The sequence below is a fragment of the Cyprinus carpio genome, chromosome B3 (assembly GCF_018340385.1).
Source record: "Cyprinus carpio isolate SPL01 chromosome B3, ASM1834038v1, whole genome shotgun sequence".
Taxonomy (NCBI): Eukaryota; Metazoa; Chordata; class Actinopteri; order Cypriniformes; family Cyprinidae; genus Cyprinus; species Cyprinus carpio.
In genome coordinates this window covers 4,846,319-4,985,329 of record NC_056599.1, presented here as the reverse complement: position 1 = coordinate 4,985,329, position 139,011 = coordinate 4,846,319, and the positions used below count along the sequence as shown (strand labels likewise).

The 139,011-nt window shown below is 37.3% G+C and overlaps 4 protein-coding genes, 1 long non-coding RNA gene and 2 pseudogenes across 8 annotated transcripts in view; 3 read left to right on the top strand and 4 right to left on the bottom strand.

Moving 5' to 3' along the window:
- The first annotated feature begins 4,672 nt into the window (after positions 1–4,672).
- LOC109070853 lies at positions 4,673–5,964 on the top strand (annotated as a pseudogene).
- Positions 5,965–12,578: 6,614 nt separating this feature from the next.
- On the bottom strand, positions 12,579–19,816 carry LOC122136729 (gastrula zinc finger protein XlCGF49.1-like). The gene is made up of 3 exons (XM_042721278.1): positions 19,670–19,816; positions 14,255–14,476; positions 12,579–13,934 (listed from the first exon to the last, which is right to left on the bottom strand). Exons 2-3 carry the CDS (start codon positions 14,310–14,312, stop codon positions 13,300–13,302), a joined length of 693 nt encoding a protein of 230 aa, XP_042577212.1. The 5' UTR covers positions 14,313–14,476; positions 19,670–19,816; the 3' UTR covers positions 12,579–13,299.
- Positions 19,817–29,431: 9,615 nt separating this feature from the next.
- On the bottom strand, positions 29,432–32,170 carry LOC122136726 (annotated as a pseudogene).
- Positions 32,171–51,150: 18,980 nt separating this feature from the next.
- On the bottom strand, positions 51,151–68,705 carry LOC109053754 (gastrula zinc finger protein XlCGF8.2DB-like). The gene is made up of 2 exons (XM_042721247.1): positions 68,263–68,705; positions 51,151–52,322 (listed from the first exon to the last, which is right to left on the bottom strand). Exon 2 carries the CDS (start codon positions 52,284–52,286, stop codon positions 51,270–51,272), a length of 1,017 nt encoding a protein of 338 aa, XP_042577181.1. The 5' UTR covers positions 52,287–52,322; positions 68,263–68,705; the 3' UTR covers positions 51,151–51,269.
- LOC122136753 lies at positions 59,347–59,689 on the top strand. Its single transcript, XR_006154342.1, has 2 exons — positions 59,347–59,481; positions 59,620–59,689. It is a non-coding gene; the product is annotated as an uncharacterized LOC122136753 (long non-coding RNA).
- A 23,866-nt stretch (positions 68,706–92,571) lies between the features above and the next one.
- Positions 92,572–101,228, top strand: LOC109094071 (gastrula zinc finger protein XlCGF8.2DB-like). 3 transcript variants are annotated; one of them, XM_042721244.1, is made up of 3 exons: positions 92,572–93,214; positions 93,545–93,611; positions 99,444–101,226. In XM_042721244.1, the coding sequence occupies exons 1-3, from the start codon at positions 93,116–93,118 to the stop codon at positions 100,325–100,327; spliced, it is 1,050 nt and encodes a 349-aa protein (XP_042577178.1). In that variant the 5' UTR covers positions 92,572–93,115; the 3' UTR covers positions 100,328–101,226. The 3 variants fall into 3 exon arrangements, 2 of the variants coding, with proteins under 2 accessions (XP_042577178.1, XP_042577179.1); XR_006154319.1 differs by lacking the exons at positions 92,572–93,214; positions 99,444–101,226 and adding an exon at positions 94,251–94,441 and having other exon boundaries at positions 93,463–93,611; XM_042721245.1 differs by lacking the exons at positions 92,572–93,214; positions 93,545–93,611 and adding an exon at positions 94,921–95,061 and having other exon boundaries at positions 99,444–101,228.
- A 26,618-nt stretch (positions 101,229–127,846) lies between these two features.
- The window catches only part of LOC122136723 (gastrula zinc finger protein XlCGF57.1-like), a 12,952-nt gene continuing 1,787 nt past the window's right edge, over positions 127,847–139,011 (bottom strand). Inside the window, exons 2-3 of one of the 2 annotated variants that reach the window (XM_042721230.1) lie at positions 136,843–136,880; positions 127,847–129,402 (exon numbers count right to left, since the gene is read on the bottom strand). In XM_042721230.1, coding sequence (XP_042577164.1) covers positions 128,183–129,402; positions 136,843–136,855 — 1,233 coding nt within the window. In that variant the 5' untranslated portion in view covers positions 136,856–136,880 and the 3' untranslated portion in view covers positions 127,847–128,182. The remainder of the gene's footprint in view (positions 129,403–136,842; positions 136,881–139,011) is intronic. The other variant, XM_042721231.1, reaches the window with a different exon arrangement.

Genomic DNA, 139,011 nt, shown 5'->3' with positions numbered 1-139,011 from the left:
CCTCAGTCATGGTATTTAAGGTGGAGATAACGCTGTACATTCACTCCCCTCACCTTCAATCCCTGCTGGTACAAGACTCGAACCCACAACCTTTGGGTTACGAGTCCAAGTATTCATAAATGTGAATATAGACAAGTATTAATTCTGACACAAGAAAACAGTGCTCTTTATTTTTTGTAAGTTTTATGATCACTGGCAGTTTCTGTATATGAAAAAAAAAACTGTAAAATGTTAATTATCTAATTACTTTACTGCAATTACTGTAGTTAGTAGAAATCCAAAGATTAAGATTCATATGGACAGGTTATGGAAGGGGTAGTCAACGTCGGTCCTGGAGTGCTGATGTCCTGCAGCTCCAACTGTGAAAAAAACCCTCACTAATCTGTAGTCTTAGTAATTCTGAAGACATTGATCAGCTTGTTCAGGTGTGTTTGATTAGGGTTAAAGCTAAACCCCTGGGCTATGGTGTTCTTAATATGTATTTATTGTTATTAGTGTTTTTGTATTTTGTTTTATGTCTTATAGACATGTTAGGCTATATGTTGTTGTAGGATAGTTATTTACAGCGTTTTTGTATTATTGATGTTTTATGCATGTCACATTGTGAGAAATTGGTATTGTCTTTTAATAGAGCAGTTCTATACACTTTTATCATATATCCTGACTCAAATAATGTGTTTCTATCGGCAAACACTCAGAATAAAGAGAGATGATCTGCTGATGATCTGAATGTCTTGTTGAATGAGTGTTGATAGTCTGAGACTCATCAATATTAACAAAGCTGCTGAAAAGACTCTTTATTTCATGTCAATAGTTCCTGTTTTCACCTCATTTATTATGCGGATGTCTTCTTTAAGTGGCAGTTTATAGGAGATCTGGTGCCAATACTGAGGGTATTTCTTAGTACAAAACTGTAGATGCATTTGTTTGTTTTTGACTATTTTTCTTACCATTATTTATATTTGTAAAATAAATTACATTATTTATATTGTGCTGTGAAAACTGTTATTTTTTCTATACATAATTCTAACATTGAATCTTCTTGCTTTAAATGTTTCTTTCAATCAATTATTTGTCAAATGAATACAGATAAAAATGTAGAAAAGTCACAAAATCTTATTCCACTGAGATGAAGGGAACAATTTTTTTAAACTAGTAAAAGTTTATTGGAGTCATATTGACCCCAAGGACAGAGCGAGGGTTATTTTTTTCTTTGGTTTGTTTCCTAAAATATCTGCTGAATTGTGGGTTTCCTGCCGCTTTTGATGCGGATGACTGATTTGCTGCTAAAGCAGCTGCTGCCCTAAAAAGAAGCAAAAAAAGACCAACATGTTCATTTAACTTTAATCTGTAAATACAGTGTAATTTAAGTTGATCTTTTAATTAAAGTTGCAAAAAAACGTGTTTTTAATATATATATATATATAATTTAATGTACATAATTAGTATAATATAATAACAGCCCGATTTGAAGCAAAAATAGGCTGTTTTGACTAGCTTAGTGAAATTATACCTCATAAACATAAATATGAAGTCTCATTTATAAATGTTGCGTACACATAAAATGGGCATAGAAACATGCGTACGCAATTTTCATCTTCAAACTAAACTGCATATCTCATGTTACGAGAAAATATTTTAGAACAATGATCAATGACGCACACTTCTATATTATGGCAGACACTGCTGGATTCAGTGGTCAAACTGTCCATTGTCTAGTTTGAAGAGGTCCAGTGATAAAATCTTACTGTACAAGCACAGCTGCACGGAGGGGTTGATGCTGTGTGAAGGCATCTACACAACATTATGAAAAGTACCACTGTATTTGAAGGATACAACTTGAAGAAAATGGTATCTCCATGTTTTCTTTTTAAAATAGGCTACTTTGTCAGAGACGCACCGAGTCAGACAATTCTATTTACACTGCAATAAATATAGGCTAAAATAACTAAAAGATGTTCACCTTATCAGCAAAACTGCATAAATTAAATTTTATTTGAATTGTTTAAAACAATTCAAATACCATTTGGCCAGTGGAAAAGAATGAGATCAACTCTATTCTAAAATATTTATCTGAGAACTATTTTAAACAGTTTTGTTTTCATGGATTTTTATTTTTATATATTTATGCTAAAACATAACAAGATGATGGTGATGGTGAAATGACGCTGCTCTCCTTCACTGATAATAATAGCTTTGTAGGACTATACGTTATTTAAATGATTAGCAATAAATACATAAATTAAAGTTATATCTGATTCTGTTGCATTGAACTGAATAAGAATTATATATTGGTATTTAATAATATATTTTCTGCCGCACTCTGGCCGGATGCCACTGTCCTACCCTAAAGTGCACAGCGCTGGATGTGGCCCGGATTCATTTTTAATATCTACTTTACTGTACACTAATACCTCATTTAAAATTGATATGCAGCCATAACACGACCTAACACATCTAACGTAGATTATGATGAATGCAATTTTAAAGAACTCACTTGATCAAGTTGGCATGAATAAAATGTATTTATAAAACTATACAATTACAGCCAAAAATATAAAAAACAAAACAAAAACAAACATGCTATACAGAAACAGCTATAAAATAAATCACATTTTGCAAAACTACCCTTGCATTTACTTATACTTGGATTATAAAATGTAATAAGTATAAACATTAAACACTCGGGTAACATAGTTGGCAAATACTTCTAAAGCATATATTAACATTAATTGATGTAAATTTCAACATTTATTAATATATTATTAAAAACAAAAGCTGTATCAGTTAACATTATTTAACGGATATGAGCTAACATGAACTAACAAAGAACATATTTTATTATTATTATTAACAAACATTGACAAAGATTAAAACTAACAAATGCATGGCTTATTTTAGTTAATTTCAACATTTACTAATGTTGACTAATGATACCTTATTGTTAGTGTTCTGAACAACACATTGGTAAATGGCAAAGTTTGGAAATTAAACACATTTTGTACTTGTATCTATTTATCTAATCATTAACTATTATCATGGATAATTTTTGAGTGAAACAGTGATTACTGTTCCTTGGTTGTTGCTCATTTTCAAATCGCTCAGGATTTATGGTTGTGGTGGAGTAATTGTGTCTTTCCGCATCTTAATCCGGTGATATTATTGTTTATTTCAGCTTTCATTTCTGCACCTGTAAACAGCAAAAAATATACAAGCATCTATGTTTGTGGATCAACTTACTATGTTGTGTATTTTCAACAGTTGTAATATGAAAAATAACATTATATTGATTCAATTAATAAAAAAATGTCATGGATTTATTGCATTTTGGGGGGAAAAAAATAGCATTTTATAATAAATCTTTGAAAATCTAAATGTGGATTTGAATTTTTTATGTTATTATAACCTAAAGATGCTATGTGAAATTTTGAAACAGAAAACAGTGGTTTTCATCTTGCCACTTTCTTGGAAAAAAATAAAACACATTTTCACTCAAATTGATCAAAATGGATTTATTGTGTTTTGTATCTAAACTCTCTCTATATATATAATTTAATATTATAATTTTTAATAGTCAATCAATACGAGAAAAAAAAAGGTACCTACACTTTTACTATAGTAAAACCATGGTTAATTTTCGTAAGGGTATAGTTATGTAATGTATTTTGTTTCGTCCATGTCACATTGTGAAAAATAACAGTATCTGTCATTCAAACATTTGTAGGTTTTATCATATTGTATAATGTGTTTCTATCAGCAAACACTCAGAATAAAGAGAGATGATCTGCTGATGATCTGAATGTCTTGTTGAATGAGTGTTGATGGTCTGAGACTCATCAGTATTAACAGAGCTGCTGAAAAGACTATTTATTTCATGTCAATAGTTCCTGTTTTCACCTCATTTATTATGCTGATGTCTTCAGATCTCCTGTAAATTGCTCATTTCATTGGTGTCAACAGACTGAGGGTTATTTCTTACAAACATGCTTTTTTCTGACTTTATACTTTCAAATGTTTTCGGTTTCTGCTGTTATTTAAATGAAGAAACAGAATGATTTTATAAATAAAGAAATGGTAATTTGTATCAGTTTACGATATATATGGATGCTTAAATGTATCAATTAGTATATGTGTCAAAGACAAAATGGGTTTATATAGCAATACTGAATGAATAAATAAATATCAGACATATTTAGAACAAAAATCATTTGATGACATTTAAATACTATATTTAAGGATCACGTGTAATGAAGCCCCAAAATATTAAATCATTGTTAGAAGAAGTTTTTAATCAATTAAGATGTAAAATATAGTCACTTTTGCATATTTTCATAAGTACAGGTCAGAATAACTATGTTGTTTCATTTTTACATAAACGTGTTATGCTGAATGATGATGAAATATTATTTCACCTTTATTTTGACGTTTTCACAAAAAAAAAAAAAAAAAAAGAAACAGACACTTGCATTTAATTGATTTTCTGTGTGTATAAAATCACTTTTTTAATTCCATTTGATGCAGAAACTAAAAATTTGACATCTGGACCCAGTAAGTTACAGATATATTAAAAAAAAAAATTATATATTTTAATTTTGGCAGATCAGCTCCACCCACAGAAATTACATCATCATCCGTGAAGCTCCACCCACAGTAATCACATCATCAGTGAAGCTCCTCCCACAGCAATTCAGTAATAAATGCAGGGATATCTCCATCAGTTTACAAGTGAAGAGGAGCATCAAATCATCAGGAAGAGCTGAAATCTGTAAAGACTGAGTTTATTAAAGAGGACAGAGAGAAGATGAGAGATCCAGAACCATGCAGAATCAAACACACTGAAGATACTGAAGAACTAACAGGTTTGTGTCTATTTTTCATAACGCTGATGATTATAAAGTTTTGCTTGTTTTGGTTTGCTAAGAAAAAAAAATATTGAGCTGTATATCAGGCTTTATTTTTTAAGTCCTTTTACTTTTTGTTTGTTTGTTTTTACGATTTAATGAAAATTTACTGTTTATACTTTTGTTTCAGAGGTGATTGAAGATAATGAGGAGAAAGAAGAATTGAGTGAATTTGATGTCAAAAGTGGGGGAAAACTCAAACAGAGAGGTTTTAAGAAAAGAAGAGCCAAGAAATCTTTCACCTGCACTCAGTGTGGGAAGAGTTTCATACAAAAATATCATCTTGATGTTCACATAAGAGTTCATACCGGAGAGAAACCATTTACCTGCACGCAGTGTGGGAAGAGTTTCACACAAAAATATCATCTTTATGTTCACATACGAGTTCATACTGGAGAGAAACCATTTACCTGCACGCAGTGGGGAAGAGTTTCACATGCAAATATCATCTTGATGTTCACATACGAGTTCATACTGGAGAGAAACCATTCACTTGTGATCAGTGCGGGAAGAGTTTCTCACACTCAACAACCCTTAAGTATCACATGAGCATCCACACTGGAGAGAAGCAGCACACATGTGATAAATGTGACAAAACATTTTTGAGAGCTTCGGAGCTGAAGAAGCACATGAATGTTCATCTGAAGGAGAAACCACATTTATGTCATTTGTGTGGAAAGAGTTTTACATTACTACAACATTTGAAAGAACATCAGAAAATACATACTGCTGTGAGAGAGTACATGTGCTTTGAGTGTGAAAAGACTTTTACTACAGCAAGGAATTTAAAACTGCATGAGAGGATCCACACTGGAGAGAAACCTTACAAGTGTTCACACTGTGACAAGAGATTCAGTCAGTCATCACATCTGAAAACACATGAGAGGATCCACACTGGAGAGAAACCATATCACTGCACTGAATGTGGGAAGTGTTTCAATCAATCATCTTCTCTACACTCTCATACAAAAAATATTCACAATAAGTAGATCATCTTCAGATCTGATGAGCGTTCTGACCAAATGTGACACAATAATGAATCAAGCAATAAAATATCTTCCAGATAAATCTGTCATTACTTATGAACTGTTCACTGTTTAAACTTTAGATAATGTTTCTTTGTCAATGTTCACCTTCATCTTCAAAACCAGCAGATTCAACTCTGAGATTCAGATCAACTCAAAGTTCCTCCCCAAAGAACAATGTCAAAATGTTACATTATTGTACATTATTTTGCTTCATGATATACTTGATATCATTTTTTTAAATGACTATGAAAGGGTGTCTTAAATTAGGCTAAGTTGGTATATTCATAACAAAACCATTACTTGTCTCTTTGGATATTTTTTTTTTAGTTTTGTGTAAGAGGATGTGTTATTTTGCTATGTCCCATGCACTGTTCATTAAATTTAAATGAGAGTAGAATATAGTCAAATCATAAAATATATTTTTTTTTTAAATGTTCTCTATTATTTTTTTTTAATTATTCGTTGAACTCAATTTGAGTGTATTGATCATTTGGTAATAAAAATGATATTTCTATTTAATAAAAAAAGAGAAGAGTTTGTCTGTATCCCTCAAATGGACGTCCACCCTGTTGCTTTTCCTAAGCTTAACATGTCCACCCTGTCGGCATAAAACATGCCAGAAGTGATTAGAATACAGTAAAATATGTAAGTTTAATGTGAAAGGCTATTTGTTTAATGTTGGGAATTTCCCCCTGCCTATTAAAAAATAAATAAATAAAAAGTGTCATATTTACAAACAGTTGCAAACATCAGACGAACATGATAAACATCAGATGGATGATGATCATGAATTTGAATGGAATGATCACTAAATATTGTATCACAATGTATCAATATAGTAGGATATTATTTTTACTGCAACATTCACACCATTAACATTTTATCACATAAATTAGGCAGTTTCACCATTTCCAAAATTAGCACTGCATGTTTCATTTTAAATGTACATCTCAAGGATTCTTGAGAAGCATAATTTATCAACAACAGAGCACATGTCAAGGGCCTGAAATCCAACTCCTGGTAAAATTATACTCTATTCAGGTTCAACACATGGAAATGTAAAACATAAGACACTGAGTTCAAAAGCTCAAGATCTGACAATAAAGGAATCTGGTCACATCACTAAGTACACATTACACTGAATATCCACGGCATTCACATGAGGATGCATCTTCAACAGCAACACATTCCTATTGAAGCCAAATAAATTAAATAAAAAAATAGTTCAAACGCACAAACAATTCTCCTCATGTGACCTTACTCTTTGGTGGCCATGCTGATATACCACAAAGATCGAAACGGATTCAAAATGGCGCAGAAGAAGTTAAGTGATGTGGCTGAGGAAATTGATGACAATAAAAGTTACGTTGGACTTCCTCAAAACACAGCTCACGGAGGTGAAGGAGCAACAGATCCATATTTTGGATTTGGTGAAGGAGGTCCAGTCTCTTCGCATCCAGAATGCGGAGATGGACACGAAAATAGTGCAGCTGGTTGCAGATCTCGCACAATATTCAAGGATGAATGACATCATAATAACCGGGCTCACGGTGAAACCCTGATCATATGCTAGAGCGGTAGATGCAAACAGCAGGGATCCAGCAGCATGAGATTGACACCAGCTCGACAGAGCAACAAGTGGCGAGCTTTCTACAATCAAAAGGAATTGATTTGGATTGTAATAATGTTGAGGCTTGCCATGTGTTGCCGAGGAGGAAAGTCGGCGATATATCTACTGTCATCATGAGATTCACAAACAGAAAACACAAGATTTTGAAGGAAGGAAAAAAGCTCAAAGGAACAAATGTTTATATCAATGAGCACCTCACAAAGTACAATGCAGACATCGGGAAGAAAGCCAGGTACTTGAGAAAAATGAAGAAAATACAACATACATGGGTTCCCAACTGTAAAGTGTTTATAAAATTAAATGGAAGCCCAGAAGATGCAAAGGTATTGGTGGTGAGGGGTAAGGAACAATTGACTGAGTATGAGTAATCAAGGTTGTCAGGCTACTGGAATACGAGGTAAGACGACGGACACAAATACTCAAATAAGACATTCATCTGAAGCAGAAGATATAACCAGTCGGGAGTTGCAAAAATTTTAATATACTGATTACATAAGTTTAGATTCGGAACATGATATTGATCCAGACAAGAACTTTTTTACTTGTGCAAACAAAAACTGTGGCTACTATACAGATGAAATGCACAATCAAATCAATAAAGATGGTAGACTCTCCATCATACATATAAATAGTAGAAGTCTCTATGCAAACTTTGAAAACATTAAGAACTATTTGCATAGTTTGGCACAACCATTCAGTATAATTGCTATATCTGAAACATGGATGCATAAGGGAAAAAAAGAAAAATTTGAGTTGGATGGATATGATTTTGTACACATGGACCGAAAATATGAAGCAGGAGGAGGTGTTGCATTATTTGTGGACACTAATTTGAGACATAGTGTTGTGGAGGATATGAGTTTCATTGTTGAAAATATATTTGAATGTTTAACAGTTGAGTTTCATAGAGAACATAGGAATAACGTGATTCTAAGTTGTATTTATAGAAAACCAGGCTCATGTGTTGAAAAATTTAGTGAGTATATGGAGGAAATGTATACCAAAAAAGCTAGTAAAACAATCATTGTTTGTGGTGACTTCAACATAGACATGCTAAATCCAAATAACCATAAATTGACAGAAAATTTAATTAACACAATCTACAGTTTGAATTTGTACCCTCAAATCACTAGACCGACGAGGATAACGACCCATAGTGCCACATTAATTGATAAAATTCTAACAAATGAAATCTTTAGTGATGCAATAAGTGGAATATCAATAAGTGATATCAGTGATCATTTGCCTGTATTTACAGTGTTTGAGAGCGATTGTAAGCCTCATCAGGAACAATTAAGCAAATTCAAAAGATTAAGATCAGAAGAATCCTTGAATGTTTTTAAGAACGATTTATTGGTACAAAAATTGGGACAGTGTATATGATAAGAGCAATGTACATGATGCCTATGATAAGTTTATGAAAACATAAAAAATGTATATGATAAAAATTTGCCCACTGAAGAAAATATGTACAAGTTCAAAGAAAAAAGGACATCCCTGGATTACAAGGGGACTGAAAAATGCAATTAAAAAGAAGAATTTGCTTTATAAGGAGTTTTTTAAACAAAGAACTAAAGAGGCGGAAAATAAGTACAAGAAATATAAAAATAAATTGACTAATATTTTGAGGAAAACTAAAAAAGATTATTACAATAAATTAATAGAAAATAAGAAATCTGATGTGAGGGAAATGTGGAAAATATTGAATAAAGTAATAAAAAAATCTTCTGGTCAGTTAAGTTATCCTAAATATTTTAATATGGGAGACAAAGACACGTATAATATGACAGAGGTGGCAAATACTTTCAATGCATTTATTGTTAATATTGGGAAAAAGCTGGCAGAGAATATTCCTGACCCCAGAAATGATCATTATGGTTATTGTTTCATTGAAAGAAATGTAAATTCAATGTTCCTTTCTCCGGTAGAGGAAAGTGAGATAATTCAAAGAATGGTAAGAAGTGGTAAGAAGTGTTACTGAGGCCATTTCAAAACCTCTTTTCACTAAATTAATACAAACAAATGATCACTAAATTAAAAAAAAATTGATGATGTTTGGTAATGGTCGAAATAATTTGCAAATTGAAACAAAGCTGGATGGAGTGAACATTGAAAAGGTTAAAGAAATAAAATTTTTAGGAGTCATAACTGATAAAGTGAATTGGAAACCTCACATTAGTCATGTTAGGAGTAAGGTGTCAAGGAGTATAGCAGGAAAAGATTTAAAGAAATTATTTTTGAACGTCATAATGAAGAAGGGAAATGAGTTGGTTAAGCTAGAAATTTTGTTGCTAACATATTGTATAAATGTATGAAGATATATGTGCTTGTGTTTTGGAAAAAAGTGGATATTACTAAAGGAAGTAAACTGATGTATAAAGAAGTTTGAAAGAGGGGGTGGGAATTAACAAGTGTTAAACTTCATCCCACTCCTTTTCAAGCAGAGGTGAATTTTAGTTGTTTGATTATCAATTTTCTTTCGATTATTGTCTTATGTTGTACATATTGTACACTTTTTATTGTATGCATGAAATAAAAAATAAAAAAATAAATAAAAAATATTCTGTCAACACCCATTCACACCAGGAAAAATAACTATAACCATAAAATTTTAATTGCCACAACAATCGACGCTGACTGAATGAGGGAAGGAGTCCGTGTTGCCAGGTCCCAGGAAAATTTTCAGCCCAAGGCTTACTAGTGATGTCCGATTTGTGTTCGGTATATTTATAATTCTGTGGAACAGGAAGTCATGGCTGGACAATTTCATGCTCCTAGTCACTCCTAAAATGAATATACATTAGAGATTGGTTACTCATAAGAATATCTAGGGGTGCCAATAATTGTGGCCAACATACATTTGAGAAAAACATTTAACTCATTACAAGATTTCCCTTCCACTTTCAATTGTTTTTACTTTTAATGAAAGATTAGAAGTTTGTGATTTTTTTTTTTTTAGATCAAAAAGATAAACAATATAGATGTATTTTCACAGCCGCTTTTGCTAATATATACCACGGGTGCCAATATTACTGGAGAGCACTGTAAATTAAATATCAGTCTAAACATTGGTTTAGACTGATAATATACCAAATATGCTATATGAATTATTAAAAATATATTCTGTGCATGTACACAGAATATCATTTTAGTATTTTCTATAGCATATTTGGTATTTTTTATCACTGCCTTCATAATGTATTAATAAACTGTATACCAAATTCAGACTTTTTATAAAACTGTCTTAGTCCATTAATTGAGTGTTTTCTTTCTATGGGGGATACGCTTAGTGCAATTTACAGGGTTACGTTCATATTCTGGGATATTCTGCTTGTCTGTGCTTTATTAATAAGGTGTGTACTGAATTGAGTTATCCAGTGTTTTACATTAAGTGTTTCAGAATGTCCCAAAACCATCTTGATAAGCATGCACTGATTATTCCGTCCAAGTTCACAATAAATCTCTATGAACCACTCCATTGTGAACATATGGAGCTGTATGAACCATTACAATCTGTAAAGTAAACAGGAAGTGTTTGTCTGAACTCAACTGTTTTTTTTTGTTGTTTTTTTAAACTAAACAAATAAAAAACCTTGAGCTCAACTGGTTTTGAAAAATTCCCTCGCAAAACTTTTGTGTTCTGTCACAAAGTTTCTTGAGGGAATGCAAGCGTTTTGCGAGACAACGCAAAATAATCTGGAAAATATTTTTTCCTCCCACCCCAGATTTTTTCACTCACTCATTTTTTCATCTATCTATCTATCTATCTATCTATCAATCATCATTTTTGGGTTTGGTGTAAAAACAAATATTTTAAGAGTGTCCTTCAAACTGAAACACAAATCAATTTAAGAAGTTCATTCATTCATTAACTCAAATCCCTGGCAAACTGTTCCTCACTGTGGATTCCCGGAGGTTTAGAGGATAATGTAATAGCGTCTGGCTGCAGACCAACACTTGCCCTCTCAAACACCTGTGCTTCCGCAAGTGACAGCACTTGCAATGTGCTGACATTTATTTAATTTTTATTTACTTTTCTTTTTAATGCAAATACATTTATTTAAATCATTTTTAAAATGAATCTCTCAATATTTTATACAAGTAGCCAGGTGGTGAAGACAAGAAAAAAAAGAAACAATGTCACCTGCACTCTCCGCTACCTGCGACATAGACACAAATCATGCATGCTGCCAATGAAGACAAGATGCTGTGGTGAAAAGACTGAAGGTGTTCCTTAGCAAACGCTATTGCAGCGTTAGTGAACCTATGAAAGGACACATGAACCACATCAGCATCTTGTCCTCAACACACAAGACTTGTGATTTTGTGTCTGTTTTTCTTACCTTCACCACCTCACTACGGTTGTGAAATGTGGAGAGTTTCATTTATTAATTTTTTTATAAAAAGTAAAATAATTAAAAAGTTATAATAATAAAAGCTATATCTTGCTGTATCTGGCCAGTTGTTTGTTGAGAGTATTTTATTCTAATATTGTATTCATCACTATTTCCTCTCGGTGTTGTGATTTCTTCCTCCCTGCAAAATAATTCATCTCAAAAGCATTTACTGATTTCATGATTGCAGAATGTTACAGATCAATGTAAATCACCAGATTGTCAAATCAAGCCACCTTTATTTCTAGAATGATTTATACAATACAGATTGTGTCAGCAGCTTTACAGAATTAAACTGGAAAAGCTTGTGCTGATAATGCAAGAGGAAACTAGTCCCCAGTGATGTCTATATCGTCCAGCTCAGTTCAGCTCAAATAGTGTCTACAATCCTGCCAGAAATTAAGTGACCCAAACTAAAGACAAAGACAACAGGCAAGGAACCAACTTCCATCTGTGGCAGAATGGAGAGAGAGTGAAAAAACACTTGTGAGAGAGCGGGTTCAGTCAGGGGGTCAGTTCTCCTCTGGACAGAATGTGGATTGTGTGAAGCTGAAAAACCCACCAGATCTTCTTACACAGATGATCTGAAGAATAACAACAGCAGCAGCAAACACTGCAAATAAACTCAACAATAATCACAATCACTGCAGGACAGATGTGCTGACAGATGATAGACAATCAAGAGGGAAAAAAAAAAAATACAGATTCAGTCTGTTAAACTGGAAATGAAATAAAAGATTAAAAACAACAAACAATATAAAGACGTGTGTGGTTCCTCAGAAGTCAATAGGACTGTTGTGATCCTGTCTGTTAGTTCAGTTCAAACATAATAAACATACAGTATAAACCAAACATCATCATCATTAGATCATACTTGAGCTTCACATCACAGAAATGATGAATGAACTTCCACTGCTTCATGAGTTCATCATTGATTATCATGTTATTTTAATCTCAAGGTGTCAGGAGAAACATTTACCGTCTGAATAGAGCCTTTGAGTTGATCCGAATCTCATTATAAGACAATTGAACAGAATATGAAACTCATAAAAAAACACTGATATCATTTATATCATGAAACAAAATGATATACAAGAATAAAACTTTCTGACATGGTACTTTGTGGAGGAAGTCCACCTTTGAGTTGATCTGAATCACAGTTGAATCTGCTGGTTTTGAAGATGAACTTTATTCACTGTGAATACTTCAGATAAACGTTTCTATGTCATGTCACTTGTAATGAGAGATTTATCCAGATGATATTTCACTGCATGATGCATTATTGTGTCACATTTGGTGAAGACACAGCATCAGATCAGAAAAAGCTGGATCTGAAGATGATCTACTTACTGTGAATGTTTTTTATATGACTGTGTAGAGAAAACTGAATGATTGAAACTCTTCCCACATTCAGTGCAGTGATACGGTTTCTCTCCAGTGTGAATCCTCTTGTGTGTCTTCAGGTTTCCTGACTGACTGAATCTCTTGTCACAGTATAAACACTTGTATGGTTTCTCTCCCGTATGAACTCTCACATGTGCCGTAAAGTGTTGTTTTAGTGCAAAACTCTTCCCGCATTGATCACATGTGTGCAGTTTCTCTCCTGTGTGGACTGCCTTGTGTCTGATCACGTCTTTTGACCAACTGAATCTCTTGTCACAGAGTGTACACTTGTATGGTTTCTCTCCAGTGTGGATGTTCATGTGATCCTTAAGGTTTGCTGATTGTGTGAAACTCTTCCCGCACTGATCACAAGTGAATGGTTTCTCTCCAGTGTGAACTCTCATGTGAGCTTTAATTTTATGTTTGAATGTGAAACTCTTTCCACACTGAGGACAGGTGAAAGATTTCTTGGCTCCTCTTTTCATTAAATCTTTCTGTTTGGTTTGAGAGCAACTCAAATGTTGTTCTCCAGTTTTGACATGATTATTCTCATCAATTTCACTCAATTCTCCATTCTCTTCATTTTCTTCAATCAACTCTAAAATAAAGGTAAAAATGGTTGATTTTCAGTAACTCCCAGTAACCCTGATGTACCATGATTTAAAAAAAAAAAATTATAATATTGTAGACAATTGCTATACAAAATTTTGGACATTATTGTATTTTTTTTTAATCATACACCTCTGTAATGTTCCATGAAGCAAGTACATTGATCTTCAAATTATGATTTTAAAAACATTATAGACACAAATCCCATGTTTCTTTAGGGAAAAAAAAAAATTAAATATGTTTGATCAGCTACACTATTATCTAACAGAAATTTTGTTGATGAATGAAGAATGAAGAATAAACACAAACCTGTTAGTTCTTGAGTATCTTCAGAGTGTTTGATTCTGCAGGGTTCTGGATCTCTCATCTTCTCTCTGTCCTCTTTAATAAACTCAGTCTTTACAGATTTCAGCTCTCCCTGATTGTTTGATGCTCGTCTTCACTTGTGAACTGATGGAAATATTCCAGCATTTATTGTTGAACTGCTGAATGTGTGATTGTTGTGAGAGGATCTTCACTGAACATGAATTTCTGCGTGGAAGAAGCAGATTTACATTTACATTTAATCATTTAGCAGACGCTTTTATCCAAAGCGACTTACAAATGAGAACAGTAGAAACAATCAGATCAACAAGAGAACAACAACGGTATACAAGTGCTATGACAAGTCTCAGTTAGTCTAGCACAGAACAGGGTTTTTTCTTTTTTTGAATATGATAGACAGGAAAAAGAAAAGAGAAAAGGTAAGTACTAGTATTAGTTGGTTAAGTGCAGGTGAAAAAGATGAGTCTTTAGATGTTTTTTGAAAATGAGTACAGACTCAGCTGTTCGAATTGAGATCGGGAGGTCATTCCACCAGCTGGGAGCAGTCCAGGAAAAAGTCCATGAGAGTGATTTTGAGCCTCTTTGGGATGGCACCACAAGGCGTCGTTCACGTGCAGAGCCCAAACTTCTGGAGGGGGCATAAGATTGAACTAATGAGCTTAGGTATGTTGGCGCCGTGCCAGTGGTCGTCTTGTAGGCAAGCATCAGTACCTTGAATTTAATGCGAGCGGCTACTGGTAGCCAGTGTAACCTGATGAGGAGAGGAGTAACATGAGCTGTTTTTGTCTCATTGAAGACAACCCTCGCTGCTGCATTCTGGATCAGTTGTAGAGGCTTGATAGAACATGCAGGAAGGCCCGCCAGGAGAGCATTACAATAGTCCAGTCTGGAGAGGAGAGAACAAGAGCTTGGACAAGAAGTTGGGTGGCTTGCTCTGACAGGAATGGTCTAATCTTCCTAATGTTGTATAAGGCAAATCTACAGGACCGGGTCGTTGTAGCAATATGGTCGGTGAAGCTTAACTGATCATCCATCACAACTCCTAGGTTTCTGGCTGTCCTGGAAGGAGTTATGGTTGACGAACCCAGCTGTATAGAGAAGTTGTGATGAAACGATGGGTTAGCTGGAACCACCAGCAGTTCAGTCTTAGTAAGGTTAAGCTGGAGGTGATGGTCATTCATCCAGCTAGAAATGTCACTCAGACAGGCTGAAATGCGAGCAACAACCGTCGGGTCATCTGGTTGGAATGAGAAGTAAAGTTGAGTGTCATCAGCGTAGCAGTGATAGGAAAAGCCATGCTTCTGAATGACAGATCCTAATGACGTCATGTAGATGGAGAAGAGAAGCGGTCCAAGTACTGAGCCTTGAGGAACCCCAGTAGCAAGTTGTTGTGACTTAGAAACTTCACCCCTCCAAGACACCATGAAAGGTCTATCAGAAAGGTAGGAGTTAAGCCACTGGAGTGCAGTACCAGAGATGCCCATCTTTCTGAGGGTGGATAGGAGAATCTGGTGATTAACGGTGTCAAAAGCAGCAGACAGGTCCAGCAAAATGAGTACTGAGGATTTTGAAGCTGCTCTTGCCAGTCGCAGGGCTTCAGTAACTGAGATCAGGGCAGTCTCAGTTGAGTGGGCCACTTTTGAAGCCAGATTGGTTGCTGTCCAGGAGGTTGTTCTGTACAAGAAACATAGAGAGCTGGTTGAACACAGCTCATTCAAGTGTCTTTGCAATGAATGGAAGAAGCGATACCGGTCTGTAGTTTTCTAGAAGTGCTGGATTTAGAGATGGTTTCTTAAGAAGATTGCTTAATAAAAAGGCTGTTAAAATAAACTTAAAAAATAAACAATTAATATACAATACAATAAATTAAAAAAGTGAAGGTATACCAGAAGAAGAAATCGCTTGAAGGAGGTGAGTGGGGATCGGATCAAGTGGGCAAGTAGTAGGATGACTGGACAGGATAAGTTTGGACAAAATCAATACATCAGTTAACTTAGTCATTTTTAAGCAATCTACACATTTAAGCTTTTATGTAAGCCTTCTATCCACAAGAGCTCAAACTCACTTTTTTTAAGCCCAACTAACGAAAATGAAATATTAAAAATTGTGAGATATTGCAAAGGAAAAAAAAAAAAAAACGGTAGATAAAAATGGGTTCGATATGTGTATAGTTAAGGAAATAATGTATAATATTGTTCAGCCTTTTACCTTCATTTGTAATCAGTCATTCAAAACCGGTATCTTTCCAAATGAAATGAAAATAGCCAAAGTTCTCCCGTTACATAAAGATGGTGACAATCATTTGTTTTCTAATTATAGACCAATTTCTTTGCTTTCTCAATTCTCCAAAATATTAGAAAAGTTATTTGTAAAAAGGCTGGATAATTATATAGAATTAAATAATATTTTAAGGGAACAAAAATTTGGTTTTAGAGCACATAGGTCCACAACAATGGCAGTTATTAATTTAGTTGAAAATATTACACAAACAATAAATAAAAAAAACAGTACACAGTTGGATTTTTTTTTAGATTTACAGAAAGCCTTTGACACAATAGATCACAATATCATATTACATAAATGCAAAAGTATGGTTTTAGGGGGATAGCACATTCTTGGGTTGAAAATTACTTAACAGATAGGCTTCAGTATGTACACATAAATGGTGTAGATTCTTAATTGCAGAGAATAAGTTGTGGAGTTCTGCAAGGCTCGGTGTTGGGACCGAAGTTATTTTTGCTCTTTATTAATGACATTTGTATGGTGTCTGTTGTACTCAATTATGTTTTGTTTGCTGACAACACCAATGTTTATTGCTCAGGTCAAAATCTGGAAGAGTTGGTAATGGTAGTAGAGAGAGAACTGTACAAACTAAAGAGCTGGTTCGACTCAAATTATCTTTGAATTTATCTAAAAAAAAAATCATGGTATTTAATAATAAATTGATAAAAAATGATATTAAAATTAAAATTGAGAATAATATATTAGAAAGAGTTAATTACATTAAGTTTTTAGGAGTGATTATAGATCATAAAATGGCATGGATATACCATATACAAAATGTTCCAAAAGAAAATATCAAAAACAACTGCAATTTTATATAAATTGCAATATATTTTGAACAAAAGTGCATTATATATATTGTACAGATCTCTCATCACTCCATATTTAACATATGGAATAGAAATCTGGGAAATACATATAAATCTAGAACTACTCCAGTTTTTCTATTACAAAAAAGGTCATCAGAATAATTACACATTCTCCATATAATATCCCCAAATGAATCCTTTGTTTACCCAGTTGAAAATTAAAATTAAATTAAAATTCTATGACTTGGAAGATTTGTATACTGCTAAACTTGTGTATAAGGCAAGACAATATACCCTCCCTCAGTCCTTGCAAGCTATGTTCAGCTTGAGAGACAGTAATTACGACCTTAGAGGGACATATATTTTTAATACGCCATATTGTAGAACCAATTTGAGAAAAAACTGTCCATCAAATAAAGGTGTTCATCTTTGGAATAGCTTTCCTGATGAGTTAAAAAAGGCTAGTTCATTAACACAGTTTAAAATACTTTATAAAGGATTGGTAATGAAAAGATATACTGAATAGTGATGATAATGTTAATAGCAATAATAATATTGCTTCTAGTTCTTCTAGATTTACATTGAGAATATCCTATATTGTCATATTAAATTAATGTCAATTAGTGCTGTTTGTGTGGTGTTAAGGGTAGGCATAATAAGCTTTAGCTTTTTGTGTTTTTATATTTTTTATTTAGTTATTTTATTTTGTATGGTTATGTAGGTGTACATGCATATGTACAAGTTTCATGCTTTCCTGTGCAAAATGATACAAATGGAATTTTGCTTGTTGTCCAAAAAAGACAAATAAATAAGAAAAAAAGGTAAGTGAAGGAGATGTCTTCCAAATTCTATCTTTTGAAGAGATCAGAGCCTTACAAAAACAGTTTTGACTCTTTGTAAATCATAATATTACTATATTAAAATTAACAGCATTGACACAAAAAGCACATCAGTTTAAAATGCCATTCAATAACATTGCACTCACATATTCACACATTCAGTGCATTTCTGTTGTCTGTCTTTCTATTGTCAACATTTCTATTGATGTTTTAGCAGACAGTGTGTAGAAATTGAAACAGTAATCCTACTGTAGCCTAAAACAAAACTGAATTTTAATGTTTCCCGTGTTTATAGGCTATTATAAATCTCTTCCTATGTATAGATTTAAAATGTCCCACATGACACAATATGAAATATCAAGCAGTATCTATACTTAATTTTAACCATGTCAAGCGTGACAAGTTTTAGGTTCAATATTCATAGGATATTCTTTCCCCTACCCTTGTACCCACAGAGTTGACAGCCTTAACAAAATCAATACCACAATTAGTTTTAACAATACGCAGTTATTTTATGATGACATGAAACATTCAATCAAAACCGCTAAAGCGCATTATCTGCATATTTATACCCTAAGAATGTTTTGATTAGATTTAGTTTACGTTTTTAAAACTGTTACTGGAATTTGTAGACGGTCCCTTCAGATACAGCTATGATACAGCTATGATACAGCTTTGATACAGACATGATACAGCTTTGATACAGCTGTGATACAGCTATAATACAGCTGTGATACAGCTATGATACAGCTATGATAAAGATGTGATAAAGATGTGATACAGACGTGATACAGCTATGATACAGCTATGATAAAGATATGATTCAGCTATGATACAGCTATGATAAAGATGTGATACAGATGTGATACAGACGTGATACAGCTATGATACAGCTATGATAAAGATGCGATACAGACGTGATACATCTATGATAAAGATATGATAAAGATGTGATCCAGACGTGATACAGCTATGATAAAGATGCGATACAGACGTGATACAGCTATGATAAAGATATGATAAAGATGTGATCCAGACGTGATCCAGACGTGATACAGCTATGATAAAGATGCGATACAGACGTGATACAGCTATGATAAAGATATGATAAAGATGTGATCCAGACGTGATACAGCTATGATAAAGATGTGATCCAGACGTGATACAGCTATGATTCAGATATGATACAGCCGGCGGGGAAAGCTGCAGTAATAATTCTGATATCGTTTCATAATCAATATCCCTTACGAGACATTCAGTAACAGCAGCATCCCTCCAAACAACAATCAGTCAGACGAACAAACAAAAACACAAAATCTCTCAGGTGTTACCTCACGTGCTCATAAGTGTTTATGTCAGCAAACACACAAACAGAGCTGTACTCGATGAAACCAAGGCAGAAACGACCTCATATATTGTTGCATGAATAACTGTGTAAAATCATGTTTGAAATGCCGTGAATTGCTCACCTCTCCTCATTATAGTCTCAACGCTGCGTCGAAAGTTTTGATGACTCGCGGAGGGACGGATCGAGTCCCGGGAGTGAATTTCGAGAGTGGACGGCGATTCTTCTTCTTCTTCTTCTTCTTCTTCTTCTTCTTCTTCTTCTTCTTCTTCTTCTTTGACGTTTAATGGCGGATGGCAAACCAGCTTTGGTGCATATTCCGCCACCTACTGGGACGGAGTGTGAGGCGTTGATATCAGAGGAGAAACAGACCCTACCTTTCTATATTTTCTTATATAACTTTGTTGCTTTAAAAAAAAAAAAAAAATACCCAGACCTTCATATACTTTGATAGAACTGTTAAGTATAGTCGGCAAAGTTAAAGAATTTATGCCAACAGAAATTACATAGTTTTTTAACTGAATTCTTTCCCTTTCATATGCCATACAATTGATTATTGCATGCTCTACAGTTTCTGGAAGTCCACATTTATTGCACTGACCAGAACCATATTTCCCTATCATTTGAAGTGATTTGTTGAGGGCAGAATGACCAACTCTCAGACGAAAAGTTACTGTATCTTCCTTTCTGTTCCCATAACTAATTCTAACTAAACCAACTTATTTTTGTATTTTATACATCTGGCGACCTTTATTCCCTTTATCCCACCTCTCCTGCCACATATTTTTAATAGCTGTTTTAATTAAGATTTTCATTTCAGATTTACCCAAAGGTATTTCTTAATCAATAACATTATCTTTAAGGGCCTGTGTGGCTATCTTGTATTTCAATTTGAAAAACTAACGGAATGCATAGTCGATATAAAAAAACTGGATGATGAGTAATTTCTTACTGCTAAATTCAGAAAAAACAGAGGTGTACCTAAAAACTCTGCATGTAATAACCTAGAACGCTGTCTAATACTTGATGGCTGCTCTGTCAATTCTTCGTCATCAGTGAGGAACCTAGGTGTGCTATTTGATAGCAATCTTTCCTTAGAAAGCCACGTTTCTAGCATTTGTAAAACTGCATTTTTCCATCTCAAAAATATATCTTAATTACGGCCTATGCTCTCAATGTCAAATGCAGAAATGTTAATCCATGCGTTATGACCTGAAGGTTAGATTATTGTAATGCTTTATTGGGTGGTTGTTCTGCACACTTAATAAACAAACTCCAGTTAGTCCAAAATGCAACAGCTAGAGTTCTTACTAGAACCAGGAAGTATGATCATATTAGCCCGGTCCTGTCAACACTGCACTGGCTCCCTATCAAACATCGTATAGATTTTAAAATCTTGCTTATAACTTATAAATCCCTGAGTGGTTTAGCACCTCAGTATTTGAACGAGCTCTTGTTACATTATAGTCCTCCACGTCCGCTGCGTTCTCAAAACTTAGGCAATTTGATAATACCTAGAATATCAAAGTCAACTGCGGGCGGCAGATCCTTTTCCTATTTAGCGCCCAAACTCTGGAATAACCTACCTAACATTGTTCGGGAGTCAGACACACTCTTGCAGTTTAAATCTAGATTAAAGACCCATCTCTTTAACCTGGCTTACACATAACATACTAATACACTTCTAATATCCAAATCCGTTAAAGGATTTTTAGGCTGCATTAATTAGGTGAACCGGGAACACTTCCCATAACACCTGATGTACTTGCTACATCATTAGAAGAATGGCATCTATGCTAATATTAGTCTGTTTTCTCTCTTATTCCGAGGTCACCATAGCCACCAGATCCAGTCTGTATCCAAGTCAGATGGTCACTGCAGTCACCCGGATCCAGTATGTATCCAGCCCAGATGGTGGATCAGCACCTAGAAAGGACCTCTACAGCCCTGAAAGACAGCGGAGACCAGGACTAGAGCCCCCAGAGACAGATCCCCTGTAAAGACCTTGTCTCAGACGACCACCGGACAAGACCATAGGAAACAGATGATTCTTCTGCACAATCTGCAGCCTGGAATTGAACTGCTGGGTTCGTCTGGTTAAAGGAGAACTGGACCCCCGACTGAGCCTGGTTTCTCCCAAGGTTTTTCCTCCATTCTGTCACCGATGGAGTTCCTTGCCGCTGTCGCCTCTGTATGCTGTAACCCCTTCCTTGCTAACCACTTTTTTACTGCATTGTAGTTTTGTAGTTATTGATTTTATTTTATATAGCTGCAGTGTTACAGTCACACCAGTTCATAGATGTGTATGTGTGTACAAGTGTGTGTGCCTGCGTGTTGATTTTGCACTCTAGATGTTTTAGAGTTTCACCGCTTCATTGCTGTGCAATTTTTTTCTGCATTGTGGGGGATTTGTAGATTGTACACATAAAAATGTTCTGTATTTTCGATTTTTTTTCTCATTTCCCATTCATTTCTTATGGTCGGTCATTTTTGCTCCTGGAGAGCTACTGTCCTGCAGATTTCAGCTCCAACCCCAGTCAAACACACCCGAACCAACTAATCAAGGTGTTCAGGACTACTTGATAATTACAGACAGGTGTGTTGGAGCAGGGTTGGAACTGAAGTCTGCAGGATGGTAGCTCTCCAGGAGCAGGGTTGGAGATCCCTTACTTAGATTTTTCGAATCATTTTTTTCTTTGTGTTCACATGCCAAGTGCCATAAAAGTCACCAAGTTTCATACCATTCTGGTGAAACTACGATTTTTTAAAATTCAAAATGTAAAATTATCCGGTCAGAAATGACCGAAGACCGCTTAAGGGTTACTGAAGATTCAGGGTTCATCATAATTCATCAGGGTTTCTTGGTTTTTAATTTTGGTCATTTTGATGCATTTCTTTATGTATACATACATATATATATACATACATATATAATATATATATATATATATATATATATATATATATATATATATATATATATATATATATATATATATATATATATATATATATATATATATAAATTATACATCCCTGAAACTTTTCGTGAATGTGGTACATTGATCTTAAATGTATAATTTTTAAAACATAAAAAATCCCATGTTTCTATAAGGATAACTATCAAATGTTTGATCAACTACACAATTATCTAACATGCATATTATTGAAAAATTACCCAATTACAACAAATCTTAAACTGCTTGAAGATGTATGACATTCTTCAATCTGCTCATTAGCATTTAAAGATGAATGAAGAATAAAAACCAACCTCCTTGTTCCTCGTGTTTTGTTCTCCGGGTTTCTCATTCCTTGTGTTTTATTCTCCAGGTTTCTGGTTCTTCGTGTTTTATTCTCCAGGTTTCTGGTTCACTTGTGTTCCCCTCACTCTCCTCTCAATATCCATCCTCCTTCTAATCCCTCTCCCTAGTTCCCACCCACTCCCCTCCCCATGTTGTTCCTACGGTGCTAGGATGCAACTTTCCCGGAGGGGGGAGTAATATCAAGCCCCTGGACTCATTATATTGTGTTTTCCCTCCACATGTGTTCCGTGTCCCTGTTAATTAGTTATTCTATGCACCTGTGTTTCCCCAATTATCCTGTCTTTATTATTCTTGTCAATATTTTATAATTTAATAAACCTAATATTTAGCCAAATACAATTGATATTTTTTATATTTGCATTATAATCACATATATGTGAACTTAAATTATTGCATAAAATATTACATAAATTATATATATTTATATATATATATATAGAACATTATGGCAATAACATACAGGTGCTGGTCATATAATTAGAATATCATCAAAAAGTTCATGATATTGTTTGGTAGACAATTTCAGACTTAGCTGCTATTCACGTCAGATTTCTGTAAACTACAGATATTTCAAGAAATTTAAGATTAAAATTATTGCCATAATGTTAGTCATTGACATTGTACATACTGATGTTTTTTTGTCTTTCATAATTTAATCATCTATATGTACCTTAATGCTGCAAAAGACAATGTTTATGGCAGTTCTGCATGAGAATCAACACAAAATGCAGCAAAACAACAAGTGCTGAGTATCAAGAAAAGACAATTTTATTTATGTGAAACCAAAGACTAAAACTTACATTTAAATTTATTAAAAATTACTGCAGCAGTGATTGGCGGTATGATGGGAGACTAAATAAAGCCATGCCCTTTTATTATTAACTAATGCATAGATCCAGTATACTGACACATCAAATTTTCTACAATATATCGCTTTACCTCAAAACCAAATTCGAAATTGAAAATAAAATTAATCACCCAGCCCTAAAGTGCAGGAGAGATCTCACTTTTTGAGTGCAAATAATGAAAACACATTATAGACAAATGTCTTGATATTATCGCATATACAAATGGTTCTAAATATACAATTAGCTTGATAACTTTTATGTAGCAATAATAAACTGAAAGTGTTTTTTTCTTCATTTCTCCAGTAGTGAAAGCAGAACTGATCACGTCAGAACTTATCAATACTATGGTCTTTTATATTTTAGACCCAGAGCGCATTTAATACCGGGTTCATCTCTACTTACAGAAGAAGCACAGAAGAATCAGTTACAAATCCACATGACAGTATATCTTGCATCTGCTTTTTCTAAAATTATCATAAGTGGATGATTTATTTTAAAAACAACAATGAAGAACAAGTTAAAAATAAATCTTGGTGCCTCTTAAGGGTTACAGCCTCTTCTTCAGCTTCCTGAACAAGAACAGTTGTAAAAATCTACTTTCCTTCATGAAAGGGTCAGCAAGCTACAAGTGACACAGGCATTATAAGACAACTGAACATAATATGAAACTCACAAGAATGCACAATGATATTTATATCATGAAGCAAACTGATGTACAAGAATAAACCTTTGTGACATTGTTCTTTGGGGAGGAACTCTATCTTTGAGTTGATCTGAATCTCAGTTGAATCTGCTGATTTTGAAGATGAAGATGAACTTTATTCACTGTGAAAACGTTAGATAATGTTTCTTTATGTTGCTTGTTAGGACAGATTTATCCAAATAATATTTTATTACTTGATGCACATTTATGAGGACGCAGCATCAGATCTGAAGATGATCTACTGTGAATCCTCTCATGTCTTTTCAGATTTGATGACACACTGAATCTCTTGTGTGAACACTTATAGGTTTCTCTCCAGTGTGAATCCTCCAGTGCTGTTACTCAAAGCACATGTACTCTCTCACAGCAGTATGTATTTTATGATGTACTTTTAAATATTTTAAACATGAAAAACTATTTCCACACATATGACATGAATGTGGTTTCTCCTTTGTATGAACTCTCGGGTGTTTCTTCAGGTTTGAAGTCCACAAAAATGTTTTTCCGCATTGATCACATGTGTACAGTTTCTCTCCAGTGTGGATGTTCATGTGTCTCTTAAGGTCTGGAGACTGTGTGAAACTTTTCCCGCATTGATCACAAATGAATGATTTCTCTCCAGTATGAACTCTTATATGGTCTGCAAGGTTTCCTTTTATTGTGAAACTCTTCCCACATGATCACAAGTGAACAGTCTCTCCGGTGGATCCTCTTGTGTATTTTCAGGTATCCAGACTGAATCTCTTGTCACAGTGTGAACACTTGTAAGGTTTCTCTCCAGTGTGGATGTTTATGTGCTGTTTAAGGTGTGATGACTGTGTGAAACTCTTCCCGCACTGATCACAAGTGAACTGTTTCTCTCCAGAATGAATTCTCATGTGAAAATCATATTTATATTTGTGTGTGAAACTCTTTCCACACTGAGTGCAGGTGAAAGATTTCTGCAGCTCAAATGTTTTTCTCCAGTTTTAACATGATTTCTCTCCTCATATTCACTCAGTTCTTGATTATCCTTGTTTCCTTCAATCAGCTCTGAAATAGAAATAAAAGGTTAATTTTCAGTAACTCTAAGTCACCCTGATGAACCATGAAAAGTAGATAATTGTTCTACAAAAGTTTGGTAATTTTTATGTACTTTTATAAATTATAAGTCCCTGAAACTTTCCATGAATGAGGTACATTGATCTCCAAATTATTACAAATCCTATGTTTCTATAGGGAGAACTATTAAATATGTTTGATTAACTACACAATTATCTAACATAAATATTACTGAAAAAAAGAACCCTATTACAACAAATCTAAATCTGCTTTAAAACCATCAGCACTATTAATGAAGAATGAAGAATAAACACCAACCTGTTTGTTCTTCAGTATCTTCAGTGTGTTTGATTTTGCAGGGTTCAGTGCAGTGGGAGGAGCTTCACTGATGATGTGATTGCAGTGGGAGGAGCTTCACTGATAATGTGTTTGCAGTGGGCGGAGCTGATCTCCCAAAATCAGAAATATATTACAGTTACTGAATTCATTTTTATACTAATGGATAACAGAATAAAAAAAATAGTGTTAATTCTTCCAGATAGGCTTTAAATAATGGTAAGAAAAACAGATGAAAACATAAAAAATAGAAATAAATGTAGATATTTGTAACCAACAAATCCCCTCAGTCTGTTGACACCAATGAAATGAGCTTTAAGTGTCAATTTTCAGGAGATCTGAAGACATCAGCATAATAAATGAGGTGAAAACAGGAACTATTGACATGAAATAAAGAGTCTTTTCAGCAGCTCTGTTAATATTGATGAGTCTCAGACAATCAACACTCATTCAACAAGACATTCAGATCATCAGCAGATCATCTCTCTTTATTCTGAGTGTTTGCTGAAAGAAACAGGGGTGTAAGAAAATATTGCTACTTGTGAGTATCACGGTATTTTGTTTGGCGATACTGTATTGACTCTCAAAAACAGAATATCGATATTTAAAAAATGGGGATGGGGTGTTTTGTGCAGTTGGGTCTCTGTGAACATAAATACAAAAGGAAAAACCAGTTAAATCCAAGTTGAAAGGTTCTGAGAATGTTCAACCTCTGTATTTATTTATTGTTTTACAATTGTTTTGGAATCCTGCAAGCACTTTATTTTTCACTGATATTACGCAGATGTAATTATTTTGTTCAGATCAAAATGTTATAAAATTGTGTTACAATTGTAAACTTAAACTGTGAACCTTTAAAGCAGGTCCAAAAATATATATGGTATTTTTTTATAAAATACATTTTATGCATATTGTTACACCTCTGTCTATATTGAAATACATAATATTAAAATCACACATGCACAACTGTGTCTGAACCAAGCACTTGGGCATTTTCACCTCAGGATAGGCATTTATAAATAATCAGAAAAGCATGCAAGCTCTAGGATATAAGATGTTATTTTCTTGTTACTTTCTGAAGTTTCCAGCTATTTTGTTGTGTATAGATCACAAGAACTTATAACAAGACCACCCCCCCCCCAAAAAAAAAACAGGTAAGTTGTGTGTTTTTCCTCAGTGTATAGGCGTACACGTGGAAACAAAGTCACCTTGAAGTCTTGCATCTTCAGAAGTGGAGCTGATTGAAATTAGATTGCATTTTGATTAAAATTAGAATTCATTTAGAAAAGATTTAGCTAACTCTATTTGCTTAAAGAAATTTTGGGTTTGATAAAACCAAAAGCTGAAGATTTTTTGCGGTGTACCTTCCATCAGAATCTTTGCTAATCTACACGATCACTAAAACTGCTAGTGATTAACATCATTCATTTGTCTCTATACATAAAGAGACATTTGCATAGATGGGCGAACATAATCACCTGATTTTGTAAATGTGGCCAATTACATTTGCATTAAGCACCTAGTTTGTGCTTGTGAAGCTGCAATCAAATATATATATGTGTGTGTGTGTGTGTGATGCAAATAAAAAGTGCTTTGATAGATTGGTCTCACAGTAAATCAAATCCAGCCTGAGCTGCAGCAGTTTACATACAGAGCAAACAGATCTACAGAGGACAGCATCATCACAGCCCTTCACACTGCACTCAACCCCCTCCAGCTCCACGAGACCTGTGTAAGAACACTCTTCAGAGATTACAGGCAGTGCTGGGGGCCCTGTAAGATAATGAAAATAGTGTAAAAATTGTCATTGCCATTTTATGTGCTTTCTCTTTACTTGTCAAATTGCTATTTCAATAATTAAAAATGTGTAATAAGAGTAACACAGCATCCAACATACATATGTAGAAATATTTTTTAAAAATTAAGTGCAAGTGAGCTTGAAAAATTAAAGTAAATAGATATACATGAAACACAAATAAATAAATAAATAAATAAATAAAATATAAATTATGCACAAAAACTAAAGAAAAAAGGGAATAAACAAAATAAACAAGTGTTGAGTTCTGCACTCTTTGTGAGGTCATGATGAACTAAAGTGAGTGACAGCTTTTTAGTTATTATAAAGTGAAGTGTGTATATATATATATATATATATATATATATATATATATATATATATATATATGTGTGTGTGTTAGATAACCCTCACTAATTTCAGAAGCAACCTGAGTGATTTGATTCTGGAGCCAGCTCTGTGAATAGTTAAGGTAACACGTAAAGCCCTGCATGGCCTCCAATTTAGGCCCTGGCCCAAGATGCTCAGGCCCTTGCCCGGCCCGTGTCCTACAGCACATCAGAATTACGGCCCGAGCTGACCCGAGCCCATCTTTTAACCCCCTTCTCCCTAAACAGCTTATACTACTGTTCCAGTTATTAAAATAATTCAGTTTTGTATGTAATGGCAAAGTGATTATATTTCGTTTAGTTTTTTTTTTAGTTATTTAGAAAAAACGCTGGCCAGCGGCAGACAGTGAGCCTATGTTTGATCAATTTAGCCTTCTCAAATCATCAGGACTTGCCTAAAATAAAATCTATAGATATAAAATAAAAACTGTATTTTTCTACTTACAGAAACAACATTTCTAACAGTTTGTATTAAGCCATCATCACAACAAAACAACAGAGAGTGCAGTGAACTAATCTTCTTCCTCTGAAGTTTTATGATGTTTGGCAAACAAACGTATGTGTTTTAGCACCACCCGTTGGACTGGAGTGTGAAGCGACAAGAGGTGCACTGTTTTGTTTTCCTTTGAACAAGCCGATCTGCACAAATAAATAAAAAGGAAAAAATTAGCTAATTAAAATTAAAATTAGCCACACATGGTATTTGATCAACATCAACAGTCTTCCTGATTGAGGATTAGAGAAGAAAAAGGAGTGAATTAGCAGTGAAATATTTCATTGAAAATCACACAACGTTGCAGCATTTAAATATGGAAATTAAGATAAATAAAAACAAGTGATAATAATAAGATGTAGCCTAATTAAAAATAATAACAGATAATAATACAAAAAACTACCCCCCCCCCAATAAGACATGTCTGACTGTGTTTAGAAGGATATTTTGATATACAACATTTTTGTACGTATTTGTCCATTCAAATTCAAAATAAAATAAGTCATGAGAAAATTCTATTCTGAAAAGACTTTATTTAACAGTCATACACAAATACACAGTTGTTTATGTAAGGAATAATTGACAACGGCCGTTGAATTATTACAAAAATAATGCACACCCAATGTGGTGATGCGGCCACGACGTGAAGCGGAGTTACGGTTACCACACCTCAAGACATTGATCAGGTGATATATTTAAAGGGATTTGTCCAGTTTTTTAAATTAAATCGCTATTGTGAGTTGAATTATTTCTTCCGCATCTCATCCAATGCCTCTTTTGCTGGTTCCAAAACGTCATTTTAAAGCTGGTAATGGAAGTTTGAGCCGTTGATAGCATTCTAATGCAGTTATTAATGAAGTTATTAGAAAGAGAGTGAGAGAGACAGAGAAACACAGAGAAAGAGAGAGAGAGAGAGAGAGAGAGAGAGAGAGAGATTGTGTGAATTAGGCTACCTCTGTGCATCCCTCAACAGTGTTCTGCAGCAGCATCTCTAAACAGCGCTGTTATTACCTCGCTAGTGAGAAATGTCATGTGTAATTACTTTCGGAAAATCATCTGTCATGTTGTTTTTGTTAGTCGTGTAATTTCTGTTATTGCAGTTTTACTATGTGAAGTGATATGGAACTGTAATGCGGTCAAGAGAGCTGCCTGGAACTACATTTGCCGTGCATTTCCCAGAAAATAATTGCACACCTCAGAACAGTCAGACAGCCAGTCAGATTCAAGCATTCAACGGCCCCCGTATTATAATGAAGAATAAACACTAACATGTTTCTTCTTCAGTATCTTCACTATGTTTGGCTCTGCATGGTTCTGGATCTCTCATGTCCTCTCTGTCCTCTTTAATTAACTCAGTATTTGCAGATTTCTGCTCTTCCTGATGATTTGATGCTCCTATTTACTTGAAAACTGATTTCAATATTCCAGGATTTATTGCTGAACTACAGTGTGAGAGGAGCTTCACTGATGATGTGATTACAATAGGAGGAGACTCAATGATGATGTGGTTGCAGTGGGTGGAGCTGATCTGCCAAAATCAAATATGTGACCCTGGATCACAAAACCAGTCATAACCCAGATACCAAAATTCCTGAGACCCAGATCTGGCCCATATACCACGTGGAATGATGGCATGATGGTCCGGTGCTCTTTGCCAGATTTGGGCCACAAGCAAGCCAAAGGAAGGCCCAATGTCAGCCATGAATAAACCAAATAAACCAGAACTGGCCCAAATCTGGGCCACACTGATTTTAATTCTGGCCCAGATCCGGCCCACATACTGTGAAGAGTGGTGGCACTTGAGCGGTCCACTCTTGTTTGCGAAATTTGGGCTAAAAGCAAGCCAAGAAAGGCCCAATGTCAGCCATGAATAAACCGAATAAAGCAGAACTGGCCCAAATCTCAGTTGAATCTGCTGGTTTTGAAGATGAAGATAAAGTTTATTCACTGTGAAAACTTTAGATAATGTTTCTTTGTCATGTCGCTTGCAATGACTTGATTCATCCAGATAATATTTTTATTACTTGATTTATTATTGTGTCACATTTGGTTAGAAGGCAGCATCAGATCTGAAGATCTGTGAATGTTTTTTGTATGTCTGTGTAAAGCAGATGAATTATTGAAACGCTTTTCACATGCAGTGCAGTTATACGGTTTCTCTCCAGTGTGGATCCTCTCATGTTTTTTCAGACTTGATGAATCACTGAATCTCTTGTCACAGTGTGAACACTTGTAAGGTTTTTCTCCAGTGTGAATCCTCTCATGCCGTTTTAAACAGTTTGCTGTAGTAAAAGTCTTTTCACACTCAAAGCACATGTACTCTTTCATAACAGTATGCATTGTCTGGTGTTCTATTAAACTTTGTAGACATAAAAAACTCTTTCCACACAAATGACACGAATGTGGTTTCTCCTTTGTATGAACATTCATGTGCTGCTTTAGGGCTGAAGCCCTCAAAAACATTTTACTGCATTGATCACATGTGTACAGTTTCTCTCTAATGTGGATCTTCATGTGATTCTTAAGGTGTGATGATTGTGTAAAAATCTTCCCACATTGATCACAAGTGAATGGTTTCTCTCCAGTATGAACTCTCATATGTACTGAAAGGTGTCCTTTTATTGTGAAACTCTTCCCACACTGATCACATGTGTACGGTTTCTCTCTAGTGTGGCTCTTCATGTGTATCTTAAGGTTTGATGATTGTGTAAAAATCTTCCCACACTGATCACATGTGAATGGCTTCTCTCCAGTATGAACTCTCATATGGCCTGTAAGGTTTCCTTTTATCGTGAAACTCTTCCCACACTGATCACAAGTGTACGGTTTCTCTCCAGTGTGGATCCTCTCATGTATTTTCAGGTACCCTGACTGACTGAATCTCTTCTCACAGTGTGAACATTTGTGTGGTTTCTCTCCAGTGTGAATGTTTATGTGATCCTTAAGGTGTGATGATTGTGTGAAACTCTTCCCGCACTGATCACAAGTGTGCGATTTCTCTCCAGTATGAACTCATGTGAACGCAAAAATTATATTTGCTCGTCAAACTCATTCCACACTGAGTGCAGGTGAAAGATTTATTGGCTCTAATTTTCTTTAAATCTTTCTCTTTCGATTGAGAGCAACTCAAGGGTTTTTCTCCAGTTTTGACATGATTTTTCTCCTCAACTTCACTTGATTCTTCATTCTCCTTGTTTTTTTCAATCATCTCTGAAATAAAAGAATGGTTTATTTTCAGTAAAATAAATATAAATATGCCTGAAGCTTTATAACTCTCAGCATTATTAACGAAGATTCAGGGTTCATCATAAATCATCAGCGTTTCTTAGTTTTTTTTATTTTGATCATTTTGATGCTTTTATATATTTTACATTCCTGAATCTTTTCATGAATGCAGTACATTGATCTTAAATTTGTATTTTTTAAAACATTATAAATCAAAAATCCCATGTTTCTTTAAGGATAACTATCAAATGTTTGATCAACTACAAAGTTATGTAACATGCATATTATTAAAAAAAAATTCCCTATTACAACAAATCTTAAACTGCTTGAAGCTTTATAATGTTCTGCATACCAGTGAACAGAGCATTTAAATTGGCAATTAAAGATGAATGAAGAATAAAGACCAACCTCCTTCTTCCTCGTGTTTTATTCTCCGGGTTTCTGGTTCCTCGTGTTTTCTTCTCCGGATTTCTGGTTCCTCGTGTTTTATTCTCCGGGTTTCTGGTTCCTCGTGTTTTCTTCTCCGGGTTTCTGGTTCCTCGTGTTTTATTCTGCAGGTTTCTGGTTCCTCGTGTTTTATTCTCCGGGTTTCTGGTTCCTCGTGTTTTATTCTCCGGGTTTTCTGGTTCCTCGTGTTTTATTCTGCGGGTTTCTGGTTCCTCGTGTTTTATTCTGCGGGTTTCTGGTTCCTCGTGTTTTATTCTCCGGATTTCTGGTTCCTCGTGTTTTATTCTCAATGTTTCTGGTTCCTCGTGTTTTATTATTATAGTTTCTGGTTCCTCGTGTTTTATTCTCCAGGTTTCTGGTTCCTCGTGTTTTATTCTCAATGTTTCTGGTTCCTCGTGTTTTATTCTCAATGTTTCTGGTTCCTCGTGTTTTATTCTCAATGTTTCTGGTTCCTCGTGTTTTATTCTCCAGGTTTCTGGTTCCTCGTGTTTTATTCTCAATGTTTCTGGTTCCTCGTGTTTTATTATTATAGTTTCTGGTTCCTCGTGTTTTATTCTCCAGGTTTCTGGTTCCTCGTGTTTTATTCTGCAGGTTTCTGGTTCCTCGTGTTTTATTCTGCAGGTTTCTGGTTCCTCGTGTTTTATTCTCCGGGTTTCTGGTTCCTCATGTTTTATTCTCCAGGTTTCTGGTTCACTAGTGTTCTCTTCACTCTCTTCTCTAACAAACATCATCTTCACAGCAGCAGATCTCAGTTCAGATGATACTCCTCCAGATATTCCTGCTTGTATCAACACTTAGTCAACACTTAGTAACTGTGAGGATGAGAATATTACAGGTATTTACAGACCTCATTCAAAAACTGTATTTTTCTACTTACAGAAACAACATTTCTAAGAGTTTTTATTAAACCAGCATCACAACAAAACAAAATTGAGCGCGGTGAAACTAACCGTCTTCCTCTGAGGTTTTATGGTGTTTGTCAAACAAACATCTGTGTTTAGCGCCACCCGCTGGACTGGAGAGTGAAGCGACGAGAGGTGCGCTGTTCTGAAAACGCCGATCTGCAAACATAAAAGAAAAATAATTACAATTAGCCTCACATACAAACAGCCATTCAAACGAACCTACGAAAACACAAAATCACTCATGTCTCAATTAACTTTTTTTTCCTCACATGCTTGTTGCCTGCTGTTCTAAGTGTTTAAGACGGCAAATACACAAACAGCGCTGTACTCGATGATAACAAGGCAGAAACGGCCTCGTATGTTGCAGAAACAAACTGTGTAATCGAGAAGACCAAGACCGTGATCTGCTCACCTCTCCTCTGAAGACTAGACGCTGAGTGAACGCGCGCTCGTGATGACGTCATCGCCGCGAGGCAGGATCAATGGCAGATCATCAAAAAAGCGCCAAATTATATTTAAAACTTTAAGGTCCGACGCTAACGTGCCCTTGCGAGGGTAGGACATTAATATAGATCTGCAGTACGTTCGCGGACGGACGTTCGAAGGACATTCGTCCGAGCCAGTTTGCGAACGTTCCTGTTTCATGTAACTAAATTACGTTATTTAATTGCAAAATAAATGTAAATGTTATCTGTTACAGTTACTAGGGAAAAAAATTAAAATGTTAATGATTACAAAGGGAGTTACCCCCCCCCCCCAATTATTACGGAAGAAACAACAAAAAAAAAATTACTGTTAATTAATAATTCTAATGTAAAAATCAAGTTAATCTAACAAATTAACTTTTAAAGTATATATAAGTGCTATAGACCTATGCAGTAACTCGAGTCAACTACCCAAATTGTTAATTAATATACAAATAAACTGATCCCGTCCTATCTCGTTTCCACCAAAGTTTTCTCAGTCCTCCAGAAGTGTTCACGGCCGTGGGAAGAAAAGGCACAACAGACACAAAATCTGAGTATACCTTCACTTCAAATCTTTATTGTCTTACACAGGGTATATATAAGGATAAAATGAGGGTGGTACAGCCCTTTCAACCAATAGGATACAGATTACATATGGGTTGAGTATGAACCAAAACAACAAGTTATATAAGTCATACATATGTTCAGGAACTACTGGACATATAAGGAGTAACCTGGGCCCACAAAGGTCCCCCACCATTCTTCACCGATTGAACCCTATGCATCAACTGCGCATGCGGGTATACATTGAGGTAAAGAGATATAGGAATAGAAAAGAGAGAGAGAGCACACAGATGGGAGGAGGGAAAAAACCAAGGGGAAAGAAAGGGAGGGTAGGAGCAAGGCAGCAGATGAGATCTCATATAATAGAAAACATCTGGAAGGGAGGAGGGATTATAGAGAGGCACAAAAACATCTGGCAGAGAGCATAATATAATCTAACAATTACTATAGGGGTCAAAATGTAACTATAATTAAATATAAAAGTAAATGAATAAATAAATTGTATTATTTACAAATTACAACTGTAGCTCTAGACAGTTACCTATGACTTTATTAATACAGTTGTCTAATTGATTTTATAGTCTCAAGCATTCAGAAATCATACAAAAGAAAATTAAGTAGTTTTACTATGATAAAACCATGGTTTGTTTTTGTAAGGGTTGTGTTGTCCACATGTTTCTGTTGAAGAAATTATAGAGGCTGTGTCATCATATAGCAAAAAGGTGTCAAAAAATGAAAGATTAAGTGAATATTTGAATTAAATGTTTGGCCAACAAGGATTTGATCGTCCTGTAAGTGTAACAGCAGCAATAACCAGGCCTTTGGCTCCCTTTGCAGCTATTTGTAATAACATGTAATGTACATAAATTGTTTATTATTTATTAGCCTGCATTGTGTATTTTAACAGCCTTACTAACCAATCATTATTGCCTCATTGTTTTTATATAATGCATTTTACGTCATTTTAAAGGCTACTGTTGGCTTAGGTCTGTTTTTATAACCACAAAAAAAATCTTATCTTAATACTTCTTTGTAAATTATTATTTGAAATAACAAAACCATGGTTAATTTGCAGTTACCAAAGCTAAAAGAATGATATGTTTTGGTGTTAAAACCATGACTAATTTTCGTAAAGGAACATGGAAACTCAGAGAGAATATTAGATCCGTTGGTGATGGTGAAATTATTTCTGACATTAAAACACGCTATTAACGTCAACAGCCAAAAAAGTTTCACAGGATTATGAATGTGCACGGGCTTTGGGTTCATCTTTTCTCTCTATCTTAGCCTGTATTTTAATGGTTATTATTTTTGTTTTTGTTTATTTAATTATTTTTTTCTCTGCGGCGGAGTACTACGCAGCCCTGCACGTCAAAAAAAATCTATCCGTCCCCTCAGTTTATAAACCGTGCTCACGAATTCTTAAACTGTTCCCACGGATTAACAACTCGTACCCACGAATTTCCAATCCGTGCGCTCAGATTTTTTAAACCGTACCTTCGGTTTTTGAATCCGTACCCACGAATTAATAATCCGTGCTCACGCTTTGCAATCCGTTCCCTCGGATTTGTAATCTCATGGATTTGTGGCTCCGCCCCCACAGGCAGATTCAATTCTGTTTATTAAACATTTTTCAAAGTATCCTATGAGATCATGATCCGCACTCACAAAAAAGTCTACTTTTTAGCGTTTATTTTACATTAATCACCAATAGGATAAGACACCGCTGCCTGTGTTTTAGCCTTAAATAAAAGCTAAAAAGAAGAATAGAAAATAATAGGCCTAATTATTTAATAATAACATTAACAGTGAAGCGTGCATCTAACTGGGGGAAAAGCTAGTATAATAAAATCACCAAAATAAGTCTTCATGTTAAGAAAGAATAGTACACAAACACATTTCCAAAACTGTAAAAGGTTATTTAAAAATAAAGCATTCATTAATTATTTTATGACAAACATTTTTACTGTCTGAAGTGTACTCATTTATTTAGCCTATACATTAAAATACTAATAATGAAAATAACTATTATTATTATTATTATTACATATTTTATGCAGGTTATGCATAAGAAACTTTTTATCCAAAACGACTTACAATAGAGGAACAAATTACTCCAGAGTCAGTCACAATGCCAGGTCTATTATACAATAATAATCAAGTGCTAAGATTATCACAAATTAAACAAGATTTTGATGCATATCTTTCTTATTAAATTTGCTGTAGGCCTATTTCACATAATAATAGTCAATAAAACTTTATGTTAACACGTAGGCTACCTTTGAGCTTGCTGCATGAATCCGTGAGTAGAGTTTACAGATCCGAGGGAACGGATTGCGAAAGCGTGCGCACGGATTATGAATTTGTGGATACGGATTCAAAAACCGAAGGTACGGTTTACAAAATCTGAGCGCACGGACTGGAAATTCGTGGGTACGGTTTATTAATCCGTGGGCACGATTTATTAAACCGAGGGAACAGTTTAAGAATTCGTGAGCACGGTATATAAACTGAGGGGATGGATTGCAAAACCGTCGCCACGGATTGATTTTTTTTCTCCTACAGGTGACGTCAAGTCAACCAAATACATATTTATCCACACAGCGAGTTGGTCAAGTCAAGTCAAGTCAAGTCATCTTTATTTATATAGCGCTTTAAACAAAAAAGATTGCGTCAAAGCAACTGAACAACATTAATTAGGAAAACAGTGTGTCAATAATGCAAAATGACAGTTAAAGGCAGTTCATCATTGAATTCAGTGATGTCATCATGCAGCTCAGTTCAGTTTAAATAGTATCTGTGCAATAATTTGCAATCAAGTAAACGATATCTCTGTAAATGAAGTGTCCCCAACTGAAAAAACGAGTTTTGTTTTAATAGCAAAGTCTCATTTGGTAAGTTGCTGGTTATGTTTGAAACCCGCCACAGGGTGTCCGGTAAGAGACGTGGTCAAAGATGGATAATCTGGGAGTAACCCGTTTATTTGTCACCACAACATCTCAGTGATTAATAAGGCTTTCTGTGGTTTTTATTGACGCACAAAACCCGTAAAATGAGTGGAGCTATATCTAACATGCAATGTTAAAGTTTAGCGTCCGCATCAGCGCTCCGATGGACTCACTCTCCACTTCACACTAAGCGCTGTGGGCGGGATATTTGCCTGCACGTGGATCAGCGAATGCTGATTGGATGCCTGTGTGTCAATCAGTCTCGGTAAAAGAGAGAGAGAGATATATGATCAGAAGATTCATTATCCTTAAAGCTATAATGGCCTTTTTAACACCAACTAAGCAAGCCAGAGGCGACAGCGGCAAGGAACCAAAACTCCATCAGTGACAGAATGGAGAAAAAAACCTTGGGAGAAACCAGGCTCAGTTGGGGGCCAGTTCTCCTCTGGCCCGACGAAACCAGCAGTTCAATTCCAGGCTGCAGCAAAGTCAGATTATGCAGAAGAATCATCTGTTTCCTGTGGTCTTGTCCCGGTGGTCGTCTGAGACAAGGCCTTTACAGGGGATCTATCTCTGGGGCTCTAGTTGTCCTGGTCTCCGCTGTCTTTCAGGGCTGTAGAGGTCCTTTCTAGGTGCTGGTCCACCATCTGGGCTGGATACAGACTGGATCCGGGTGACTGCAGTGACCCTCTGACTTGGATACAGACTGGGTGGCTACGGTGACCTCGGAATAAGAGAGAAACAGACTAATATGAGCGTAGATGCCATTCTTCTAATGATGTAGCAAGTACATCGGGTGTTATGGGAAGTGTTCCCGGTTCCGGTTTACCTAATTAATGCAGCCTAAAAACCCTTTAACGGATTTGGATATTAGAAGTGTATTAGTATGTTATGTGTAAGCCAGGTTAAAGAGATGGGTCTTTTAATCTAGATTTAAACTGCAAGAGTGTGTCTGCCTCCCGAACAATGTTAGGTAGGTTATTCCAGAGTTTGGGCGCTAAATAGGAGAAGGATCTGCTGCCCGCAGGTGACATCGAAATTCTAGGAAGCTAAACCATTCAGAGAGTTTTGAGAACGGAGCGGACGTGGAGGACTATAATGTAACAAGAGCTCATTCAAATACTGAGGTGCTAAACCATTCAGGGCTTTATAAGTAATAAGCAAGATTTTAAAATCTATACGATGTTTGATAGGGGAGCCAGTGCAGTGTTGACAGGACCGGACTAATATGATCATACTTCCTCGGTTCTAGTAAGAACTCTAGCTGCTGCATTTTGGACTAACTGGAGTTTGTTTACTAAGCGTGCAGAACAACCACCCAATAGAGCATTACAATAGTCTAACCTTGAGGTCATAAACGCATGGATTAACATTTCTGCATTTGACATAGGCCGTAATTTAGATACATTTTTGAGATGGAAAAATGCAGTTTTACAAATGCTAGAAATGTGGATTTCTAAGGAAAGGTTGCTATCAAATAGCACACCTAGGTTCCTAACTGATGACGAAGAATTGACACAGAGCAGCCATCAAGGCTTAGACAGCATTCAAGGTCATTACATGCAGAGTTTTTAGGTCCTATAATTAACACCTCTGTTTTTTCAGCATTTAGCAGTAAAATTTACTCGTCATCCAGTTAATTTTATATCGGACATGCCTTCCGTTTTCAAATTGGTATGTTTAGCCGGGCCGCGAAGAAATATAGAAATGAGACCAATCTGCAATTATTTAATCTTCCAATCTGTTATTTATCGAGTTCAGATCGTTTTTTTTTTTTTTTTTAATGCTTGATAATGGTCAGAAGACACTAAACGTTTTCTACTTCCATTTGCGCAGCATGGGACACGTTGTAACACTGCGTTACAATGTGCTATTCTGTGACATTAGCGATGTAATTAACACTGTTTACTTTAACTAATTTTAATGAGAAACAACGAGAAACGGGAGAATAAAGACTGACAGTCAATGTTTAGTCAATTTAATGTTTAGAAATTATTATTTCAAGTGAAATGACATGAAAATCATTTTTTTTTCTCATTTATGTAGGTCCTCCCAAGCATTGATTGCAATGTTCATTGACAAACTCTAAAATCAGATTATTTTTAATTCTTAAAAAACAGCATTTTTTTTATTTATTTTTTTATTAACAAAATATTTTAGTTTGTCATGTATATTTTTTTTTCATTCGATCAGATAACATTTAAAGCTGTCATATGGTCGTGTTACAATATGCCCCTCAGATGTTACAATGTACCCCACCTATGGGGCATGTTGCCACATTTCACTTTAATTTTTTGAGGGTAGATAAAGAAAAACGTACAAATGTAAAATTACTGTGGATAAATTATATATATATTATATACTATATATATATATATATATATATATATATATGTATATATATATATATATATATTATATATATTATATAGTCTGAAACCCCGTGTGGATGTACACAAACTGAGAAAGTCAAAAAGTGTTACTCTGTGGCCCGCTCGCCCCTAAACAACTGAAAGAAAAGGTTACATGTCTGTATATCAGATACGTGCAGGTCTTAAAGGGACAGTAGGCTACATGCTGCCGTGTGAATTAAAGGGATAGTTCACCCTAAAATTTAATTTCTGTCATCGTTTATTCACATTCCGTTCCCTCAGGTTTGTAAACTCACGGATTTGTGGCCCCGCCCCCACCGACAGATTCATCCATGCCAGCTGTTTAGGTGGGGGATGCATTGTATGTTGTTTATTAAACATTATTCTTCATAGTAGCCTGAGACCATGATCCGCACTCACAAAATAGTATTCTTTTTAGCGTTTATTTTACTTTAATCACCAATAGGATAAGACAACGCCGTCTGAATTTTATAGCCTAAAATAAACGCTAAAAAAAAGAATAGAAAATTTCCTGAATTTTCCAAAAAACTAAAACTACAGAGTTTCGAGAGAAGAAGGTAAAAAGCAATACAAAACAAATAATGTACCAGTTATGTTGTCATTGCTTTGCTCTCTAACTGAATGCAATGTTATAATAGGCCTAGTAACTAATAACATTCAACAGTGAGTAACAACTCTGGGGTAGAACGCTTAGTATAGCCCGTTTCCCCTTCTCCCATAAAAAGCTTATACTGTTTCAGCTATTAAATTAGTTCCGTTTTGTATGTGATGAAAAAGTGATTATATGTCGTTTAGTTTTTTTTTTTTTTTTTTTTTTTTTTATAAAGTTAATTTAGAAAAATGTTTGGAGCATTTTTGTTCGTTAAAAGTTTGTTGTTTTTTAAATTATTTTTAAGTAACCACAAAGTGGCCATGGCAGCAGTGAGTTGGTAGGTTTGATCAATTTAGCCTTCTCAAATCATCACGACTTGCCTAAAATAAAATCTATAGATATAAAACAGTTCAAGCATATCACAATGTTAGTTTAAATGGTAAACCTAGATAAATATGCGCTGTTAGACGCATATCCAACAGTTTGTGTTGAGAGTGGAAGCTGGAGATGCTAGCGCGGTCACTTGCACTTTTTCTTACAGTAGAAAGTTAAAATACGCTGTAATTTTTGCTCATAAAGGCAAGAGTAATACATCATTCAGAACTGTAAAGGGTCTACTTTTATTTGTGTGCATTTGGTTTCAACCAAAAAAAAAAACTTGCGCTTTTATAAAATAAATAGGAAACCAGAGGATGCGTTTGCTGCCGTATCGGGCTTGAACAAGAGCGCTTCACAATGATGAACCTAAACTCAGCGAAATGCCTCACAGACATAATATAAATATACATCTATAGAAAGCTTTAAATTATTACTTTAAAACGAATAATTCAGATCGAAAACAAAAACTCTTTAATTTGCCAATCCGTAAAGATGAATTTCTCTCTAAAGCACGTCCAATGAGGAGATGGCAAATCAAACAGTAAAAAAATAAAACACAAATTGTAATGCCATATAATATGTAAAACTTTGTCCTATAATTGTTTAGCTGCTTATATTTTCTGATTTTTATGTTGCTCTGTTCTGAATACCTTAAAATTTAAAGGATTTTCTGCAACGCAATTTTGTCTGATATGTGAATTATTTATTCCCACATATATATATATTTATACACACACAAAAAACTATAAAAAAGCATCAAAAAAAAACTTCTTTTTACTTCTTTTTTTTCATTCAATAAAAAAAAAAATCACTATAAGTTTTTACGGTGGTTTGAATGTAAAACATAAATTTGTTATATTCCCATTTGTAAAATAGGCTACAAAATCATGAAAGTGCGTATAGCACGAATTTCTGTTTCTATGTTTGGCGTTATGTTTATATGCAGAAATTGACTTTGGCGTGCAAAAGACTGATAAATTCATAATGGCATGACTGGTTCAGTAAACAGAAATACGGGACAGGTCAGTCTGAGCTCTCGTGGTACGGCCATACACCTGCAGGCGCCACTGCTGAAGACAATTTGCTGTAGGCTGTAGGCCACATAATAATATGCAATAAAACAATATACAATATGATTCGTTAACACGTGCAGGGGCGGACTGGCCATCGGGAGCACCGGGACATTTCCCGGTGGCCTGATGGTCATTCTGGCCTGCCGGCTGCCGCTGTGCAGTCGATCAGGCTGACGTGCAATAGGCTGGTATGCAACTGCGAATTAATTGATGGACTTAAGAATCTACGAATCAGGCGATCGCGGAGTGAAAATTATACCACCACATGACCCAACATCAGCGAAGCACTGCCTAATTGGCTATATCCAGAGGTATGCTTCATCTTAGAAAACCCGTGCAAAAATTGGAGCGTAAAAGCAAAGGAGGAGCAGAGAGCGGGAACGTATAAATATGAGAAAAGCCCCTGGCCACAGACGCAGCAAGTTGATGCAAAATCCCAGCCATGTTCGCTAGTAAGGGAGCAAGTCGGTCAGAATTACATTTACATTATATTTACTAGGGGGTACCCCCAGACAGCAACATATTGTTGGCCAAGATCAGGCCCACATCTGGCCCGCGTGAAATCCATGCGGGCCACATGTGGGCCAGATCTGGGCCGAAACTACTTGCTGTCTGGGGTGGGACGGTTCACTGAAAAAAATCGAACTGTTCGGTTCTCCACCACACACGGTTCGGCACGCGCTGGGACCGCTGTTCAGCTTAAATCTGACAAAGCATCTGTAATATGGTTTACTATAAATAACACGTAAAACAATTAATATATTCAATTAATATATTCCTGTTGATGGATGAACATTCTGGCTTCCCAGACATTACAACAACAGCGATGAAAAAAAATAAAAAATAAAAAAAAAATAAACCCGCGGACAAACCATTCACTCTTGTTCAATACGAATACGAACACTGGATCAGTGCATTATTTTAAATTGACAGTCTTTATATTAATCGAACAGCAACAACAAATAAATCACTCACTGATCTTGATTGAACAGCTTTTGTAACTTTAATAAAGAATAATCTTTAATTTATAGTCCAAAATGCAATGCTGTTATACATTTGATTACTTTATGATGTTTTATTAACAAGGTTCGGGAGGAGCACGTCAGATACTTAGCCTAATTAGCACAGGTGGAGCACACTTAAGATAATCAACACTAGGGTATAAATACAGCTGACTTACCCCTATGCATTGACGGTTTATCAGCATTCGGTTTGCACCTTTTGCCATCATATGGCAGACTCAGCTTCTCCCATTTAGAAGACGAGGTCTATAATGGGGATTTTTTTAGTTCTCTGGCCAATCTGCCGGGCCCAGAATAGCTCCTTCTCCGCGCTTCTTTGCGGCCGCCGCTCTGCTCGACCAGCCACACGCTCCCAACGACACCGAGGCTTAACCTAGGCCTCTACCAGCGTCACTTCCATTTTTTCCCCGGCGTCCTTTTATCTTTCGGCCGTGCCTACAATTCCTACAAGCGGGAAGTGAACCGCATTTAATCCTGAGGCAAACGGCGATTAATTCCGACGCTCCGTCCTCGCGTAGATAAACAAGCGGATCTGTACGATCTAAGCCATTAGTCTCTCAGCACTCCGTCAAACCTCACTCCTAAATCCACAACAAGGCGGCCAATATATCAGGCCTCGAACTCGCCTCGCTCGACACCTCCTTTGCCCCACGGCACACAAAACCCGGCTCTCCCTTAAGCGCTGACTCGCAGCGGCAGGCTTCCAACAAGCCTGGGCCGCGCCGCCGATCTCACCGCAGCAAAGCCTCACTGGCTTCCCGCTTCGACTCAACCTTTTACCGTGGCTAAATGAGTCTATCCGCAATTTAGCGTGAATTGGACGGCACTCACCACAAATTATCACCCCCGATATCTCAGTATGGGTCTGTCTATACATCATTCACTCAGAGCCCATGCCTTTCCTTTCTTCGCATGAGGGCATGTTTGGCACAGCGGATAATCGACTGCATATGACACAATGTTACGGCCGAACGAAACCTTCAACGGCTTTGTTGCTTCTCGGCTGAGGAAGCGTTCCATCTCTGCTTTCAGCCATAAGTATGCTCTCGCTCCTGTCTATTGTGCTCCATCCGAATTAACCCACTGCAATTTGTTACTTTATTTATGGTTTCCATTCCCTATTTTGTTAATTAAATCCTGATTCTGTATTCCGTTATTTTCTAACCATATTTGAACCTGTCACTGCTTTAACCTTATCAATTGTACCCAGACCTTCAAAAAAGCCTCTTTTGCCTCCTGGTTATTATTACTTCATCTACGTCAAATTGCAAGTTTCTTTTTATTTTATTTTCTTCGGGCTCCGCTCAGTTGCACCTGTTAAGATCCAACTTATTTTCCGGAAATATTGTGAGCTCCGTCCAGAGCGGATTTCACAGCCCATATCATTAGGGCTCAAGCCTGGAGGGCGAAGAGCCCTATTGTTTTCCTTAGGATTATTTTTTTTTAGGGCTCAAGCCTGGAGGGCGAAGAGCCCTATTGTTTTCCTTAGGATTATTATTTTTTTTTTTTTTTTTCTTTATTCTTCTAATTTTTTTCCAAGGTTTCGGGGGCTTTTGGGGCCCTTAACATGCTCAAAAACTCTTGAAAATTGGCACACACCTTGGAATCTGCGGCCATTAGGGCCAGGCAGAGACTGATACACGGGCGTGGCACAGGGGCTCTACAGCGCCCCCTGGAATATTGAGGGCCATATATCATGCATACTTGCACGTATACATATGAAACTCGGTACACATGTAGATCTCATCAACCCAAACAACTTTCGCACTGCATGTCATAAGCTCCGCCCAACAGGAAGTTGGCTATTTAGGCTCCTCTTGAAAAACACATGCTCTGGAATGTTGATATACTCCTCTGAGGAACTCCACCCGTTTGCCACAAAACTCGGTGAACATGATCTCAAGACATTGGGGATGCTAAATTGCGAAGATATTTTTGATATCTCGAACGGTTTGTCCGTGGCGAGGCATTGAAATTATGGCGAGAAATGAGAAACAGGAAATGTCTAATAACATCAACATACACTACCTGAGTTTGATCAAACTTCATCGGATTGTTTGATGTATGATGCCGATCGCATATATGTGACTATTAGGAGTCAAAGTTACAGCGCCACCAACTGGCAGCAGGAAGTGTGTCATTTTCAAAATGCTTTGAATTCAGCATCTTATTTTTACTCGATTTGCTTCAAACTTCATCAGAATAATGACAAAACACGGCCGATGTAATCTGTTGTGGGGATATTGATATCTAATATAGTGTTGCCATGGCAACGTGTCAAACTTGAATATTCTGTTCTGGTGATTTTGAGGCAGATGACATGCTCAGAATTACATAAAACTCAGAACACATATCAGTATTAATGATAGCTAGACAATGGAAAAAGCTCATGAAAGGGCGTGGAGGAGCCACTCTATAGCGCCACCTTTTGTCAAAAGTGAGGGGGGTTAGTTTTAGCTACAGACACCAAACTCAGTACATAAATTGTTCTTATCAAGACGGACAACTTTCTAATTCACAGTCATCAGCTACGATGAACAGGAAGTCAGTTATATTGATTTGAATATGGATTTTTGGAAAAATGTAGCTGTGAATTAATGCATACTGCTCAGAGGAGAATTACAGTATACACACCAAACTTTGTCTACATGATGCCAAAACATTGAGGAACTTAAATTGCGAATGGATTTTGGATAGCTTGAACGGTTTTGCTGTAGTGATTTATTGAAATAACAGTAAAAAAAGTAAACATAAATTGTCTTATATTTCTTAAAGTGCAGCTTCCAAACACTTCAAAATTTTTATATATAGAGGATAAGTCATTCTGAGCAAATATGCATAGTTTCACGACTTTTCAATGCTCTATGGATAACAGAAAATTAAAAAACTGTCAGTCATCTGATCTCACTCTGAGCCACTCTCTCTGTGTGAGAAAAAGGAGGGGGCTGAGTCACTCTGATGACTCTGCCATTGCCCTGTGAAGAATGTGTGTGCGCTGAGTGTATGTGTTAATCGTTTTTGATGTTACAAAGGTTATTTAGTCAGAAGCAGTGAGCACTTGTATTTTTCTTTGACAACATTAGATTTATTATTATGCTTTCACTTTAAGAACCAATCGCGGGTTTAATATACACATGCCTTTTATTTCTGAACTGTTAACGTTAAGAAATATGCCTAACCGACTGTGTTTACTAGGATATTGCCCAAAACGCGCATTTACATGTAATTATGTATTTATTGATCCATGCACAAAAAAAGCGGAAGATAGCTCAGTTTAGTATTCGCGCGTGCGGCTGTCTGTGTGCATGCACGCACTTCAGATCTGTGCGGTGAAAACTTCTCACACAGCGCTCGACTGTTCCGCGAACAATCCCGAGCGTTTTATATGCTCACCTTGTGCCTTATACCGAGTCCTAATCGGTGAGTTTGAACGAGAATGCAGCCGTTGACGGACATTATGTGAAAATGTAGACAGTGCCAAATAAGCTGCCTATTTATATAACAGATATCTATATTGTGTGCTATCGATGCATCGATCCATATCGATGAATCAATACACCCCTAATATATCAAACGTAAATAACTGCATAGACATCACTGTTTAAAACTAAATATAGATTAATCGTTTTTGATGTTACGAAGGTTATTTAGGTGGGTTTTTTTAGGTGCTATCGATGCATCGATCCATATCGATGAATCAATACACACCTAATATAGGCTATGTGTGTGTGTGTGTGTGTTTCAATATATATATATATATATATATATATATATATATATATATATATATATATATATATATATATTTATATATATTTCAATACTGTCATAGGTCAGTATTTAAATGAGTTTGAAATTATTATTATTATTATTATTATAAACCTATGCAATTATATATAATAATAATAATTTCAAACTCATTTAAATACTGACCTATGACATCCTGTGACATGACATTTATCTGAATTTACACAACTCATGATGTAACAGTAAAACAGATAAGCTCACAGATGAAGACCAAGCTGTAATGCCGGCAAAAAATATTTCACAAATGCTTATAGATCAATAAAATCATTAAAAATTCTTTGCACGGCGTGCATCATTATTAGGCACTTGATATTCAGATGATATTTTTCCAAGCACACCACACACACACACATATATATATATATATATATATATATATATATATATATATATATATATATATATATATATATATATATATATATATATATATATGCCCTTTTGGAAAAATGGCTCTTAACCAGAAATTAAAATTTTGCTTTTTGGTCAAAAAAGGTTCCTGACCCCTGTTCCAGAATCTGGCAGTAAGTTTGGGGAGCACATTTTTATTCCATCTTCTATTCTGAAAAGTCTTTATTCTTAATTCTTTTGCAGTTAACTTGTTTCTTTTCTCCACCTTTTTTTTCATACTCCACTGTCCCAGTCAGCATTTTTTTGTCCAATAGTCATGTCGAAATTTAGCAATTTCTATATTGCAATAGTTTTGAATAATTCTCATGGGGATTTAATAATTTTTGACTTTTCAGTCCGAGTTAAAACTCTTCTTTGGCTCATTTCATCTGTTAAAAAAGCCTAATAATTCTGCACACCTGAATATAAGGAGTTTTTCTCTTTCCAGCCTTCATGGACAATTATATATCACTCATAAATGATTAAATACAAAATTAATGGTACTTATTAAGATTGATGTCATTGGGAATTGGTAAAATGTGGTTGGAAAAAAAAAAATCAGAATATCAACATGCCTAATAATTGTGCACACAGTGTAAATCAATAAAGGTTTTAGTAACACTTTATAATAAGGTCTAATTTGTAAACATTAGTAAATTAACATGAAAAATATATTTTCACAGAATTTATTAATGTTTGTTGATTTTAGTTCACAGTGCATTAACTAATATTAACAGATAATTTTTTTTAAGTTTTGACTATTAACTGACTTTGACATGCAATATAATTATTGTTCATGTTAGTTAATCTTAATAACTGAAACCTTATAAAAAAGTGTTACTAAAGTATTATATATTGTTCTCTGTGTGTGTCTTTCATAGTCTTGATGGTTTGGATTAACCCTTTAATTGCCGAATCCTTAAAACCAGACTGCCATAGAGTTAGTGTAAATGCATGTGCTCGCTGGGCACAGTTTTCCTGATGCCACCGGGGCGGCGTTTGCACTGATGGCTTGAGCCCGCCATCGCTGCTTGCAGCTATATTTATTTCTTTGCTGTAGTTATCTATCTCGAGCAAAAAAAAAAAAAAAAAAAAAAAAAAAATCTTAGTCATGGGGCGAATTGGCACTGCAAAGTCAATACTAATCTGCTGCGATCGATAATCCTTGGGCAGCACACTGTCCTTGTACCCTTTTGATGTCATAAATTCCCTGCAGACTCTACAGTCCTTCCTTGTTTCCCTGTATCAGGTACGCCAGTTAGGAATATTTAAATTCCTTAACCTAAGCTCTATCTGAACCATATTTACACTCGGATGATTAAATTCATCATGCATTTTTTGAAATAACTCTGTTATTTCCTGTAGCTTCACTCGGCAAATCAGTTTATCGACCTCTCTATTCCCATCTGCTGCTTCACCTGTTTGTTTCGTGTGTGACAGTTGGTGATAAAAATGCGGATTTACTTCTTGAAGACGTTTATCGATTTTCTCCCACTGCTCTTTGTGTGCCATTGGCTGATTATCGCCCAAATCCATTCCCTTCTGGCTCCATCTCTGGCTATTTACTTGTGCCTGATTAACAACAAGGTTTTTCTTTATCCTGGCAAGCTCTCATGTCATGGAAAAGATAATTATCGGCTGTTCTTTCACTATCGCTTTTAACTGTAACAACCGTTTCGTCACGGAAGCTAGAACGCGCTCGGCCCCATTTTCAATGAACTTCTTCATTGCAGGCTCCCGCTGGTGACTAAGAAAAGCTATTGGACCCTTTCCTCCATAGTTAGCGAGGGTTAACATAGCTTCGTCATCTTGTTCAGTGACATGCACTGATAGCAGGACTTGATCCCGTCTTTCTAACTCTATGCTTTGTAAAGCCATTTGGATTAACTTTAACCTAGCTTTCTCCATGTTTTCGGTCCACTGCCATTTTCCCTCTCTAGTTTTCTTGATACAGCACTTTCACTTCTCTAGAGTATTTAGGAATTAATTATCTGATGTAATTTAATGTGCCCAACAATGATTGCAGCTGCTTTCGGTTTTTAGGCAGATCTGATTTTTCCATCTGCTCAAACTTCACTCTCGTGCTCATTTTAAGGGCTTTCGTGTTTTTTCCCTAGTTTGGGACCCTAAGAAATCTACTTTGTGTTTCCGATTTCCATTTTCTTCAAGCTCCGCTTGAGACCGGCTGACACTATCCTGCCTAGGGTCTGGTCTAGCAGCTTCAGATGCTCGTCCTCTCTAGATGTAGCTATCAGGATATCATCAATATATACAGTAACGGGTAATTCCTGCCAATATCTCGAGCACTGAAACTTTGAAATACGTTTCCCGCATTCCCCGATTGCCTTGTGGGAGAAATCGATAGACAAATTGATCACCATCGAATGTGTGAAAGCAGTTTTCCCGCAACTTTCCTCTGCTAGGGGGGATACTCCAGTACCCGTTCGCTAAGTCAATCTTAGACAGCCAGTTCTTGTCTCTGCCTATGCCTATTCTTGTCTTTGCCTCCACAAGTCTCACTAAAGTTAATCAAATACCTCATATCTGGAACTGGAACTTTATTTAATGCCTTATAATTAGTTACTAACCTCCAACTTCCGTCTGGTTTAGAGACGGCTTGGATCGGAGCGTTGGTCGGCGCAGATTCGTCCTTTCGTAATTTTCTAATTACTCCCTGCTCTGTCGGCTCTTTAATAGTCTCGCGGCTGTCATTCTCTGCAGCACCATTCATTTTATATTGTCTCTGAGGAGGGGGAATCCCTCCTTTTACTACATGTTCAAACTCAGCGTGTACTTTACCCCAGTCATTTTTGCTTTGTGCATAACTATTAAAATATTTTCTCAAGATTCTTTCCAGTTCCCCCTTATCGCTCAACTCTGCTAGTGTGTTCATTTAAATGCCTCTGGACCCTTTAAATGTCTAATGCACATTCTTTACTCTCATCAACAGCTGCAAACAATTTGCTCTTACCTCTGAGATCCGGATCTGTGACGAAAAGACGTGGAATCCTCCCCGGCCCCCGCAACTGCTCAGCTGAGTTCAGGCTGCTTGAGGCTCGTAGGAATGTTCAGTTCAGAATAATATATTATTCATAAATAAATTACTCAGAGACTCTTCTTTTAATAAAGTTTTTCGCATCACCATTTGTCATGGCTTCGCTTTATTAATAGACAATAACGCATAAGTATTAAAATGAAAATAACAGCGAATAAGTCTTCACCATCGAAGTGCGGCCACGCACACAGATTTTCTCTACCTTTTATAGCCTTGCATATCATTTGCATTTCTTCCCTGCATTCTCCCTTATTTGGTAATCACATGTATTCATACACAGAGTACATGACCTTTATCACATCTAATACAGAGTGTCAAAAGTTCAAATGGAAGAAAAGGGGTGGTCAGCAACACGTAAATGCTAGCATAATATCTATAACACCTCTTATGCATAGTTACAAGTATGCTCTATTCAACCACAGAAATCACACCTGCAAGCATAGCAAAATTAACACAGCTTGGTTGCGGTTTCATCTCCCAAGTCTATTGGAAAATGCAACCGCATCCTTTCTGCCCTTTAAACAAACGCAAAAGCATATAGCAACTTAATCCACAAAGATTAATACTTTTAAAAATTAAAAACAAAAAGAAAGGAAGGCGTGATCACACATCTTATCTGAAACTTCTACATTTTTAAAACTGGAGGTTTAAGTTTTAAAGATTCTAAACCATTTGTTAATGCTTGCAGCTCGAGATGAATCTTATTATACTCAGCAATCTCTCTTATCAATTTCATTATTTTCTTATTCAAAGTTTCCTGCTTCCCACATCAGCCTTTTCACAGTTTCTTCTTTTTTCAGGCGAGAATGTACTTGTTTGAAAACTCAAATCTGCTATTTATTTATAAAGATAGTGTCTATTTGAAAATTTTCTATGCGGATTTTGGAGCTCCAGGCGATCACCGAACGCTCAATGCTCATGTATCCACTGAGAGCAGCCTTAGCTCGGCTAGTCCTTCCGACATTTGCCGCTCGCTCTGATGTCTCTGTAGTGATTAAACACGAGATGCAATTCGTTTTGGGTTGGCTATATTTAACAGGCATCCGTGGTCTCATTATTTGTTCCTGGTCTCATGAAACTATTATTTGTTCCTGGTCATATTGTTTTGGCTGAGCACAAAGTTATGTTTTACATTATTTATTTAATTTGAACTTTACTATAGTACACAGCGCTGACTTTGTATCATACGGTTGACTGAACTGTTTGCTTTTGTCTTTATTTCCTCTTGTATAAACTTCTTACACTTTGTACTTATCCTTTTATAATGGCTATTATTGTTCATTAAAACTGACATTTAACAAAAAGAGGCAGAGTTGTGCTTATTGTCACGGTTTCATCATCGATCGCTACTTTCCAGCATACTCCACACCTACAAAGTAAGGGTACTATTGGCAGTGCAAGGCTGATCAGGGTTCCCTGTACCGAATGGTAATGTACTAAACTGTACTGTACCATACCACTCAGTGGAAACAAGCCATAAGGTCTCCTTTGAGTAAAACTCTTTCCACGCTGAGCGCAGGTGAAAGGCTTTTACCCAGTATGAATTAAAATGTGCCTATTAAGGCTTGATTTGTGTGTAAAACTCTTTCCACACTGAGAGCAGGAGAAAGACTTTATCCCAGTATGAATTAACATGTGATCCTTAAGGCTTAATTTATGTGTAAAACTCTTTCCACACTGAGAGCAGGTGAAAGACTTTATCCCAGTATGAATTAACATGTGATTCTTAAGGTTTGATTTATGTGTAAAAGTCTTTCCACACTGAGAGCAGGTGGAAGACTTTATCCCAGTATGAATTAACATGTGCCTATTAAGGCTTGATTTATGTGTAAAACTGTTTCCACACTGAGAGCAGGTGAAAGACTTTATCCCAGTATGAATTAACATGTGATCCTTAAGGCTTGATTTATGTGTAAAACTCTTTCCACAATGAGAGCAGGAGAAAGGCTTTTCTGAAGCGTGAGTTACCAAATGATTTTTAAGTTGACTTTTCTGTGTAAAAGTCTTTCCACACTGAGAGCAGCTGAAAGACTTTATTCCAGCATGAAATAACATGTGATCCCTCAGGTTTCCTTTACATATGAAACTCTTTCCACACTGAGCGCAGGTGAAAGGCTTTATTCCAGTATGAATTAACATGTGAGTCTTAAGGGATCCCTTACTTGTGAAACACTTTCCACACTGAGAGCAGCTGAAAGGCTTTATTCCAGCATGAATTAACATGTGCTTCTCAAGGGCTCCTTTACGTGTGAAAGTGTTTCCACACTGAGAGCAGCTGAAAGGCTTTTCTGAAGTGTGAGTTACCAAATGATTATGAAGTTGTCCTTTCTGTGTAAAACTCTTTCCACACTCAGCACAGCTGAAAGCCTTTATCCCAGCATGAATTACCATGTGAAACTTAAGAGTTTTGTTACATGTGAAAGTTTTTTCACACTGAGAGCAGCTGAAAGGCCTTTTGATTTCTGTGTTTTTAATGCTGCAACTCACTGATTTTTCTCCATTGAGATCATGATCTTTCTGATCCCTGATGTTTCTCCTCCACTTCATTCATATCTTGTATTTATTCTTTCATTTTCATCAGGCCTAAAATCAAATCATTATAAAGATGAAAATCAATTGGATATGTTTGAAAAATAAAAGACTAAAATATTTGTGCACAGATGAAAACAATGTCAATACTGTCCCTTTTTAACACAGATCCATGAAAACGTATAAAAACACTGCATTATGCTGCCAGGCCAGTAGATGGCAATGTAATTTTGTAAAGAAACACACACGGACAGCTCCAGCAAAAGTTTGTTCTTTGATAGAGATGCACCGATTGCAATTTTCTTGGCCAATTCTGATTTCTGATTTTTTTGTTAGTGTGATCTGCCGATACCGATACCGGATTTTTTCCCCCTAAAAGCTATAACTGACAGCATTCACAAAAAAAAAAAAAATCTACTTTTCTCCAAGGCAAAGTTTTATTTTCATAAAAAAAAAAAGTCAGCAATAAGACAAGAACAAATAAAAAAGTGCAAACAACAGCACAAATAAATGCAATAGAATAAAGAGAGCTATGAAACTAAGTTTTTCTGGTTAACTCTTAACTGTCACCCGTCCCCTCTGTGGGATGCCTAAGGTTACTTCACTATATTACAATTAAATCCTAGTCTAATCATGACAAACTATATATCTTTGGAAAGGTTTAAGACTCCTAAATAGATATTTTACCTTTTTTTTTTTTGTTAAAAATTATGTAGGAAACAAAATAGATTAATTTATGACAAGAGTGCACCGCAAAAATCTACATCATAACTGGAGTTCTGACCTTTGTCAAAAAAAGTCGTCTTTGTTGCCTTTTTCTCTATCACACTTTAGAAATCATGAGAAATTATATATCAATGGAAAACTTAAAATCTCAAAATTCATCATTCAAACCCCATTTTAAAATCAGACATTGCATTACCATGAGAACGGTACATCAATATCATGTTACAAAATGTTTTCATTCATGAATTCTAAAAATAAAAATTTAGATAGTGCACTTTCACGTCTATGTTCAAAAATGTGAGTGTCAGTTAAGGGGTGAACAAAAAACAAAAGACCAAGAAAATCACTTTCTGCTCTTGACTGAATACGAGAGAGAAGGGGTCAGCGGAGAGAACAGGGCTTGCAAAATGTAAAAATCCCCGGTAGCACTTCGGGCAGGTAATCTTCAGATTTTGGTAGCCTGAAAATTTAACAAATCCAAGGACCTTTTAAATAAATAAATAAATAAATAAATAAATAAAATCAGATGTAAATGTCAGTTTAAATGTCAATCAAAAATATTTTCAATACAAAAATATCAACAAATATGAAGGAAGGAATTTTATTTCACTATTTACAGGGTATCTGCAGAATTTTTTTAATAAATTTAAGGCAATTTATGACCCATTTTAAGAGCTGCACAAGTAAAATGTATGCATATGGTTGGACGATGTCTGTGGTAACACAGTATTGAGCCATAAAATTACATGATTTACAGTTCAGGTAGGCCTACAGGTTTTCATAAAAACAAAAATGTTATACAACAGCATTTAAGCCTTTAAACAGCATAAAGACCATTTTTATGAAAAACAATAAATCAACCATGTAAATTGTCAATTTAAAACGTATAAATATTCTTAATTAAATAAATAATAAATAATAAATAATTATCTTAATTGTTTAGAATTTTAAAAGGCACATTAACTTCTTTCTCATTTACAACTCTGTGTTTGCTGCTTGAAAACATGAGTTGATATTTGCATTGATCTGACCATAAACAGAAAGAAAGGCTTGTTGGAAATGCAAATTCATTCTCTGGCACAAGGTGGCGCTGAAATATTGCGGTTTCCCCATTAACGGCTGTACACAAAGCAGCTCCGCTCATAAACACTGCTTTATCAGGAATTACAGATAAAATTAATTAATACCAACTACACGTTTTGAGGACAGTCGGTTCCCTACAGATACATTCAAATAAAGACATCTGCGCCGCGTTTTGACTTGAAACGTGCAGCGCTCATATTTATTCAATGACACCATTGCCTCTTGAATTTTAATCCAGCCGCATCGCGACTCTTGTCTTTCTGTCCCCAACTGTAAGACTTGTTGAAATTATAATTAAGACATTTCTCACTCCATTTAACGTACTTAAAAAATGTTATGGTCTTAAGTTTGATACAACTCACTTTAGGAGTTTTTAAGAACCCGCGGGAGTTCTGTATTTAAGCTAACCCCCTCGGGCAGAGTGCTGATACACAATAGCCCCGGGAAGTCAGGCTAGCGATTTTGCGAGCCCTGGAGAAGGGGTCGTCAGAGAGATGAAAGCGAGAATGCGCGGCTGACGTTATTGCCTGTGCCGCTGGTAACGAAACGGATTGGCTCGAAATCGGGAAAAAGTTAGACTGATCTGCCGGTCACCGATCTGGGACGATCATGAGGAAAATCGGCCGATTCTGATCCCTGGCCAATCGATTGGTGCATCTCTATTCTTTGACAATTTTCTGTAATTTAACTAGGCCTGCAACAACTATTCTCATTATCGATTAGCCGGGTCTGCCCTCAGTGTACGTCCAACTTCATCCTGTTACGCCAAATTACAGCACTGAATTATGCATTTTTATGGACAAAATCCATCTAAAAATAGTGGAGGAAACAGAATGACATGCTGTGGAAGAGTAACTTGATCCAAGCTTCCTGAAATATGAGAATTATTTATTTTAAGCTTTAAGGTAATGCATTAGTGTAATGGCTTGCCCTGTCTGACGCTTTGACAGATGCGTGTGTGTCCTCAGCGCAAAAACTTTCAGTTTACAGTCATATCCTTATCTGTAATTTCCACTTTTGCATAAAGGCCCGACCCGACAGTCTGTGTTCAGTTTAAATCTTTACTGAATAAGCGCAGGCGCGGCGTACAGACTGAACATGGACAGAGGGCGACAATTAATACTCAGCGCAAAGACATTCCTTGTGCTGAAATATCTGTTGTTGAACGTTAAATTAAGGTTTATGTTAGGACTGTGCGATAAATCAAAATCGTCATAAAATCACGGTTTGAGAGTGCGCGTTTTCTAAATCGCCTCATAGCACGATTTTCCTTGGCCCCGACCTCCCGCAGTATTTACATTTACATTTAATAATTTAGCAGACGCTTTTATCCAAAGCGACTTACAAATGAGAACAGTTAAGCAAGCGATACTCAATTCCAGTCCTCACGCCCACCAGCTCTGCATATTTTGCACGTCTCTCTTTGTTAACACACCTGATTCAGATAATCAGCTCGTTAGAAGTGAGCTCCGTGAATGAACTGTGTTCCGATTGTTCATTGCTCCCTACTCCCTGAGCAGGGGAAATCTGTTGAAGTTTACCTCACTCCGGAACATTCACGTATTTGCGCTGCGCAACGTCTTCACACATGGACAACTGTGACATCATATACCTCTGTAAATAAATAAATTTAAATTCACGTCTCGCACACTTCAATGCAATTTGAATGGAACATATACGTTCGCTTCGAACTGGAATCATGGCGGAATGTCCTGTGATGTCCACTTCGCAGGGCACTTACATTCGATTATAACAAACGTCTGAAGCGATAAGAGAAATGTACAAAATGTGCACAGCAGGGGGGAGCAAGGACTGGAATTGAGAACTGCTGTGATTAAGCTGTCGTATGGCTTCAGAAGTAACACAGAATAATTCGCACAATCGAGAGAGAAAAAAAAAAAAAAAAAAAAAAAAAAAAAAATAAACCAATTTGAATCGGCCCTCTCTGATCGATACCCGATTCAAGAAAAATGGCAGTATCAGAGCCGATACCCGATATGAATATCAGATCGGTGCATCCCTAGAACAGACCGGGCATACGAAATGCCAGGTTCACACTAAAGGTCGACCGATAGTGGATTTTACCGATACCGATAGCTAGGTTGGACCACACTGGCCGATAACCAATTAATCAACCTATAGTTTTTAAAATGGATACTAAATAAAAACTAAAACAGTGCTTTACTATTTAAAAAAAATAGCAGCAGTACTGAACTATATTTTGTAAATGAATAAACATGTTAATATTAACCATTATATTGATCAATAAAGTTATTTCATAGTTTACTAATGTTAAAAAAAGAAACTTTAAAATTTAAAAATGTAGCCTATTAGTATTAGTAAATGTTGAAATGAACACACTAGGAACAATACTTCTACAGTTTTCATTAATATTACAAATAGACACTTGCTGTTAAGTATTACCATTAAATTTCAACAGTCATGCTTAAAAAAAAAATAATGCTACAGTACACAAGGCCATAGCATTAAAATTACATACATAGATTATTGATATTGTATGTGCACTCTCATACTTTATTTGATCCTATTTTAGAACACTGCATGATTATTTAATAAAATATACAGAAATATACAGTATACCTGTATATTTCTGTATAAAATACAGAAATATACAGTAGGTGGACATCCATTTGCAGCTTTTGACCGCTGAGTGGCGCTTTAATCACAAGTTTTCAAACAAGCGCATCAAAGCACATTTTCGCAAATAGACGTCAGCTTTGCCTCGCTGATGTGTTACATTTGACGGCTGTAGTCAAGGAAAATGAAAGAAAAACACTATAGTTAAAACATTTAAATATTCACAGATGAAAGTTTGGTACTTATGAAGTTATGTGCATTTCTTAGAACGAATTCAAGCAGGATAAATGTCAAGCCTGTTCCTGAGCCTGTGCTTATAATTTCTCTAAGCTACACAGTATTACACCATATTTTAGATTTGACACATTTAATAGGTGTGCAGTATTATTTATATAATATGAATTAAGTGTTATATTATTCAAAATAAATTGTGGTTTACTTTGCATCGTAGCATTAAAAGTGGTAGCCTATTTTAGTGAGCTAGGGCTAGGCTACATGGATTTATATGCAAAATGTCAATATTCTCATATATTAGACCTATATTTTAATTTATATTTTAAAATTCCTTTAATAAAACAACATGCATTTTTGTTATTCATTACCTGTCCTTTATTTTGACAGACAACTTCTTGGGAAAATATATTTGTCTGTAGACTGATTAAGAAATTGTTGCGTGTTTTATAAATTATTTTCTTTTTTTTTAGTAAAACGTGAGGCACTGTATAATTTCGTTCCCATTTTTTTAGGCCTAATTAAAACAAGAAACGAATAAATTAAACCTGCACGATTTAGCTAAATCATTTAAATTCTAAAGAATGGACTGATTAACAAAACGTCCTCACGATTAAACTCAAGTTCTCTCATTATAATCACCAAAGTTCAAATGATGTAAAAAAGAGCTTCATTAATAGACAACTTCAGTGATTTTAAAGGGAGCCGCCGTTACTTGCTTACATAGAATTTAAGTTTAATAAAAAAAAATAATTGCAGCCGCATTTAAATGCAGGTGTGTAAACTGTCTGCGTGCAAGATTTGCGCGGCGCGAGTGATGCAGAGTGCACGCGCAGCATTTATTCTCATTTGTTTTATCTTCATTACAAATCTTGTTTGGTTTTATTTTGGATAATTGCATGTAAAAAATAATTTACGTTGTAATGCATATGCAAAATGTGAATAATTATTCAATTTAAGTGTTTGTGCGAAAATTATTAATGCGCATGCAGGACATTAGATCACTTGAATTTTTTCCTGATAATGAATTAACTTAAAATTGTGGTGTCTCACATACATGATAAATATATCTACAGAAAGCTTGAAATGTCTTTTAAACGAATCAATTCAGAACGAAAGCATTATGTAATCTGTGAAGGTTGTGTTTCTCTTTAAAGTCGCATTCATGTGGAGAGAGTCAGCACTGTGAATTTCATCTTGCAGCCGACAAGAAAGCATTTGTTTATTAATAAATAATTAAAATGTGTCATTTTTTACAATTATTAGGCTACTTCTGCCTGTGCTTTGGGGCAAACCTTATGCATGTGCTTGAGCGCGGAATATATTAAGGCTCATTATGGATTATAGATGTAAATGTAATATAAACCTGCGATTAGTTGAATAATGACAAATGAACGACTAGTAACTAGAAAAATCTTACATGGGAGGCAGACCTATTAAATTCCCTCTAGACATCTCTGTTAAAGTTTTTAAAGCATTTTATTCGCATTTGCATAAATTCCTATTTTCAGAACGGTCTGTAATGGAGAGATAACACATCCTTAACACTGATTTTTCCTCTGAAACACAAAAACGAAAATTGAAATAAAATTGATATTTTTTTTTGAGAATGGCCAGCCCTTCTCTGCAGATATTGTTGCTTCTGGTTTGTGCATTGTAAATAGGCTACAAATAATAATAATAATAATAATAATAATAATAATAATAATAATAATAATGTTTCCAAAAACTCCAAAATGTTTTTTTTTTTTTTTTTTTTTTTTTTGTCATGTCTGTAACGCATGTGTATTCCCAAATCTAAAAAAAGCCTATAAAACATCATAGACGGATCACACTGATGTCTGGACTCTGTTTGGGATTTAGAAAAAAACAAAGAGATGGTTCAATATATGGTTATGAAAAGGCTACATTCTGTGAGAATTTATATTTCATAGTCTAAAAAAAATATTGTTTAGACGAAACAAAATAAAATTAACGCAACAGTTTGCAAATTTTTTTTTTTTTTTTTAAAGTTAAGGCAACTTCCTCTGAAGTTGTAATAACTAATAAACTATATTGCGCTATACATTAGTCAACATTTGAAGTGGATCAAAACCTTTCTTCAAAGTTGCCCTAAAACCAAAATGACGAGTCCTATCTAAACCTGTTCTGCAAGTTTGATACCCTCATAAGACAACATCCAAAAAACTAAATAAAAACAAAACTATATAAATGTAACCCTGGTTAAATAAGTTTTACAAATATTATTTATTTGTATGCTGCTTGGATATAATATGATTATTCATACATGTGAAACTCTACATAAAAATACATATATATAAATGTATGTATATTTGATTGGAGTTTAGAAATGAGTAACAACAAATCAGAGCGCTGGGTTATTGGCCCCGCCTCCTTGCTTACTGATCGCGTGGAGAAATGTTATCTGACGCTAGAGTAAAAAAAATAGAAACGTATGTTCCTTAAACTGTTAAAAGTTCACAAAAACCAAATAAATCAGAGGGTAACCACACGATATTGGATGATCTAGTGTGATTGTGCCGATCGGGCATTTCAGAGGTTACAATTTGACTCGGTGAGTTTACCAGTGTTATAATTAGACTTAAAACGAATGACAACACATTGAATGTGATAGTGGTTTATTTGTTTTATGCATACGAGACAAAATTGTGTTATATTGTGATGTTTTATGGGTTGGATTGTTTATTTGCAGTGTGGTTGTCTCAGACCGCATGGTGTATTAAGTGTTCATCACTGACGCCATTTTTAGTGCGCGTGCCTGTGGAAAAAAAAAAAAGAGAAAGACGTGAATGAACAGGTAATTGAATATAATGTAATTTACTATGATGATGGTATTCATGTATGTATTGTATTTGCTTTCTGTGTTATGTATTTAATTGTAACACAATATTGAATGCATATTCTGGTCTGTGATCAGGCCAGGTTTTTTTTTTTTTTTGTGTGAATGTTTTGTTCAAGATGGATTCCCTTAATTGATGGCGAGCCTCCCACTTCGATTCTGAAAAGATCACGAACTTAGAGGAAAGGACCATTTTCAGTTCTATTATTTCTTCCTGAGATAAGTAAGAGAACTAATTTACAGAGACTGATATAGGCCTATATTACAGTTTTTTGGGGACTGAAACATCTCAAGAGCACAATTGAGAAAGTTTAAGACTGATCAATATTCCAATTGATATTCCATTTGATCTTGAAATACTGCATTAAGTGGGTTAAATGTAAAACCACTGCTGATTGTTTTCTCCAATTTGTGTTCCATTGAATACATTGATTGTGATTACTAGTATATGAAAACTTATTCAGAGGGTGCACCCAGGGTATAGTTATTTGTTTTCATTTCATTTTGTTTAGTTTTTTATATTGTACTATGTTTATGTGATTGAGAAAAAAAAAACACTAAAGGAAAAAATCACTGTACTCAAAGAAAAGTGTATTGGTTCAACTTACCTTCTGTCTCTGCCTGTTACTCAGTATCACCACCACCTCATTTTACATACCGCACAGTCTTCTGATTTAATATTCCTGGTCCGTTAGTAATTGAGGTAATACCCGCTACATCTGTCTTCCGTCCATGACACTGACTCACTGCGGAGCTGCCAGTTTTAATCTGAACAGCTCTTAACGCCGAGTGGATGGTTAGATGCATGATGGGCTAGTATTAAAAAATAATATATTATATTAAAACTTGTTTTGAACAATTTCTTTGTCATTTGAATTTTGATTTTAAGTAGGGAGGCAAAAAAAAATCGATTTAAATTGTAAATCGGGGATTTTTTTTTAGGCCATAGGCCTATCGCCCAACCCTAATCCAACAGTTTTTTTATTTTTTTATTTTTTTTATAAGTTAAGGCAACTTTCTCTGAAATTAAGTTATAATAACTAATAAACTTTATTGCGCTATACAGTAGTCAACATTTGAAGTGGATCAAACCTTTCTTTAAAGTTGTCCTAAAACCTGTTCTGCAAGTTTGAAACCCTCATAAGACTGTCCATATGAAAGACCAAGAGATTCACACCTTTATCTCGACCCCCAAAAGCTATACATAACTACTCCCTCCAGCTGAACTGAACTCGGTCTGTTTGTTGGCTGTGAGGAACGGTGTGTTGTCATGTTACTGGGTTGAAACATGCCTGCACTCACATCAGCCCTACTCTTTTTAATCATTATTTTCCCGCAGCCCATATTATTATTATCACTAGACCAAAATAATAACAAATTATCAATTGATAATTAATCATTATTTTACGAAAATCATTGTTATTTGTGAACATAGCGTTTGCGGAAGGCTTTAAGACCAAGCGGAGTCCTCCATCAGCTGCTCCCGCTTCACAGCACGCGAGACTCGCGCTAACTGACCCAGCTTCAAAGTCCGCAAGGTTTGATTTAACTAAATCAGTTTGAGCGAATACAACTTACTAATCATGAGCCCAACGTTTAGCAAGACAGAAAAACATTCAGTCTACCTGAAGGAAGATGTATTTCATTCTAAGTTAATGCTGCTATATAGAGAGTTAAATGGAGAGAGAGAGAGAGAGAGAGAGATAGAAATAAAAAAAATCCCGTGTTGGCTATTCCTAAACTTGGAGCTCATTATATTGAAGTACAAATCCAAACACCAGAAGCAAACTCTCAGTTTTCTTTCATTGAAAAGTATGCATTTTTGTTTATTCACAGGCTATATGGTTGAAATAATATTTTAGTTCAAAACTTTAAGTGCCATTGTTTAAAAAAAATGCTTTATTGGCTAACGTTTCATAGACCTTCAGTTGTTATGCTTTAAAATCCCATAACATTTGCAATTTCACAGTATTTTCACCTCCTAAATCACTAACCTATAAAAAGTCACAATTCTATAATGGTAAAATTTACTCAGACCGATGGCACTTTTAATTACATTGTTTGTTTGTTTTTTGGTTGTTGTTTTTTTTTAGAATAATTGTAGCTTACATAAACACCCCCGGTGAAGCAAAACAAATATGAATATTATTTGGATCGTCCCTTATTTTTTCCCTTATTTTCTTAAAGAATAAACACTTATTTTCTACAAGAATAAACATGATAACCTATTATTAATTCATATAAATAATTTAAGCAATTAAAACCTGATAACATATTATAAATTCATAGAAATAATTTAAGCATTTAAAACCTTTTTTAAAAAACTTGAACTTCAATACTATTAAACTGACTTTAAAATCTCAGGGAGTTTATAAGTTAAAAAGGGTAAAATGTCACAGTGCATGTTAAATAGCCTAAATGAACTTGTGTTAACAATATAATTAGAACTAACAATATAATTCGATTTTTTTTTATGAGCAATTCCTGTATAAAATGGGACAGCAACCTTTATAGCAAACATTTTTAAATCGTCCACAGCGCGAGGCAGGTTGAGCGTGCGAAGTGAATGTGCTGCACAAAGTAATTTTCAGATGCAATGAAAATAAAAAAATAAAAAACCCTGGATAGCCTAGATTAGGCCCAGACTCTGTTCCTAAGTATATAATAATTATAATTACCCCACAGTAACAAATTTTAACCGATCAATCGCCTATTTTCGTTTGCTGCATCCACGTTTCCATATTCGTGATGTTGCCTATTTCAAGCTTAACTATTATTCATTAGGAAAAATGGGCTTTGTAGTTCACGCGTGTTTCAGTATCAACGAAAAAAAAAAATCATAATTAACAAAAATATGCCAAAGTGGACCGCTGCTCGCGCCGAATGCCATGGTGAACGGCTACTGTTTCAAATGAATGTGCCTGAGGCACCAGCGCGATCAAACAGCTGAAACAAAAAATACTCAATTTTTGGTCACACAGTAAAGGCATAATTAATAAATGCAAAGTGTCAGCAGTTTGAAAAATCAAGAATAATAACAGAATTAATAATAATTATTGCTAAATGCTGGACCGTTCTCATTTCGATCTGCAAATGGAACCTGAAGGTTTTTTTTTTAAACCAAGAATGAACCGAAATGAAAACATTTAGCTTTTTATCCGTATATATAGGCCTTATATTTAATGACTGTTTAATAACAATAGCAAGCATAAGATCCTTTGTGTAAAGGTCTTTCTTTTATTTTTTGATGAGTAGACTGTAGCCTAAGACTATCCTACAACCTCAAATTAACTCACTGTACATTTTTTAATGGTTTTTAAAGATGGTACAATGTTATATCATAATGCTATTGTTGTTTTACCTCCTCCTTTTATCTCATTTTACAATTACATTCAGATCGCAATCCGTCCCTTTGCGCCACCTGGCGGTAGTTTCGCGAATGAATTTAACACGCGACTGACTTGCAGTTAACGCCGCGGCCCTGCCCCATTTTGGTTGTCTACCATCTGTGTAATATATATATATATATATATATAATTGCGGGTGCCTTTTGTATAAATAAAGTTACTGCGTCTAGGAGAAGTTACACACCAGACACGTCACGTTGGTGTTTAGAAGAACAGTGATTTGCGACAAATATAACTAAATTTTATGGGAAACTATGTGAATGGCACTCTGTTCCGCTGCAGGATTTTCTGTCAGCTGCATTTAAATGCGCACTTGAAGTTTCCCGCTCTGTGCAGCGCGGAAAACATAAGTCAGGCAAGAGAGAACAATATCTCCACCCTAGTCACTAGCAACATGAATACACTGGAGTGTCGAATAGCTGAGCAGATATATCCGCACCTGTAAAATCGCTCACAGAGAGACTTTAAAAATTCAGAGAAAGCATTTAATCCTAAAACAATTGCAACAAAGCCTGGTGTTGACGACCCGGAGTTATGCAAAAAGCGACGCAGAGAAACATCCAAGACAAGTTTTCCAAAGCCAAGGAAAGAGTAAAGATATAAGGTACAAAGTACAGTGTTCCTGATAAATGTTACACCATACTGCTGCTGCTGTTGTTCTTTCAATGAGCGAATTTAAAGGGTATGCAATAAATGAAATGCCAAACGAACATACAATAATAAACCTGTGTCTTTATCAAAAGTAAATCATAAAATATATAAAGGTGTAACAATTTATCCAGTTTAATAAAATAAATGAACACTAATAAAATAAAGTAACAAACTGACTTTTTTCACATCATGCTAAAGTTTTACAGACTATGAGAAATTCACACTCCCCATAAAGGACTGATTATGGAAATGAAATGGTTCTTTTGTATTGCAAACACGATACTTGACTCTGAACTGCTGCTAATCATTATTCTTTTGTCTATAATATTCTGACCATTGGTACCCGTCTCACACCTAGATTGCCTACACTTCTTCATTTCATGTTAATCTACACCCCGCCACCAGCGCGACACGTTTACATTAATCCACACCCCCGCCTCCAGCAGCGCGACACACGTTTACATTAATCCACACCCCCGCCTCCAGCAGCGCAACACACGTTTACATTAATCCACACCCCGCCTCCAGCAGCGCGACACGTTTACATTAATCCACACCCCCGCCTCCAGCAGCACGACACACGTTCACATTAATCCACACCCCCGCCTCCAGCAGCGCAACACACGTTTACATTAATCCACACCCCGCCTCCAGCAGCGCAACACACGTTTACAGTAGGCTTGTTTGAGATAAGCAAAATCTGCGCAGAACCGATCACCGGTGATCACCGCGAGATGCATGCCGGTTAGAAAAGTGTCCGAGTTACGTCCGCCTTGCTCTGATGTCATGCTGACGTGTGCCAAAAAACTCTCGCGACGGCGAGGCGGCTGTGTCGGATTGAGCAGTCGAGCGCAGTTGCTCTCCACTGACTGCGCTGATCAAAAGCATGATGGGAAACGACTGACTGACGACACAGCTTCATGCTCATTGGCTGAGACTTTCAGCTGATACATTTTCTCTTTATTCTAAGAATTAGATTACCCATTTATTTATATATTACATGCGAACTAAACAAAAACAAAACACGCCTAGTGAAGTTAAGAATTAGGACATGCGTTTATTTTATTTTATTTTTCTCTTAATTAGAATTCTTCCTTGTTGTAATTTTCACTTTTCACTATTGCATGTTTGTGTGAATTAATAAATCAATCCATTAAAAATATACATGCACACATACATATGTAAATGGACTGTTTAGCCATTATTCCTCATCTTTGTGTGGTTTCATCTGAGAAGTATCAGGGTCTGGCTTAAAACAAGGGAAGAAATTCTGAAGAATGTTTGCTACAAAACAGCTTTGACCTGCATAATATGTAAAAATACTATGGACGTGAAATGGTGGCAGAAACCTGCTTGTTTGCAAACATTCTTCTAAATTTCCTCCTTTGGTATTTCGATTGCATCCACTTCTGCGATAAAAAACACGAACGCGATCTCCTCCATTGCTGACGTTTGCAGGCGACAAAACAGCGAAATTCAGGAAGTGTCCGACTTCAAAGGTCTTTTTTGACCCCTCCCCTTACTGCAGCCGCCTACTCTCGCCTACATTTCAGGCGAGGCAAGGCGCATCTCAAACAAGCCTATTAATCCACAACCCCGCCTCCAGCAGCGCAACACACGTTTACATTAATCCACACCCCGCCTCCAGCAGCGCGACACGTTTACATTAATCCACACCCCGCCTCCAGCAGCGCGACACACGTTTACATTAATCCACACCCCCGCCTCCAGCAGCGCGACACACGTTTACATTAATCCACACCCCCGCCTCCAGCAGCGCCACACACGTTTACATTAATCCACACCCCGCCTCCAGCAGCGCCACACACGTTTACATTAATCCACACCCCCGCCTCCAGCAGCGCAACACACGTTTACATTAATCCACACCCGCCTCCAGCAGCGCGACACGTTTACATTAATCCACACCCCGCCTCCAGCAGCACGACACACGTTCACATTAATCCACACCCCCGCCTCCAGCAGCGCAACACACGTTTACATTAATCCACACCCCGCCTCCAGCAGCGCAACACACGTTTACATTAATCCACACCCCAGCCTCCAGCAGCGCGACACACGTTTACATTAATCCACACCCCCGCCTCCAGCAGTGCGACACGTTTACATTAATCTACACCCCCGCCTCCAGCAGCGCGACACACGTTTACATTAATCCACACCCCCGCCTCCAGCAGCGCGACACGTTTACATTAATCTACACACCGCCTCCAGCAGCACGACACACTTTTACATTAATCTACACCCCGCCTCCAGCAGCGCGACACGTTTACATTAATGTGGGGGTGTCCTAAAGCACCACGACACACTTTTACATTAATCTACACCCCGCCTCCAGCAGCGCGACACACTTTTACATTAATCTACACCCCGCATCCAGCAGCGCGACACACTTTTACATTAATCTACACCCCGCCTCCAGCAGCGCGACACACTTTTACATTAATCTACATCCCCCCTCCAGCAGAGTAACACGTTTACATTAATCTACACCCCGCCTCCAACAGAGCGACACACTTTTACATTAATCTACAACCCCCCTCCAGCAGAGTAACACGTTTACATTAATCTACACCCCGCCTCCAGCAGCGCGACACACTTTTACATTAATCTACACCCCGCCTCCAGCAGCGCGACACACTTTTACATTCATCTTCCCCCCGCCTCCAGCAGCGCGACACACGTTTACATTAATCCACACCCCCGCCTCCAGCAGCGCGACACACGTTTACATTAATCCACATCCCCGCCTCCAGCAGCGCAACATGTTTACATTAATCCACACCCCGCCTCCAGCAGCGCAACATATTTACATTAATCCACACCCCGCCTCCAGCAGCTTGACACACGTTTACATTAATCCACACCCCCGCCTCCAGCAGCGCGACACGTTTACATTAATCTACACCCCGCCTCCAGCAGCGCGACACACTTTTACATTAATCTACATCCCCCCTCCAGCAGAGTAACACGTTTACATTAATCTACACCCCGCCTCCAACAGAGCGACACACTTTTACATTAATCTACACCCCGCCTCCAGCAGCGCGACACACTTTTACATTAATCTACACCCCGCCTCCAGCAGCGCGACACACTTTTACATTAATCTACACCCCGCATCCAGCAGCGCGACACACTTTTACATTAATCCACACCCCCGCCTCCAGCAGCGCGACACACGTTTACATTAATCCACACCCCGCCTCCAGCAGCGCGACACACGTTTACATTAATCCACACCCCCGCCTCCAGCAGCGCGACAAACGTTTACATTAATCTACACCCCGCAGCGCGACACATGTTTACATTACACCCAGATTCCTAAAATATTTGTATTTTCTCTTTATTATGGCAGGTGGTCTAATAAATTGTTAAGCTCTGTATGTTTTCATAGCATTAATTTTGTTTGAAGGACATTGGGCAGAATGTGGAATAGTGTTTTTGTTAATAAAATAAAAAAAGGAAAACAATATTTTTATTATTATTATTATTATTAATCTGATTTATCGATTAAGCGGTGAAAAATAACCGACCAACTAATCGATTACTCTGACTGAATTTAAATAATTACACATCAGAAATCACTGATTACAGATCAGACATTATAATAAACAAGTTTACTTCTATGTTGTGACAACGCACTGTGTGCTGTATGTGTTGTGAGGTGTATGCATAATAATCTGAAAGCTGTATATATAATCTTTCCATTGATGTATGGTTTGTTAGGATGTGCAAAAAAATCTAAATATTGAGGAAATCACCTTTAAAGTTGTCAAAAAGTTATTAGCACTGCATATTATTAATCAAAAATTAAGTTTTGATGTATTTATGGTAGGGAATTTACAAAATATCTTCATGGAACATGATCTTTACTTAATATCCTAATGATTTGTTGGCATAAAAGACAAATTGATAATTTTGACCAATACAATGTATTTTTGGCTATTCAAATATACATGTGCTACTTATGATTGGTTTTGTGCTCCAGGGTCACGTATAGCTTACAGTAAAAGTCAGTTAGAATTGCTGTTTGCAAAGCCTGCTGCAAAACTGTTACTTACTTACAGTGAAATGTAACAATCAAGCAAGTAATGCTCTACTGAGACATTCACATGATTTAAAATAACCAAAGTCCTATAGTGACTTTACTTAAAATGGGTTTTATACTAGCGTAAAAACAAATTCAGTCTCACACGCTCTGAGTTCAACAGTTTATGATTCCAAAAAGCAAAAATAAAGTCTAATTAAAGTAATAATTAAATCTTCTCAGTGTCCATTCGCTCACATTTCCATAAGAACTTTGAAACATCGATTTAGGACATTTTAATGATAGTTAAGGTCTTATTTTTATATAAAGGATCTGTGAATGTACCACAAATATTCATTAAAAGATGAATGAAGAATAAACACCAACCTCCTTGTTCGTGAGATATGCAGGTTTCTGGCTCCTCGTGTTTTATTATCCGAGTTTCTGGTTCCTCGTGTTTTATTATCCGGGTTTCAGGTTCCTCGTGTTTTATTCTCCATGTTTCTGGTCCCTCTTGTTTTATTCTCCGGGTTTCTGGTTCCTCGTGTTTTATTCTCCATGTTTCTGGTTCACTCGTGTTCTCTTCACTCTCTTCTTTAACAAACTCCATCTTCACAGCAACAGATCTCAGTTCAGATGATACTCCTCCAGATATTCCTGCTTGATTCGACTGTGAGGACGAGAATATTACAGGTATTTATTGACCTGATTCAAAAACTGTACTTCTCCATTTATAGAATCAACATTTCCAACTGCTTGTATTAAACCAGCATCACGACAAAACAACAGAGAGCGCGGTGACACTAATCTTCTTCCTCTGAGGTTTAATGGTGTTTGGCAAATAAACATATGACCCTATCGACACCAGATTGAATCGACAATAAAACGGAAATAATACGGAAAAAATACACCAAAAATTCATCTCTCATTAAAAAAACACAACAGACACATCCCACATTCTCAATAACAGTGGTTCTCAACCACATTCCTGGAGGACCACCAACACTGCACATTTTGCATCTCTCCTTAATCAAACACACCTGATTCAGGTCACCTTCTCATTAGTAGAAACTCACAAACTTGTAATGGGTGTGTCAGACAAAGGAGACATGCAAAATGTGCAGTGTTGGTGGTCCTCCAGGAATGTGGTTGACAACCACTGCTTTATAACATGTATGTAACATGTATTATTAACATTTAAATAAAAGTTAAATATTCTCAGCAAGAGTGTCTTAAGATGTTATTATAATTAATGGTAACACTTTACAATAAGGTTAATTAAACTTTAATGTATTAACTAACATGAACTAACCATGAGCAATACATGTGTTATTGTATTTACTAATCTTCATTTACGTTAGTTACTGAAAATACAGTTGTTTATTGTTTGTTCATGTTCACATAGCATTAACTAATGTTAGCAAGATTAATAATGTTTTAGTAAATGTTGAGATTATCATTAACAAAGAATAATAAATGCTTTATAAGTGCAGTTCATTATTAGTTCATGTTAACTAATGAACCACATTGTTACCAAATTAATAATTTATGGATTTACTTGATACTGAAATGCTTATGGTAAAAATACCAGCATTCTTTGTATATGAATAACATGCCAAGACCATTATTTCGTTATTAATTTAGGTATGAAACAGTTTAATTCTGATAAAGAAATGTGAAATTTGTACATCTGTATATAACAACGTTTTGTACATATAAATCTCTGGTTAACATACTTAACACGCTTTCTTCCTTTAATACTTGATCTCCTTTAATCATTAAGCCTTCCTTCTTACTGGCACATGAAACAGCAGTCTGGGTCGTAGAATCCTCTCAGGCAACCACACTTCACATTACCGTAAAAACCTGAGCAGGATTTGAACACGGTTTTACACATTGTACACTTTTTAATTTCAAAAGGCACCTGCAATTCAGCCTTTGATGTTTCACTCCATTTTTCCCAGTTCACAACACCTTTAGCCAAAATCACACACAAAACAGAACTCTTTCATATGCACATCTAAGATTATGCTAGCCATGCCAGTGCTTTAGAAAAAAGCAAGAAGCAAGATTACTTAAAGCCAACCTTAAGTTCATGAGGCCTTATGCATACTTCATTGCACACATTTAAACTTTAACACACTTACTGTGAAGCCATGCATAGTGTGCCTTCTTTCTGAACCGGGCCTTGTTTACAACTGCCCTAAAGTAACTTCATCTGTAAGAGACAGATTTATGTAGGCAGCATCTCCATCCTGTAGCACTTCTTCAAGGAGTATCATCTCCAAGACCTCCATGGGTAAATGGAAAGTTTTTATAAAAGAAGAAAAAAAAAATCTTACATCCAAAAGTTGCAACTCAGCAGTCATGCTTGCCTTTGTGACCTTAGAGAACTTTAACCAGATCTAGGCTTAAAGGTTCTTGATTACGCCACCTGGTGCCTCTCACACCAAGATATACTTTGCATATTAACCGCTGAATACCTAACCTAAGGCAAGCAGTTTCATAGAAATACACCAAAGATGAACTAAACAGAGACGTGCTTTCAGTAAAAAAAACAAACTTTATTAGTAAATAGTATAATTAAAAGAGCCACACCATCATGGTAGAGGCACAGTAGTTACAACCAAAAAGACTTGGCCTACAGAGAGAGACCAGGACTGGTATTGGCTGCTACCAGAGACACTATGATTAGCAGTGTAACAGGACCATATCAATTCGCTGTCAAGGTAGGTTACCTGTCCGGGATAAACGTGAAGTTCACCAACCGTGCTCTAAACTCTGGTGCCTACAGTCAAAAGCATACACACCACGCACACACATAGGCACAACCACTACAAACAAGTGATTCAATCAATATTGTGAGGTGCAGTTTACCACTACAATACGAGGTGCAGTGCACGAAGACGGACCCAGGAACCTCTCCTATGAACAGCTGCTTTAATACTCTGGAGAAAGAGGGAAGAAGGCAAGGAGGTCGTTATCACTAGCAAGATGGATAAGGTATACAGCTGAACAGAATCTTAACAGGACTATGTATACTACTGGAACAGCCAATACCACATTGGTCCGGCAGGGGCACTAGACAGAGGCCACAGCAAAATAACTAAAAACAAAGAAAAGAAAATATAAAAGAAAGGCACAGCTATCAATACACTTAATTTAGGCAAGGCAAAGCAGCAGGAGCAATCTGCCTCCAGGTGACATACAAGATGACCAGTGGAAAAAGAGCCCCTGCACCAGTCTTCACAATCCTACATAAGTTGTTACACACAATATATTCATTAAATACATTTCTATTAAGGGTTGACAATTAACACAACCATGCATTACATCAGGACAACACAATCAGACTCATTTTGCATGTGTTCAAGACTATCAATCCTAACACACTGGTTCTACCTGTAACACAAACATTTACCTATTAGATATTGCATCTTAATTGTGGTACAGCTACCCGGCAGGTGCCTTGCCCGAGACCTATGTGCAGATATGCTCATTAAACTGAAAGGCATGTCCCACAATGACACTCACATTGTAACGCAATAAGATGCACAAAAATACCTTCGGTAGTACACCGCACGACTAACCGGAAGCGTCTGGCAATCAGTCTGACACCTATTTTCCAATGACCCAGTATTAAACAAACAATGCTAAATGCTTAGCCTGCTACATCGTATAAACATCTACATATACCTTGGTTACACAGAGGAGCCACACATCCAGACAGCAACAAGACTGTAGACCAGGGAATCTCTCTTAGCCCGACAGTGAAGACTTATATAGCACCTGGCCTGGCTGCTAATGAATTGTTAACCACTCAGCAGCCAGCTGGACACCGTGACATCAGAGGGATACCGTAGCTGCAGAGGGACAAACTTCACCCAGACAGTGACTACTCTGCCGGTTACACTCGCCTTTTGTGCCTAAAGAGCAGAGCAGAGAATACAAGTCAGTCTATATATGGTAATAAAAAATAAATAAATCATACATTCTTTTCAGTACTGCTTTTATAATAAAACTGTTGAAATATAACCTTCTGTCCCTGAGTCCGTTTGTTACAGAAGATTGGACCAATACAGAGGATGAGCAAACCGGACCCATTCCAAGAGCTGGTTGAATTTGCTACGGCGAGTGTAAATTGAACAAGCCACCAGATGTTCTAACCGTCTACAATCTTGCCTCCAGCAATGCTCATCAGTCAGCCTTACACCACACTACCACCGAGCTGACACCCAGAATTCTCCTGAGATTGATCCAGAACCCATGCAAACTGATACCAACCATCTGACACCCAATGAACGTCGAAGAATGACCCAAGGTTTATGCCTCTATTACGGCGCTAGTGGGCATCCCATTATGGTCTGTCCTCTTCGTACTCCTCGTCCAGTGGTGAGTTTTCTATGACCAACACCCATTAAAATGAATCCACTCAACACTACTGCCCATCTTACTGGTGCCCACATCACTCTTCCAGTTACCACCCTCCTCGACTCTGGGTCAGCCGGGAACTTCATCTCGGGCAACCTCTGCCGCCAGCTACACCTAGTCCAGCTGACACTCGGCTTGCTGCACACGGAATCCATCAATCTCGTCCTCGAAGACTCCACAGCAGACATCATTCTGGGTCGTCCCTGGCTGGTGCAGCACAACCCTATATTATCATGGGCATCTGGTGAGATCTTACGGTGGGGTGACCAGTGTTTCCCTTCATGTTTTCCGAATCATCCAGCTCCATTGAAGTCACCTCAGTTAATTCTCAGCACATAGAGACTTTCACCTAGATATCACACTATAGAGACTGTGTCTGTTCCCCGGGCTAGAAAATACAAAAAAAAAAAAACGTCCAAACCAATTTAAGAGCAACAATTTAATTGAGGTTCAACAAATAAAAAGCAGATGCAATACGGATAAACAAATGATAAAGCTTGGCTTATTGAATATCAGGTCCCTTTCTACGAAAGCACTTTTTGTAAATAATATGATCACTGATCATAATCTAGACACACTCTGTTTGACAGAAACCTGGCTAAAACCTGATGATTACATTATTTTAAATGAGTCTACACCCCAAGATTACTGTTATAAACATGAGCCACGTCCAAAAGGTAAAGGGGGAGGTGTTGCTTCAATTTATAACAATGTTTTCAGGATGTCTCAGAGGGCAGGCTTCAAGTATAACTCGTTTTGAATTATTGGTTCTTAATATAACATTATCCAGAGAAACAAATGTTAATGATAAATCCCCTGTGCTGTTTGTACTGGCTACTGTATACAGGCCACCAGGGCACCATACAGACTTTATTAAAGAGTTTGCTGATTTTACATCCGAGTTAGTGCTGGCTGCAGATAAAGTTTTAATTGTTGGCGATTTTAATATCCATGTTGATAATGAAAAAAGATACATTGGGATCAGCATTTATAGACATTCTGAACTCTATTGGGGGTCAGACAACACGTCTCAGGACCTACTCATTGTCGAAATCATACTCTAAATTTAATACTGTCACATGGAATTGATGTTGATGGTGTTGAAATTATGCAGCCAAGCGATGATATCTCAGATCATTATTTAGTTTTGTGCAAACTACATATAGCTAAAACTGTAAATTCCACTTCTTGTTACAAGTATGGTAGAACCATCACTTCTACCACAAAAGACTGCTTTGTAAGTAATCTTCCTGATGTATCCCAATTCCTTAGCATATCCAAAACCTCAGAACAACTTGATGATGTAACAGAAACTATGGACTCTCTCTTTTCTAGCATTTTAAATACAGTTGCTCCTTTACGCTTAAGGAAGGTTAAGGAAAACAGTCTGACACCGTGGTGTAATGAGCACACTCGCACCCTAAAGAGAGCAGCCCGGAAAATGGAGCGCAGCTGGAGGAAAACAAAACTAGAAGTATTTCGTATTGCTTGGAGGGAAAGTAACCTATCTTACAGAAAAGCATTAAAAACTGCTAAATCTGATTACTTTTCGTCTCTTTTAGAAGAAAACAAACATAACCCCATTTATTCAATACAGTGGCTAAATTAACGAAAAATAAAGCATCAACAAGTGTTGACATGTTTCAACATCACAGCAGTAATGACTTTATGGACTACTTTACTTCTAAAGTCGATACTATTAGAGATAAAATTGTAACCATGCAGCCATCAGCTACAGTATCACATCAGACAGTGCACTATAGATCCCCTGAGGAACAGTTCCACTCATTCTCTACTATAGGAGGGGAAGAATTGTATAAACTTGTTAAATCATCTAAACCAACAACATGTATGTTAGACCCTATTCCATCTAAGCTCCTAAAAGAGGTGCTTCCAGAAGTCATAGATCCTCTTCTGACTATTATTAATTCCTCATTGTTATTAGGGTATGTCCCAAAATCCTTCAAACTGGCTGTTATTAAGCCTCTCATCAAAAAACCACAACTTGACCCCAAAGAACTAGTTAATTATAGACCGATCTCGAATCTCCCTTTTCTTTCAAAGATACTAGAAAAGGTAGTATTATATTATATTCCTTCTTAGAGAAAAATGGCATCTGTGAGGATTTCCAGTCAGGATTTAGACCGTATCATAGTACTGAGACTGCTCTCCTTAGAGTTACAAATGACCTGCTCTTATCATCTGTGGTTGTATCTCTCTATTAGTGCTATTGGATCTTAGTGCTGCATTCGACAATACTGATCACAACATTCTTTTGTATAGACTAGAAAACTTTGTTGGCAGTAGTGGAAGTGCATTAGCATGGTTCAAATCATACTTATCTGACCGTCAACAATTTGTAGCAGTAAATGAAGAGGTATCATATCGATAACAAGTGCAGTATGGAGTACCTCAAGGCTCAATACTAGGGACATTACTTTTCACGCTTTAAATGTTACCCCTGGGAGATATCATCAGGAAACACGGTATTAGCTTTCACTGTTATGCTGATGATACTCAACTCTATATAACTTTGCGGCCCAGCGAAACATACCAATTTGAAAAAATGAATGGAATGCATAGTCAGTATAAAAAAAAAACTGGATGACGAGTAATTTCTTACTGCTAAATTGTGAAAGAACAAGGGTGTTAATTATAGTACCTAAAAACACTGCATGTAATAACCTAGAACGCTGTCTAAGACTTGATGGCTGCTCTGTCAATTCTTCGTCATTAGTTAGGAACCTGGGTATTCTATTTGACAGCAATCTTTCTGTTGAAACCCATGTTTCTAGCATTTGTAAAACTGCATTTTTCCATCTCAAAAATATCCAAATTACGACTTATGCCCTCCATGTCAAATGCAGAAACATTAATTTATGCATTAATGACCTCAAGGCTAGATATTTGTAATGCTTTATTCGGTGCTTAATAAACAAACTCCAGCTGGTCCAAAACGCAGCAGCTAGAGTTCTTACTAGAACCAGGAAGTATGACCATATTAGCCCGGTTCTGTCAACACTGCACTGGCTCCCTATTAAACATTGTATAGATTTTAATATCTTGCTTATTACTTATAAAGTCCTGAGTGGTTTAGCACCTCAGTATTTGAATGAGCACTTGTTACATTATAGTCCTCCACGTCCGTGTTCTCAAAACTCTGGCAATTTGATAATACCTAGAATATCAAAATCAACTGCAGGCGGCAGCTCCTTTTCCTATTTAGCGCCAAAACTCTGGAATAACCTACCTAACATTGTTCGGGAGGCAGACACACACTGTCAGTTTAAATCTAGATTAAAGACCCATCTCTTTAACCTGGCTTACACATAACACACTAAAGGTGCTTTCACACCTGTCCCATTGTTTCAGAACCTGGCACATTTCCCCCTTAGCTCGGTTCGTTTGGGCATATGTGAACACGGCAATCACGCTCGGATCCACAGCAAAACAATCGGTCTGAGATTGCCTGAATGAGGTGGTCTTGGCTCGATTGAAAACGAACTCAGGAGCGATTCGGTTGTAGTGAGAAAGCAATCCAATCCAACAGACCAACTAATCAGGCTATATCCAATGTATGATGGGTAATTACGTAAGTTCCGTGAAAAGCAGGAGACGGTCCCAGCGTCCCAATGTGCATACTATCCACCCTATCTGCCTCTAAATAGTATTGAAAATTACTAACATCACATAGAATTTAGGATGGATGGTATGCACATTGGGACGCAGGCAATATCTGTGGGTGTCCATGTTTTCGCCATTCAAAATCAAAGCGCACCTTTTCATTTTATAATGCCATCTTATTGCTCATACTAACTGTTAGATGCATTTTCAATGTGGCTTTTTATTCTTGGTGCGGTTTGCTTTCACATGGCAAAGTTTCTAAATGGACCAAAATTGTTAATACAAGTCACACTTGAGAAAACTGTCCTCTCATTGGTCAAAGTTCTAGAGATTATTTTCCAGATTTCCTCTTATAGCTGTCATCCATGAAAATGGAAATGACAACAGCTTTGAGGGCTTGTTTTTTTTTTGTTTTTTTTTTGTAGCTGTCATTATATTAATTCATAATTTTGAACAGGAGTCCAGGATTTGTCTGGAAAACATGGTAATCATTTTAATCCCTGTTTCAGAACAAAGCAATCGATCTACAGGTGTGAAAGCACCCTAACACGTTTCTAATAGTCAAATTCATTAAAGGATTTTTAGGCTGCATTAATTAGGACAACCGGAACTGGGAACACTTCTTGTAACACACAATGTACTTGCTACATTGTTAGAAGAATGCCATCTATGCTAATATTAGTCTGTTTCTTTCTTATTCCGAGGTCACTGTAGCCACCAGATCCAGTTTGTATCCAGATCAGATGATGTCAAAATGTCAGCAGAGAACAGTACAACTAGATGAGCCCCAGAGACAGATCCACAGTCAAGACCTTTCTCCTAGACAGCCAACGGGACAAGACCACAGGAACCAGATGATTCTTCTGCACAATGTGACTTTGCTGAAGCCTGGAATTGAACTGCTGGTTTCGTCTGGTCAGAGGAGAACTGGCCCCCCAACTGAGCCTGGTTTCTCCCAAGGTTTTTTCTCCATTCTGTCACCAATGGAGTTTTGGGTTCTTGCCGCTGTCACCTCTGGCTTGCTTAGTTGGGGACAATTCATTTCCAGCTATATTGTCAACTTGATTGAACAGATACTATTTAAACTGAACTGAGTTTAAAGATAACATAACTGAATCCAATGATGATCTGCCTTTTGCATTACTGACACTATTTTTGCATTATTGACACACTATTTTCCTATTTAATGCTGTACAGTTGCTTTGACACAATCTGTATTGTTAAAAGCACTATATAAATAAAGGTGACTTGACTTAAATGAATAAATGAATGAGTGAACGAACGGAAAGCGTGATTGGGTTTTTACTGCTCATTTGTGCTCAATATCATGTCACGGAGTAAATAAATTAACCAGGGTGGGGTTTCACGATAACGATTGATCTTAGTGCTTAAGAACGTTTTCTACGAGTCATTCTACACTCATTATTGTTTTATATTGTTTTATGCAAAAATGCACTTAACACAGTTGCACGTAGCTATGCTTTAAGTGCTACTTAGGAGTTGCTTCAAATGCTGAAATATCATCTTATAGAATGGGTAGTAATTGTAGTACACACTTGTTTATTGAAAAGTTAACCTAATGCTGTGTTCCATACAACTTGGATATAACAACTATTATATTATATTATATTATATTATATTATATATACACACACTGAACAAAATTATAAAACGCAACACCTTTGCTTTTGGCCCCTTTTTTTAACTATTCAAACAGATCTAAGACTTTTTCCATGTACACAAAAGGCCTGTTTCTGTCAAATATTGTTCACAAATCTGTCTAAATCTGTGTTAATTAGCACTTCTCCTTTGCCGAGATAATCCATCCACCTCACAGGTGTGGCGTATCAAGATGCTGATTAGACAGCATGATTATTGCACAGGTGTGCCTTAGGCTGGCCACAATACGAAATGTAGGCCTTTTACATTATTTTTATTATTAGACCTGTTATTATTATTATTAGGTTACTTTTATTATTAAATTGCATGAAATTACAAATAATTTCATAGCACATCACCTCATGACGCGCTGTGAAGATAAAGTTACACTATAATTTCAACAGTTATTGAAATAAAAAGCGAGCAAATGTTTAAAATATCAAAGAACATGACAGACATTTGTCTAGTGCACATTATAAGCACTCTCAAAAAACTCCTGTTATAATCACTGAAGCTGTCTACACTGTTTGATAAATAAATCTATAACTTAAGTTGCACGTACATCTGCACTTTTTTGTTTACGATGAGTGAATTCGCTACGAGAGTGCAGAATTCAGCCGGTGAGCCACACACTAATCAAAATGTTTCAATGATGACTAATCTGAACACCTCTTATTGACCACTGCATACATAGGCTCAACAGAAGCTTATGTACAATAGTGTACGATTGGTTATAATGCGCAACACTGAAAAATGTTGTTAAAAACAAATATGAAGCAGCAGAAAGCAGATCTAAATGTGACCCGTGCTGGTAAAATGAGTCGGAAAGTACACGGTCTAATTTAGAGCTACAGACAAAAGAAGTTTTGTTTGAATTTGAGGTTTTCACAAAAATTAGTTCATTAAGCCCTCTTTTAGCGATCCCAATTATCCAAATAGTAATTAAACAACTAAAATGATCTTTATTCGTTTTCTGAGAGGAGTACCTTCTCTGCTCACTTCTGGACGACTGCTGCTGCTTCTCACCACAAGTTTAAGGTCAGTTGTTGCGAAGCGCAATATTCCAGCTTTGTGAATAATTTATATCAAATCCTCAATTACATGAGTCTAAATAAGTGAAATACGATTTTCAAACCCATACTGATTAAAAACAAATTGATCATGCTGACTGACATTTGCAAAGCACATACATAAGATGCGCCTCTCAGAGAGTGTACAATCTCCCTATAAAGCACACTACTGCAAAATATGTCTTGGCGAGATTCACACAAACATAATCTGTTATGTCTTAAATGAACGTTAGGTTAATGGTTGGGGAAAATCTGATGTGTAACATTATATTAGATCCATGCATTACAGTAGGTCCTAATATAGATCTGTCTCAAAGGAATCACTGACTGCTCTTGATTAAATACTGTTTATTTGCAGTTTATTTTAATAACAAAGATAAAATAAAAGTAGCTATAAAAAAAAATATGCAAGCTTGGTGATTTTGCTTTGGAATCTTCAGAAAACTTTAACTCGAGTTTTCTCTAAATCAACTCTGCTGACTCTATCGCCTTCAAACAGGTGTAGCTCAGTTTTTTTATCTGATTCCAACAAGTCGTATATCATTTTGAATTATTTTAATGGAGAATATGAAAATAAATAGAACTCATTTTTGAAAATTTGCTCATTCTGAATCATTTTGCCAGCACGGGTCACAGATTTAATGGCGCAATTGACACTTTTCATTTAATTTCCACTTTATTTACTTTATCATATGTCACAAAAGAAAATAAGAGGGGAATGTGCTAAAGATCATTCATCTCACTAAAGGCTAATATTATCACTTATGTTATATTGTTTTGCTTGCCCGTCATCAGACATAGTACAACAAAAACAACCATTTTTTTAATTTTTTTGTCCAACTTCAAATACATACAGTGTCGAGATCAACATTGTTTCTGTTCTGAGCTCTGATCAGTTTGCACGCGTTTACGCTGCGCTCAGTTATTGGTCCGAGTAGGGTTGTAACGATATACCGTGTACATTTGCTTATATGCGATATTGGGAGAAAATAAAAGACGCAGAATCTCACCTGCGCCTAGGCAACAACTTTCCACTTAACTGTTCTCAAGTTGCTTCACCCACATGTGCAGCGGAGACAACATCAGAAACAACATCAGAGACAAAGGCTATTATTTCTAATCTCGATCACATGTCGAAATAAATTAAAATTGGCAGTATGGGAATAATTTGGATATAGAAAAGACGAACACTTATTTGTCCTCAAGAATAGACAGTTAAACTGTGGTCGCAAAGCGGATGCAAAAAGAGGAAACACATCGAACATGTTTACCTATAATATTGTAACAACATCCCACCGTGCAGATACAGTTATGTCCCATTTATAACTTAAGGTTAAAGCCTTATAATTTCCATAATGCTGAGTTAATCCCAGAATTCAGTCATGACCAGTGGCGGACTGGGACAGTAAATCAGGCCGGGAATTTGACTCCACCCCAGGCCACCTCTGTTGCTGCAGTCACCACCACCGTATTCATGTGTCCACCAGACTGCTAAACTTATTAGGCTAACCCTGTTAGTTAATGTAACGGGTAGATTACCATGCATAATATGAATGGATAAATAAATAAACCCTCAAAAAAACTCACTAGGAATACACCATCTATATCATCTTTCCCTGAATCCCCCTCTCTCTCACTCTGCACATATAGTTTCTCTGCAATATGAAATAAGCACTTTCAATAATCTATATTAATTGTGCAGCCATCAAATGTATGTCCCCATGATCACAGTCCTACTACTGATGATCTTATAAATCATAAAAGCACATATTGTTCTAAGAGTATAGCCAGCATGTTTAGTTTTGCTTATAGCTTAAACTTTACCTGAAGGTTCCTGCTCTGACTCAAAAGCTGAACTGTCCACTCCCTCTTGTTCCAAAGCAGGAGCGCTGTTGCTTCCTTCTACACCTTCAAAATAAATAAATAAACATAGGCTACATGTTGTAGGCTAGAAATGGAAAATCTAAATTTATGGTCAAATTTGGCACTAAAAAAAATTCTGTGTCCCCATATGTAAAATAGTGTGCTAGTTTGTCATTAAGATGCTCTTTTAAAACTTCTATCATTATATATGTTTGTATTATTATTTTTTTTTTTTTAGAATAGTTTTTATATATTGTAAGTCGCTTTGGATGAAAGCGTCCGTCTGCCAAATTATTACGTAAATATATGGGGTGGAACAGTTCAACTTTTTCACGGTTAGGTTTGTTTCACGGTTTTAGAGTCACTGTTTCGGTACCGTTGTATGTGCTATGTTTATGGAAAAACTATACTACATATACATATATATATATATATATATATATATTGCATGTTGCATGTTATATATATATATTATATATATATATATCCATACACATACACACACACACACACACATACACATATATATATATATATATATATATATATATATACACACACGTGTATATATATTTTATCATATTACTAAGAATATTCTAACTACGAGCAACAGCACAAATAAATACAATAGAGTAAAGATACAAATAAAATAAACTGACTTTCAGGGTTTTTTAGGTAGGTATAGCAGTTTTTAGGTACAGAAATTGAATTTCACGAGTTCACACTTACATATAATTAACTGAAGTTTATATAATGCATATTTGGCATGCTGTCTGGAGGGAGGGCTCCGAGCTCGGAATTCGGCCCAAACCCAGAGTACTCCCCCCAAAAAACTGAAGAGCAGAGGACAGCCGCCGAACTAAAGCCCCCCCCCCCCCAAATGAGTGCCGAGTTTGGCGGGCTGGCATCTTGAGAAAGGGTCTGAATGTTTGGCCAGGGGGCCCGTGATGGCAGCTCATTGTACCTGGAACGACGGGCAGGCGCCGATTTATGGGTGGGCCTGGGTGGGCACGTGCCCACCCAGATTGACTGGTGGCCCACCCAATCAGATTAATAAAAACAATTTATTTTTTAATTTTAATAATAACGAATTAATAAATAATTTAATTTTAATAGTTTCCTGAGGACATTTAAGTACAGTAGCTACGAAAAATAGCTACAAAATAAAAATATTATTTCGGCATATCACGTGTCAGTCCAGTGATGCTATCACTCAACACCGCGGGCGCGTTTCAGACCGAACGTTTTCCGCGGCAAACTAACTGAGCTACTGAGGATCCAAACGCGCCTGAGGTCATCCATGCTGACTGGACGCCTGAACAACTTGGCACTTCTGTCCTTTGAAAGAGAATTTATTGACACTTCGGATTATGATGACATAATCAGCGTTTTCAACTCAAAGCCCAGAAGACTCCGCCTGGTTTAGAGCTCAGGTAGCGTTGTGTGTGTTTTTATGCTGGCCCGACGTGGCATTACTGCGGTTTCTGAAAGGATGGTTCGAGTTATTTCAGTCTGGGTGTAGCAACTCTTTTAACGAGTTTTATGAGACCTGTTGTTGTTTCTTATTTTATGTGTGGCGTCATCTAACAGGCTGTTATCTGTGTTATTCTGCCCACTTTTTGTATAATGTTCACCGTCTCCTTTGGCGTTTGTTTACGTTTTGTGAATGCACTTCTGGCTCTGTGTCTCGAAATACAGCTGAGTATATTATGGTATTTAAGTCACGATGAATGAGACGAGAGTTGTTCATTATGTCGCCTTGTTGAAGTAATTTTATTTTTTCCTTGCTTTACCCCGGTCCTAAAGTAAAAAAAGATGACTCTGTAAAAGAGTATAATTAAATTAAACGCATTTATGGTGAGATTATTATATTTTCATGTCAATCTGTGTTCATTTTGACCACGAACCATGCACTGTCAGCCTGTCACTTTAATTAAGCGCGTGCAGCACATCAGAAATGATCTCTGCACTGCACCGAACATGGAACGGATCGCCGGACCGCATCCGCGCGCAGTGTGAAAGCTCTATAATACGGAGCCCCGGGAATCAGGTGTATAAAATTTTGTTCACTCAGTCACGACGCTGCAGAGCAGTTACCGCTGAATGTTTTACTTTCTGAGATTGGAGATCACCGACGGGCCCTGCTGGCCTGCAACGGGGAATAGTTGTAATTTGGAGCGAACGATCAGGCGAGTTTGCACCTTCTCCGCTGTGAGACCAAATGCTCACTGGACGAAAGAGGAAACAGAAGAGGAAAATGAGAGCTTGACCAGGAGATTTTCTCTCACTGCGTCCGCTGGGAGACCAAATGCTCACTGGACGAGAGAGAAAACAGAAGAGGAAAATGAGAGCTTGACCGGGAGATTTTCCTCACACTGCGTCCGCTGGGAGACCACATGCTCACTGGACGAGAGAGAAAACGTACGTGCTCTACCGGGAAAGTTCTCGCTGCGTCCGCTGAGACCAAATGCTCACTGGAAAAAAAAGAGAAGACGGGAAAGAGGAAATGAGATAGTCATTTAGGTACATAGTTGAAATCGTTTTCTCGCAAATCAATCTTTTCATTTGTTTATCTGAGTGAATTGTGATTTAAAATGCAGGAAAAAATAAATAAATACTTGCGAAATTACGAAAATCTTGACGTGGCTAAAATAGTATCAAGATCCTTGTGTCACAACGTCGTTTAACAACTTTCGGCAACCAACGACACTTTTTTGCGACTTACCTAAAAATGTATTTACAACCCAGCCTGTGCCGCTAGCGCCAGAGCTTGAGGCCCGGCTGCATGATGACACTGCGGCCGGAAGAGCCACGGTAAAAGGTTGAGTCGAAGCGGGAAGCCAGTGAGGCTTTGCTGCGGTGAGATCGGCGGCGCGGCCCAGGCTTGTTGGAAGCCTGCCGCTGCGAGTCAGCGCTTAAGGAGAGCCGGGTTTTGTGTGCCGTGGGGCAAAGGAGGTGTCGAGCGAGGCGAGTTCGAGGCCTGATATATTGGCCGCCTTGTTGTAGTGGATTAAGGAGTGAGGTTTGACGGATTGCTGAGAGACTAATGGCTTAGATCGTACAGATCCGCTTGTCTATCTTCGCGAGAACGGAGCGTCGGAATTAATCGCCGTTTGCCTCAGGATTAAATGCGGTTCAGTTCCCGCTTGTAGGAATTGTAGGCACGGCCGAAAGATAAAAGGACGCCGGGGAAAAAATGGAAGTGACGCTGGTTAAGGTTAAGCCTCGGTGTCGTTGGGAGCGTGTGGCTGGTCGAGCAGAGCGGCGGCCGCAAAGAAGCGCGGAGAAGGAGCGATTCTGGGCCCGGCAGATTGGCCAGAGAACTAAAAAATCCCCATTATAGACCTCGTCTTCTAAATGGGAGAAGCTGAGTCTGCCATATGATGGCAAAAGGTGCAAACCGAATGCTGATAAACCGTCAATGCACTCCACCTGTGCTAATTAGGCTAAGTATCTGACGTGCTCCTCCCGAACCTTGTTAATAAAACATCATAAAGTAATCAAATGTATAACAGCACTGAATTTTGGACTATAAATTAAAGATTATTCTTAATTTAAGTTACAAAATCTGTTCAATCAAGAGCAGTGAGTGATTTATTTGTTGTTGCTGTTCGATTAATATAAAGACTGTCAATTTAAAATAATGCACAGTGTTCGTATTCGTATTGAACAAGAGTGAATGGTTTGTCCGCGTGTTTATTTTTTTTTTATTTTTATTTTTTTCCATCGCTGTTGTTGTAATGTCTTGGAAGCCAGAATGTTCATCCATCAACAGGAATATATTAATTGAATATATTAATTGTTTTACGTGTTATTTATAGTAAACCATATTACAGATACTTTGAAAGATTTAAGCTGAACAGCGGTCCCAGCGCGTGCCGAACGTGTGTGGTGGAGAACCGAACAGTTCGATTTTTTTCAGTGAACCGTCCCACCCCAGACAGCAAGTAGTTTCGCCCCACAACCGCCCCACACGTAGATTCATAAGACCTCACGCGGGCCAGATGTGGGCCTGATCTTGGCCAACAATATGTTGCTGTCTGGGGTACCCCTAGTAAATATAATGTAAATGTAATTCTGACCGACTTGCTCCCTTACTAGCGAACATGGCTGGGATTTTGCATCAACTTGCTGCGTCTGTGGCCAGGGCTTTTCTCATATTTATACGTTCCCGCTCTGCTCCTCCTTTGCTTTTACGCTCCAATTTTTGCACGGTTTTCTAAGATGAAGCATACCTCTGGATATAGCCAATTAGGCAGTGCTTCGCTGATGTTGGGTCATGTGGTGGTATCATTTTCACTCCGCGATTGCCTGATACGTAGATTCATAAGTCCGTCAATTAATTCGCAGTTGCATACCAGCCTATTGCACGTCAGCCTGATCGACTGCACAGCGGCAGCGGGCAGGCCAGAATGACCATCAGACCACCGGGAAATGTCCCGGTGCTCCCGATGGCCAGTCCGCCCCTGGTCATGACAATGAATTTACAGTAGCAGAGGTGTCAAATCACGACATGGTCTATTGTGTGTGATTATTAAAGCACAAAAACACTGCTAAAAATATAATCTGTTTGTTTTAAGTGTCTCTCTGTGAATGAGCTGCGCTGTGTCATGTACTACATACTCGCGTCGGCGTCACTCATAGTGTTTAACGGCGCATGCTGTCTCACTATCGGAGGACGTGAACACAAACACTGAGAGAACTATTTATAATCATTTTATTTGAGAAAACCACTGTCAAATACACTCTGACACTCAAAGCTCTTCACTACAACCCGTCAAAATAAATGTCCACTGTTAGATTATATTATGCTCTCTGCCAGATGTTTTTGTGCCTCTCTGCAATTCCTCCTCTCTTCTTACTCCTTTTCTTCTGTCTTGCTCCCTCCTCCCTTCTGTGTTCTCTTTCTATACCTCAATGTATGCGCACACATGCATATTTCCTCATGAGTTCAGATGTTCAGACCAGGACGGGGGCTATAGGCCTGAAGGTTATTGAGTTTGGTCTGTCCTTCTGCTCAGAGTTGAGGTATCCTTGGCCAAGTGTGCTCCTAATATGTCCAGAACTTCCTGGCCATACTTCCATTTTATATAATGTATATTTCTTGGCTTGGGTACCACACATATGTAATCCATATCTCATTGGATAAACTAAAACACCACCCCTTGCAATGCAACTATATAATGTTTGAATGTAATAATAAACGGGGAAGAAGTTTGTGAGCAGACTAAAAGGCTTCATGTTCATTTACTTCTTTCCATGAGCTCATGCAAGGACTGAGAATGGTCGGACGGCATCGAAAAGATAAAGACAGAATTATGTGTTATTTAACATCCACTTTTTAACTAGAAGAAATTGACAAATTACGATTGTACTATAATGTAGCCTACTTCTAAAATAATAATAATAACTTATAGAAACATTTTTTTAAGGAATGTAATTTCCCCCTCATTTTTATTTAGTAAATCTCTGTTGTGCAGCCCTTTGCGAAAACATAAAAAGATCAAAGCTATTTTCATTTGATTACATTTTAAAACATTAATTAAATTTTTAAAGCTTTATGCATTAATTTCATTATCACCATTTTTGATCGTATATTTATATTATATCATAAAATATACCAGAAAAACTAAGTCAAACCAGAATTTATGAATTATGAATTATTAATGATAAATATAAGTTGTTAAACGAATATATAATCAATGATGAAATTTACTTGATTGTTTTTGATTAATGAAATTTAAATTTTTCAACCAAAAAAAAAAAAAAAAACTTTTTTGATTGTTTAATACCATATACTGTGATACTGTGAAACTGTCAACTGTGATATTTTCTGAGACGATTATCATACCGTGAAAATCTCATACCGTTACAACCAATGTTCCCTCTAATATATATATATATATATATATATATTATATATATATATATATATATATATATATATATATATATAGAATAGAATAGAATAGAAACTGAAGCATTTAAACTGAGATCTGTAAGTTAAATATAAAAAATAAAAAAACGTGAACGTCAATTCTTCTATAGCTATCTAAACATCCCTATGAAATACAGTTTGCACACTACACCTGTGTGACTGTAAATGTCTGTGAGTTTTGTTACCGTTCTGTGCCCATCATCCGCTATTTCCAGCACTTAATCAAGCCACTCTTCTTTAATACTTGATGACGTTTTATTTCATGTCATTGCGTTTGCGTCGGCTCTCGAGTTGAACTAGTTCGTCCGCAACCATTAAAATATTCAGTTTCTACAGCGATCCCAGACAGCCGACAGCCCGATACTGCTTGCTGTCTGGGACTCATTTGGCGCACATCATTCCCTTTCTATGAAACTGTAAACCGCATTCACCAGTTCTAACTCTATCGTGATATCAACTTTATAGCGGTTTATCGGAGCATTGCAATTCATTCGCTTTCGCAAATGGCTTTCCCAACTCATTTATGCGTGTGAGCGGCACATTATTTCTTCTGCGCGGCCGCGCGCGCGCATCTTAGAGGGAACATTGGTTACAACCCTAGGTCACACCAGTTCCACCGCTGAAAAAAAAAATGAGTCGCGGCAAAAAAGGTGAAGAGGATTATGGCCAAGCAATAATAATAAAAAAAAACCATCTCGAGATTAAAGTCATTATATTGCGAGATTAAACTCATTAAATTTCGAGAAAAAAAGTCGAAATACAATCTTGAGAATAAACTCATTAAATATCGAGAATAAAGTCGTTGTGTTTCGAGATTAAATTCGTTAAATCTCGAGAAAAAAAAGTCGAAATACAATCTTGAGAATAAACTCATTAAATATCGAGAATAATATATAAATAATATATATAAAAAAAAAATACTTTACCCAATACTGTACTAAGCTTTTTACAACTACAGGGTATATTATACTCCAATACATACAGTTTACTGCAGTAAAAACTAAAATACACTACAGTATTTATTACAGTTTTTCAGTTCACTATAGTTAATACTACAGTATGCTGTAGCATTCATTAACAGTGTTGTAAACATTATAATATATAAAGTTCAATACGCTTTTGTTATAGTATGGTTCAAAACACTATAATATTTACTATAAATTACAATAGTATTATTTAATGTGGGACCTTCAAATAAAGAGCACCACAAAGCAATATTTAATGATATCAGTGTCACATTTGGTTCATATTTCGCTATATTAACATTTATTTATGGATGTCTCACGTGGCTCATTATAGGTTCAAAGTAACTTTAGCGGTTTCTGTTTCCAGTATCTCACTTTATTTTAAACTTTACATTCAACAACAGTTCTCACTACAAACATAGAAACAATCGCACGAACGCATAAAAGCTCATAAAATCATCTGAATTAATTCATCATATTTTTCTCACATGCTGCTGCACTAAATGTTTATTTCAGCAGGAAGAAGCCAGAAAAGACGCACAAGTAGCGCTGAACCTGATGAAATCAACACAGAGATGAACCTGTAAAATGTCGCTTGAACAAACTGCATAAAGTGTCTTTGATAGTAGTGTAAATGAGGAATACCGTGATTTGCTCCTTTCTTTAGATGGTCTCGCTTAGCCAAGCCTCCTCCTCCTCCTCCTTCTTCTTCTCCTTCTGATGTTTTTTGGCAGTTTTGGCAAACCAACTTAAAGGTGCATTACCGCCACCTACTGATCTGGAGTATGGCGTGAACAGATTTGGTTGAAAGAAGGATATGTTTTTAAAAATCTTTTTTAGATAACTGAACACTTCTTCTTTAATTCTTGATTGCATTTGTGTATTCCCTAGTAATATCTTGAGTGATAATTTATCATATCCCATCAAACCTAATGTATGCTTAAGTTGATTTCTTTTGTCTTTCATACGCATCACATTCTAGAAGAATGTGCTTTACTGTTTCTGGATTCCCGCATTTATCACATCTACCATTTCCATGCTTCCCTATTTTGTGTAAATTGAAATTTAAAGCTGAATGTCCAATCCTCTTTCTTGTTGTAATAACAACATTCTTCCTACTCCCACGTCTTATTCTCTATTCACCTACACAGCCCTGTATCTGGTAAAGATGCCTTCCTTTTATTCCACTATCCCATATCTTTTGCCATACCTTTCTTACTTCAATTGATATTATTCTCTTCTTTTCAGATTTGTTAATTGCTATATTAATTTCACTACATTCTAAAAAACTGCTGGGTTAAAAACAACCCAATTTGGGATATTTTGGCAACCCAGCGCTGGGTCAAAAAGGGACGAACCCAGAGCTGGGATGTTTTAACCCAACAAGTTGGCATATATATTTGACCCAGCATGCTGGGTTGTCTTTTTTTTTGGTTTAAAATTACTACACTCCTAGGTGTAAAGAAAGTGAAATTGACGTGACATACAGCCAAGTATGGTGACCCATACTCAGAATTCGTGCTTTGCATTTAACCCATCCACAGTACACACATAGCATTGAACACACACATACACCGTGAACACACACCCGGAGCAGTGGGCAGCCATTTATGCTGCGGTGCCCGGGGAGCAGTTGGGGGCTCGATGCCTTGCTCAAGGGCACCGCAGTCGTGGTATTGCTGGCCTGAGACTCGAAACCACAACCTTAGGGTTAGGAGTCAAACTCTCTAACCATTAGGCCATGACTTCCCCATGACTTAAATGAACCCAAATCGAGCTAGACATTAAACCTACAAATCTTGTTCATTTGTTCATCACTTCTACACACACAGAATGACTATCAAAAGGTAAATATTTATTTAAAACAAGATAAAGAAGTCAAAAGTGTACAAAAAGTGTAACAGCTGCAAATCACGTTGTTATTGCACTGCAAGAGGTTTGCATGATTAAGGAGTCAAATGTTGTTGTTGTTGTTTTTTTCTATCATCTTAGTTAATAAATACAATAGGCTATGGCATGTATATAATTGATTCCAGAAAAAAAAAAGTGTGTTTCACGCTACGCTGCCGGGAGCAACACGGAGTCGAGAATAATCGAGAGAGTCTTTATTAATCCAACACAGGGGTAAATCCAGCATGGAATCAGGAGGAAGACACACGTACTCTACTTGTAGACCCGACAAAACTAAACTGAAAGGACTAGGGTTATAAAGGCAGGATAATAGGGAAAACACAGGTGTATGGAATGATTAAATGAACAGGGACGTGGAACACCTGAGAAGAAACTAGACAAACATGGTATCACATTAACAAACCACAGGAGACAGAAACTGGGTCACAGGGGCAAAACACACATAGACAGGTCCATAATCCTGACAGTGGGTGGGAACTTGGGAGGAGGTTCCGGTGGAGGACGGACCCCCTGGAGGGGGCCGGCAGACAGAGACCCAGGCCACAGCCATAATGATGGTGGGAGGAGCCATGGAGGAGGAATGGCCACCGACTCCAGGGGGCCGACCAATGGCAGTGGAGCAGGTGGAGGAGGAGCCCGAGGTGGAGAGCCGAAAAGCCTGGGTGACGGGGAGGAGCCAGAGGTCCTTGGCGGAACCGATGTCAATGGCAACAAACACGGAGAAGTGGATCCGGGAGGCCACGGTGGAGCCAGAGTGACAGAGGTGGAGCCGAGGGGATGAAGGAGCCTGATGGAGCCAGAGGGATGGAGGGACAAGGCGAAGCCAGAGGAGTGGTGTCCCGAGGCGCAGGATGGTCGACGCCAGACCAAGGTGGACGAGGGAGCCAGGCAGAGCTTGTGGACTGCCAGGCCACAGCGGAGAGAAGGGAGCTAGGAGCTATGGTGGAGCCAACGGGTCAATGGGCCGAGGCGGAGTCCAGGCCTCGGAGGCTGAAGGCAGAGGTGAGGGAGACTCTGAGCACGGTGAGGCTGGAGGATGGCAGTCCCTCTGAGCTTGCACTGCAATGATAGGGGGCTGAGGGTGAGCAGAGGGGCTGCCAGACGACAGCGGTGGAGGAGGCAGGAGCAGGTGGGAGTGCGGGCATTTTCGAGAAGCGGCCACAGGAGGGCACATTCTAGGAGCAGGCACTAGAGGACACTTTCTAGGAGCAGACACTGGAGGACACTTTATAGGAGCAGGAACTGGAGGATCGGAAGCCCCCTCAGGGCTGGACGAGGAAACCAAGGACGAAGAAGGGCTGGACGAGGAAACCAAGGACGAAGAAGGGCTGGACGGGACTAGAAGAGACGATGGAGAGAGGAGAGGGTGCGGTTCAACTTCCAGTTTTGACTCCCAGTCGATGAGATCCTCTTCCTCGTTTTGTCCCTTTTGCCATGCCATATCCAGCTCATCCTCAGCCACGGTGGAGGGGGAGGAGCTCCTCTTCGCGCTCACCCTGTGCGGCAGGCGGTGTTGCCGGCTCACACACATGGACTGACGTCACGGCAACTGGCTCTGCGGCAATCCTCAGCTCTGTCGCTCTATGTGGCTATGGCTCGTCAGTCAGGGCGGGCTCTGGCTCTCCATCAGCGGTGGGCTCAGGCTGGGCTCTGGGTCTGGAGTGGACCTGGCGCGATCCTCCATAGGGCAGATGGTGAGAGGTGACCCATTTCTCGCCAGAGTCCACTCCACGAATGTGGCGGATTCCTCCCGAGGACCATCTTCGGAGGACAATGCTCTGCACTCAGCATTCAGGCATTCCTCATAGAAAGCACAGAGTGCGTCGTCTGGGTAGCTGGTGATGTTAGCTAGCAATAGGAATCGGGTATGGTATGGTCCTCGAGATTACATCCTTCCTGCTCCAGCAGTTTTTGAAAAGTGATTTCTGTTAAATAAAATATCTCCTTTTGAATTGGTCTTTGAGCCTTGTAACCTTGTAATGTTGCTGTTTGAGCATAAAAAAGATCTGCAGACTAACTAAAGTTGAAAAAGTGAAAAAGCACAATAGCACACCTTTAACAAATTTTGATGCAATAAATAGGGTATGATCATCCCTCCAAAACAGTCAAAAACATCATTCACAAAAAATCTCTTTGAAAGCGTTTATAGTAAATATGATGAGTTGTATGTGTAGGGGTTATTATAGTACAATTCACTAATTTTCAAAGCCTGGCTACAGTCATGCAGGCAGGTGAGTTTTTTTATTTTTTATTTATCAGGGTTGGAGCTAAACTCTGCAGAACAGCAGCGCTCCAGGACTGATGTTGCCTACCACTGCCCCGTACCAACACTTTAAAGGGCAAACTACCAAGCAGCCATAATGAGACCATGACCTGGATGACTAGAAATATTGCCCTGAAAGTGTGTTGCAGGTAGTCCACTGCAGTTGCAAGCAAGGCAAATGTGAGAGTGAAATATGTTCCTGTATGTCTCAAGACTGTGTTTACTGATTTATGTGGTGAACAGGCGTGGCACTTCCCAGAAACAGGTTTGGCACAGGATTTCTAAATTGCCTAAAATAACCAGGTGTTGGTTGTTTGCGCTGCGCTGAATGATCATTGTACATCAAAGTCCATGTCCCTGAGAAGTGGCATTTCTGATCACCTTAATGTTAGTGCCAATATGATAGGGATGATACTGATGAGTAAAGATGAGCTGTGTCATATTGTAGGCAGATTTTGAGCTGTAATGAATCTATTGTAGAGTCGTCCATTTTTGGCATTATTAAACATTAAAGGGGGCGGTGTAGCATTTTGAGTAATTTCAGCCTACTTGGGCCAAATTGTACTTCTTATTTCATCTTTCTGTGATTACACAGTGCATACTGAAAATGTAAATGTATAAAACATCACAGTTTTGATTAATTTTAGGTGTATCATTAATTATGCTTGATGATATTCTGTGAAGCTTAAGTTTTATATATATATATATATATATACACATATATACATTCAAACTGAATAAGTAGTTGAATAAGTAGTGCTCAGGTGTGGGAATGAAAATTACTTTCTATACACTTTTTTCTAGTTCACCTTGTGGCCTATGAGCAATGTGATGCCATATTGCTTAGAGAATCAAAACGGCAGGCTAAGTGAGACTAATTTGGTTTATGGATGATTAAAAATGAGGAGTGGGTGGATTTTCAGCATTGTAGGGTGGTTGTGTTCACACAGTCAACACACTTTTATGTCCAAACACCATGTTAAAATGAAGTTTGCATAATAGGTTCCCTTTTTGAAGGTTTTGGAAGCAAATAGGAACTATTCGGTGGGATGGCCCTTAACCATTAGGGAACCTTGTGTGATTTTCACCGAAATATTTGACTTCTCTCATTTTTCTCTACCAATCCTCACTCATGAAGACTGTTGGTGTTGATCAGATACCATGCGAGTCTATAATTTATTTATCATTTATTTGTGCCGATCGGCTATTTCAAAGGAAAATATGTCAGCTTACCTTATACTGTAGACGCACGTTATTTTTCCGTATTATTTCCCTCCTCTCGCCGCTTCACTCTCCAGTTCAGCGGGTGGCGCAAAGACACACAGGTTTGTTTGCCAAACACCATTAAACCTCAGAGGAAGAAGATTAGCGTCAGCGGGGTATCTGTTGTTTTGTTTTGATGCTGGTTTAATACAAACAGTTAGAAATGTTGTTTCTGTAAATAGAAAAATAAAATTTTTGAATCAGGTCAATATCTGGAGAAATATCATCTGAACTGAGATCTGCTGCTGTGAAGATGGAGTTTGTTAAAGAGGAGAGTGAAGAGAACACGAGTGAACCAGAAACCTGGAGAATAAAACACGAGGAACCAGAAACCTGGAGAATAAAACACGAGGAGCCAGAAACCCGGAGAATAAAACAAGAGGAACCAGAAACCCGGAGAATAAAACACGAGGAACCAGAAACCTGGAGAATAAAACAAGAGGAACCAGAAACCTGCAGAATAAAACACGATGAACCAGAAACCTGCAGAATAAAACACGAGGAACCAGAAACCTGCAGAATAAAACACGAGGAACCAGAAACCTGGAGAATAAAACACGATGAACCAGAAACACGGAGAATAAAACACGAAGAACCAGAAACCTGCAGAATAAAACACGAGGAACCAGAAACCTGCAGAATAAAACACGATGAACCAGAAACCCGGAGAATAAAACACGAGGAACCAGAAACCCGGAGAATAAAACACGAGGAACCAGAAACCCGCATATCTCACGAGGAACAAGGAGGTTGGTGTTTATTCTTCATTCATCTTTAATGAATATTTGTGGTACATCTACAGGTTCTTTATATAAAAATAAGACCTTAACTATCATTAGAATGTCTTAATTCCATGTTTCAAAGTTCTTATGGAAATGTGAGCGAATGGACACGGAGGATGTTTAATTATTACTTTAATTAGACCTTATTTTTCCTTTTTGGAATCATAAAACTGTTGAACTCAGAGTGTGTGAGACTGAATTAGTTTTTACGCTAATGGTAGTTAGAAGTCAGTAGAACATTACTTGCTTGTTTGTTACATTTCAGTGTAAATCAGAAACAGTTTTGCAGCAGGCTTTGCAAACAGCAATTCAAACTGACTTTTACTGTAAGATATATGTGACCCTGGAGCACAAAACCAGTCATTAGTAGAACAGGTATATTTGTAGAAATAGCAAAAAAAAAAAAAAAAAAAAAAAAACTTTGTATGGGTCAAAATGATCAATTTGTCTTTTATGCCAAACATCATTAGGATATTAAGTAAAAATTGTGTTCCATGAAGATATTTTGTAAATTTCCTACCATAAATACATCAAAACTTAAGAAATTTTCATTTTGACAACTTTAAAGGTGATTTTCTCAATATTTATATTTTTTTGCACCCTCAGATTCCAGATATATTCCACATAGCTGTATCTTGGCTAAACATTATCCTATCCTAACAAACCATACATTAATGAAAAGCTTATTTATTCAGCTTTTGGATTATGCATACAACTCACAACTAGTGGTCAAGCGATATTGGTTTTTTAAAAGCCAATGGCGATATCTTAGAGAGCAGGGTGGCCAATGGCCGATATAAAGCCTATATATATATATATATATATATATATATATATATATATATATCTATATCTATATAGATATATATCTATAGATATATAAAAAAACAGAATTTAAGCATTTTTTTTATTTTAATTATCATTTTTTTTTTATTTTAATTAATGTTTGAGAAACTTGAAATAATTTGAAAATGAATTATATTAAAAATAAATGTGTAAAATAAACATGCTTATACTTTAGATGACAACTTCCCGATTCTATAATTCTATTACAGTATTTTTGACAAATAAAGAGATATTTAAAAATATATATAAACAAAAATAAGGTAGTCTAAACACTGTAACCAACAGGGCACTCAGTAATCTGGGAAGTTTGTGTGCATTGGGAATCTTTTTTTTTTTTACATGCAGCATGCATTAAAAAATTACATTAATATGATAGTGCGCAAATGCATAAATCAGCATAGTTTGAAATCACAAGTTTAAAGTTGATCACGCGTCTCCAGTGAAGCTGACCTCTCCTCCTGTCAGCATTCAATTCACATGGATCGACCATCATGCAGAGCACACAAGATCAGGCAATATACAAATGCACACTTCACAAGATCTCACAGCTGGATTCGACTAAGCCTGCAAGGTTTGTGAAATTAAATGTTCATTAGTCATTTAAAGGTTTGTTTAATGACAGCAAACAATGAAGAGAGACAATGTGAGCAATATGTGCTCTGCCACTGCCATTCTCAGTGTCGTCAAAATAAAAGTCCGGCCTTGAACACATCGGACAAGCTGAAAAACTATATTTGCCGATATTTGAAAAATGCTACATATCGGCCGATATATCGGCTTTGGATATATATATATATATATATATATATATATATATATATATATATATATATATATCGGCCGACCACTACTCACAACACACACAACTCACAGCGCATTGTCACAACATAGAACTAAACTTGTTTATTCTAATGTCTGATCTGTAATCAGTGATTTCTGATGTGTAATTATTCAGTTCAGTCAAATTTTATTTGTCTTAAAAGTGTTAATTTATTTTTTTTTGCCAGTGACCAAACTAAACATTGTTTCCCCTAATAGCATAAATATAATATGATATTTAAATTGTTAAATTTAGGGCTGCAACTTACCAGTATTTTGATAATCGTTTAGGCCAATTATTTATTAAAAATTGTATTATTATTTCGATTAATCGGATTAAAAAAAAGCCAAATTTTCTTTCCTTTTTTTATTTTGTCAAAAACACACTATTCCACATTTTGTCCTTCAAACAAACGTGCCAACTTAATGCTATGAAAACATACAGTGCTTAACAATTTATTAGACCACCTGCCATGATAAAGATAAAACAAATATTTTAGGAATCTGACAAAAATCTGTTAAAAAATGAAAATCTTATTGTCATATATTGAGCAAATTGAAGGATAAATCGTATTTATTCACATAACAAAAATTAGGGGTGCACGATAAATATCGGACAATAATTAATGCGCATCTCATTCATTATCAGCTTTTATTTGCGCAGCTTGTCAGTTAACAACGGCTCTGTATAGCAACAGCAGCTCTATGTGAAATCACGCACCTGATGGGATTTATCACTGATTAGAGAACCGGCTTTTCTGACGAGATGCGAATTAATTATCGGCCTATATTTATCATGCACCCCTAACAAAAATGGCCCCCTATGCCTTTCATAACAGCTTGCATTCTTGCTGGAATTTTTTTGTTGTGTTTTGACTGTAATTGGGCATCTGGAAAGGAAAAAAAAGTAAATCACTTGACTAGGCTTTCTTAAGCAGCGTTTCCACCGAAATTACCCGGAACAATTGTCCCCCAGACCTGTTGCTTTCTGCATTTCCACCGTGGTCTAAAGTACCGTGAAGATTAGACAAATAGTCTGGTTAGGGCTGGGCGATATGACGATATATATCGGATGGACGAAATTAAAAGTCTATCGCATAAGGGGTAATAGAGAAAGTGCATAAGTAATAGTAACTCTCACTGCTCTTGACTTAATCATTTTTGTAACTAGAATAAGAAGAAAATAAATAACCATAACTTGCCTTAAGTTTAACATATATATATATATATATATCTCACACACACACACACAATATATATATATATATATATCTCACACACACACACACATATATACATATACGTATACGTGTGTGTGGATATGGAAATATAGATAGATGGATAGAACTTACCCAGTGAAGACTAACTCATTTACACAATGTATTTCTTATATTTTAGTTTTTTGTCCTATTGCTTGTAATTAGTTTATTGTTCTTATTTCATCTCTGACTATTTAATTATCTCCAGTGACCTTGTGTTTTTTTTATATATCCTGTATCAGGATATATATCGTTATCATGATATAAAAGTTCTCATATTGTTATATAAGATTTTGGTCATATCGCCCACGCCTAAGTCTGCAAGGTCTGCAAGCCCATAAGGTCCCAATGGGGCCCGGTATGCTGGGTCCATTCGGGCCGGGTTAGGGCCATATTTTTTTTACAGATCGGGCTCGGCCCGGGCTCATTTAGCTTCTCTTCTTTTATTGTGCCTATATACGCACAGAGCACACACAGGCTACTGTATGAAATACTGTTATAGTGATTATATTATAAATATTATACATCGCCTACGCAACGCATATACACGCATGCATTAGCATACAGGGAGAAGTTGGAGCGTGAGGAGTGATTGAAAGTTCCCAATGCTTCGGGAAAAGCTGCATTTTGAAAGAGTTTTGATTTGATTACCACGACAGACAACGAGACAATTGGTCATGTGCAGTGCTCGCCATCTCCTCATTAGACGCGCCTTTAAGAAATGCATCTATGTTGATTATGATTATAATGAAAGAGTTTTTGTTTTTGATATGTTTTATTTCTTTAAGTACTAATTTAAAGCTTTCTATAGATATATTTATCATGTCTGAGATCATTTTTGTGAAGGGCTCCTGTGCACTGCATAATGTTTATAAATTATAACATATATTTTTTTTTTCTTCAAATAAAGCCAAGGTAACACTCATTTTACATACAGCACACAGTGAAAATTACATGAATATAACAGTGGGCAAATGCACTAAGTTAAGCATAATTTGAAATCAAGAGACCGACCATCATGCTAAGAACACGCGATCATGCAGGATACAAATGCACACTTCACAAAATCTCAACTAGATTCGACTAAGTCTGCAAGGTTTGTGAAATTAAATGTTTATTAGTCATTCAAAGATTTGTTTTAATGATATAAATGTGTATTCGCTGAATGCTGACGGCAAATAAGAAACTATTATAATGTTTGCCTTTCTTTTACTAATAATATTAATTCATTGTTAAAATACTTCATTATTTTAACTTTTTTTAACTTAATTCCTTTTAATTCCTGTGTCTTTGGAAAGACCCCCCCCCCCTAAAAAACAAAACAAAAATAAATAAAAATATTTACCGAATGTACCAAAGGGTTCTAACAAACTATTTTAGTCATTAAACATACCACGGCATAGTTTTTCAATTATAAAACAATAGCCAGAATCTTAGACATCATATAAGTGATTTATTTGAGCACTAGAAAAATACAATAAGAATAAAGTGAGTAATAAGAAGAAAAAAATATTAACTATGTATGCCAATTACAGTACATCCTGAGATGGCTAGAAATACAGCATTTACACTGATAGACACTCAAAAAGTCTGTTATCACGTTAATGGCCAGTAATACAGATGGTAATCATACAGATGCGCCATATATTCAGTAAACACACTCTATTCATATAGACCGCATTCACACTGATAGCTGTCTATCACACGCTGATTATCGGTCATAGAGATGGTAATCATGCAAATACAGCCACATTCCCCAAAAAACACACACACATATATATATAAAATGTTGAAGAAGAAAAAATTATTATTCGTGCAATCAGTGTGCATCACGTGCCATCACGAGAGCGCCAGAATTCAAATAAACAATATTCTTTGACTTTTTTTAGTGGATGGCCTCATTCTGTTTGTGACACTGTATGCTACAAAACCATGCTGTTTTTTTTTTTTTTACTACCAATATGCAGTGTTTGGAGCAAAGGTTATTCCGTAATGGCTACAAACAATAACTCTCCCGAAGAACTAAGACATAAACAAAGGAATTACTATCCATATTACAATGTTATTGCTCCGTTGGACTAAAAGTGCTTTTTGGGATGTCATTCAGTGGCCCTTACATTTCTAACTAAACCGGTATTTACAGATGTGGATGTGTTTATGACTCGCTATTACGATGAATCTGGTACGCACTACGTTTTGAGTATGCATGTTTTGTGTACTGCTTACACAAATTTAGCAAATACATTCCTGATAAGCTTTTCATTGAGAAACAGCAATCTATCGCCAATGCTTGAGGCTTAGACCTTTATAATGATATATAGTTTCTAATGATTAATTTTGTCCCCTTTCATTTAATCTATTCGTAAACACTGACATATGCAAACAAAATAAACGTCCCGCCTCAAACACATCGGCCAAACAGAAAAACTTATCGGCATTGGCGATATATTGGTCGACCACTACATGTAACTCACCTATTTTTAGATGCGTAATTCAGTGCTATAATTTGACGTGACCAGCTGAAGTTGTACAGGCACTGTGGGCAGACCCGACTAATCGATAATGAGAATTGTTGCCGATAATTTCATCGATAATAATAATCGATTTTATTGATTAGTTGTTGCAGCCCTAGTTAAATTACAGAAAATTATCAAAGAACAAACCCTGTTTGCTGGAGCTGTCAATTTGTAGTGTTTACATAATGGCATCGCCATCTACTGGCCTGGCAGTATAATGCAGTGTTTTTAGACATTTTCATGGATCTGTGTTAAAAAGGGACAGTTTTGACATAGTTTTCGTCTGTACACAAATATTTTATCCTGTTATTTTTCAAACATACCAATTGATTTTCATCATTATAATGATTTTATTTTAGGCCAGATGAAAATGAAAGAAGAAAGACGAGATCTGAATGAGCTGGAGGAGAAATATCAGGATCCGAAAGATCATGATGTCAATGGAGAAAAATCAGCAAGTTGCAGCATTAAAAAAACAGAAGTCAAAAGGCATTTCTGCTGCTCTCAGTGTGGAAACACTTTCACATGTAACAGAAATCTTAAGGATCACTTGTTAGTTCATGCTGGAATAAAGCCTTTCAGCTGCTCTCAGTGTGAAAAGAGTTTTACACAGAAAGCAAGCTTAAAGAATCACATGCTAATTCATGCTGGAATAAAGCCTTTCAGCTGCTCTCAGTGTGGAAAGAGTTTCATATGTAACAGAAATCTTAGGGATCACATGTTAATTCATGCTGGAATAAAGCCTTTCAGCTGCTCTCAGTGTGGAAAGAGTTTTACACAGAAAGCAAGCTTAAAGAATCACATGTTAATTCATGCTGGAATAAAGCCTTTCAGCTGCTCTCAGTGTGGAAAGAGTTTTACACAGAAAGCAAGCCTTAAGGATCACATGTTAATTCATGCTGGGGTAAAGCCTTTCAGCTGCTCTGAGTGTGGAAAGAGTTTTACACATAAAGTAAACCTTGAGAAGCACATGTTAATTCATTCTGGGATAAAGCCTTTCATCTGCTCTGAGTGTGGAAAGAGTTTTACACATAACGTATGTCTTAAGAGGCACATGTTAATTCATACTGGGAAAAAGCCTTTCTCCTGCTCTCAGTGTGGAAAGAGTTTTACATATGAATCAAGTCTTAAGAGGCACATGTCAGTTCATACTGGGAAAAAGTCTTTTAACTGCTCTCAGTGTGGAAAGACTTTTACACAAGAAGGACAACTTAAGACTCATTTGGTAGCTCACACTTCATAAAAGCCTTTCAGCTCCTCTCAGTGTGGAAAGAGTTTCATATGTAACATAAACCTTAAGGATCACATGTTAATTCATGCTGGAATAAAGTCTTTCATCTGCTCTGAGTGTGGAAAGAGTTTTACACAGAAAGCAAGCTTAAAGAATCACATGTTAATTCATGCTAGAATAAAGTCTTTCATCTGCTCTGAGTTTGGAAAGAGTTTTACACAAGAAGGACAACATAAGGCTTATTTGGTAGCTCACACTTCATAAAAGCCTTTCACCTGCTCTCAGTGTGGAAAGTCTTTGGCACGTAAGTGATACCTTGAGACTCACATGTTAAAGGGGTCATCGGATGCCCATTTTTCACAAGTTTATATGATTCTTTAGGGTCTTAATAAAAAGTCTATAACATACTTTGGTTAAAATTTCTCAGTTGTAGTGTAAAACACTATTTTTACCCCGTCAAAATAACCTCTGTTTACAGCAAGCCGTTTCGGTGCATGTTCCTTTAAATGCTAATGAGCTCTGTTAAACCCGCCTCTCGCATCAGTGGGGCAACAAGCCACTCTCATGAGACTGTAAACTTTAGCCACATTTAGCTGCAGAACTTGCTAACTAGCACATTATTAGGAAAAGCAATTTGCAAAGATTCATAAAAACAACCTTATACTCCCTTCTGTTGGAGAGGCTTGATCACAAATGATTTGCACGTATTTAGGTAGATTGGGGGCACATTCACTTCAAAAACAAGATTAAGCCGTCTTCTGCTGCTCAGATGTCAGGAGTAAATGATGACTGCTGTGTTAATATTTACATTCAGTTCAATTCAATTTCATTTGTATAGTGCTTTTCACGATGCCAATCATTGCAAAGCAGCTTTACAGAAAATATTACGTTTCTACTAGGGTTGGGCGATATATCGCATGCGATTGTCACACGCAATTTATCAGTAAAGGTGGTTCCCTGATTACTGCTAAATCGCCATCACTTGCTTTCAAATGGAGTGGTATTTAATAGACAGAACGGTAGTTCAGTGATCTACGGCTCTGTCTATTAAATGCCGCTCCATTTGAAAGCAGGTGATGGCGATTTAGCGGTAATCAGAGAACCGGCTTTACTGACGAAATGCGTGAAAATCACATGCGATATATCGCCCAGCCCAAGTTTCTACATTACATTTAGGAGTATGTTATTAGTGGTGACTATGGCAGAAATGTTCACTAAGAATCATGCAGTTAGTTACAAATTACACGTTATCAAACAAACAGTGAACACTTAACTGCAATGATTATATGTTGCGATTAAACTTTGTGATTGCAAATAAACATTGTGATTAAGCAAAATTTTGTAGTTTTATAGGTTGTTACAGGGTTAGCATCATCTGAAGTCTTCTGGGGGTTGGCGTCATCTCTTCTCATTAGGGATGGGTAGTGAGAACCGGTATTTTTTTTAACCGGTACGTAATTGGGTCAATATCGGAATACGGATAAGCTTCAGGACAAATGAGACTGTTATCGATACTTCCATTGTTTTATCTCTTTATACTTTAATGTTAATGGTGAATTCGAAGCTGCTGCTTGTCATTTCCCTTCACTGAATGATGTGCCCAAAGTTTGCTCGATGTGCGTGTGATATCCATGCGCATGTGCTGTGTGTGTTTGCGTGCAAACAGTTACCACGGCAAGAGTGAAACGTTCGAAAGTGTGAGCTCACGTTACAAAACTAACTGACAACAGTGTCAGATGAAATTTTTGAAGTAGAGTAATAGTGAACAAAGGAGGCAACACTAGAAATATAATGAAACATTTACTAACAAAACAACATCTACCTCAAGCAATGTGCTGTATTATGTCTTGCCGCTCCAACTGAAACTTGTGACACGCATTCACATCAAAAGTTGATTCGGTAGAGTTACACTCTAGACTTATTTGCAATCACAAAAGTATGTTATTTCCTCGTGCTTTAAACCCTTGCCGTTTAACCGTTTCATTTGCATGCTGTTCTAACGTGCTTATTCAGAGCGCATACACCCGAAGAGCAACCGTACTGGTCAAGCAGCACCTTATATCTTAGTTATCATCTGATTGCACCAATACTGTCACAAAAACACACAATTTACACATAAACACGGTAAATGTCTAAAGTGCAAGTAAACAGATGCGTGCAACTCTTAAAGGGACCGTACTAAACATTCTGCCGCTTGTCATTAAAGGGACAGTTCACCAAAAATGTAAAATTCTGTCATTATTATAACGTTGTATCAAACATGTATTCATTTTTATTATTATTCTTGTGCTGAACACAAAAGAAGATATTTTGAAGAATAAGGGTAACCAAACAGTTGCTGGTCCCCACTGACTTCAATAGTAGGAAAAAAACAGCAACTGTTTAGTTTCCTACATTCTTCAAAATAACTTATGTTCAACAGAAGAAAGAAACTCATTCAGGTTTAAAACAACTTGAGAGTGAGTAAATGACACAATTTTCATTTTTGGGTTAACTATTTCTTTAATGTTTATAAAAAAAAAGACACAAAGAGAAAAATAACTCACTGCTCTTGAATGAAGAACTTTAATACAGTTGCTGAAGTTCAGCAGTAATAAAATAACTTTTTCTAATTTTCAACAACTTTTCACTTTATATTTTTTGCACCAAATAGTATCGATAACAGTATCAATAAGTATTGGTATCGATAAGTAGTATTGGTATCGATAACATGTAAACAATACCCATCCCTACTTCTCAGGTGTTCTGTCATCTCAGATCTTCGTAAGGGTTGGATCCAGACTGAATCTTGTCTAATTTCTAATTGCCTCGGGATGTGAGTCCGGTGACAGAAACAGAGAAGCAAATAGAGACGAAACTAGCATAGCTGCTATTCTAACCAAGCAAAGATGATGGGTTCAACCCAAGTAAAATAATGAAAATGTGCATTTGACCAGATATAGCTGAAGTTCCAAGTTACGAGATACATTGTGTGAATGCTTGGCTAAAAATATTTAAACAGAGAGAGTGTGTCTAAACCCTAAACGTTATTAGATCTGTTATTACATCCATTAGCTGTACTCCTCAATCTCTTAGGAGATATTTTGTCTATTCCTGCTCCGGCCTCGAAACAATGGCGATGTGTCAATCAACAATCGTGGGAGAGGCCTGTGTCTGTTTGATGTCACACAGCCAATAATTTGTAAATGGCGTGATCTGAGAAAGGGGTTATGATTTATTGGGTTTAAAAAAAAAAAAAAAAAATTATAAAACACACACTGGGTGGATTTTATCATTATAGGGTGGTTGTGTACACACACTAACAAGTCACATTTCAGTTCAAACAATATTTCAAAGTGAATTTAGCATCCGATGACACCCTTAAACATATTATTCATTGTATCAACAATGTAGCGTATCAGAGCAAATCAGACAATTTAAGATCCAAACATAACAGTTGAGACACAAAGAGCTGAATTCTACAAAGAGGCCCAAGACAACAGATGATCATGAATCAGATACCAGCACCAGCCTGAAGTAAGCCTAACCAACCAACTCTTTCAGCTTTGAACAGCTAGCTGATAATTAACTCAGGAAGGAGATTGTCAAATCTGGGGCTAGTAACCAAGATTAATGGTCAAAGAGACGCACAGCATGAACATCACATGTAAATCCATGATAGAAATCAAGAGCTAAAGACTTCCTCGGAATGACTTCCACCTAGAAGACAAGAACCAGACTGAGATTCCTTCTAGAGCCTTTTGACCTTTTGTTCCTCACAGAACACACTCTCACATTAACAGAACGACACAGAGACTGTCTTTACATGACTAAATGCATCAGATCAATCAAAATGATGCTAAAAAGACTAATGAAGAAATAGCATTCTGATGCATAACTCCATATGATGAATGTAACCAACACATTTGACTATCATGTTCTAATCACTGATTGTGTATGTCATTTTTAATAACTATTGAACAGTTCATAGGTTTCTATTCATATTTGGTATGTTTGTCTTTGAGAATTCCATGTATCATATTTGTGTTATAGAAATCATGTCTAATTATACTCTGCAAGAATGGGGAAATTCAGACTATGTGACAAAACACGTTGATTTGTGTATTGGAAGGTGAAACACAGCAACCCCCCGAACATGTGTCCAACAGATGAGTTTAAAAACTCACAACACCAACAAATGTAGCCCCTTTGGGCTATTTGCCACTCTTTTTTATTTATTTATTTTTACTGTTTTTTGTGTTCTTTGAGCTCTCTTCCAGTGTGCTTTGGCCTGCATGCCCACTGTTACTCAACCACCATGAGAAGATAAACATTTTTTTAAAAAGGTAAAAGAGTTGGTAAACAGAACCATTTATATGTAATGGCCATGCCTTCCAGAAACACTGTATAAAATAGACAACTGACACAGACTCGAGAGAATGTTCTGCAGAGCTTTCTCGGTTTTATTGTCTCATGAGAATAAAATCTAAATTCTGGCATCAAAACCCCAGGACTTCGAGAGTGATTCTTCATAGACATGGCAGAAGCCACCACAACACATAAACACACACACTGGGGCTCCAAACTGTGATTAAAATGGTCGCATTCGCAAGGAAAAATATTGATTTGCGAGTTAAGTTTTTGCTGAGGTCGCCACTGGCGACTACCTGCCGAAAGCTCCTCAGAATTTTACATCCAAAAAAAAAAATTCTCAGGCGGCTGATTTGCTTCATTCTAGCAGCGGCCCGTCTGTGATGAAACGAACTCAAGCCGAAGGTTAATGCACACAACTACACCGAGTGTGGACCTGCCGCGTGTACAACAGCTTTCAGCCGAGATCGGCCCATAGAGAAAAACGCCTTCTGTCAGCCAGAAGTGTTTTGCAGAGTCGGCGCGGCTCTGGCCCTTTATCTTCTCACCGATGCCGAGACTGAGCCGACACTCCCGATCTTCAGCTGGAATCAGCCCGAGTGTGCTTGCTATCTGGGTAGCTATATATTTACATGTTATAACTTAAAAATTTGCATGTAATGCATTTTTTCCTAATTGTTTTGCGATCACATCTTTTGTTATGTTGACGTATTAAACTGAGACGATGCACGTCAAAGTTTTACTGGTAAAAAGAGTTTCAAACAGTCCTCATCTCTATCGTACATCAGTGCTGACGCACACAGTCTGATAAACGCAGCGCGAGAGTGAAATAACAGAGACGTGATGATATTTTGTGCACAACTTCAACAAACTACAACAGGTAAAGCTGTCAGCTGTGTAGATATTGGCAATATTTTTTTGTGAAACTTAAAGGTTCTTCAGATGTTAAAGGTTCTTTATGAAACCATTTAGACAGAAAAGGTTCTTCTATGGCATTGTGAAGCACCTTTATGACAACATTTATAGTAGGGGTGCTCTGATCAGGATTTTTGAGGCCAATCACCGATCGCCGATCACAGAAAGTATCTGCTGATACCGATCACCGATACCGATTTTTTTAAAGGCTTCTTTTTATCATTTACAACGCTCTCTCTCTCTCTCTCTATCTCTCTCTCTCTCTCTCTCATATATATATATATATATATATATATATATATATATATATATATATATATATATATATATATTGATACTCCAATCAGGATTTTTAGAAATTTATTCAGGGCTTGAATTTCATTTTTGAAAATGGAGTAATTCCCCTCTTAGGTGACTCTTGTGAGAGGAAGCAGCACGGACTGTGCTTTCACAGAATAGACCGCTACTGATCCTTGGCTGTTTACCACAAAGACAACATTTATACATTATTTTGATTTCAAATCCAAACATTGTCACTGAAAATACTTTTTCAGCATTGCAATTTTTCTTTACACAGTACAGTAATACAATCTTTAAAAGACATGTTTAAACAATAAATATAAGCAACACATTATTCAATACTTTTACTTTTGCATTTACTTCTAGATTTATATATTAATTTGCTCAAGTAAGTGGCAAAACATTGAAACTATTCTTACGTTATCACAAACTTACCATTGACAGAAATAGTCAGCTCTAATGCCTTTCCTTTTTTAAAATATTTATTACAATCCTGCCGTTCATAAAAAAAAAACATAGTTTTTCTTCCTCCACGAGTGCCATCTTATTTCCTTGTTTTCTAAAAGTGTTCTTTCCCTTTAGACCTAGGCAAAAAGACATATGTTTTGACTGTGAAACACAGTAGAATCAGAATCAGAATCAGAATCAGAATCAGAATCAGAAAGAGCTTTATTGCCAAGTATGCTTGCGCATACAAGGAATTTGTTTTAGTGACATAAGCTTCCAGTACACAAAAGACAACAACACACAGTCAAAAAAATAAAAAATAAAAACCCTTTGCAGATAAATAAGTGTATAAACAATTGTGCATAAACAACAAGTGTATAAACAACAGTAGACTTTAATAATATGCATGTATGGTGTAATTACTACATTTACGTGTCAATCCTGGTTCATATTTACTGAATACAATGCGCTATAACTTTAATTCAGCGCTTGCAGCGCAGCAATAGACTCGGTGCGGAAACGATCTCTGCACTGCTCCAGACTCGCTTCTGGACCGTAACCGTGTGTGCAGTGTAAACGCTTTCCGTTAACAATCCGTTAACATGAGTGCGAAAAAAAAAAAAAAGGTAATGCAATTTATAAACTTTAGTGATGATGTGACACTGCCACGATTGTGCAAGTGACAGTTCATGTGTCACCTGTGGAGCTCGCTTATAGACAGACTCGATGTGTGGTGATTTGAAGCCATTTGCGTATTTTGAGAGAGAGAGAAAGAGAGAGCGTGCGGTGATTCACTCCCGCTGTTTGTGAAGTTACTTTATGAACGTTTCAAATTACTTTATAAGTTAATTAAGAAATATAGCATTGTTATTATTTCACTCGTGCCAGACAGAGACTGAGACGTTGCCTCTGCATGTCGTGCCAAACCTCTCACTGCAGGCGCGTCATCATGAGATCGGTTTTTTGAGATCTGCCTTTTTAGAGACCGCCGATCAATCATCCCAAAGCGATTATCGGCTGATTCTGATCGGAAGCCGATCAATCGGAGCACCCCTAATTTACAAGATGCACTGAGGAGGAGCCCAAACTACACTCAATGGCCAAGTGATGTTTATGGTCCATGATCTTGGTGCAGATCCTGTGTAATGAACAATTCTTTGTGACTGTATATTTCAAGTTAGAAAAGACATTTAGTTCCCACTGTAAGTGTACCTTAGTTCCTAGGTCATCTACAAGATGGATTAAAATGCTGATAAAGTCAAGAAAAGATGAGACATAAATATGACAGAATGATTAAAAATGTAAACAAATAAACAGTAATAATAGTAAAACAAATAAAACCCATGTTTCTAGCAATACATGCTTAGACCTGAACAGCCTTTAATCAATAAACCCTTGCATTGAGTTTCTCAGTGGGGCTATTAAACTTTATATTAAAAGTTTCCCTTACAAAAACGTGTTGTTTTCCATTTTGATTTCCTCTTCGCTTGCATCAAAATTAATTTATTAATTTTACTTGTGAAAGCCATTTGTTTTCTGAGCTTTTCGTGTCTTAATTTTCTAATGCCTTTAAATGCCTTATAAATTATTAGGCAAGCAGTTCACAGTATTTCTTACTCTAAAAACACTGGGTTAAAAACAACCCAAATTGGGATGTTTTTAACTCAACTGCTGGGTAAATATAGACAGAACCCATATGGGGTTAAACTAACCCAATAAGTTGAGTTATTAATTTTAACCCAGAAAATGGGTTGTTGTTTTTTTTTCTACTCAAAAATGTGTTATTTTTACAAAAAAAAAATAGTGGGTTAAATTGATTTCATAAATGGGTTATATTTTCAAAGGTAATTTTTATTTTTATTCCTTTTAAAATCATCTTTTAAAATTAAATATACCACATGATAAACAAATAAGTCAACACTGTATTAGCTTTATTTTTTTCAGCACATTACACTTGTGTAATTACACTTTACCTCAACCAAAACTCAAAAGAACCTCAAGGTTTAGTAAAACATTTTTTTTAACAAATAACTCACATTATTTTTAATCCATATGCACATGAAATTAAAATTCTAAAATACTGTACCTCTAGAACAACTGTTTCTTACAAAGCAGTAATGTTTTTAGTCTACATTATAAACACAAACATAAAACTATGAAGTATAACCTATTGCCAGTAAAACATTTCTACACAAAAATGACATTGATAATGATCAGTATGTGCACATAAAGTAGTACTCTTCCTCAAGCAATAAAACAGTTGTTTATACAAAACAACAAAAAAATCTCATGTGCAAATAAAACTAAACCTAAAATGTTACCTCAGGTACTTGAACCACTGTTTGTTCAAAGAACCTCTTAGCATCTACTTGTAAGAATGTAGTGGCGAGTGTAAAAATTCACTGTTGAGGATTCACTTCCCTCCAACTCATAAATATTTTGAATAAACTCCCAGCTATGGAAACACTGTTTTGGGTAGTTTACATCAAAATCATAAAACGATTTGAAGCACACATCTACTGTCCCAATGAGAGTGCTTTGCTCCAAAGCTTCTCCTGCGAGGATGCCAGATGCCTGCGAGTCAATGTGTCCATTTTCAAGTGACAGGACATAAGGGTAAGGTCTTGATGCTTCAGCCGGCTCCAGGTACTCCACCATATTTGCTCCAATCTAAAGAACAGATAATACAAATTAAGAAAGGTGAAAGAACGGGAGTGTCAGGGTGTGGGTGGTGGGTTGGGGAGTCAATCCAAACTGTTTATTCAATCAAGCAGTCTTTAGAAACAATAGGTCTTGTATAGCCAGAGCTTTGGATGAGGCAAAATACCTGATGTGATAATACCTAAGTGATAACAGCTTGATCTGGCACACTTTGACAGAGCCACTGACAGACATGCAGAGCAAGTCAAAAGAGTTTATACACAGCAAAAAAAAAAAACAGCGTACAATGACCTCAATTCGAGTCAAATTTAACACTCCTGAAATGTATGTATGACTCCCTCCATTTTGTAGTTAAAAAACACTTTCGAAAGTGAGAAATATGTTTATTACTCACAGAGTACATTTTAACACTGAAAGCTGTTTCTCCTTGGAGAAAGAAGAGTTCTTTCTTTTTTTCAGCACAACAAGACATGGTTCTCTGCAGTTTTCAGCTAAGCATGAAATGACAAAAGTGCTCCTGTAAAATTGGGGGGAAAAAAACAGAATCATTTCACATCCATTTATCAAAACTATCATTAACAGATGAAATATCAGAGACAAGTATCAATTACAATAGAATAATAGTTTACTCAAAACATTTATCCAAAAAATCTATCATTTTTATTTTTTTTAATCCTCATGTGGTTTCAAACCTGTATGACATGTATGTCTTACATGGTGTCTGTGGAACGGCATGAGTATAAGTAAACAACAATTCAGGTGAACAATTTGTTTTAAGGGTTATTTCACCCCCAAAAATAAAAATGATGTCATCATTTATTTACCTGACTGTTGGGCTCTGTGCATGTATGCACGTTCACAAGGATCTTATTAGCAAAACAATTCAATCTAACTCAACAAGGAAAAGCACACAAGATGTGAACGATCGAGATTAATAAAGTTATCACGTTCATCTGTCAGCTGTCATTTTGACTGTCATGACAACTGAAGCTCCAGTCCAGAGTCAGTGAAGAAGATTCAACTCAGTGAAGTAAGTACACTGATACTTTTTGGGGGGATTTCTTTATTAGGGCTCAAGCCCGAAGGGGCGAAGAGCCCTATTGTTTTTCTAAGGATTATTCTTATTATTATTATTATTTTTTTTTTTTTTTTTTTTAAACCTTCCGGGGTCTTTTGGAGGCCTTAACATACTCAAAAACTCTTGAAAATTGGCACACACATTGGAACCTGCGGCCATCATGACGCCGCAGAGGCTGGGACCCGGGCGTGGCACAGGGGCTCTACGGCGCCCCCTGGAACACAGTCAGAAATCTTGAACCATAGCTCACACATACTTGCATGTATTTATCTAAAACTCTGTACACATATAGATCTCATTGAGCCGAACAACTTTCGCACTCTATGACATAGGCTCCGCCCAACAGGAAGTCAGCTATTCAGGGCTGTTTCAAAAAAGCATGCTCTGGAATTTGAAATACTCCTCTGAGGTTTTCCACCCGTTCTCCACGAAACTCTGTGAACATGATCTCAAGACATTGGGGATGAAAAATTGCCAGGGGATTTTTGATATCTCGAACGGTTTGTCCGTGGCGAGGCGTTGAAATTAGGGCAAAAAATTAGAAACAGGAAATGTCTAATAACATCCACATACATCGCCTGATTTAGATCAAACTTCATCGGATTGTTTGATGTATGATGCCGATCACATAGATGTGACTATTAGGAGTCAAAGTTATAGCGCCACCAAATGGCAGCAGGAAATGTGTCATTTTCAAAATGCTTTGTATTCAGCATCTTATTTTCACTCGATTTGCTTCAAACTTCATCAGAATAATGACAAAACACGGCCGATGTAAATCTGTTGTGGGGATATTGATATCTAATATAGTGTTGCCGTGGCAACGTGTCAATCTTGAATATTCTGTTCTAGTGATTTTGAGGCAGATAACATGCTCAGAATTACATGAAACTCAAAACACATATCAGTATTAATGATAGCTAGACAATGGCAAAAGCACATGAAAGGGCGTGGAGGAGGCACTCTATAGCGCCACCTTTTGTCAAAAGTGGGTTGGGTTAGTTTTAGCTACAGACACCAAACTCGGTATATAAATTGTTCTTATCAGGACGGACAACTTTCTAATTTACAGTCATCAGCTACGACCAACAGGAAGTCGGCTATTTCGGTTTAAATGTGGATTTTTTGAAAAATATGGCTGTGAATTAATGCATACTCCGCAGAGCAGAATTACACTATACACACCAAACTTTTTCTACATGATGCCAAAACACTGTGGAACTTAAATTGGGAATGGATTTTGGATAGCTTGAATGGTGTTGCAGTGAGGATTTTTTGAAATAACAGTAAAAAGGGAAACATTAATTGTCTTGTATTTTTAAATTGCAGCTTACAAACACTTCAAAACCATTTTTCATACAGAGTAGAAGTCATTCTGAGGAAATATGCATAGTTTCACGACTTTACAACACTGTATGGATAACAGAAAATTAAAAAACTGTCAGACATCTGATCTCACTCTCTCTGTGTGAGGGAAGGGAGGGGGAGTGGGGGGGAGTTGGCTGACAGAGAGAGAGAGAGAGAGAGAGACAGAGAGAGAGTTAACATCTCTTTAACCACCAAAAAAAAAAAAATTAATAATTGTGTGTTGTTGTTTTTTGTTTTTTTTTTTTTTCACATCATTACAGCTTAAGAAATCTCTTTTAGGGACCAAAAAAAAAAAAGAAACCTAGTACAATTTGTAGGGCTCAGACAACATGATTTTATATTATTAGGTTAAAAATTATGTTGATTGCAACATAAAAAGATAAAAAGTAACGCGGACTTTCAACTACCACCTTCCTGCCATTCTTTCTATATTTTTCGCTTTTTTGAGATAAAAAAACGTGGACTTTACAAATGCTTATAGATCAATAAAATCATTAAAAAAATGCTTTTTTCGCCGAGTGCATAATAATTAGCCATATTGATATTCTGATGATATTTTTTTTTCCAAGCACATTTTACCAATTCCAAATCACATCAATCTTAATAAATACTATACATTTGTTATTTAATCATTTATGAGTGATACATAATTGTCCTTGAAGGCTGGAAGTGAAAAACTCCTTATATTCAGGAGTGCTGAATTATTAGGCATGTTTTTTTTGCCATGCTTTGGTCATAGAGCTCATTGTAGCGGTGCCTCAGGTGTTGAAATAGATTTGTTATACATATACAGGTTCACACGTACTCCGTCCGCAGTGCGTATACAGTATGTGTATGCGGTGCAGAAGCAGCAGCGAGAGCGCGTTATTGTAATGCGAAAGAACTTTAAAATAATGCGCGAGCGCGAATCTATCCGCTCGCACGCAGATTTCCTCTGCTTTGTCACAAAACCAGACACGCATGCTCAGATACATGCTCTAGCCCGGAGAAAATGCGCGCACTTAAAACGCCTCTCCTCTCGCTCAAACTGTGTCTTGTGAACTCACAACTCTCTCTATGCTCAGGCGCTAGATATTCATTCTTTTCGCACCTTTTTATTTCTAACCTTTTCTGTTCACATTTTTTACCGTGTGCAGTGTGAACGCTCTGATCCATTAACATGGGCTCGGAAAAAAATACGCATCACAGACAGAGCTTGTAAACCTTGCCTTACGTAGGCATATGCCCAGTCTGTCCTGTTCTCGCGCTCCATTTAGGCGCCCTTCATTCTGACTGGTTCAGATAGCAACACCAAACGCGCAGTGTGTAATACCAATCATGGCCACCACCAGATGGAGCTATAGGATTACTTTTAAATAATTGTTGTTGAAACGTGTATAGAACATTTAAATCATTTATAAAAATCTTTCAAAAAATATGTATTCTTAAAAGCTAATTAATTTTACTGGTAATATAGTTTTATATAATCATTTCACAAATGTTTATAGATCATTAAAAGGATTTTTAACAATGGTTATAGATCATGAAAAGTGTTGGCAACAATTTATAATAAGCTCTTTTTGGTTTACATTAGTTAATGCAATAACTAACATGAACTAACAATGAACAATCTATTTTTCAAATCTTTTATTAATCTTTTTTTATGTTAGTTAATCCTATCATTAAAAATATTAATGTTCATGTTATTTCACAGTACATAAACTAATCTTAAAATAAAACTGTAAATAAAAAAAAAATTAGTAAATAATGTATTAAAATATTTTTAACTAAGCTTTAATTAACATTAATATATATAATTTTATGTTAAATAATATAGTCTTTAACATTAGTACAAGCTAAGTATGAACAAAATATTTTTACTGCATTTGTTTGTGTTAGTAATTTTTAGTTAGTAAATTAATATGTTAAATCATGGTATAGTAACTGATGTACATTAACTATAAATTTTAATTAATAATGTAGTAATCCATTTTAAACATAATATTAACTAAGATCCATAAATGCTATATAAATGATGTACATGTTAACTTATATAATGTTAAAAACTAAATCCTTATTGAAAAGTGTTACAATAATAATAATAATAATAATAATAATAATAATAATAATAATAATAATAAAAATAATAATTTCTTTGTGTGTGTGTGTGTGTGTGTGTAAGTGAGTGTGTGAGAAAGACAGCGAGAGAGACTCACATTAATAAATGCCATACAGTTGTTGTTAATGTCATTTAATATAATTAATGTTAATAACTGAAACCTTATTGGAAGTGTTACTCAAGTTTTATATATTGTGTTTTGTGTGTCTCTTGATGGTTTGGATTAACCCTTTCATTGCTGTATCCCTTAAATCCAAACTGCTAAATTAAGTGTGCCCAATCCTGTTCCTGGTGATCGACTCTCCTGCAAAGTTCAGCTCCAACTCTAATCAGTCACACCTACCTTTAATTTTCAAGCAATCCTGAAGACATTAATTAGTTGCTTCAGGTGTGTTTGAGTAGGGTTGGAGCTAAACTTTGCAGGACAGTCGTTCGCCATTAACAGGGTTGGACATCCCTGTGGTAGAGGGTTATTGTGTATGTCTCCACTGGGCACAGTTTACCTGATGCCACCGGGGTGGCGTTTGCACTGATGGCTTGAGCCCGCCATCGCTGCTTGCAGCTATATTTAATCTTGATTTCACAACTTGTGTGCAATTCAGAGTGAACTGAACTAATAGTGTCTCATGAACACACAATCATGCACAGAGACCAGCAATCAAGTCAGGATGTTTGTTAAATAATATGCAACATTTCAGTATGTTTCTCACCAAACCTTATTGTTTACCTGCAGAACACTTGGAATATACAGCACATGACACAAAAGACCACTCTATTATACTTTTGCTTCTGTTTTAAAAGCTTGACTGTTTTAAAAGCTAGACTGACATTATATGGACAAGCACATTTGGGACATTTTATTTAAATCTCCCTTTGCAGTCTGACAAAGAAACATATGACACAAGACAAATTCAAGGGTGAGTAAATGATTATTTAAATTTTTGTGTGAACTATCCCTTTAAGGAAAAGCATTTAACTCACTGTAAATGTATATATTTTTGTTGTAAAAACAAAGTCAGTCTTACTGGAAAATAGGTTGCAATTCCTGAATTCCATGTTGATCTCTTTGCGCTGAGGCAGGGCTCTGTCTATCAAAATGAATGTGCATAAATGGGACAGCACATAAATAAATGACAGTACAAGCATACCAAAAACTCATATCTGATCTGTAGTTTATGCTACCCATGTGTCATATTCAGAGTCTTGTGAGGGCCCAAAAATTACTTTGAATGGTGAACAATTTAACTCAGTCAGTATAAATGACCCCATCCACATTAATGGGATGGTTGTTGAACGTGTCTACAGCTTCAAGTTCCTGGGAACCACCATCTCAGAGGACCTATCCTGGACCACAAACACCTTCAGTCTGGTCAAGAAGGCTCACCAGAACCTATTCTTCCTCAGGACACTGAAGAAGAACCAGCTGTCTTCAGCCATCCTGGTGAACTTCTACCGGTGTGCAATCGAGAGCATCCTGACCAGTTGCATCACAGTCTGGTATGGGAACTGCTTAGTTGCTGACCGCAAGGCACTGCATAAGGTGGTGAAAACCACCCAACGCATCACAGGGACACCACTTCCTGCTATTGAGGACATCCAGAGAAAACGCTGTCTACGTCAATCTTGCAGCATTTTTAAGGACTCCTCTCACCCTGACCATAGACTGTTTAACCTCCTGCCCTCCGGGAGGCGCTTCAGGAGCCTCCAGACAAGGACCAGCAGATCCAGGAACAGCTTTTTCCCTACAGCTGTCTCCTTACTGAACTCTGCCCTCTGACTTCTGATAGTATTTAAAAATCTGTAAATGATGTCCATAGTACTGCATTATCTGTATATTTATTGTACATTTGTAACATATTGTAGACAGAGTGTCCTGTACTTACTGCTTATTGCACTTCTGGTTAGATGCTAACTGCATTTCGTTGCCTTGTACCTTACATGTGCAATGACAATAAAGTTTAATCTAATCGAATCTAATCAACAAGGTATTTTCATCCACACAGCTGCTGCTCAATGGATATTTTCTTTTTTCGGAGCATTCTCTGTAAAAGATGAAAATCCTAGTACATCAGCAGTTTTTGAAATACTCAGACCAGCCTGTCTGGCACCAACAAGCTTTCCACGTTCAAAGTCACTTAAATCCCCTTTCTTCCCCATTCTGATGCTTGGCTTGAACTTCAGCAAATTGTCTTCACCACATCTAGATGCATTGAGTTGCTGCCATGTGATTGGATGATTTGCAATTTGTGTTACCAAGCAATTTAATATATATATATATATATATATATATATATATATATATATATATATATATAGCACTGTCAGACACAGACGAGGACACAGAGGATTCAGTGCAATAGTACTGTCAGACACAGACGAGGACACAGAGGATTCAGTGCAATAGTGTTTATTGTGAATCAGAGGTTTCAGACACAGGTGAATCTTGACACGCAGATGACACAGTGATAACACAACTTCCCTTTGGGTGATGGTGATACAGATGGCGACTCAGACTCAGACGAGGGGAACAGGAATACAGATGAGGATGAAGAGGGTTCAGCAGATCAGGTAGGTTAGACGAAAGGCGTTCAGGTAAATGAGGAGATCGGTGCAAGACCAGACAATGGGTGATGGTGACGGAGGGCTTTATATGTGGCACTGGTGATGATGCACAGGTGTTCAGAATTCTGGTGATTGGGAACGAGTGGGCGTGGCGTAAGTATCCGATTCAGGGAGTGTAGATGGTGTGGCTGTGACAGTATCATCGAGGGCCACCAGTAACGTTGTTGCAGGAGCGAGAGGGTCCGCCTCCTGCCTGGATGTCCAGATCCCGGAGAGGTATGAGTCCAGAAGGGTAATCCAATGTTGAGGAGGGACGAAGAGTTTCCCTTCTGGACCTCCCGGCGGAGCAGGGTGTTGAAGGTTTTCTTGTTCAATCAGACGATTAATATCCCATTGAATGGGACTTACAATCATGGCTGGAGGGAGGATTGGTTCAGATGATTCTGGTTCTGGGTCTGCCTGATGAAGGCGGGAGAGAGCATCAGCTCTATTGTTCTGGGAGCCAGGGCGATACATGACTTTAAAGTCGAATCTCGTGAAGAATAAGGCCCATCTAGCTTGGTGATGATTCAGTCTCTTAGCTTCACGGAGGTATTCCAGGTTCCGGTGGTCAGTTATTACCTCGAAAGGGACCTTGGCTCCCTCCAGCCAATAACGCCACTCTTCCAGAGCCAGCTTGATAGCCAGTAGTTCACGGTTACCAATGTCGTAATTCTGCTCCGCCGGGGATAGCTTCTTCGAGAAGAAGGCACATGGATGGAGTCGTGGAGGATCCCCCTGCCGCTGGGAGAGTACAGCTCCGACCCCGGTTGATGAGGCGTCCACTTCCACGATGAACAGGGTGAGCTAGGATCGGAGCGGTCTTGAAGGCTTGTTTTAGCTGTTGGAAAGCTTCAGTGGCCATGGGGTTCCAGGACAGAGACTTGGGCCGGTTCTGGAGGAGTGAGGTTAGAGGTGAGCTGAGTAAACTGTAGTTCTTGATGAATCTCCTATAAAAGTTGGCAAAGCCCAGGAAGCGTTGGAGTTCTTTAATGGAACCAGGTTGGGGCCAGTGTGTGATGGCTTCCACCTTCCCCTGGTCCATCTTCATGCCACGTGGGTCGATGACGTATCCCAGGAACTGGACTGAGGGCGTGTGGAACTCACATTTTTCCACCTTGAGGTACAGATGGTGTTCCCGGAGTTTTCGGAGTACGAGTATGACGTGTTGGATGTGTTCCTCCTTGGATGTGGAGTAAATGAGGATATCGTCGATGTAGACAATTACGAACTGGATAAGGTATTCTCTGAAGACTTCGTTCATGTAGTTCTGAAAGACGGAAGGACTGTTGGATAACCCATACGGCATGACCCTGTATTCATAGTGCCCGGAAGGAGTGATGAAAGCAGTCTTCCACTCGTCCCCCTTCCGGATGCGGATTAAGTTATAGGCGCTCCTCAAGTCCAGTTTTGTGAAGATTTTGGCTCCGCGTAGTTGTTCTAACACAGCTGGGACCAGGGGAAGAGGATAACTGAATTTGACGGTTTGAGAGTTGAGATGACGATAATCTATACACGGCCTCAAGCCTCCGTCCTTCTTGGCCACGAAGAAAAAGCTGGAAGCGGCAGGGGAAGTAGATGGTCGGATGAATTCTTGAGCGAGAGCTTCCTGTACATACTCCTCCATGGCCTTCTGCTCCGGAATAGACAGAGGATAGACTCGTCCCTTGGGAAGGGTTGCTCCAGGCAGGAGGTCGATAGCGCAGTCCCATGGCCGATGAGGTGGAAGTTTCGTTGCCAACCGCTTGCTGAACACATCCTGGAACGCCCGATATTCTGGAGGGATGGTATGTTCCACCTTAGTTTCGGGGCTTTCCACTGATGTGGACTGAACCGGTAGGGATGACTTCTTGATGGAAGGAATGACCTTGGGAACTTTAACTGGTGGAGTGATGCAGGTAGAAAGACAGGATTTTCCCCATTTCAGGATCTCACCTGTGGGCCAATGGATGTGTGGTTGATGTTGGTTAAGCCATGGGCGTCCCAGGATGATGTCTGCGGTGGATTCCTCCAGCACCATGAACGTGATGTCTTCCTCATGCAGGAAACCCACGCGGAGGATGACTGTGGGGGAGAAATAGCGGACATGACCTCTGCCCAGCGGCTTTCCTTGTATAGTTGTTATTTTGAGTTCGACGGGGCTCCGATGACGCTTGACACTTAGACGAGTTAATGTTTGCTGGTTGATGAAGTTCCCCGCCGAACCGGAGTCGATGAGGGCTTGTACTGAAACAGAAGAGTGGAGATGTCTTAGAGTAACCCAGGTTTGAGTCAAATGAGCAGTTTGAGGTGGTATATGGATGGTACTCACCGCTGGGCGTGGAGGTCGTACTGGACATGATGGTAATAGGTGTCCATCTCCCCCACAGTAGAGACACAGCCTGGTGTTAATCCTCCGCTGACGTTCCGATGTAGATAGGTGGTGTGAATCTACTTGCATGGGTTCAGGTGCTGGAGGAGCGACAGATGGTAGAGTGGGCGGAGGAAGTACAGCGGGAGTGAGTCGATGACATGCAGTGAGTCTCTGGGCGACTCTGATGGATTTCTGAATAAGACACTCAAGTCCCAGTGAATCTTCATATACAACAATCAAACTTTGTATCTTTTCACATAAACCGTTGCGATATGCGGTAATTAAGGCAGTTTCATTCCAACCGCTGATGTAAGCGAGTGTACGGAAGCGAACAGCATAATCACTCACGGACTCATTTCTCTGTTGGCGAATTGTAAACAGCTGATCATGGACAGATAATTCAGAAGCTTGTTGACCAAAGACAGATTTTAACTGAGAACAGAAATCAGTAACAGATCCAGTAGCAGATGAATTCGACTCCCAGAGAGAATGAGCCCATTGGAGAACTTTACCTGTGAGCAGATTGATGATAAATGCAACTTGGCTGCGTTCGGTGGTGAATAAGTGAGCGTTGGACTCCAGGTAGAGTGAACACTGTAGCAGAAACCCGCTGCAATCCTCCGCCGCGCCACTGTATGTCGCTGGTGTGGCCATGGGACTCGCAGGGGCAACTGAAGAAGTGACCGGAGTTGTAGCGGTGTTTGATGGCGGTGAACTGTTGACAGCAGGTGAGGAAAGTTGCATGAGTGAGGACCGTACAGCGTGAACCAATTCAGTGAAGGGATCCGCGGTGCGGTCCTCGCCTGTATCTGAAGAGCTCTGCATAGGGTATGGTATTCTGTCAGACACAGACGAGGACACAGAGGATTCAGTGCAATAGTGTTTATTGTGAATCAGAGGTTTCAGACACAGGTGAATCTTGACACGCAGATGACACAGTGATAACACAACTTTCCTTTGGGTGATGGTGATACAGATGGCGACTCAGACGAAGACGAGGGGAACAGGAATACAGATGAGGATGAAGAGGGTTCAGCAGATCAGGTAGGTTAGACGAAAGGCGTTCAGGTAAATGAGGAGATCGGTGCAAGACCAGACAATGGGTGATGGTGACGGAGGGCTTTATATGTGGCACTGGTGATGATGCACAGGTGTTCAGAATTCTGGTGATTGGGAACGAGTGGGCGTGGCATAAGTATCCAATTCAGGGAGTGTAGATGGTGTGGCTGTGACAACAACAACAACCATATGTAAGATTAAAGAGGATTAATCATATATAAGATTAAAGAGGATGTATGATTATGGTAACCGGATTTTACATTTCTTCAGCACCAAATAAAAATGACATTAGGGGTTTTCAACCTTTTAGGACATGCACCCCCCACCCCCCACCCCTGGAGACATACTGTGTCTTCCATGTTTTGCTGCCACTGGTTTATGGACACTCACTAAACACTGGGCCACATTCATCTTGTAATAAAGAAGATCCCAGGGTGTGTTTTGTCTGGAGATTAGCCCTCTTGGCATCCAGCCTGTACTCTAACACAGGGGTTTTCAACATTTTAGGACATGCGCTCCCCCAAGTTTGTCTTAGTTCACTCGCGTGATCATTAAGATAGTTTTGGGGGGCTAAGGAGATAGATGGGGGGCTGAAACCCACCTAAAAAGGGTTTAGAATCGCCCCTGGTATAGCTTGCATAATTATACTGAAACATAAATGTATAACCAGTTTACCTGATTCAGTGCAATGGCTGAGCGTGTTTCTGAGATAACAACATGCCTATGCGTGGTTGGATTTCCGACACGGCTAACCGTAAGTCATCTTACACTGTCAATAAGCATGACTGATACTAGTGATAGTGGTGAAAGGCCTATGACGCCACTTAATCTCATGCTTCCCGGTTATTGTCATTTGCCTATGATCATCTTCCTCTCTGTTCACTGTAATCTCCTTCTGATCCTCTGTCACTACACTTTCTTCTACCTCAACCTCAGCTGCCACCTCAAGTTCTTCAAGCATGCATGCATCTCCACTGTCCCTTATCTCTGTCCCTCTTCCTATCCAATAACAAAACAATCACATTTAGAACTCTTTTTCCATTTTCTCACTCGTGACCTCATATGCATTTTCTGCAATTTACATATTATATATGGCATAAAACTTTGTATTATACCTTTGTAACTTTCACTTACACTTTTTTTTTCACTTTACTATACTCTCAACATCTACACTTACTCTCGTTTTCATTTGCCTCATTTCCTGAATCCTAGCAGCCAAGATCGGATAACTCTCCATTTACAAGGTGACCAAGAAAGTCTATGACTTTATACTCTGAAGGAAGATTGTGTGAAAAACAGGTTATACACATAAATTAAATAAATTGTGAAGTCATAGCTTAGCTATGAAATGCTTATAGGTATTTTGTTTCTTTGCATGAACTTACTTGAGTGTTGGCTAATATCTCTTGACTCCTGATGTCCATTGGGATGGACATTAAACTTTGAAACGATCCTATAACTTAATGAAATTAAATATTTTCAAAATAACTTGAAATATTAACACTTGAAATTGTTAAAATTATGCTGAGAGAAAATGTATTAGGCTACCATGAACATAACTTTTTTTTTTAATGAAAAATAGGCACTTACTCCTTCCTCTCTTGAGCTTCAGAGTCATGTTTGTCTTGTCTGATGTCTAAAACTCTCTCAGATCAAGTTAAAAGTCATTTCTCCATTGTTATTGGATAATCAGCAACCAATCAGTAATAAGCATTGTTCAAACAATGAAAAGATTTTTATTGGTTTAGACCCAGAAATATGTAATGTCCATTCCAATGAACACCAGGTTTGAAGGGGATAAAGCTATTAAAGCAGCGAACAATTTTTCTTTTGCTCTTTTTGATTAACATTATTTACATAAGAAATGCACGGATCCATTATACTGATGTAAATTTAATATTTTCTTTACTGTTTAAGTTCACTTAAAACAACCTAACATTCACACAAGGATACATTCAAAAACAACCATTGGTATTGACCTGCTGTCTGAGAAGGCTATCCGTTTGTGCACTTCACATGTGTGCACGCGCGGTGCTCATAGAAACGCTTTATCAAAGCACGTGAGTACCACATTGAGATGTTTTGGGCTTAAATGGCTTAAAATTACTTTAGTGTTTAAACTGACAAGAGTTAAAACACGTGAGAATGAAAAACTTTCTTGAGAAAGCTTTTTTTTCCGAGTGGCTTTTGCACATAATAATAATACCGCTGCAGACGCATTTTGCAGCATTAAGGTTATTAATTGATCGTTAATTTAAACGATGATCGATCATGGAAATGATCAAATATTGACATCCCTTAATGCAAATGAGTTGGATGGAAACCTGGCTATTGTCTGCATCAAACCATGCTTCCGAACAAATGTCATTCACCGTTCTGGACTGCTCCAGGACAGCTGTCTCTCCGAGCACGGTGCTGTCTGTGAGCGGGGCGGAGTAACGTAGCCCTCAATCACGCTGCAGTGTTTGTGAGAGCTGCCACCTTCTCCACCTCATTTACAGAGTGAAATTCTCTGACTACGTTTATCTCCCAGGACTGTTGTTGATTCTTCCAAAAGTTTTGGCTTGGGGTCCTTCACATGCGGCAGCAGCACTTTCCACCGCACCAATAACACGGGGCTGCCCGCCGACGTGCCTGAATTTAAATCGCCGCTACTAAACACAGATATCGGCCGATGCCGATATATTAAAAAATGACAAATATCGGCCCGATATATCGGCCGAGTGATATATCGGTCGACCTCTAATGCATACCAGTCTGTCCCCCGAGCAGCGCTGGGATTCTCTGATCACTGTTTGGTTAACCTTCTACCAGCCTACAAGCAGAAACTCAAATCTGCTAAGCCTGTAGTTAAAACTGTAAAGCGATGGACTGCTGAAGCAGAGCAGGATTTACAGGCCTGCTTTGAACTTACTGATTAGATTGTTTTTGAGGCTGCAGCAACTGATCTGGATGAGCTTACTGACACCGTGACATCCTACATCAGTTTCTGTGAGGTCATGTGTGTTCCCACCAGGACTTATTTATCTTTTAACAACAACTTCTGCTTCAAACGCTCCACCATCATACCTGTACCCAAGAAACCAAAAATCACAGGACGAAATGACTACAGACCCGTTGCTTTAACATCTGTGGTCATGAAGTCATTTGAGAGACTGGTGCTGGGCTACTTAAAGGACATTACTGGACCCTTGCTGGACCCCCTGCAGTTTGCTTACGGAGCAAACAGGTCTGTGGATGATGCAGTCAATATGGGATTGCACTACATCCTCCAAAATCTGGACAAACCAGGGACTTATGCAAGGATCTTGTTTGTGGACTTCAGCTTTGCTTTCAACAACATCATCCCGGACACCCTTCAGAATAAACTCACACAGCTCTCTGTACCCACCTCCATCTGTCAGTGGATCACCAGCTTCCTGACAGACAGACAGCAGCTAGTGAGGCTGGGAAAACTCACATCCAACACCCGCACCATCAGCACCGGAGCTCCTCAGGGCTGTGTTCTCTTCCCACTGCTCTTCTCCCTCTACACAAATGACTGCTCCTCTAAAAGACCCCTCCATCAAGCTCCTGAAGTTTGCAGATGACACCACAGTCATCGGCCTCATTCAGGATGGTGACGAGTCTGCTTACAGACAAGAGGTTGAGCAGCTGGCTGTCTGGTGCAGTCACAACAACCTGGAGCTCAACACGCTCAAAACAGTGGAGATGATCGTGGACTTCAGGAGAAACCCCCCGCTCTCCCCTCACGCACCATCATGAACAGCACTGTGACTGCAGTGGAGTCATTCAGGTTCATGGGCACAACCAGCTCTCAGGACCTGAAGTGGGACAATCACATTAACTCCAATGTGAAAAAAGCACAGCAGAGGCGGTACTTCCTTCGTCAGCTGAAAAAGTTCAACCTGCCACAGGCACAGATGACACAGTTTTACTCTGCTATTATTTTGTCTGTTCTTTGCTCTTCTATAACTGTCTGGTTTGGGTCAGCCAGTAAATAAGATTTAAGAAGACTGCAACGGACTGTAAGGACCGCAAAAAGGATTATTGGTGTGCACCTGCCCAGTCTTCAGGACTTGTTACCTGCCCGTTTCTTCACTCTGGAGTTTTACATCACAGACCCCTCTCACCCCGGACACAACCTGTTTGCACTTCTCCCCTCAGGCAGACGCTACAGATCTCTGTGCACTAGAACATCTAGACATAAAAACAGTTTTTTTCCCATGCCATCTCCAGCTTAAACAGCTAACATATAAATTTGAGTTTTGTTCTGTAATTCATTTCCGTAAATCATTCTACATCTTTAATTATTGCCTTCTCAAGTATTATGTAAATACATATGCATATCTCTATTAATTATACAGTTCTATATAGAGTAATAATGCACAAATCTGTACATAATTAAATCTACTGTTCCAGATTCTTTTACATTATTTATTGATAAGTCTTGTTAAATTCATTTTTATTTTTTGTTGTCAGATGTGTATGTATGCATGTATGTATGTATGTACCAGGAGCTCCTTTAAAAAAAACCCCACAACAAATTCCTTGTGTGTTTGCGCACACCTGGCGAATAAAGTTCATTCTGATTCGGATTCGGATTCAGGGTTCAGATACACTCTCTCTGTATAAATCTAGATTAAAGACATATCTTTAACCAAGCATTCACACAATGCATCTCATAACTTGGTACTTCAGCTATATCTGGTCAAATGCACATTTTTATTATTTTGCTTGGATTGAACACATCATCTTTGCTTGGTTGGAATAGCAGCTACACTAGTTTCGTCTCTGTTTGCTTCTCTGTTTCTGTCACGGGACTTGCATCCCAAGGCAACTAGAAATTAGACAAGCTTCAGTCTGGATCCAACCTTTACGAATATCTGAGATGACCTAACACTTGAGAAGAGATGATGCTATCCCTGGAAAAACATAAAAATACCAAATTTTGCTTAACAGCAACATTTCATCGCAATTGCAAAGTTTAATTGCAACATATAAGCTTTGCAGTTAACAGTGTTCACTGTCTGTTTGATTACGTGTAATTTGTAACTAACTGCATGATTCTTATTGAACATTTCTGACATAGTCACCACTAATAACCTATGCCTAAATATAATGTATAAACTTAATATTTTCTGTAAAGCTGCTTTGCAATAATTGGTATCATGAAAAGCACTATACAAATAAACTTGAATTGAATTGAATGTAAAAATGAACACAGCAGTCATCATTTACTCCTGACATCTGAGCTGCTGAAGGCGGCTTGATTTTGTTTTTGAAGGAAATGTGCCCCCAATTTACCTAAACACGTCTATGTTCATGCATAAAGCTAAGCAGCAGCAAGGTTTTGTTAATGAATCTTTGCAAATTGCCTTTCCTAATAATGTGATAGTTAGCAAGTTCTGCGGCTAAAGTTTACAGTCTCATGAGAGCAGCTTGTCACCCCACTGAAGCAAGAGGTGGGGTTAGCAGAGCTCATTAGCATTTAAAGGACATGCACCGAAACGGCTCGCTGTGAACAGAGCTGTTTTTGACCGGATAAAAATTGTTGTTTTACACTACAGTTGAGAAATTTTAACCAAAGTATGTTATAGACTTTTTATTAAGACCCTAAAGAGTCATATCAACTTGTGGAAACTAAGCATCCTATAACACCTTTGACATGTGAGTCTCAAGGTATCGTTTACGTGCCAAAGACTTTCCACACTGATAGCAGGTTCAGTTCAGTTCATCTTTATTTATTTCCAGAAGGCAATTTGGTTGAAGCAATCAAATATTTCACATAAACAACAAAAAACACAATACAAAAAAAAAAAAAAAACAAAAAAAAAAAACACAATAACACAATCCATAATAAGTTCTTACCTTAAATTTTAAACCTTTACAGCTTATGCAATAAATAAATGTCTAAACCAGTGGATTCCAACCCTGCTCCTGGACATCAAACACACCTGAAGCAGCTAATCAAGGTGTTCAGGGCTACTTGATAATTACAGTCAGGTGTGTTGGAGCAGGGTTGGAGATCCCTGGTCTAAACCAATATTTTTAATAATAGGGGCTTCTATAACAAATTCCAGAAGGGAGAAGGTGACACTAACAAAATGCTCTGGGCTTTACCCAAAACTTGTCTATGATATAACTGGCCCATAGTCATCTGCTTCCTCCCCGTTATTTTACTTCCCTCATTTACAATCCTCTCAAGACAATTCTTATTTTTCACATTTAGAGAATCAAACCAGCACAACAGTGAAAAAGATAACAGTAACTCATAAGATCTGTAGAACATGCACATCAATGCTGCCCCCTCTTACACAAAACCTCAGTATTGAGAGAAAATGACAATTTGTTATCCAAAACAGTGCCCAAATACTTGTACTGTTAAACACTATCAATACCTACTCCGATAATGCTTGTTTGCTTATACTTATTAGATTTAGAAACATTAAAGGCACAATATATACATTTTTTAAAATTGAAATATCCAAAAACCACTAGAATAGTGTTATATATATATATATATATATATATATATATATATATATATATTGCTGACTTGTGTACTTACATTATACCAAATGATTCAAAGAATGTTTAAATCCAGAGGAATAAGCCATTTTAACTAGTGACACGGACTGTGTCCATAGTGTCACTGTGTCGCCTGCCAATGACATCATAACCCCTCAATTTCGAAACACCAAATACATTTTAATATGTTGTGCGTTTTTAGACCGGTGACGACCGCACAGAAATAGGCATATTATAAAATTTGATGATGATTCTGTAATCCGTAGTTTAATGAGTTAGGAGGACTTCATGTTTGGTCCTGTGGTTCATGATTTTATTATGTGGTGTCAGAATGTTTTCTTAAAACTTAAAGGCAAAATATTTGAATGTAAAGTCTGCAACACCAAAGTAATATACACTGCTCACAAAAATTAAAGGAACACTTTGAAAACACATCAGATCTCAATGGGGAAAAATATCATGCAGTATATCTATACTGATATGGACTGGGTAATTTGTTAGGAATGAAAAGATGCCACATTGTTTAATGGAAATTAAAATTACCAACCTACAGAGGGCTGAATTCAAAGACACTCAAAATTAAAGTGAAAAAAGGATGCAGCAGGCTAGTCCATTAAGCTGAAATTTCATTGCAGCAACTCAAAATGGTACTCAGTAGTTTGTATGGCCCCCACGTGCTTGTATGCATGCCTGACAACGTCAGGGCACGCTCCCTAATGAGATGAAGGATGGTGTCCTGGGGTATTCCCTCCCAGATCTGGACCAGGGCATCACTGAGCTCCTGGACAGTCTGAAGTGCAACCTGGCGACGTCAGATGGACCGAAACATAATGTCTCAGAGGTGATCTATTGGATTTAGGTCAGGCGAGCGTGGGGGACATTCAATGGTATCAATTCCTTCATCCTCCTGGAACTCCATACTCTCGCCACATGAGGCCGGGCATTGTCGTGCACCAGGAGGAACAAGGACCCAATGCACCAGCATAGGATCTGACAACGGGTCCAAGGATTCCATCCTGATACCTAATGGCAGTAAGTGTGCCATTGTCTAGCCTGTAGAGGTCTCTGTGTTCCTCCATGGCTATGCCTTCCCAGACCATCACTGACCCACCACCAAACCAGTCATGCTGAACAATGTTACAGGCAGCATAACATTCTCCACCGCTTTTCCAGACCCTTTTACATCTGTCACACGTGCTCAGGGTGAACCTGCTCTCATCTGTGAAAAGCACAGAGCGCCCAAGGCGGACCTGCCAATTCTGGTGTTCAATGGCAAATGCCAATCAAGCTACACGGTGCCAGGCAGTGAGTACAGAGCCCACTAGAGGACGTCAGGCCCTCAGGCCACCCTCATGAAATCTGTTTCTGGTTGTTTTCTCAGAGGCATTCACACCAGTGGCCTGCTGGAGGTCATTTTGTAGGGCTCTGGCAGTGCTCATCCTGTTCCTCCTTGCACACAAAGGAGCAGATACAGGTCCTGCTGATGGGTTAAGGACCTTCTACTGCCCTGTCCAGCTCTACCTAGAGTAACTGCCTGTCTCCTGGAATCTCCTACATGCTCTTAAGACTGTGCTGGGAGACACAGCAAACATTCTGGCAATGGCACATATTGATGCACCATCCTGGAGGAGTTGGCCTGACTGTGCAACCTTTGTAGGGTCCAGGTATCGCCTCATGCTACCAGTAGTGACACTGACCCTAGCCAAATGCAAAACTAGTGAAAAACAATCAGAAAATTGCTCGCTGGCTCTGAATACAAATACACACCACCTGTAAAACCATTCCCTCTGCTACGTAACTGACTAGATCAATATCCCAGAAGTTTAATTTACTTGATGCTATACTCGGATTAAAAAGTGTTCCTTTAATTTTTTTGAACAGTGTAGTAATATAATAATGACTGTAATGTGTACAAGATAAATAATAAAGGAGAGAGGACACATCCTTGAGGTGACTCAGTAGATAACACCCGCCATTCAGAAAAACAGTAAATTACTTTAACTCTTTAAGGTGAAAGGTTTATATGAAGAGTGAGTTACCAAATGAACATTGCAGTGTCCTTTCCATGTAAAAGTCTTTCCAAACCCGAGAGCAAGTGAAAGACTTTTACTCATTATGAATTAACATGTGCCTCTTAACACTGGATTTATTTGTAAAACACTTTTCACACTGAGAGCAGGAGTAATTTTTTTCTGAAGTGTGAGTTACCAAATGAATCTCAAGTTGTCCTTTGTGTTTGAAACTCTTTCCACATTGAGAGCAGATGAAAGGCTTTATTCCAGCATGAATTAACATATGCCTATTAAGGCTTGATTTATATGTAAAACCCTTTCCACACTGAGAGCAGGTGAAAGGCTTTATTCCAGTATGTATTAACATGTGAGTCATAAGGTATCCTTTACTTGTGAAACTATTTCCACACTCAGAGCAGCTGAAAGGCTGTATTCCAGAATGAATTAACATGTGAGTCGTAAGGTATCCTTTACTTGTGAAACTCTTTCCACACTCAGAGCAGCTGAAAGGCTGTATTCCAGAATGAATTAACATGTGAGTCTTATGGTATTCTTTTTTTGTAAAACTCTTTCCACACTGAGCGCAGGTGAAAGGCTTTATTCCTGCATGAATTAGCATGTGCTTCTCAAGGCTTGTTTTCTGTGTAAAACTCTTTCCACACTGAGAGCATCTGAAAGGCTTTATTCCAGCATGAATTAACATGTGCCTCTTAAGACTTGATTTATGTGTAAAACTCTTTCCACACTCAGAGCAGCTGAAAGGCTGTATTCCAGAATGAATTAACATGTGAGTCGTAAGGTATTCTTTACTTGTGAAACTCTTTCCACACTCAGAGCAGCTGAAAGGCTGTATTCCAGAATGAATTAACATGTGAGTCTTATGGTGTTCTTTCTTTGTAAAAGTCTTTCCACACTGAGAGCAGGTGAAAGGCTTTATTCCTGCATGAATTAACATGTGCGTCTCAAGGCTTGTTTTCTGTGTAAAAGTCTTTCCACACTGAGAGCAGCTGAAAGGCTTTATTCCAGCATGAATTAACATGTGCCTATTAAGGCTTGATTTATGTGTAAAACTCTTTCCACACTGAGAGCAGCTGAGAGGCTTTTCTGAAGTGTGAGTTACCAAATGTATCTCAAGCTGTCCTTTCTGTGTAAAACTCTTTCCACACTGAGAGCAGCTGAAAGGCCTTTTGACTTCTGTGTTTTTAATGCTGCAACTCGCTGATTTTTCTCCATTGACATCATGATCTTTCTGATCCTGATATTTCTCCTCAACCTCTTTCAGATCTCGTCTTTCTTCTTTCATTTTCATCAGACCTAAAATTAAATCATTATAAAGATGAAAATCAATTGGTACTTTTAAAAATAAGATAAAATATTTGTGTACAGATGAAAATTATGCCAAAACTGTTCCTTTTTAACACAGATCAATGACATTGTTTAAAAACACTGCATTATGCTGCCAGGCCAGTAGATGGTGATGTCACTTATTAAACAAACACTACACATTGACAGCTCCAGCAAACAAGGTTTGTTCTTTGATCGCTTTCTGTAATTTAACAATTTAAATAACATTGTTTTCGTGCCATTAGGAGAAACAATGTTTAGTTTGGTCACTGGCTTGATTAACACACACACACAACACTGAACACTTTTGAGACAAATACAATCTGACAGAACTTGAATAATTACACATCAGAAATCACTAATTACAGAGCAGACATTAGAATAAACAAGTTTACTTCCATGTTGTGACAATGGTGTCAGGTATATGTAACCCTGGAGCACAAAACCAGTCACAAGGGTAAATTTTTAAAATTGAAATATCTTCATGGAACATGATCTTTACTTAATATCCTAATACTTTTTGGTAGGGGTGCACAATAAATATCGGCCGCTGAACGTGGATTTGCGCAGCTTGTCAGTTAACAACGGCTCTGTGTAGTAACAGTTGCTCTATGTGAAATCAATTGCACTATCCTTTCTAAATTTACTTTCTAATTGTTTCATTATGTAATTGGCATGATACAATTTTACCTGACTGATAATAAAATGTTATATTCGAATTATTCTGAACTGTCCTGAAATCATGATGACTAGTAAACTGTGAGGAGGCTTTTGTTACTGCAGATTTACAGCCAGGATACGTCAAACTGAAGGCTGGAGAATGATAGGAGCAGTAGGCACATCATCAGAGACCTTCTGATTTCTGTCTATCGCTGATGTTAGCAAGTTGTACGGGAAAGGACTAAGTGAGCTACACTTTTTGTCATAAGCAAGCAGTAGGCAAAACAGGTATTAGTCTACCTACACCCTCTGACTAACATCAGACTGGTGAGTTTGTGATCGTAAGATCCATGTGACGCTAGCGTGAGACTTAAGATAGACATTAGGTCCCCAGTGAACGGATAATTGAAAGTATAGTGAGCCCGGAATAATCAAATATCTAAATTAATACATAAACAACCTTTGTGATCCGTTTTTATTTAGAAACATTGGCTTAATTTAATGCTCACTTAAAACTGGAATCAGGTTGAACACGGAGCTAGACTAAAATTTTAACTAAATCCACATAAATTCAGAAGCGCAAGGAAAAGACCAAATATGCATTAAACCTTCGACCAGGCCGCTGAATTCTGCTTTTTGGGCTGGCGGGTGGATTCTAATGGTGCGTTCACACCAGACGCGAATAGTATGGAATTATATTTGCTTAAAAAAAAGTGAACGTAACTTTATAAAACTGAACATAACTTTTTCACAAACTATCAAATATATGCAATTACAAAAGAAGAAAACACAATGAAAATGAAAAAAAAAATGAACTCAGTCGCACAAATTTAACAGGCTCTTCAAATATGCTTCATTCTTTGTTGATATTTTTCAAAGATTCGTTTTTCAAAGATTCGATTCCTTGTACTTCAAGACAGCTTGAAGTAAGCTTGTGTTACTGAAGTAACCAATAACATCGATACAAGTTTTATTCATGTTACAGTGTGCAGCAGTTCGTTGCAGGTTATTATCGTCATTCAGTAACACAAGCTTACTTTAAGCTGCCTTGAAGGACAAGAGCTCATCTTTACAGACTAAGACAATCGAAGGTCAAATATTATTTACATATTTAGTAATACAAAGCACGACGTATTGCATACAAATCACCGCAAGTGGCTTTTTTTTTATTATTAATGCAGAGAACAGAAACATACACAAGTATAAACATACATCACATAATAACAACCATATATACCCAAAGCCAATTTAATTTGTGATGAATCATTCAAGAATAAAGCTGTATCATCCGCTAATTGACTAATTTTTATTTTAGTGTTACCAATTGTGATACCTTTTAACTGACTATTGTTTATATGTGTGCTAAGGAACTGTGTTGCAAGTAGAAACAAGTAAGGGGAAACTGGACATCCTTGCCGAACTCCTCATTTTAAATCTAGGTGAAGTACCATTACTTAATTTGATAGGGCTGTTTCCGTTTATATAAAGCATTTGGACCATCCTGCAAAAAGCATCGCCAAAGCCAATTTTTCGTAAAGCCTGAAATAAAAATTCATGTTCCAATGTGTCGAAAGCTTTGTAATAATCTAAAAAGAAAATGAAACCATCACTGTCTATTAAATCTGAATAATCTAACACATCTAGAACTAACCATATATTATTAGTAATGTGCCTTTTCTGCATAAATCCTGATTGTGTTTTCACCGTGAGAGCCTTCCAATATGCGCGCCACTGAGTGACGTCTGTACTTCCAGGTCAGAGAGCACCTGTCCATCAAAAGCTCACTATCCAATCAGAGTAGATCACTGTTAAGGCCGCCCCCACGAGAGGTTTGTGTCAGAAAACCAAACGAAAAACTGCGAAGCGTAAGCAAAATCTGTGGCAATGCATTCAGAATCCACGATTAGCAAAAACAAATCTTTGAAAAACATCAACAAAGAATGAAGCATATTTGAAGAGCCTGTTAAATTTGTGCGACTGAGTTTTTTTTTTCATTTTCATTGTTTTTCGTCTTTTGTAATGGCATATTTTTGAAAGTTTCTGAAAAAGTTACGTCCAGTTTTATAAAGTTACGTAAAAATTTTTTTGAAGCAAATATAATTCCATAGAATAGAGCGTCTGGGCGAGTGATTTCAATGTTAAGTCAATGCAAAGACGCGAATAGATATGGAAGGCCAAAAGGGTCAAAAACACGTGAATTTTAACACGTCAACAACACGTTAAATACGCGTGTTTCACTCGTAAAAAACACGTATTTAATGCGTTAAATACGTGTCGTTTACGCTTGAAAATTCAGCACGTTAAATACGTGTATTTAACGTGTTAAATACACGTGAAGTACACGTTAAAAATCAGTTTGAACAGGTCAGTGTCATTGGCTGCTGAGGACTTGGGTCAAACCACTTCTGTGAGCTTAGGGGGGTGTACCATTCTTAGACTAGGCAACCACCATTTAACATGCTATAGATCAGCTTATTCAGCCAAATTATTTTGTCTTTTTTCTTTTCTTTTTTTGTATAGCCTATAGAAATAACAAAACTAAATAAAAATAAAATGAAAAACTAATTTTTCACTTCTCATTCCTTTTTGTAAATAAACACATTAAAGGACATTCTAGCTTTAATAGTGATCAAACTTAAAGGGTTAGTAACTAAGCAACTAATCTATTTTATGGATGGTAACTGTAAAATTATTACTGAAATATTATTAGTAATTAGTTACACTACTAGTTACTGCAAAAGTAATATTATTACAATAACTAAATTACTAGTATCTAGTTACTGCTCAACTCTGACTTTCAGTGGATTTTTTTTATTATTATTTAATTTGGACATTCTCCTGCTGAGAAATAACTGATAAAAATTTAAGAAAAATTTGAGTGCTCAAGAGAAATTTTTCATATCCGTCTTATTTGACATTCAATATCTCAGGACATAAATAAGGTATGTTAAGATGTATCGGTTTAAAATTTTGTGGTGATAGTATAAAACTTGAGTTAGCATCAAAGCATTAACATTTGTGTGGGGAAAACGGTTACAATGGAGGTAAGCAATCAATGCAGGTTTAAGATACGGGCCATTGCAATCAATATCTGTCTTTGGAAAACAATCATCTTTGTAATCAACAGCTTTTATTGTGCTTACATTTACAGCTATCGCCAGCAGGTGGCACTTATTGAAACCACTTTTTGTTCAGCGATTATGCACTCATCAGACAATCAGTAATTAGGTACACAGGTGATGTTATAAAACATAAGTATTTAAGACGTTCAGGTAGCTGTGCACGATAAAGATCAGCTGATCATTAATGCACATCTCGTAAGTAAAGCCAGTTCTCTAGTCAGCGATAAATTCCATCAGGTGCGTGATTTCACATAGAGCAGCTGTTACTACACAGAGCCGTTGTTAACTGACAAGCTACGCAAATAAATGCTGATAAAGAATGTGGATTTGCGCAGCATATTTTTCAAACCGCTGACTTAAGAAAAAATGGATATCATTTGAAAGCTTAGAGTCTGAGCCTTACAATGCATTTAGCATTTTGATCAACTCCAAAGACCAAGCTGCCAGCGGCAGGCAGTGAGCCTATGTTTGATCATTTAAGCCTTCTTAAATCATCGCGACTTGCCTAAAATAAAATCTATAGATATGAAACAGTTCAAGCATATAACAATGTTAAAACGTTAGACCAAGATAAATGTGCGCTATATCCAATAGTTTGTGCGGAGACGCTTCAGCACATGTAGGCGACAGCGTGATCACTTGCATTTTTTTCAGTAGATACTAGGGCTGTGCGATTAATCGAAATAGTCATAAAATCACGATTTGAGTGTGCGCGATTTCTAAATCGCTTTATAGCACGATTTTCCGCGGCCCGACCTCCCGCAGTATGCTATCCAATCCAATCAGAATGCAGCGCGCCTATATGGAGCGCGAGAACAGAACAAACATATGCCTACATAACTCAGTGTTCACACACTATCTATGATGCGTATTGTTTCCGAGCCCATGTTAACGGATCAGAGCGTTCACACTGCACGTGGAAAAAGATGCGAAAGATGTAATAGGTTAGAAATAGAAAGGTGCAAAAATTATTAATATCTATATGAGCATAGAGAGAGTTGAGTGCACAGGACGCAGTTTGAGCGAGAGGAGACGCGTTTTAAGTGCACGCACTCTCTCCAGACGAGAGCAGCGTGAGTCTGAGCACGCGCGTCTGGTTTTGTGAAGGAAATCTGCGTGCGAGCGGACAGATTCGCGCCTGCGCATTATTTTAATGTGCTTTTGCGTTACAATAACGCGCTCTCGCTGCTGCCTCTGTACCGCATACACATACTGTATGCGCACTGCAGACGGAGTACCTGTGAACCTGTATAATGTATAACAAATCTATTTCAACACCTGAGGCACCACTACAATTGAGCTCTATGACCAATGCATGGCAAAAAAATAAAATAAATAAATAAACCATCCCTGGACACGGGATTTATTTAATTAATTAATTATTTTGTGGCATATGTCTAGACCAGTGGTTCTCAACCTTTTTTTTTCCACCGGGCCGCACTATGGTCCAAGTGCAAGTCTCGCGCACCGCACGCATATCATTTACATATTACTTCACCAATACAAACCAACCTGATTTATAATATTATAGCCTAAATATTATGATATCTAATCGATTACATTCATTGAAATAAATAAATAATTCTGCTCTCCATAAATAAAACACCTGATGCTGTCGGGAGTTGACCAATTTTGTGAAATTCGGCTCGAAAGGAGTAACAGCACAATGAAGTTGCGATTGTAAGATGCAGTCTGTGCACTAAACCTAACCCGCACAGGAGCATGACTTGACACGCGACATTGCAGAAAATGTGCGTTCACAAATGTAGCCTATGTTGATCCAAATATGGAAAGCACTTTCGAATGTAATAATATGAGGTTGTCTCCAGAGATGTTTTGCCACATTTCTCCAATTAAGGATGATTGCTGCGTAGTATGGGGGTTTTCTTTTGCCTCAACATCAGTGGCGGGGCAAACCGAAAGTCCAGCACTCTCTTTCACTTCTGATACTGCGACTATTCTTGTTTGTATGTGTTACTGGCATTTTCCACATTTAATTTTTCTCCCTTAAAAACAAATGTATCCATTCTGATGCTCAATTTTAACTAATGGCTGTTGATGACTATTTGTATTGAATTCTGCCAATGTGCGCGCTTGTAAATGTTCATTAAACGCGTTAATTATGTGAGTAGGTCTGCTCATGTCTGAAAATAATATAGCCTATGAAAAACAAAAAAATATTTTACATAAAAACATTAGGCTATAGCTTATATTTCTTTTGCATTCAGCACGTGGGCCCATTTGAATTTGTGACGGGCCGCGGGTTGAGAACCTCTGGTCTAGACATTTTGTAACACCTTTACTTAGTGATTATTTTTGACTTATGTCTGTTCTAAAGACATGTTACAACTTTTTGATAAAGCTCTAATTGGTTACTTTTGGAAATATGTCTCAAATTCATACTGAATGCATTTATGACTGTAAAGCATGTCTGTGTGTCAAAATCGTGATTAAAATCGAAATCGCAAAATTGATCAAAGAAATCGCGATAGGTTTTTTTGGTCCGTATCGCAAAGCCCTAGTAGATACGCCGTCATTTTTGCTCATAAGAGTAATACATCATTCGTAACTGCAAAGGGTCTTTTATTTGTGTACACTCACAATATCAACAAAACAGTTGCGCTTTCTGCTGTGTTGTCTTTAACAGGAGTACAAAAATGAACCGAAACTGTGAAAATATGCCTCACAGACATGATAAATATAGCTATAGAAAGCTTTACATGACTACTTAACGAAAACAAAAACTCTTTCATTATAATCATAACCCGTAAAGATGCACTTCTCTCTAAAGGCCCGTCTAATGAGGAGATGACGAGTCGGGATCGGCAACTTCATCCTTGCGACACAGCCTCAGAAAACACTATTTTTTTTAGTAAATAATTCAAATATCTTCTTTCTATTTCCCCCTTTCACATGTATTGTAATTACTTTTGCCGGTGCTTTGCGGCAAGCTTAAGCCTATTGCGTGTATTTGAATGCAGAACACTTTGAACACTAAACACTGTCGAGCCGCTCTTGACAGTCGCGGTAGCACGGTCTCGTGTTGTTTCCACCAGCGCGGCAATTTTTATTTTTTTTTTTTATCACTAATTGATGGATGTCTAAAATATAAAAGTAAGGAGAAGTCTAAAACAGGCTGGAGGCCCGGCCCGCGTCTGAACAATCGAAGCCCGGCTCGAGGGGCGTAAAAAATGTCAGGGCTTGCCGGGCCTGGGCTGAAATGCAGGGCTCTAGTGTCTGTTGTTGAACCACAGGGAGAACTTCAGAGTCGCAGAGACTTTTTTCCCCTCGAACGGCTGGTCGCACCGGTGCGACTTCAGAGTTTTTTAGTCACACCATTGAGAAATTAGGTTGCACTCTAGAGCCCTGAAATTGTTTGGGGCTTATGCACCATTATTTAGAGCAGATTCTCCTAATTAAAAAGAGCCCAAAACCATCTGTCAAATCTGTCATTTATATCTAAAGATTTTCCTCAAATTTATAACACACACAAAACTGCACCGAGAGCATGTAGTTTAGCCAAAAAATCTATGGTAGCTGTCGCCTTTTCATGCATAACTTCATGAAACATGCTTATATCATAAACAGACACGTCACTATTTGCAGATTAAAAGGTGTCGAAACTCACCATAATCCATCATTTAGATAAAGATATCTTTCATAAACCTATAACACATAGAAAATAATTAGGTCATGTAGCTTAGCAAAAAAAAAAAAAAAAAAAAAAAAAAAAAAAAAAAAAAAAAAAGAAGTCCCGTGCCATTTTAGCTCTTAACTTCACCAAACATGCATAGATCCTATGATCAGATCGAAAGATTTCGTTTATAGAGCTGTGACACATGAAAGCAGACTGGCACACTGAGGCTGCAAAGAAAAACAGCTCTATGTTTCACGTTTCGTTTTCATTCATAACTTTAGGAAACATGCATAGATCATTATTTTCAGAAAATTCTCCCGATTAAAAAGGAGCTCAAACTCATCGTAATTCGTTCATTTGATCTACATATATTACTTACGATATTATCACACACATGAAACCATTAAATTGATTAAAAAAAAAAAAACAGGTTACGTTTTCATTCATAACTTCATGAAACATGCATAGATCATGGAAAATTGCGTCATTTTCAGAAAAAAAAATAAAACTACAAATGCGCACAAGCTGCAATATTCTAATGGTTTTATACCTTTATCATTTCATGAAACATACTCTGATTGTGGAAAATGGCATATCATTATTTACAGCAGATTCTCACGATTCAAATGAGTCCAAAATCAAAACAATCCATTACGGTCTTTTGTGTGTAAATAATACCTAAACCCATGAATAAGTTGGAGAGCTCTATTAAACATTTGGCAAGCAGAACTTAAAACCTATAATCTTTCTGTCTAATCTGAGATATCGCAGATGAATCACCTTCGATAATGAACGCGATATTGCGTACCTTGTCAGTGATCTACGGCTCTGTCTATTAAATGCCGCTCCATTTGAAAGCAGGTGATGGCAATTTAGCGGTAATCAGGGAACCGGCTTTACTGATGAAATGCGCGTGACAATCACATGCGATATATCACCCATCCCTAACCGGAGTGTACCCGTGTATTTGTTCCATGTAGTCTAATATGTCTGAAACATCAAACAGCTCAGATAGTCATGTGTCATATGTCAATTGAATGGTCAAATACGAATATGAAAACTTTCCCTTGACCACAATAAATTTACCTATTTCTCAGCATGAGAATATTCAAATCCCCAAAAAAAAAAAAAAAAAATTCCCATTAAAATTTCTATCAGACTATACCTTTTGACTCTCCTTGCTACATTCGTGGAGTTATGAGTCAGTATTTTTGTATATGGCCCTCAGAAAACAACAGTATTTAAAAATACTTCGGGGAGTCAAGAGCTAAACAAAAAGGCCGGTTTTGTTACAAAATACTGTAACTTTTAGATACTTTTTTTTCATACTTTATATTATCACCACAAAATTTGAAACATATACACCTTAACTTACCTTATTTATGTCCTGAGATATTGAATGTCAAATAAGACAGATATGAAAAATTTATCTTGAGCATTCAAATTTTTCTTACATTTTTATCAGTTATTTCTCAGTAGGAGAATGTCCAAATGATTTTTTTTTTTCCCACTGAAAGTCAGAGTTGAGCAGTAACTGATTACTAGTAATTTAGTTATTGAAATAATATTACTTTTGCAGTAAATAGTAGTATAACTAATTACTAATAATATTTCAGTAATAATTTTACAGTTAGCATCCATAAAACAGATTAGTTGCTTAGTTACTAACCCTTTAAGTTTGATCAATATTAAAGCTAGAATGTCTGCTAATGTGTTTATTTACAAAAAGGCATGAGAAGTGAAAAAAAATTTAATATATTATTTCTATAGGCTATAAAAAAAAGAAAAGAAAAGACAAAATAATTAGGCTGAATGAGCTGATCTATAGCATGTTAAATGGTGGTTGCCTAGTAGTCTATGAATGGTACACCCCCTAAGCTCACAGAAGTGGTTTGACCCAAGTCCTCAGCAGCCAATGACATTGACCCGTTCAAACTGATTTTTAACGCATATTTCACGTGTATTTCACGCGTATTTAACCTGTTGTTGACGCGTTAAAATTCACGTGTTTTTGGCCTTCCATATCTATTCGCGTCTTTGCATTGACTTAACATTGACGCGAATTGAGCGTTTCGAGTTGAAAAATCTGGTCGTTAGCGAAATTTCGCGCCGCGTTAACCAATCAGGAGCTTACTCTAGTAGTGACGTGATTACAGTTTA

Bases quoted from the DNA above. Each gene is read 5' to 3' on its own strand.
- LOC122136729 (XM_042721278.1), bottom strand. From the start codon at position 14,312: ATGAGAGATCCAGAACCCTGCAGAATCAAACACTCTGAAGATACTCAA. The intron at 13,935-14,254 runs GTTTGTGTTTAT...CCTTTATTTTAG, and splicing joins AGATACTCAAGAACTAACAG to AGTTGATTGAAGAAAATGAA.
- LOC109053754 (XM_042721247.1), bottom strand. From the start codon at position 52,286: ATGAAGTGGAGGAGAAACATCAGGGATCAGAAAGATCATGATCTCAAT.
- LOC109094071 (XM_042721244.1), top strand. From the start codon at position 93,116: ATGGAGTTTGTTAAAGAGGAGAGTGAAGAGAACACGAGTGAACCAGAA. The intron at 93,215-93,544 runs GAGCCAGAAACC...ATAAAACACGAG, and splicing joins CCTGGAGAATAAAACACGAG to GAACCAGAAACCCGGAGAAT. The intron at 93,612-99,443 runs GTTGGTGTTTAT...ATTTTATTTTAG, and splicing joins ATCTCACGAGGAACAAGGAG to GCCAGATGAAAATGAAAGAA.